This window comes from Spodoptera frugiperda, chromosome 28, assembly GCF_023101765.2.
Source record: "Spodoptera frugiperda isolate SF20-4 chromosome 28, AGI-APGP_CSIRO_Sfru_2.0, whole genome shotgun sequence".
In the NCBI taxonomy this organism is placed as follows: Eukaryota; Metazoa; Arthropoda; class Insecta; order Lepidoptera; family Noctuidae; genus Spodoptera; species Spodoptera frugiperda.
In genome coordinates this window covers 3,949,110-4,071,005 of record NC_064239.1, presented here as the reverse complement: position 1 = coordinate 4,071,005, position 121,896 = coordinate 3,949,110, and the positions used below count along the sequence as shown (strand labels likewise).

At 35.8% G+C, this 121,896-nt stretch overlaps 11 protein-coding genes across 14 annotated transcripts; 5 read left to right on the top strand and 6 right to left on the bottom strand.

Annotated features, from left to right (window-relative positions):
* Positions 1-663: 663 nt before the first annotated feature.
* Positions 664-25,700, bottom strand: LOC118265246 (facilitated trehalose transporter Tret1-like). Its single transcript, XM_035578050.2, has 9 exons — positions 25,482-25,700; positions 16,416-16,551; positions 12,778-12,992; positions 11,251-11,395; positions 10,735-10,873; positions 6,996-7,162; positions 6,275-6,470; positions 5,612-5,795; positions 664-3,719 (listed from the first exon to the last, which is right to left on the bottom strand). The coding sequence occupies exons 1-9, from the start codon at positions 25,512-25,514 to the stop codon at positions 3,540-3,542; spliced, it is 1,395 nt and encodes a 464-aa protein (XP_035433943.2). The 5' UTR covers positions 25,515-25,700; the 3' UTR covers positions 664-3,539.
* A 3,786-nt stretch (positions 25,701-29,486) lies between these two features.
* Positions 29,487-37,348, top strand: LOC118265251 (retinoid-inducible serine carboxypeptidase-like). Of its 3 annotated transcripts, none has more exons than XM_035578054.2 (9): positions 29,487-29,638; positions 30,446-30,669; positions 31,294-31,393; positions 31,799-31,929; positions 32,430-32,745; positions 32,834-33,028; positions 33,162-33,239; positions 33,347-33,501; positions 33,575-33,775. In XM_035578054.2, the coding sequence occupies exons 1-9, from the start codon at positions 29,587-29,589 to the stop codon at positions 33,635-33,637; spliced, it is 1,314 nt and encodes a 437-aa protein (XP_035433947.2). In that variant the 5' UTR covers positions 29,487-29,586; the 3' UTR covers positions 33,638-33,775. The 3 variants fall into 3 exon arrangements, with proteins under 3 accessions (XP_035433947.2, XP_050561884.1, XP_035433945.2); XM_050705927.1 differs by lacking the exons at positions 30,446-30,669; positions 31,294-31,393; positions 31,799-31,929; ... (3 more) ...; positions 33,347-33,501; positions 33,575-33,775 and adding exons at positions 35,114-35,337; positions 35,480-35,579; positions 35,656-35,786; ... (3 more) ...; positions 36,850-37,004; positions 37,084-37,348 and having other exon boundaries at positions 29,489-29,638; XM_035578052.2 differs by lacking the exons at positions 29,487-29,638; positions 30,446-30,669; positions 31,294-31,393; ... (4 more) ...; positions 33,347-33,501; positions 33,575-33,775 and adding exons at positions 34,620-34,762; positions 35,114-35,337; positions 35,480-35,579; ... (4 more) ...; positions 36,850-37,004; positions 37,084-37,348.
* Positions 37,349-38,301: 953 nt separating this feature from the next.
* LOC118265247 (retinoid-inducible serine carboxypeptidase-like) lies at positions 38,302-44,714 on the top strand. The gene is made up of 9 exons (XM_035578051.2): positions 38,302-38,556; positions 39,721-39,950; positions 40,245-40,344; positions 40,757-40,887; positions 41,305-41,608; positions 41,994-42,170; positions 43,339-43,416; positions 43,909-44,063; positions 44,471-44,714. Exons 1-9 carry the CDS (start codon positions 38,424-38,426, stop codon positions 44,528-44,530), a joined length of 1,368 nt encoding a protein of 455 aa, XP_035433944.2. The 5' UTR covers positions 38,302-38,423; the 3' UTR covers positions 44,531-44,714.
* Positions 44,715-45,808: 1,094 nt separating this feature from the next.
* Positions 45,809-49,958, top strand: LOC118265244 (DNA methyltransferase 1-associated protein 1). Its single transcript, XM_035578048.2, has 8 exons — positions 45,809-46,238; positions 46,579-46,742; positions 47,057-47,275; positions 47,452-47,583; positions 47,969-48,235; positions 48,555-48,696; positions 49,088-49,242; positions 49,571-49,958. The coding sequence occupies exons 1-8, from the start codon at positions 46,037-46,039 to the stop codon at positions 49,682-49,684; spliced, it is 1,395 nt and encodes a 464-aa protein (XP_035433941.1). The 5' UTR covers positions 45,809-46,036; the 3' UTR covers positions 49,685-49,958.
* A 722-nt stretch (positions 49,959-50,680) lies between these two features.
* On the bottom strand, positions 50,681-51,578 carry LOC118265257 (rRNA-processing protein FCF1 homolog). The gene is made up of 2 exons (XM_035578062.2): positions 51,418-51,578; positions 50,681-51,323 (listed from the first exon to the last, which is right to left on the bottom strand). Exons 1-2 carry the CDS (start codon positions 51,418-51,420, stop codon positions 50,712-50,714), a joined length of 615 nt encoding a protein of 204 aa, XP_035433955.1. The 5' UTR covers positions 51,421-51,578; the 3' UTR covers positions 50,681-50,711.
* A 419-nt stretch (positions 51,579-51,997) lies between these two features.
* On the top strand, positions 51,998-53,037 carry LOC118265258 (NADH dehydrogenase [ubiquinone] 1 subunit C2). The gene is made up of 3 exons (XM_035578063.2): positions 51,998-52,217; positions 52,344-52,487; positions 52,825-53,037. Exons 1-3 carry the CDS (start codon positions 52,058-52,060, stop codon positions 52,872-52,874), a joined length of 354 nt encoding a protein of 117 aa, XP_035433956.1. The 5' UTR covers positions 51,998-52,057; the 3' UTR covers positions 52,875-53,037.
* LOC118265253 (zinc finger protein 311) lies at positions 52,932-55,837 on the bottom strand. The gene is made up of 9 exons (XM_035578056.2): positions 55,519-55,837; positions 55,277-55,416; positions 55,148-55,181; positions 54,928-54,959; positions 54,657-54,818; positions 54,253-54,378; positions 54,025-54,091; positions 53,811-53,939; positions 52,932-53,724 (listed from the first exon to the last, which is right to left on the bottom strand). The coding sequence occupies exons 1-9, from the start codon at positions 55,627-55,629 to the stop codon at positions 53,335-53,337; spliced, it is 1,191 nt and encodes a 396-aa protein (XP_035433949.1). The 5' UTR covers positions 55,630-55,837; the 3' UTR covers positions 52,932-53,334.
* Positions 55,838-56,401: 564 nt separating this feature from the next.
* On the bottom strand, positions 56,402-63,349 carry LOC118265282 (aminoacylase-1-like). Of its 2 annotated transcripts, XM_035578091.2 has the most exons (10): positions 63,188-63,349; positions 62,174-62,344; positions 59,337-59,506; positions 58,702-58,873; positions 58,437-58,583; positions 58,283-58,353; positions 57,798-57,914; positions 57,388-57,483; positions 57,159-57,292; positions 56,402-56,923 (listed from the first exon to the last, which is right to left on the bottom strand). In XM_035578091.2, the coding sequence occupies exons 2-10, from the start codon at positions 62,259-62,261 to the stop codon at positions 56,719-56,721; spliced, it is 1,200 nt and encodes a 399-aa protein (XP_035433984.2). In that variant the 5' UTR covers positions 62,262-62,344; positions 63,188-63,349; the 3' UTR covers positions 56,402-56,718. The 2 variants fall into 2 exon arrangements, with proteins under 2 accessions (XP_035433984.2, XP_050562139.1); XM_050706182.1 differs by lacking the exon at positions 63,188-63,349 and having other exon boundaries at positions 62,174-62,350.
* A 196-nt stretch (positions 63,350-63,545) lies between these two features.
* LOC118265256 (uncharacterized) lies at positions 63,546-65,518 on the top strand. The gene is made up of 4 exons (XM_035578061.2): positions 63,546-63,801; positions 63,994-64,344; positions 64,740-64,924; positions 65,381-65,518. The coding sequence occupies exons 1-4, from the start codon at positions 63,684-63,686 to the stop codon at positions 65,426-65,428; spliced, it is 702 nt and encodes a 233-aa protein (XP_035433954.2). The 5' UTR covers positions 63,546-63,683; the 3' UTR covers positions 65,429-65,518.
* LOC118265283 (39S ribosomal protein L4, mitochondrial) lies at positions 65,507-67,111 on the bottom strand. Its single transcript, XM_035578092.2, has 2 exons — positions 66,355-67,111; positions 65,507-66,104 (listed from the first exon to the last, which is right to left on the bottom strand). The coding sequence occupies exons 1-2, from the start codon at positions 66,993-66,995 to the stop codon at positions 65,888-65,890; spliced, it is 858 nt and encodes a 285-aa protein (XP_035433985.1). The 5' UTR covers positions 66,996-67,111; the 3' UTR covers positions 65,507-65,887.
* Positions 67,112-68,526: 1,415 nt separating this feature from the next.
* On the bottom strand, positions 68,527-101,200 carry LOC118272119 (recombination repair protein 1-like). Its single transcript, XM_050705699.1, has 2 exons — positions 99,984-101,200; positions 68,527-68,557 (listed from the first exon to the last, which is right to left on the bottom strand). The coding sequence occupies exons 1-2, from the start codon at positions 101,198-101,200 to the stop codon at positions 68,527-68,529; spliced, it is 1,248 nt and encodes a 415-aa protein (XP_050561656.1).
* Between the last annotated feature and the right edge of the window lie 20,696 nt (positions 101,201-121,896).

Below are 121,896 nucleotides of genomic sequence, written 5' to 3'. Positions count from 1 at the left end.
TCGCATCGCTTCAAACCGACGACCCTTTGTCGAATGTCCGTACTGTTGTAGGTACACTTAAATAGATTGAACTGTCCTGCTATTTATCTACGCATCTGTGATCTCGGATTTGTAGGTACGTGGTGTTTCATCCTTTATTAAGGGAAGAAACATGATATCTTCACTCCGATACTTCTCTTGCACTGTACGAATATCCTGCTTTTTTTGAGAGAAGAAAATCATCCAATGACTTCTCCTGGTTTGAGACTAAAAACCACTCCGTTCCCACTCCTGCTCTATGAGCCGGATCCCCGGGAACCCGCTAGGTTAACAGCTACAAATATTCTCTAAAGTTTATTGAGTTTCTTTATGAGTCCGATGTGTCATGAACCGTATTTATTGCCATATTGAGTCGCTACTTTCGAATCTGTGACAAAAAAATGCTATATTCTTGCCTGTACCCCAACCCGGGGCACCTACGAAACTATAGATAGACGCCTTATCAGCTGTTGCGCTTAAGATTGCACTCGTTTAACTACTTCAAATAAATGGTTGTTTATAATATAACATAATATACCTTTAAATATCAAAACGGATAGGAATAATAGAGTTTCCATAGTCTCCAGAGTCACCATATTTGATTAAAGGAATCTCTAATTATGGGGTATACGAGAAAATAAACAATTCTTAAAATATCAATTATAATCTCATCATCCATATTTACATTTCATTATCATCATCTTACAAAGTAGGCACATATTGAATATACACAATAAATTATTGGTAATACATTTCTGTGGTTGCATCAATTAAAATTGTACGAATCTCTTGAATAGAGTGAAAAAAAATTCAATAGTGTATTACACTGAACACTGCCTTACATAATATATATGTGTATACAAAAATGTGTATGGAAGAAGTACGGTATGCTTTTTATAAACTAAAATATTAGCGGTATGTACCTAATACCGATTGGTTAGACAATAAAAAATCAATTAGGTACCGAAGTTGTATGTACATTCAACTTTAATAAGAGTGTATAAAAAAATATAAACAAAATCTATGGTTTCATTTTCAAAATCTAAAATAAGACAATATTAACATAATGTTTCCAGTTAAATTATTATTAGAAAATATTCAAAATACATATATGAATTATTAATTATCAGAAAATAATATGAACGCTTTAAAACCACTGGTTTTACTAAGAAATTGTGTTAACACCGACTCTTAGTACTTGGAAAAAAAAATAATTAGTACTAACATCACATTTGAAGGGTAAAATAAATAACTGTTTTACATAAACAAACCCTTCTAGTACGGTACAACAATAAATATGTAAGTTACATTTCAACAAAAAGAAAGACAACAATAAATGTATACATATTTATATTAGATGTTTTAACAAAATGTAAACAATTATGATACTTTTTCTCTATAATTAATATCACTAAGTTTTTTTAATTATTAGGATACCTCATCTATCACAGTTAAAAAGGCACTAACTACACTTAAACTACATAATTATCTACGTTTTATATTTTTACTAATTATGCGATTTTTTATCTATTATTATTAATACATATAATAGGTAGGTACTATTATCGTCATATAATGGGTAGATGAGTAACTTCTATTTTAATGTCCGTCTTGTACTCGTATATTATTTAAAACTTTAATACGTATTATATTTCATTATCTAACTGACGGACGAACTAGATTTTATATTTTCATACCCCGTCATCATTCCTAGTACCTAAGTAGTAGGTATTTATGTGCAGTCTACACAGTTATTTCATATGCAGGAAAAAAATAAAATTGATCAATATTATCACCATAATATATCTTTTGTAACCTCAGTACGGCTCAGTAGTCAAACAATAGTTACTGTCTCTATACTATAGTGTCCATAGTAAGTGGATCTTGCATACGAAATAACTGTGCAGACTGTATATAATTGCTGGAATGCACGTTAAATTGCTGGAATTTCTGAAATATTAAATACTGATTTAAAATATATTATAAAGCAGGTATTTAAACTGTTATTCATCATTAAAAATACCATAGGTATTGGAAGCGTACATGTAAGTAAATGTTGAATTAATAACGTAAATGTTCAACATTTTATCTGGCTTATTTGTATATGGCCACGATTTAAAATTTCAACTCAGTTAAATAAACTATTTTAAGTATTCTATTTTATACATTTTTCAATACAAACAAACATAATAAGTAAATAACATGTTCAAAACGATTATGCTTTGAATAATTAAAATATATATAATGAAAAATAAATCATAGATGTTGATAAAAAATACAAATATTTTTTTGTATTAACTAAAAATCTATGTTTACTTACGTAAATTAATGAAGAAAAGCTCTATTAGTTTCGATTCACAGAGGGACTCTTCACCATGGGCAGCGTGTGCAGACGCGGCGTGGTCAGTAAACCTTGATTTTTAGTTAATACAAAAAAATGTCTCACGATAGTTATTATAAAAATATATTTTTTTAAATTTATTTGATCATTAAATTCTCTAGGATATAAACAATTGTATGCTCAATAACATCGATTGTAAAATTGAATATAATAAATAGCAATACACGCAAAAGCTAATTACCACAATTATATTTATCAAAGGCGTTGGGAAAATCCTTTTTTTACTATTTCATTTATTTCTCTTTATATCAAACGGTGGATTTGTTTGTGATTTTAACTAGATTAAAAGTAGTTTGTACTTATACATATTCATCTTGAAGAAGAAACTCTTTTTTTTAGTCTGGATCCCCGAAATATAGAAAGCAATAATCATAATCAGAGTAGTTCAAATTATAAAACTCGACCACTTACAAAAGATTTTAAACCTAAAATAGTAGAACTTATTTATTCACAAGTGGCACTACCTAAAGTATTTTACATCTTAACCAAATTTATTCCATTTAGTCAAGAACTTTCGACTGTTGTAAATGTCAGAAATGTTGAGTTCTGTAGCTACTTAAATTATTTTTATACAATTATTTTAAGAAACCAATTCAAAGATATCGTTACTTAACAATAATAATTGGTGATGTGATACGTAAGGTGAGTATAGACTACAACATTTTATGGAGCATTTCTGTGTAATGTAACGTTCTTACGAATGGTACAATATGGGCAAAAACTCAGTTTCCAAAGTATTTTAGTTTGGGAAAGGATGATACACTAGAACATATCATAGAGTAGCTCGTTGTTCTGTTACAATTAAATGTAATTAAATGCAGTAGTCTATACCCATACACATTTAGTTAGACAAACACAAATACAACCAGCGCCAGCGTATGGTATCAAATTAGTTGACTGACTGTACTTGCATATTTTTTCTACCCTATATGTTAATCTTACTATAAAAAATACTGATTATCAACTTTGTACTTTTGCAATAAAGTAACAAATCAATTGATAACCAGTATGGGCTAGTTTGATGGATAGGTCTCTGAACATAACAATTTCAGAACTAAAACGAATAAATCCGCGAGGTTGTTCATTCCAAAACTAATTCTTATTATTATTTACTTAAAAACTAAAATACTGTTTGCATATTCACGTTGTCCGTTTTCCCTGGTTTGGTGCCTCGGAAATGTTGTTCGATTTCCGCGAGGGATTTTCCTTTGGTCTCTGGGACCATGAAGAGTACAAAGAAGAAGGCGACTGCGCAGAAACAAGAGTACAACCAGAATGTACCAGCTGATGTAAGTACCGCCTGTGAATAGAAAACAAAAATTTTATACTTGAATTGCTATTTAAAGAAAGTACGGTAGTGTAAGTAGTAAAATGCCCTTCCTCTCTCCTACTAATTCTAATTTTTGCTGTGCCCGACAGGGTCCGTAATAATTCGTAAGTTTTTTTGGGGTGGATAAATCATTCAATGATTTCCCCCGTATTGGGCGAAGCGAGAGGGAGTGTCTGACTCTTACTACCTAAAAACCATCCCGTTCCTTCTCCTGCTTTTGTGCCGGAGCCTCGGTTACCTGCTAGGCAGTATGCAGCTCCGGTTTTTTGAGGCCACTTAAATTGTCACATAGTTCAATATTGGAAACTTGAACATTTGCTTTCTAGTATGATGTATAAACAATGTGTAGTTTTTTAAGTCTTTATTAATAGAGCAAATAAACATTGTAAACTTAAAATCACGTATTGACAATACAACATTACCTATAACTAGAAAATTACATTTCCAATATTAATAATTATTTATTGAAGTTACGCGTTATTAAAACCAAACAACATAATATTAATATAACATATGCATATAATAGGTATGAATAACGTTCATTTTGTACAGTAATTGCACAATTATAGCCGAAAATACATTATCATCGCAAAACAGTTACTGCATTCAGTAAGTAATTATGTTTGCACAGAAATTGCATCCAATAAATATATAATGTTTTATTTCTTCCATAAACACCGTGTTTAAAGTAAATGTTTTAATTTTAATAACTTATTACTTTCACAGATTGTTTATAGATACGTCACGCCTTTTATCCCCGAAGGGGTAGGCAGAGGTGCACGTTACGGCACGTAATGCCGCTATACAATGTACACCCGCTTTTTACCATTTGTGTTATAAGTCTCTCGTAATAAAGGGTGAGCCTATTGCCGTATACTGGGTACATATCCAGACTCCGTGCTACTACTAAGAAATTTTCGAAAAAAAAATCCAATAATACTTTGCGACCCGGGAATCGACTTCCCAAAAAGGAGAAGGTTCTCAATTCGGCCAGTATGTTTTTTTAACGCAATAAACACATCGTCAAATTAAATAAAAATAGGACCTAAATGCTGTATTTGTATTTTCCATTTCCAACACCTTTTTACTAACAAAGTCTGATATAAAACTATTTGTATCAATACTTTTTTACAAATGACACTGGACAGTATTTTTTTAACTATTTTAGTTTTCCAGTGAGTAAGTCCATTATTGCAGTGCTCTAGTCAGTTGAGTGACGTTGATCCTATGGGCCGATTTATACTTTATAGTGTTGTTGGCTCTATAGCCAAACGATACTGGGCTACGTGTCGATTCACATACTGGACAAATATTTATATGGTTTACATATACTCTGGTCCCAACAGATTGTATGCAGGTTTCTGACTTAGAACACGAATTACTCGTATGTACGAAGATTTGATTGTTGGTTCGTTTGTCTTGAGTTTTTAAAAGGTAAGTAAGTAAGTAAAAGTATTTTGAGTTTTTTCGATTTAGGAATTCTAAAGCAACAGAAGTTACCACTATACTCAGAGACATTAAATTATTACTTAACCTAGTCCTTAGCATTTTTTGCCATACAACATCGTTACTAAAGAATGGTTTGAATAATCATTAAATGATTCTGAGTATGACACTTAATGTAGAAATATATCAAGTTAACGGCTTTAGCTAGTTAATGTATATTAACATAATCATCCGAGTGCAAAAATACCTTTTAGAAGATCTTCTGAATTCCGTGTTAATTAATCATATTATTGCCTATATTGTTTACTGTTAGTTCATCACGCAGTGTTATGTAAATCGTTTTCTCCGTCTACATCTTTATATTATTTACCCTATATTTGAAAATGACTAATAACAAAAATATCACAAATACTTACATCAAGTGCATGGTATGACTTGATGACTGAGAACATTGATAGCAGATTCACTGCGCTGGCCATCGCTGACAGCTGGGAGCGGTACTGGGCCGGGAACAGCTCGCCCAGCAGCAGGAACGGGAGGCCACCGAACCCGAGGGAGAAACCCAACATGAACACCACCAGGCTCACTATGGGGAGATACCTGGAAGAAACAAGTATTTGCATTAACCCGTTGTCTGTCGGTATATAAGACACAATAGAAAACACATTGTGTCTCACGTAGATCTGCGTTCCGACAGACAACGGGTTAAGAGTGTATTTATCATCATAAATGTTATTCATATTTTGTATTTTTTGCGGGTTTTATTCAATGACTTCTCCCGCCTTGGGCGAGGTGAAAGGGAGTGTCAGACTCTTACTGACTAAAAACCACCCCGTTCCTACTCCTGCTTTTCGAGCCCTGCAGTAAAAAACCCGCTAGGTAGTCCGCGGCTCCGGATCAGGAAATGTTATAGATATACGTTAAGCTTCGGTTCATGGACTTGATAGTGGAGAGTTCTTATGACTTAAACACGTTCGTGATACTATAAGAAATCTAGCAACAAAACGGAACAATATTAAAAAAAAAGTCGTACAATTAAGATCTCAGATTTTTTTATATAATTTTTAATAGTCCCTTACCCGAGCCACGCAGCCTCCTTCAATTGGAAATAGAAAGCAGCTCCCATGGATGCCATGGAAGCGCACATGACGGCTGCAGAGATCAGCAGCAATGGTCTACGGCCTGCACGGTCCACCAGCATTGTACTGACTCCGTTACTGAGGAGTTGCACCAGTCCAACAATGATCGTGGCTGTCATCGCGTCTAATGTGCTGCCTGGAATTAATGGAATAGATTATTCTTATACTCTGAGAAATCAAGTTCGTTGACCTCATTTTTTTTACTTAACGTTGGTGAAAACAAGTCGTTTTGACAATACGAATAGGTAATTGGAAGTGAGCTACCAGTAACGCCATCTCGTTTGAAACGGTGGAATTAAAAGGTTGAGGAAAGAGCTGCTTTAAATGTTCTCAGTACTTTTTCTGATTTCTATTAAGTGTATACTATTTTATTGGAAAATAGCAGATATTGACCATTTTTAAACGTTCATACTACTAAACTTCCTAATTCGTCTGTTATGACGTTTTCTCTATTATAGTCGGGTTTTCCTTCCTGACACTATAACTCCAGAACGCACGGACCAATTTCCACGGTTTTACATTCATTGGAAAGGTCTCGGGCTCCATAAGGTTTATAGCAAATAAATTCAGGAAAAATTCAAGAGAAAAGCAGAAAAACAAGGAAAATCATTGATGGCGAAACGAAGTTCGCCGCGTTTGCTAGTGACGTCCAAAAACAAACCTGCATTCCTAAAGATCTCGACAGTGAAGAATATAACGGCATCAATTCCACTGAACTGCTGGAACAAGAGTAGGGCAAACCCAATGACCATGGGCTTCATCACCACGGCTGAGAAGAACACCTTGCGGCTGAACAGGCTCGGAGGACCAGCTGGATCCTCGGTTTTTCTGTAAGAAAAACCCTGTTAATGCAATTAATATTTCAAGTTATATAAACTTGAAATATTAATTGCTGCACTTAATTATGTTAATAAAAAGTATTTTGAAGTCGACATCCATGTAAATTAAAAAGAGGTTAAAGTTAAAGATTAATATTATTTCGTTAATCTATGGTATACAATTATATTTATGTATAAAGCTGAAGAGTTTTTTTGTGTTTGAACGCGCTAATCTCGGGACTTTTTTTTTTGTTGCCCCACACTAAGATTTTCTTCTGTGTCGTGGGTGCGTTTACAAACATACAATTTCACATACACACATCACACCCTGTCCGATTCGAATAATTATTTTTGTGTTGAATAGTGCACTTATCGAGGAAGGCTATAGGCTATTAAACATCACGCTATGCCTAATAGAAGCCAAGTAGAGCGCTTGAAACAGTGCGGAAGTAGCTAGTCAAGCATATTAATATTATGTGAACTAGTGCTGGATTCATACCAAATTGATTAACACTCGACACAGTTCATTCATTGGAACCTATATGCATAGGTTAGTACCCATCTTTATGCAGGTAAACAACAAAATGAACCTAATTTCATTCGATCTAGCGAATAAGGAAACAAAATAAATAGTATCCTGCTCCTTCCATAATGAAGACACTATAAGCCTTCAATATGGACAATTGGGAAAAGTGCAAAGCCCACTATACCTACCTACAATAACATCGAGTGACCAACGTGACACCAATACTATGTTAAGAGCACCAACCATTATTTTAATAGAGAGAGAGGGAGAGCCTATCACCATCCCTATTCACGAAAAAGCTGGAAAGATGATTTGCATGTAAGTTAGTCTCGCTAAAACTCGAGAACAGCTGGACCGTTTTGGCAGATTTTGACCTTGAAGGTAGGTCCAAGGTAGGTTTAAAAAGGTGAGAAAAAAATGTTCGGAGCAATATGAAGTTAAGACTAGAATTAATGAAGTTAAGACCAGCATGCAGCTGGTAGAATCTAATACCATGTATAAAATGATGGATGATTAATAAAATGATTAATTTTGTTTTAGTCCATTTTCATTAAAACCATTTTAATTTGTATAATGTATGCACCACAACATTTGTGATACATTATTGTCCTAACAATTTAGTTATGCACAGCTGAGTCGAACCAGAGAGATACATATCATGAATAATAAAACATAATGATGTATTAATTAATTCACTATTATTTTTATAAAGTAAACAAAACATGTCATTCGGTCTTGTCCATCAGGGTAACAAACAATATTTGGCATATGTGTAACTGTTTTAGGGTGCTTTTCTACCAAAGATGTGCTATGTAGGTATTACTATACTTTGCTACAAAAATGTAATAGCTAAGCTGTAAAACTATGTGACCGTATCCACTGATACTATGCTGTGCGAGTAAGATGTGCTATGACGATGCGCCGCCGCAAAGTAGCTGTGTGAGCAAGGAAGGAATTATTACTACCGATTAAGTATTTAGAACCAATTTCATTGAGACAACTAAAGATTCTATAATTTCTTTTTCCTGTTTTGAACCATACATTAGCCTTTATTACCCACTTAAAAAAACTTGTTTGAAATCTGCCAATCATACCAATATTCTATTTGTCACGCAAATACATAAATAATTTAATTTGTTTAGGAAGTTGACGCATCATGCTTCTCAATAATAAATAGGTACAGACAGTACCTATACGTCAACGATTAAGTGGTCGTCAACGATAAAGCGATTTCCGAGCAAAGAATCTTAGGATTTTGGCCAAAAGTATTGGAGTTTTTCAAAAAATAAAAGGCTGGGTTCTGGAATAGGGTAGTAGTATGTCTACTACACGTAAGAACATTAAAAAGACTGCCTTGTTGGTCGAGTGTTCGCAAGTGCGGCTGCCGAACAAGGGGTCTCGGGTTCGATTTCCGGCTTATAAGATTAAAGTACTTCTAGATAAACCGGAGTTAAGTTTAGGAATAGGAGGTCGTTACGCCGCGTTAACCTATAAAATGTAGTTATAAATAAAATTAGATGCTACCTTATTTTGTTAGTCTGAAATAGGCTGGCCTTTATACCATGGGACTTCCTCCAAAGAGCGTGATGCTATCTATGATAGATACTACCTATCTATCTCCTATTATGTCCTATCCTATCCTATCCTATTATACCTGTCTATCGTCTATCTTCTATCTTTATACTACCGACCTCAGGATAGGTAACAACGTGACCGGTAGCAATTACTACAGATCTCTGCCCTGTTAACCATCAAGGTGAAACCAGTGCGTCTTTTATGGAGTATAGATGTCAGTAGGTCCACATCATACTCTCTCGACTTATACTAATTTGTACCTAGTTCTATGTAACATTAAAACTTAGAATTGGATATTTGCTGTCAGGGATATTCAATAACAGATGAGCTTTACCCAGAAACTCAAACTTATTTATTTATTAATTATTATATCTTTCGGCTTACACACATAACTGTTTGGTGGTAGCAACGCAACAGTTGCTGCGTCAAAATGCTACTCATGAATATGAGTCTCTAGCATAGATTAAAACCAGTCGATTCCCTCATGAAACAGTTAGGTGAGTAAACCGAAAGACATACATAATAATTAATAAATAGGATTTGAGTTTCTGGATGAAGCTCATCTGTGAATTAAAAACATAATAATTAATTTAGTGTCTGACAGACACTAAATTAGAGACACTAATTAGACGAGAGTCATAATATAAACATAACTTATTTATTTCTTTCTAAGCGTAATAAAAATCACATGGACAAAGCCGTGAGTAAATACTAGTTATAATATATTATAAGGAGTAAATAGTGTAAAGTGCGATGAACATGTTAGTGATGCTAATTCATTGTTCCACCGGCCGTTGTATCGTAGAACAAAATTAACTTAGTTATGTACCACGCCGCCTCACAAACTTTGACTGCAACTTCATCGTAAGTAACTATTCATAATAATATTATATACCTGTATGAAGACTTAAACTGACTTCGCTTGTATTTGTTTTAAAAAGAATGAAGTATATAAAGCACAGGTCAGTATGTAATATGATGATTAGGATGCCTGATTCCACCAGAGATATGCAATGTAGCTATGATACGAAGATGTAATAGCTAAGATGTAAAACAATGTGACCGTTTCCACTGATACTAAGCTGTGCGATGTATCGATGCGATGCGATGTATCAATGGAAGCCATCCATAGCACGTATCTTTCCATATAAAATCTAGCTTAGCCGCGCCCTTTTCCATCAGTACTAAGCTATGTATACCAATTAATATGATTGGTAAAAACCAAACGCATCCACAACAACGTAGAATAGCACATTTCTAGTGGAAAAGCATCCATATTATAAATATAATTTAAAGTTTGTTTTGTTGCTGAATGTCTGAGTCGGTTTCTATTTTGGGATACAAAAATATGAAGCTTTACACACATTATCTCAAAAACAATTCTTCCTCTGTGTATAGCAAAAACCGCCATTTTAAACTTAATAACCAACTCGACAACAGAAAATACCAAGAAAAGAATAAACGAATCATACACTACTTACTCTTGATTATCCTCCTTAACAGTAGCAGTTGCGCGTGCAGATAAGTGCAACCACTTTATTGAATCTGATGCATCTAAGCCCTTTGACTGTAGCCATACCGGAGACTCCGGGAGAGGCAATAGTACCACGAACAGTGCCACTGTAAGCAAAAATGTATTTTATTAAAAAAATAAACATTAATTAATGCTTAAAAACTAAAATAATATAGCAAAACAGGGTTTTAAAAATAATAAACTAAAACGGACAAATTATGCGAATGACAGGTGGCGCGCTTGTCGATTTTAAGGTAGTCGCTTATGTAGTCACCAGTCACGATTGCTATCAAATATTACTTAACAATCGTATGCTATTCCACAACAGACTAACTTAACCTCATTTCCCACTTGAGAGCGAAACATTCTCGTCTTTTTATAGTAAAAAAAATAGGACAAAGTTGAAATATATGGGAGAGTAACCTAATGATAAATCACGGACATAAAACCCGACGTATGTATAAAATATGATTGTAATATTTACCGCAAAATACAGCTGAGAGGAACGCGAGGTATCTCCAGTAAAGCCAGTTGCCAGCGACGTATGAGATCAGGATCCCCAGGGACATAGAGAGGGTAGGCAGAGATCCTAGTCGGCCACGGATCTCAGGATCGCAGCACTCACTTACCTTGAATATGAATGAGGAAACATTTTTGCTTTATTTGTTGTGGTTTTGTTTTAAATAGGTGTTTGAATAATGGATTATAGTAAATCCCCGGATTTCGTAAGTAATTAAGTGTTTGATTTTCGAAATTCTTAGAAATCACAAGTAACACAAGTTTGGCTCAATGTCAATAATAGGAGCGAAGATCGTGCGTTTTCCAAAGTACCTCTTTCATAAAGTAAAGATTTTTTTTAAAAATCTTTACTTTATGAAAGAGGTACTTTAGAGGTAAGTATAATTTCGCTTCTGTGCCTTTAATCACGACATTGCACGGTTGACGCGGTAGCTGGCTACCGACTGCCGTAACGAGGAGCGGGTTCGATTACCGCACGGAGCAACTCTTGTGTGATCCAAAAATTGTCGTTTCGGAGTCCGTAGTCATCATGTGTATGTAAACTTGTGTATTTGTTAACGCACCCACGACACAGGAGAAAATCCTAAAGTGGGGTAATGTTTTATATAAAAAAAAAATCATCTACATAAGTACCTATTCACTTATGTAGATGATTTTTTTTATATATAGGTATGCACTGTGTAGATACTTAACTCTAAGAAAATATGAGTCCACATGTTTTATTAAAACAAAGCATGTTTGTTCAATATTCTATTAATAACCTTACAACAATGATCTTAACACCAGCGGAGGTCAGCTCTGTGCGACTGCATTAAAGACTTAATTATATTTGTGCAAAATGTGATCTGTTTGCTGTTATTTGGTCCAATGGTCTTAATGTGTTGGTTATTGTTCAGAGTAAGCACGTATGAGCCTCATAGGCACGTGTCGTATAAACTAGCATGATTACCAACTGGGATAATCTTTTGCAAGTAACCCTCAGCGGATCGTTTTAACTACGGTAGGTACTCACGCTTGCAATGCTTGCAAGGTTTTGGAAACAAAATTATATTAATGCACTAATAAGTTACTTACACCAGAAATTTTTTTTAAAGTACTTAGTTGGAATGCTTTTAAGTATTTCACTCTTTTTTTTTTGAGGTGGGAAAACAATCCATTCACTTCTCGAGCCTTGGGCGGGGCAAGAAGGAGTGTCAGACTCTTACTGACTAAACTAAACCACCCCGTTCCTACTCCTGCTTTTCGAGCTGGAGCCCCGGTAACCCGCTAGGTATAAAACCGCAGCTCCAATTCCTTGCCTTTACACCCTCTATATATCATCAGCTTACCTATTTTTTCGATTCGAGGATTAAACATAACATCAAGCTACGTTTCCTTTAAGTATTAAACAAACAATATCGTCATTATTATGTCTGTTCATATGCAAATCATATTTAAAGTTTGAATAACTAAATAAACTATATTTTTTTTATTCTAAAGCAATGAAACTTACGTAAACTTGTGCAGTAGCCAGCACGAAGCCAACGCCAATTCCTGTGATAATTCTACCCACTAGTAGCAATGGGTAGTACTTGGCGAAACCCAGGATTAGCCAGGCGGCTACCCAGATTGGTGACGTCAGTTGTAATGTGCGCTTGCGACCAAAGTGCTGCATCAGAGTTCCTGATATCATGCTGCCTAGGAACGCACCCAGTGGAGGTATGGCACCTGTGGAAAAGTTGCATGTTTATTGAGGATCCAGGGAATAAAAAAATGGTTTTGTAAATATCTAAGCGTGTACCGTAGCTTATTTGCAGGGTTCAAAAAATAAAATTAAATATTGATGTTTTTTACGAACAGCCCTTGATAGTTCAAGGGCTAAGTAGGTACGAGTACCTAGGTATATTTGCACATCAAGATATTATTTTTGTAAAATCTTTTAGCTTTCTAAGTTCGACGACCAACAGTTTCGACTGTGCATCAACTGCCAGTTCTACATTGAAACAATCACCATTTTCGAAAGAGTTAAACATATTAAATTGAAATATTAATTACAAATTATTAGCATGAAGGTAAATTATAGAGATTGCTCCAAACAAAATATATTTATAAATATCAATAATACATATAAGTGTAAATAAATTTAAACAACATTCACAACATCTATACATATAATAAAATCGTAGAAAAGTGCTGTCTGTACATTGAAAATAAAAATAAAAAAAATAGCAGGGGTTATTGTTATGTCGATGTCGAACCCAAAAATGTAATTAACTTTTTTTTTGTCTGTTTGTCTGTTTGTCTGTTTGTCTGTTCGTCTGTGCGCGCTAATCTCAGAAACGGCTGATCCGAGTTGGATGCGGTTTTCACGAATATATTGTGGGATGCTTAAATTTACATTTAGTGTTTATTTCATGTCAATCGGTTCATAAATAAAAAAGTTATGTCAAATTAAAGAATCACGTCGAACATTCTATGCTTATACCATTAATCTCCGCAACTATTTGACGGATTTGGTTGAAATTTGGTACAGATATAGTTTAGAACCTTAGAAAGGACATAGATATATTTTTATTTCAAAAATCAAAAAATAAAAATAAGAAATAAATTATTTATAAATAATTCTATGTCGATCGTTACACGACTTCGGTTCATGTTATTGTTTTAATTTATCGAAAAAAAGTAAATAAATAGTAAAAAGGTATGAAAAAAATAATATCAATATAATAAAACATTTAGTACAAAGAAAATGCTCTAACGGAGTATAGATAATTCTATGTCGATCGTTACACGACTTCGGTTCATGTTATTGTTTTAATTCATCGAAAAAAAGTAAATAAATAGTAAAAAGGTATGAAAAAAATAATATCAATATAATTAAACTTTTAGTACAAAGAAAATGCCCGAACGGAGTATAAATAAATAATCCAAGTTGTCTTTATCCTCGATAGATGGCATTGGGATCGAAATAGATCGCGCTATGGTTTCGTTACATTCATTTGGTTGGGTATCGGCCGAGCGCTTCGGTACTATCGTAGAAAAAGTGTATTATCAGTCGTATGATTATTTGTCTGTAGTGGTCCTGCTGTTTCGTATATTCTAAATTGGTTTCGTTGTATTTGTCAATTAATAAGTTTATTTGTTGGGTTTTCCTGGTTTTTTGGTTAAACTATTTAACGTAGATTTGATATCGATTATTAGTAGTTACTGTAGTTAGTTTTTTTAATAAAATTGTAAGTCTAATTTTTTTTTAATTAGATTAGATTTAAGTCGTTTCTTTTAAATTATTTAGTTTAAGCTTGGTTATTATAGCATAGAGGATAGGTTGTAATATAGTTTCTTTTTTAATTGTTATAAATTCGTAATTCGTAGCTTTCTTTAGTTTTAAGTTAGTTTAAGTCCGTTTTTAAACTATTTTTTCAATGCCCTAAGTGAGTATACATCTATTAAATTCAAACGCAGAGCTCATTATGTTGATTTTTGAAGAGTTCCCTGGAATATCTTCCACATCTCATTTTTGAAGAGATCCCACGAGATCGGGAACTATGTGGTTAAAACCAAAAATTTGCCGGAAGTCACTATTCCACGCGAACGAAGTCGCGGGCAAAAGCTAGTACGTAAAATAAATATGCTAGTGAATTCCGATGAAAAACGGAAAGCATTTTTGGGAAAAAATCCTTTCACATGTATAATACGGTAAAGCAAATATGGAATCAAGAGTCAGGAGTCTCAACAATGGGTAAACAAATGTTTGCTACATAGAATTTGGACACACATGGGTGTGTATATTCATAACATCAATGAATATTCATTGCGGAACATATATTCTTGGAAAGGATATAAGCAGAGAAAGTTCGTTATGATTTCGCGTAACTGGAAAAGTTAATCTATTGATAATGCTGTTACTACGAATTTAGATTTACGTTAGATGTAGAGATAACTAGATAAAACTGTATTCTTAACCATAAGAAGAATTATGGTACAATCAAACATTTTGACCGTGATAATTTTATTATCGTTCAAATATAAAAGGTCCTACTACAATTTCAAGAGACTATTGTCCGAATACCGAATACTCAAACGCTACTCAATTTTAAGACGCTCTCAAAACTAGTTCTGCCCCTATAAATTCTTTATAAAATGACAGAGATAGCACGATATTTAAGTACAACTTAAAATTGAGTAGCATTTCAGTATTCAGTTCATTATATGTGATATGTCACATATAACTCCCGAACCAATCACTTGATGTGTTAAGTGAACAGGCTCTGTAGTGTAATATAGTGAAATGAAAAGACTAAAGAAAATATGTAGGTGTACAGACCTACATAATTTCCTTAGTCTGTAAAAAAATGCACCAGGATAGCGTTAAATATAAATAATAACCCAGCACTATGACAACAATCGCATTAAAAATACTTTCTTTTGCATTAGAATCGTGAAGTAAATAATGAAAATAGGTACATAACATAACTTTTTTATAGACATGCATTCCATTCGTCAAAACACTGCAAAGAATGTAGGTAATTACCAAACCAAATTGGACTTTAATAGGTAGTAAATTAGTACCAATAAGTAGATAAAGACAGTCATAAGTAGAATTAGCAGTACCAAAATACGACCATTCATTGCGATTGTTCCTAAACTGAGTCCACCTACGTACTGTCGTGTTCATATTTACTATTCTAGCTATGAATTACTCTGACTTCCTACACCAACTGAATCACAAACCCACTGTGCCTTATATCATTCTACGAATTTTAAACAGTAAAACAAATGACACGTCAATGACGTCACACTAAAAATTTAGATAACGTGTGTTCTTATTTCCTAAATTCAAATTATCGTCGATATTCATTTAATACAAATTATAGTGTGTCGTGTCTCGTGTTTAAAATATTAAATGCATTTTTACATATACAAACTTTTGCAACTATGTAACAAGCAAATAACATAACTCCTAAACCAATCAACGAAATTAGATAATATTTATTGTGGTGATTATAAGAATAATGCTTAGAAAGAAAAAATCATTTAATCACCATAAATTCACTGGAATCTTTTGAAAATAGTACCTGGATGAAGCAGGCCGGGCTGCTAGTTCATGATATTATATGATTAAACACCATACAAAAGATAAAAGATCCTCACCCATCCATGATTTCTGTTCACTGCTCTGTATTATTTCTGGATCGTTGGCTTCAATGGACGGTATTGCGGAGGCGGAGTAGCCCCTCACCAGGCCGATGATTAGGAACGACAACGATGCGCCAAATGTCAGCCATAACTGGAATGAAGATGGATTTTAATTTGAAACTAACAGAGGTTCAAGGAGACTTCTTGATTATTGAGGAAATCTGGATGTTAGAATAGGATTCCGTATTGTTTCTTTAGAGCTGGAAGGTATATAGGGTGACTGGTAATTAGTGACCGATTTTGAAACACGTGATTTTACTCATGATTACAAACAACTTTCCTAAAGAATATTTTTTTTAGGTACTCATTAGTTTTAGTTTTATCACAAGAACAAAGCAGCAAAAATCATCAACGGTTAGCAACGAGGCGCCCGCGTTATTAGAAGACTAGTAGGTATTTTGGAACTTTAATAAGAAGACGATTTCACAATAACTTTGTAAGTTATACCACAAATTTTATGCAACAAATGGTACCCTATTTGTGACTAAGTAATTGTTCTTCATACATCCTCTTTTCAATTACTGAGAGAGTCGAAAATCTACCAAGTATCGAACTCAAATCCCCTGGTTATAACTAAACGTTCATCTGTATTGGTCGCTGCAGTTGACGATTAATTTTATCTGACAAAAAAATGTCATGAGGATTATCCCTTTGTTAGCGCAGCTCTTTGACAAAAAATATGTCAGAAACTCTGCATGGCGACGCGGTATTATTAAATAACTCGAACGAATACGAAAATAAATCATTATTGTTAGTATTTGTTAGACTAGTCACGTATAAAAGTTTAATAGAATAACAAATCTCATACTTGTGTGGTAGAAACTAGCTCTGTGCTCACCATAAAATTAACATAACATTAACGAAATCACAGTATATGGTCAATTGGTCATGGTACAATAGAGTACACTTGTCAACCTTGCTGCTCTGGCTAGGCAACTGGCTGCCTGGCAACGTGTAACGGGTTCGATTCTCGCTCAGGTCAGCTCTTTGTGAGATCCACAATTTTTGTTTCGGGTCTGGATGTCATGCGCATGTGAACTTCTATGTTTGTACCATGGCACAGGAGACAAAGCTAGTTTTGAACAACGTTTTATGCCAAGCGTGGAGGTTATTGAAGAATTAGAGGCCCAGTAATGAGCTGCCACGGGCCGCTGACGATGATAAAATCATCTCTAATTAGTTTATTATTTTTACAATAACCAGGGTGACCTCATAATAATCAAACATTATCGTCAAAAATACAATACAATTGTAGTTTTTACAAATCAACAAATCTCAGTCTTTATACGCGGTAATCGCACAGTAATTCTATCAAAGCGACTGCATCAAAAGATTAACAAGACTTGTTTCCTAGAAAATTACATTATAAAATTAATTTATAGAGAGAACATCACCATATTAATCCTTTTCCAAGAGCAGAATCCTTACAGCAAACCTACTCGTAGACTCAAAGCGGCTACTAAGAATTTACATAATTGAAAATCCTAAGAAGAAAATGTTAAAACAAATCGAGGTATTTTGAATTAAAATATAAAAATGTAACAACACTTATGTTATGAGTCATACTGCCGTACTCAGAGACATGTAATGATTACTTAAGCTTTTAGTAACGATTTTGTATCGAAAACCGTTGCTAAGGACTGAGTTAAGTAACCATTAAATTACTCTGAGTATAGTGGTTATACTCGTAACATTAAGTCGAGTCTATTTACATACGTACGCATTTTCAGATAGTATTTTAATTGCCTACAGACATTTTTTGTTACCCTGTATGTTATTAACGAATAGTCTGAAAAGCTTGAAAATCAGCATAGAGACTTCTAGTTAAAAGTCACATTTGCGATCACTCTTATATCTTGTTGCTCTTGATTGCCATAGGATACAATAAAAACTACTGCTTTTTAACCGACTTCCCAATGAGCAGGAGATACTCAATTCGGCCGATATCGTTATGTTTCTTTTAAATCGGAACTGCCTCTACCTCGTTCTCCTGCCTCGGGGGTATGTCTAAAACTGGGTAATCAACGCAAATCAGTACAAATTATGACATACAACAAGGAACCTAACCCATTATACAAAATTACCTGTACGCCCGCGTACTCACGACGGTCTCCAGTCAAAATAACGACCTGTACATTACATAACTTGTTTAATAAATTGATCCATTTGCCATTCATGTCGCTATTTTTGTATTATATACAATTGGGTGCATCTGGCCGTGGCGTGACCGACGGAAGAGGGCCATCACGCCACGTGATTGCGTTTAAAACGATTCACGTGTACCAGCATCTGTATCACTCGCGTGACAACCTTTCACGTCGGGATTTACACTTTATTTTAAACAATGGGCCGTTTTATTATCCTAGGTTTGTGTGTTCCATAGTTTTCATAGCTTATCAGTTGATATTTTATCGGTATTTTAATTTAACATTATCTTTTCGTTTGACTTCTTTCTGGTGTTTAGATGAAGATTTCTTTCGAGACTGCTGGATACAATTGGAAAACATCTTTATTTCTAAAACTTCTTCTTTTATTTGTTTTTCCTTTAAAATATAGGTATTAGTATACCTATGTGTATAGCAGAATTTTTAAGATGTTTTCTTAGCACGCTGTCCAAGCCTTGTCATAACAATAATGACACAATGAGGTCAAATAAGTGTTAAATAACACATCTTTGACATACACATTCATATCAGTATTGATATAAGTTAATTAAACATCTCTCCTCAATAACCGATTGATTTCGTAATACTAATATTGAAAAGAAAAAAGATTTGATTGCACGGTTATCGCGGTGGCTGTATCGTACAACCGGCTGACAAGTACCGTGTAGCGAGTTCGATTCTCGCATGAAACAACTCTTTGTGTGATCATTAAATTGTTGTTTCGGGTCTGAATGTCATATTTATGTAAACTTATATGTTTGTAAACGCACCCACGACAAAGGAGAAAATGTTAGTGTGGGCCAACTTTGTTTTAAAAGAAAAAACAAAACAAAAAGATTAATGGTTCATTAGTATTAATATCCTTTGAACTTATTGAATTGATATAAGCATACGTATAAGCATAATTATGTTACTTTCCTAATATACCTACAGGATCGGAAACTCCTTGAGATAAATCTTATAAGTTCCACGCGGCGGTAGCCGCTAACGGAAAGTTAGCGAATATTTTGTGGTATAGGTAATTCCTTATTTGTTTTTTAATGGTGCTAGTGATGAACACGAGCCTGATTGTATAGCACGATGTTTGTACGTGTGCATAACTAAAAAGTTGTACCTACCTACGCAGATGAACACCTAATAAAAAATATTACGCAATTTTAAGCAACAATCTAGAGTGGCCATGACAGAGGAAAACGTTTATCTATATTTTATTATTTATTTATTTTTTTTACATTATAGAATGTCAAATAATTATAAGGAAAAATAAGATTTAAAACATTCAAAAATAAAATGTTTGATACCAAGTCAATGACGTTTTAATTTCAGATGCAGTTATTACGAGATTAGAAATTAGAGAAAAAAATACAACTGCCTGTTATGTCAGTCAGTATCAAATATTTAATCATAAAAAAACTATCATCACGCCTTTTATCTCCGAAGGGGTAAGCAGAGTTGTACATTACGGTACGTTATGCTGCTATACAAGGTACACCCACTTTTCACCATTTGTGTTATAAGTAAGTTCCATGTAATAGGGGGTGAGCGTATTATCATATACCGTACTGGGCACAATTCTAAACTCCGATCTACTAATGAAATTTTTTCGAACACTTATTTCATATTTAGAGTTCTACTAGCTTCTGCCCGCGACTTTGTCCGCGGAAAATTAAAAAAAATTGGGTTGTACTACCCCTAACATTTAGGGGATGAAAAATAGATGTTGGCCGATTCTCATAGATACCGCATAAGCACAAATTTCATCACAATCGGTCAAGCCATTTCGGAGGAGTATGGCATGGCGATAACTGTGACACGAGAATTTTATATATTAGATTTTTTAAACGATTTTATCTATGCTCTTTAATTCAACATTTCAATAAACAATATTATACGCATATAGTGAATGGCTGCTATACTACAATCCAATTTAACACGCCTATATGGTATTATTGGTAATTCAATTGCAGATAATCCTTAATCATTATAATCCATAATTAATCCGTGGCAATCAATTTAATACATTATGTCCTATCTCACATCGGTATTCTCCAAATAGGTCCTATTATTAGTCTCAATTTAACAGGTGAGAAGACAAGTTACATTAGAAACACCAGTATCCATACCATTACAACTAAGAATTTCAGTGCAATGACCAAATAATCAGCTGCTGTACAATCAGTCACAGTTTAAATTTCTACGACAAACTAAAACTGGATATCAATTGTGATGGAAATCCCAATTCACGAAGGTTGAACCACAAAGTGAACATCGGTCGTGGAAGATAACTTTTCTTAACAGTTTTCTTTCGATAACCAAAGGAACAGGAATTTGAGACAAAAACGTTTAGAAAATGCTAAATTTAATAGCATACTCAAAATCAATTTAAAATTACCATTACAACAACTAGAGTTTCTACTGTTTTTTTTCTCGCCGCTATGTGACCGCTATGTGACCTTGAACGAGAAACCAAAAAACTTATTATAATAGTTCGTCTAATTACGTTTCGTTAAAATTGTATCGATCGATTTGTTTTATGTACATGCTACATATAATAACTTTGCCAAATTATCTGCCTATTGACTTCCTAAACAATTATTGTTGTATAAAGTTCGCAAAGAAATCTGCCGACGTCACAATGCGGACATTAGGAGAATTTACCAACACGTTTTTTTTTTTAATTAAACACCTATTGATTTTGATTATTATGCTTCTATCTATTTATACAGCTTGCAATCATATGCCATTATTTTCTTAATAAACTACTCTATAACTTCAGTCCAATTTCCTTCTTTTTTAAAGGATAAAATGGCACATAGTTAACTTGTAAATGTAATTGGCTAGAAGTTGTCCTATTCTGTTATTTTTTAACGTAGTAACCCTACCCGACACCGACGAAGATTATATCTAACACATCATAATACGGAACTTTTTTAGATTGAGATCCATTTTTGACAGCATGTTTGGTCACGGCAACGGCTGCCGTGCAGTTTGTAGCAGGTTCGATTCACGCACGAAGCAACTCTTGTGTGATTCACAAATAGTTGATCCAAAGTTACGGAGATTAGTGCATTCACCCAAACTAACAAACAAACTTCACATTTTTTATATAGACAACGAAGAGTCTCGGGACAAAAAAGCACTAACAAAAAGAGTACTAAATGTAAAAAATCTTTACATAGGCAATTGAATAGTTTTTTTACAAACAACAAAGATTTCCTATCCCGGACGCAATCAGCCTAGCCACGAGGAAATTATTAAACTGTCAGCTGATTAATTTAGAGATTGAATGGCGAGGTTACATTTTTAACAATTACTAAAATAATAATACAACGTGTATCACGGTTGACATACGAAAAGCTGATGACAGAAATATTCTACACAATATCATAAAAATATCGCCCTTGATCACTCGATCAACAAAGCTTAAGTATTTACCTTATACAATAATGTTATGACAACAGTATTACGAACTGATAAGACCAGGTCCAGATGATGAAATGATGAATAGACCGATAACTTCTCGATAAAACTGCGATTGTCGATCATTTTTTGCAATCGTCATCACGACAGGATAATCGATAAAAATCTCGATTCTCAAGTTGCTCTTATAACTAATCTGACAGTTACTTATCAATTGGTTTAAAAGATAAGTGAAAAGTAACCGCATTTACATAAATAAATGCATCGATTTTTTTTTCTGCAGTGGAATATCGAAATATAAATAAAGTACGTAGAATAAACAGCAGTAGTAGAGTAATTAATCGTCTAATGTAAGTACTTAATTTAATTATTATTTAATCATCAATTAACAAAAGATGAGTCATCTTTTTTAAAACTAACATTGACCTAAGAGTTCTTAAAAAAAATAAGTGATTGATATTGCTAATATGATGACAGGCAATAGCATTAACGAAGACTCTTTATTTCAACGCCATTGAATCAAAAGCATATTTTATTGACCCACTAAACCATTACATATCAAAAAACTTTTGAATTTTAACCTTCAGTTTTTTATTTAAAACCAATATCCTTCAATAGAACTGGTTTTATATCAAAAATATAAATAAACATAAACTTGTAACAAGGTAAGGCGTTGCCCTCTGGAGGCTGAATGCAAATAAGGATGATATAAAAAGAATGCAACAAAAAAATAAGGAGAAATGCAGTCACATGCAATATTATTATTTTTGGCCAAAACGAGTTTGCGATCTTTCCTCAAGTTGGATAAAATATTATTGAGGTTAAAATTAAAGGCCGTAAAAGCCTATTACTTTAGTAAGGACGGCTCCTACAGCGTTTTGTAGGTTTGATTCCGTATCAATTCAGCCATATAACCACCAACTTGGGCCAATTCAAGGCTCGTGTTCGATTTGTCTCTTTCATGGATTTTTTGTTTTTAAACGCATTCTGTTTGACTGAAATAAATTATAATTCTTAAAAATTAAGTGTTTTAACGGGAAAAATACGATTAATGACTCAGGCTATAACAGCTTAAGTACCTACAAGTAGTTTCTTTTGCTCACGACATTGCGGTTTGCAAATGTAAACATTGATTGTGTTATGGAAGTTCAAATGTCAAATTCACAAGGTCGGCGAACGAGAGAAAGAAAACATAGTTGTTTCTATAATATATTATTTTCAACCAGGCAATGCTACAGTAAAAAGAAGTTCAGTGCATTAAGCTGAATTAATAAGTATGGGAGAGTAATAACCATGCTTAGGCACGAATGAGCGACCGGAGTACTACCACGGCCTCAAAGAAAACCATCGTGAAACAACGCTTGCGTTGTCTTTCGTTGTGTGAGTGAGGTTACTGGAGCCCTAATTACACCCTTCCCAATTTACGATTCCCCAAGAACCATTAAATTTCTAACTCCTAATAGGCCGGCAACGCATTTGTAACGCCACTTGTGTTTCGAGTGTCCACACGCGGAGCAGTTGCCTACCATCAGGTGATATGTCTGCTCGTTTACCGTGTCATACCATAAAAAAAGATTTTAGAGGATGAGCCTATTGCATTGTTGCCGTATATGGGGCAAATCTCCCCAAATAAAATACAAAATCCTTTAATAATACGGAAACACATTTTGGCAGTCACACATGACAAACAAATGCAGTTTATTGATCTAAATATATCATTTTTATCTTAAGCCATCATTTCTCCCTCTCAATCATATATCGTACAACAGTTTGACATATATTTACTTATAAGATTATAACATTTATCCGTATTTGAATAAAAACATCTTGGTAGGCCGGAGGTTTAAGCCTTTTCATACATGAGATTGCGATGTGACATTTTTCAAGTCATATGCACCTTCTAAGATCTTTTAGACACATCTGACAAACGGTGAAAGAAATCGTTATAATTTATAATTATAAGTTTGAAATTACCGCGTTGAGCAAGCGTGGTGATTAATGCTCAAACTGCTAGGGAGTGGAACTCCTTGCCGGAGTCTGCGTTTCCTGATGTGCATATCCTAGGTGTCTTCAAAGCCCGAGTGAATAAGTTACTTATGGGCAGACGTGCTCCATCGTAGGCCACATCATCACTTACCATCAGGTGAGATAGCGGCCAAACGTCGACCCATCAAGTATAAAAAAAACCTTCGCCGTAAGAGAAGTGTCGTTTGGTCAGCAGTGGCCACTTATAAGCTGTTGATGTGATGTGAGTGCATAGAACAGAGGACACAAATATTACAAAATGTCCATTTATCATTATCACTTAGTACATACTTACACACTTTGTGTAACCTATTACCTAACGTAGACTAACAGGGTCAGCAGAGATAGGTGTTTCAGGATGATTTTACAAGTCATTGTGTTGTCAATACTCACACAATGAAGAGGAAACTGAACGTAATTCTATTCCATTGCGATACTGATCATGAATACCTTTGACTACATGGTAATGCGGTTGCTAGGCAACCGACTGCCGTGTAACGTGTAGCGAGTTCGATTCTTGCATGGAGCAAGTCTTTGTATGATCCGCAAATTGTTATTGTGGGTCTGGGTGTCACATGTACATATATGAATTTGTATGTTTGTAAACGCACCCACGACATAGGAGAAAAATCCTAGTGGCTTCTTATATACTTAATTCAATTTGCTATGTAAATATTTATTTCATTATACATGACAACTTAAAGACAAGTCATTATTTATTTTATGATCAATGTTTTATTGTATAGTAAAAATAATGTTTAATCGCTATGTAAATTTTCAATACAAGACAACTTAAAGACAAGTCATTATTTAATTTATGATCAATGTTTTATTGTATAGTAAAAATAATACTTAATCGTTTATTAGAAATAAATCGATGTATCAATAAAATATGTAGGTATGTATCTATACTATTTAATTGTTAATTTATTTTAAACCCTAGTAATATCATGAGAAAGATTTATTTTGTATACTCCAATTATTTCTAGCTTTATATACTAATGTCTAGTTTCTCATGCCGGTTGTATTACTTTGAGAATCGATATAGAAATCGAAGCAAACCAAACCGCTTTTCAAATAACTTGAGTTTATTGAAATTTTAATTTTAATAGATACAATATATTAATCACCGAATGAAATAATTACAAATAATGAAAGAAATTTAACGTTTATTCTCTTTCATCATTACTAACGTTGATACTTATAAAATGTTTGAAATAATGAAATAGTATTTTCAGATAGAAAATAATTATTACAATGAAAACCAAACACTTATCAAAACAATAAAATCGAATGAATTCATTTAAACGACGACGCTACTGAACTACTTCGACCGCAAACCAATCTCCTAATCTCATCGTCCATTAGAAAACAAATAAAACGCAACGATTGTTCAAAACACAAAACTTACCTGTTTCAATAATGCTGGTGATATCTTAGTCATCACGTAAACAACCGTGGCACTTAGGTTATAAGGTTGGTTATTGCAAAAACACTGCTTTCAAAACTGCGAGTACCGACACATAAGCGCGATATACACACACATATACGTATCGGTTTGAATAACGAACGACGACCGACAATCGACGACTGACTCCTCTTGACCGTCAAGAATGACTGTACAGATAGTATCCTACCACCTGCTTTGATTACAATCTATTACACGTAAACGCCTGATCATGTGAGATGATCTCCAATCGGCATGACAGCGTCGATGCAGTAACCTCGCAGTTAGTCATTCAAAAGAGACCGGTTCAAAAATTGCAAATTAACTTTGAACCCAAAAACTAGCAAATGTTACGCCAAGAGCGTCAACATTTACAAGTTTTTTTTTTTGCACTCAAGTAACACGGTCACGTTGTCTGAGAGACAAAAATGTCATTGGTATATGTAGATGTATGCATACATTTGAATAAAAAGTTAACTGTTGTTCCCCAAAAGAGATAATACAAATTAAATTACTCACAGGATACTCCAATTTTGCCAGCTTGTTACAACACTTGATCAGTCCCTTATCAAAATGAATCTGTCCGATATCAAAAAACGAACTGGAAAGTTTTGATTTTAGAGTCGGATGGTGAAATAAAGAATCTTAGCAACACTTTTATTTTTGAGGGGAAAATCATCAAATGACTTCTCCCGTCTTGGGCGAAACGAGAGTAAAATATCAGACTGTTACTGACTAAAAACAACCCCGTTCCTACTCCTGCTTTTCGAGCCAGAGCTCCGGTAACCCGCTAGGCATACCGCAACTCCAGTAACTTAACTCCTCTAGAGAAACCGATCAATCGATTACCTAATTACAATTGAACAAAACAAAAGTTTCATTCCAAAAAGAGTTTATATATCTGAGATATTTATTATCGGCACGGCATCACCACTTCACTAGCGGGAAGTACGCATAATTTACTGAGCATTTGCGATAAGGCTTTTGTTGCTATACATTAATTATGTACAGTCAATGAGAACAATCAAGCCATTTAGTAGATGTTGTTTTGCGGAATACTCGTAATACAAAACATATGTTGAATCACCTTCGGATCTATGTAGGAAGTAGAGCAGTATATTATTAAAAAAATAAAATAAAGGACAACACCAACCAGAAGATGTACAATTGGCAATACTGGTCTTCCTCTTTGCCTTTTTTTTTTTTTGAGGGTGGAAAATCATCCAATGACTTCTCTCGCCTTGGGCGAGGCTAGAGGGAGCCACCGCACTAACTGTACAATCAAAATTCAGACAATCTATAAAAGTTCTTGTCCCATAACATCACATCGTAAAGCAGTTTATACAAAAAAGTATCCTTATTCACAATTGTCGTGCCAAGTCTTACGGAACACCTCAAATCGTCACGACTGCAAACACGATGTTACCATGTAGCAAAACATGTTTAATTGCAACCATTACGAGTACATCTTTATGTGAACAACTTTAATACCAACAGAATTAGTACTGCCTTTGTGTCTACTAGCGAATCTAATGATAATGAATACAAAGTCCTTGATTCAATTCGTGCGTCGATCAACAATTTCAGTGTGGTCTTTGAATTTGTACGCTACAGTAAGTGACAATTTTAGTAGACTTTAGGTGACAGTAGGTTGTTATTTATATAATTTTTTTTTTGGTTGTGGGGCAAACTTCCAATGACTTCTGAGTCTGACACTCCCTCCCGCCTTGTGCGGCGTGTGGCGGAAGGGAGTGTCAGATTCTTACTGACTAAATACCACCCCGTTCTTTCTCCTGCTTTGAGCCGGAGTCCCGGTATTAACCTGTTATGTTGTCCGCAGCTCCGGACAGTTATTTATTGTATTAAGACACATATTAGCAATGTAAAGAATAAAAAAAAAAACTAAAGTGACATTACTTATAAGGTGCCTTAGATACATGATTGGGAACGGATAAGATTTTAATCTGGTTATAGATACATATCGAAACTTGTCTTGTTCTGTCATGAGTAGATTAAAGAAAATGAAGTAAAGGAAAATGTAGATGTATTATCAAGAACGAGTCGGCATAACGAAAATGTACTCCGTGTTTATAAGAAAGAGGAAAGGTAAGCGTCAACAGGCCCGCATCGTACGCATTATATATGACGTCATCAGTACGCATCGCATGCGCATCGCATGTAGGCATTGCTGATGATGCGGTGCGTACGATGCGGATCAGTGGATGCAGTCGTATGAGTTTCTATACAAGACAAACTAAAATCCGTTGCGTGCGGTGCGTGTGATGCGTACGATGCGGGCCTGTGAACGCATACATTTAGGGATCATTTTTCAATCAGCATATAATTTTTATTCGTAGAATAAAATTGACGGCTGATAGTTTTTGCACGAAAGAATTGTTATAAATTCAAAATCATAGCTCACACGAGTAAGGGTTCTTGGCCTTTTGTCTTCCCATAACAATAAACTAATTACAAAAAAAAAGTCAATAAACATTATTTCAAAGGAAAATAATTAAGTTAAACGATTGTGTCTTCAATTCAGGAAAAATATTCACAACAATAGATTGTGTTCACAAGGAGGAACAAGGAAGCGATGGAAACGACTGAATAGACGCACGTCAAGTTACACCTTCTGTAAAAAAACTTTAATGCATTATCACTTTTATTGCTTCGTAACAAAGCTGATAATCTATTAAATTGACAGAAAAACGTGTAAGCTAGTTGTAGGTACACCCGGCAACACAACAAAGTATGCAAAACCAGTATAAATTGACCATCGAATGTGTGGAAGAATCATACAAAGCGAGACTATGATAAACTGGTTTCATATAGGGGGTGAGCCTGTTGCCATATACTGGGCAGAATTCCAGACTCCGTGCTAATACTGAGAATTTTTTGTAAAACCGAAAAAACTCCAGCAATACTTTGCCCGACCCGGGTATCGAACCCCAGACTCCTTGCCCGGCAGTCGCACTAGCGACCACTCGACCAACGAGGCAGTCTAATAATAATTATATTGTTATAAAAAAATACATCCATAATAGGACGTCAATATACCATAAGTAAATACCAACTCTTTTCAAAATACTTTTTATTTTACATTGAAACAAGACGTGCATAATGCATGTCACAAGAAAATAATAAACATTTATCTCAACTAATGATTATGCAGTCGTTAAATCCCTATTGTTCTATAGTTAAGAGACATTAAAACAATTGACACGTGATCCGAAAATCAGCTGAATAATTATTATTTGTGACCTTTAAAACATAAAACACAAGCATTATTTTATCTCTTATATTTTCGTAAGAAGAAGAAGTTTTAGATGCTGAATAAAAACCCGTGACAGTTCACTACTGGACCATTGCACCCCTTTCATGTAGGAGAATTCGTTGGGTTGGATTGAGAGTTTTTTTATGGAATAAGCCGATAAACGAGCAGACTAATCACCTGATGGTAAACAATCACCGGCGCCCATGGACACTTGAAACAACGTGCTTTGCTAGCCTTTATTGGGTTAGGAATTTAAGGGTTGGGGAATCGGGGATTGGGAAGATTGGGAAGTTGGGTAATTGGGCCTCCGGTAACCTCACTTACACAACTAAACACAACGCAAGCGTTGTTTCACGTCGGTTTTCTGTGAGGTCGTGTAACTTCGGTCGAGCCGGCCCATTTGTGCCGAAGCATGGCTCTTCCATACTTAAATTGGGTGATTAGCGATCACAAATTAAGTCTCTGTTTGAATATATAATTCCTTGAAGTCGACTCAGACGGCATCCGAAGCAAGAGGTTATCACCTCACTTAATTTGTACTCTCTCGCCAAAGAATACATTTGATTTCTGACGCCATAGAATACATTTTATACATTTGTTATCACAACTGTATTCTATGCATCATTACTACACAATATATTATCATTTAATTCCTATCTATCAATTACTAATCATTAAAACTCGTAAAAAAATCTCAATTAGATACAGTCCGATAAACCTTATCAGAACCGATTATATTCACGAAATGTTTAAATATTGATCCAATTTCAGTGTTGTAGATACAGTAGTGTAAAAATGTTGTTTTACTCAATTTTAATTATAACTCTATCTAGTGGATATGTTTTTGGTAAGTCCTTGTTAATAGAAATATATATAAAAGTTATTTTATATATATATACAACGTGTGACAAAAAGGGGGTATACATATCAAGTGCACGGTTTCTAGATAACATAACAAACGATAAGGGAAGGGTTTTTTAAACTCATGTTTTCATGGTACCAATTTTTCAATCGCGCTTCAAAATTAGGTACACAGGTACTAGGCGATCAGATTGACAGAAGAAATGTTATGCTCATTAGGCGATTGTACCTTATCTTTAATTTGTGTTGCATATATTTTCGATTAGACTAATATCACCTCTAAAATTACTTTAATATTATACTTAAATTCTACACAAATTGCAATAGTAATTTAATGTTTAACATTTAAATCGCTTTCTTATTACATGCTTATCTCATATCTTAATCACATACATTTTTATGGCAAAATAATTCACAATCATGTGTGGCGGGCTTAAGGTTCATATTCAAGTTTGTCTAGATTTGGAGATAAATTGACATAGCATAGCCTTTAATATTACTCAATATACACAATTATCATGTAACCTAGCCTTAAACAGATGGTAATAAGTACTTATTGTTGAAACGGTATTTCTTACATAATAAATAATACTTAGGTACCGGTATGTTAGCGCATCTCTTCTCTTGAAATAACTATCTAATTTATTGCCTCAACTAAACTATTTGACATGATATTAGCAGGGTATAAGTAAATGTTGAGTTTATTATTACATTCGCATTAACACTATTACATCTTCAGAGAAGAAATGTCAATATTATATGTTATAACATGGTGCCGTAATTGTTGTTCTAGGTCAGTTTGGGCCGTTCAAACAAGATTTCGGATATGTCAATGTTAGGGAAGGTGCTCACATGTTCTACTGGCTGTTCTACACCACTGCTGATGTCCAAAACTACGTAGAGAGACCACTCATAGTTTGGCTGCAAGGCGGACCCGGGGGGTCTTCCACAGGAATTGGAAACTTTGAAATTCTAGGACCTTTGGACTTGTCGTTACAAGAAAGGAACTACACATGGGTAAACTCTACGTTACATTAACAAATTGTAATACAAATAATAACAATAAAACAACATCACGATTGTTTCTCTAAGGAGCAGGAAATACAAACTTTTATTATTACATAAGTAAATAAAGTTTTCTAGTTCTAATACTTCATATACAACTTGAACAATAACAATAAATAAATAAACAAATGTAGACTCAGGATTCCCTTTATAACCTTACCTAATAAGGAAATAGGATCGACGTTTATTTGACTAACGACGTTTAATTAACTATGTCTAAGTTTTTTTTTATGGTATAAGTCGGTAACCGAACAGATGAATCACCTGATGGTAAGCAACCGCCGCCGTTCATCGATACCCAAAATACCAGAAGCGTTGCAAGTGCATTGCCGGCCTTTTAAGGAGTTTAAGGGTTGTTGAGGAATCGGAGTTTGGGGAGGGGATTAATTGGCCCTCCGGTAACCTCACTCACACAACGAAACACAACGCAAGCGTTGTTTCACGTCAGTTTTCTGTGAGGTCGAGGTATCACTCCGGTCGAAATGGCCCATTCATGCCGAAGCATAGCTCTCCCACACTTAAAATATGTCTAAGTAAACTAAGTAAAGTAAAATTGAGCATGTTCTTATATTTCAGGTGAAAAACTTCAACGTTTTGTTCGTCGACAACCCTGTGGGCACAGGTTTCAGTTACGTCGACGATCCAAAGTTTTTAACAGTTAACAACAAAGAAATAGGCAAGTTGTACTAAACAATTCAAATAATTAACTAGTTGTGTTTTTTTATGGAACATGCTGGTATTCGAGCAGACGTAGCACCTGATGGTAAGTAATCGCCGCCGCCCATGGACACTTGAAACACACGATGCGTGACAAGTGCGTTGCCGGCCGTTGGAGATTCGGAATTCAAGGATTGTTGGGGAATCGGGGTTTAGGAAGATTGGACAGGCGGGAATTGGGCCTCCGATAACCTTTAACACAACAAAACACAACGCAAGCGTTGTTTCAAGTCGGTTTTCGGTGAGGCCGTGGTATCACTCTGGTCGAGCTGACCCATTCGTGCCGAAGCATGGCTCTCCCACACTTATAGTATACTTAGGGTGTGTGGTATACTGTCGGTATACAATTTAGTTATTCTTGCAGCTCGTGACTTTGTCGAGCTGATGCGTGGTTTCTACAATAAAAACCCAGAGTTCCAAGGAGTGCCCTTATATATTTACGGGCAATCATATGGAGGGAAAATGGCGATCGATATGGGCATAGCTATGCACGAGGTAAGTACACCTAAATCAAGGCTGGGGCTGACATCGCGCGCGTCGTCACGAGTACAGTTCCCTAAGAAAAGGAGAATCATCCAACCAGGCGAGGTGATCGTGTCTGGCGGGCTTTCTGCTCAACTGTTATTCGTTGGGATTTTGTATACGTGTTAATTTGCATGCAAACTTCATATGTGCGATGTAAGATTTATGTAACGTCATCCGTTAATTATTTCAACGAACGTCTTTGTACTTCTGTCATCTGTCATGTGTTACCAGATCACTAGAGGCTATGAGTGGCGGTAGCGTCTCATGGCGTCGAAACATTTCAATACTTTTAATTTCAGTGCTCGCCTCCCCGTGCAAGTAACTTAGTCACTCTCTTTCGCGGCTGTCCCAAACTCGTTCGATTTCGTGAAAAGGTCTACGATTCGTACCTGGATCAAACTCATGATATTATAGTTGTTCTGTGGCACAAAGAATAATAATCAGTTTCATTAACATTCTTCTTTCTTCAGGCAGAAAAAGCCGGAACGATTGGCTCAAACTTAAAAGGGATTGCGATGGGCAATGCTTGGATATCTCCAATCGATGCTACTCTTACATGGGGCCCACTGCTACTAGCTGCAGGTCTAGTGGACGAGGCAGGCTATAATCACATTCAACGAAACGCCAAAGAAGCTGAACGACTCTTCAACGAAGGTTTCTACTATGAATCGTCAGAACAATGGAGGAGAACACAATTTGCAGTGTTTGATGCTACAAGTAACGTCGATTTCTACAATATACTCACAAAAATGCCACCTCGGCCTCCTTCGTCTACCAGTGCTTACGGTATGATGACTGTTTAGCCACTAAATGCTTATGAATTGTTTTTGCGACACAAGTACAAATCATAAAATGGTCAATTCAATATTTTCAGAATTTTCCAAAAATATGCTGATTCGGAATTATCTTTACAAACCTACAAGAGAGGGAGAATATGACCTCGATGATTTGATGAATGACCACGTCAAACCTGCTTTACAAATACCTGAACACGTAGAGTGGGGCGCGTTATCCAACTCGGTATTCGACACTTTAATGGAAGACTTCATGAAACCCGTAACAGACGGCAGTTAGTATATCTTTTATATTAGTCATCTACACTTTCATCGGTTTAATAAAGTTCCTAGTCCGACCAAAACGTTCCAAATGAGAACTCGTCGAGATATTTGTTTTTAATTAAAAAGTTTTTAATAAAATTTCAGTTGAGAAGTTGCTGAACGAAACGGATATTATTTTGACGAAATATAATGGGAATCTTGATTTGATTTGTGATACTCCAGGTAAAATATTTCATTACTACAGCTTCAAACTGAGTTCCTTTATTTTATTCAATTGTTTATTTGACTAGTTGTTGGGGTCAAGAAACAAATATCGATTTTGATTTTAGGACAAATTCTCTGGGTGGATCGCTTGAAATGGCCTGGTGCTGAGCAGTATAGAAGGGCGAAACGTATGCCTATTTGGGAAGACAACAAGTTGGAGGGCTACTACAAGAGTTATGGAAACTTCAGATTCTTCTGGATAAACTATGCTGGCCACAGCGTAAGTACTCTAGGAATTCTATCGAAAGCGGCGTCTACTTTCTCACAATAAAGTATCCTTTTGTTCTTTTCAGGTACCAAGAGACAATCCTCAAGGTAGTAGAGCATTTCTGCGTGACATGACTGGCTACGGATAATATTTCGGGACTTACCAAATTATCATTTTTAAAACTGTAAACTGTTAAGCCGTCAAAATATAGTGAGACGTAGGTATTTATTGAATCATTTTTGTACAATCTACTTTTGAATTAAATCATTAAAGGTGTGTCTAGAAACTGTCGTTTTATTTTCGAAAATATACGAAGGCTATTGATTGATCCTTTTAGTATCGATTAAAATATCCTTTAATACACACTACACAGTTTACATAAAAAGATAATTTTAGACAGACATGTGATTATGCCTCGGACTTACCACTTATTTTCACTCATAACTAGGTTTGCCAACATTTCTTTGTCGATTTTTTTTTATGTGATTTACAAAGTATAGTACATACTTTAGGAGGAAAGAATACATCAGCTACCTGCCAATCAAAATCAGTCCCGCAGTTTTAGAGATTTTTCAGAACCAACAGACAGATAGCCAACAATTTAAAAGCTTAATATATTGGTGTGCGTATCGTATGTATTAAATTAATAGAGCTTCGGTAGGTTCCTGTTTCTAATTGGGCGGGAGGAAACGCCCGGGTGTCATCACTACGAGGACCGCCCGGCGGACACGTTGGAGCATACATTGGGGGTGTGCCCTGCGTGGGCTGAGCACCGCACCGTCCTCAGGGATGTGGTCGGCTATGGCGACCTCTTGCGTCCGGCATTGGTTCCGCGCCCGCCACAAAGAGCCATCAGACCACCAAAGATGGGGCCCAGTAGGGCTGATGCCTGATCCTGAGCTGAGGACTACCTAGCAGGCTTACCGGGGCTCCAGCTCAAAAAGCAGGCGTAGAAACGGAGTGGTTTTAGTCAGTAAAACTAACACTCTCTTTCGCCTAACACAAGTCGGGATAAATCATTGGGTGATTTTCCATCCTCAACAAAAGCTATTATTTAAAGTACACTCATCATCAGAAGCTACAATAACTGAAATACGCCAAAAATATCAATAACTAAGTATGTAATACATTCATAAATAAAATGTAATCTGAAATGGATTATGCATTGATAATATGTGTCTAATAATCCTACTTCAGTGTTGTAGATACAGCAGTGTAACAATGTTGTTTTACTCAATTTTAATAATAGCCTTATCTAGTGGATATGTAGTTGGTAAGTCATTTTTTTTATCAAAATTCTTTTATAAAAAATGTAAAGTTTTGTATTAACTTATTCTGTTACTTGTTTCTCGGTGATTGAGTGACTGATAGAGAAGACACAACCGTAATTGCTAATCGTACTAGTAGGAAGCTGGAAATTGTCAGTAATTTGCCTCAGGAATACTGGAAGAGTCGACTTAAAAGTCTGTTCGCAACCCATTATGAACAATAGATCTCACTCAAAAATACGCCATTGAGTTAGATGTTCAGCTTTAACTTCACATCCAACCACTGCCACCAGCCATTATAGATACGTCTTTCTATCTAGTTGGAGAGCGTTTGTACTATATTACTATTGTTCTAGGTCAGTTTGGGCCGTTCAAACAAGATTTCGGATATGTCAATGTTAGGGAAGGTGCTCACATGTTCTACTGGCTGTTCTACACCACTGCTGATGTCCAAAACTACGTGGAGAGACCACTCATAGTTTGGCTGCAAGGCGGACCCGGGGGATCTTCCACAGGAATTGGAAACTTCGAAATTCTAGGACCTTTGGACTTGTCGTTACAAGAAAGGAACTACACATGGGTAACTCTGCGTTACATTAACAATGATGATGATGCAAATAATAATAAGAATAAAACAACATCACGCTTGTTTCCTGATCGAAAGCGAACGTAGACACACCCTCTATAACTTAATAAAAACCAATTCGGTTATTACATTTCAGGTGAAAAACTTCAACGTTTTGTTCGTCGATAACCCTGTGGGCACAGGTTTCAGTTACGTCGACGATCAAAAGTTTTTAACAGTTAGCAACAAAGAAATAGGCAAGTTGTACCAAACAATTCAATTAATTAACTTGTTGTGGTATACTGTCGTTATACAATTAAGTTATTCTTGCAGCCCGTGACTTTGTCGAGCTGATGCGTGGTTTCTACAATAAAAACCCGGAGTTCCAAGGAGTGCCCTTATATATTTACGGGCAATCATATGGAGGGAAAATGGCGGTAGATATGGGCATAGCTATGCACGAGGTAAGCTAAATTAAATCTAGTTTGGACCTAAGGTAAATGCACATGCAATGTCCTGCAGCAAACGAAATCAGGCTGATGATGATGATAACGATCCTATATACGACTAAACTATGTTTAGTTTTTATTAACATTCTGTTTTCTTCAGGCAGAAAAAGCCGGAACGATTGGCTCAAACTTAAAGGGGATTGCGATGGGCAATGCTTGGATATCTCCAATCGATGCTACTCTTACATGGGGCCCACTGCTACTCGCTGCAGGTCTAGTGGACGAGGCAGGCTATAATCACATTCAACGAAACGCCAAAGAAGCTGAACGACTCTTCAACGAAGGTTTATACTATGAATCGTCACTACAATGGGGGACCACACAATTTGCAGTGTTTGATGCAACAAGTAACGTCGATTTCTACAATATACTTACAAAAATGCCACCTCGGCGTCCTTCGTCTACCAGTGCTTACGGTATGGAAACTATTAAGATAAAAATTATGAACACATAGACTTTTAATTTTTGCGAGTACAATTTTTTTTAATTTATTCAATGTTTTCAGAATTCGCCAGGGATATGATGATACGCAATTCTGTTTACGAACCTGAACCTGGACAACAATTTAACCTCGCAGTTTTAATGAACCAACATGTTAAACCTGCTTTGAATATCCCTGAACACATAGAGTGGGCCAGTTCATCTCGTTCGGTATTCGACACCTTACGTGGCGACTTCATGAAACCCGTAACAGACGGCAGTTAGTATATCTTTTATATTGGTCATCTACACTTTCATCGGTTTAATAAAGTTCCTAGTCCGACCAAAACGTTCCAAATGAGAACTCATCGAGATATTTGTTTTTAATTAAAAAGTTTTTAATAAAATTTCAGTTGAGAAGTTGCTGAACGAAACGGATATTATTTTGACGAAATATAATGGGAATCTTGATTTGATTTGTGATACTCCAGGTAAAATATTTCATTACTACAGCTTCAAACTGAGTTCCTTTATTTTATTCAATTGTTTATTTGACTAGTTGTTGGGGTCAAGAAACAAATATCGATTTTGATTTTAGGACAAATTCTCTGGGTGGATCGCTTGAAATGGCCTGGCGCTGAGCAGTACAGAAGGGCGAAACGTATGCCTATTTGGGAAGACAACAAGTTGGAGGGCTACTACAAGAGTTATGGAAACTTCAGATTCTTCTGGATAAACTATGCTGGCCACAGCGTAAGTACCGTACCTCCAGGAATTCTATCGAAAGCGGCGTCTACTTTCTCACAATAAAGTATCCTTTTGTTCTTTTCAGGTACCAAGAGACAATCCTCAAGGTAGTAGAGCATTTCTGCGTGACATGACTGGCTACGGATAATATTTAGATGATTTAATATATAAATTAATTGAGGCATACTATTTACAATAGTATCAGTCCATTTTAAGACTAGTAAGCAGAAGCTAACCCGTTAAAAACAGTGCAAATTAGGTATATTTGAGACTAGTTATTTTCTGTACTTTTAAAAATATGTATGAATGTATTGTACTTTTAAAATTTTCAATAAAACCATTATTTTTAGCATCTGTTATTTTCTTTACCTGAAATTAATGTACTTACTATTTATAACTTAAAATATATTACATAACTTAAAATTTAGGACGAGGATATTTAATAGGAGTTTCTGCATAATATATTCTTATGAATTATCTAAGCTGAAACTCTTTGAGAGCTATAGAAGAGCCTTACAATCAACGAAGACAAGAAAAGTCAGTTCAGTGTTTCATAAGAGTACACATTATGGCATGCAATAAAGTATTGAGTATTGAGTATTGAGTATTGATAAATGATGTACATAGGTACAAAATGAATGGGCTAGTTGTTATCTGGGTGATACTCCTGATAAAGTAGCAATTTTGAGTAGAACTAAGAATTCAAATTCAAAGACAATTTGAAAAAATCCATAGTCGTTCGATCTCTGACGTTCTTTTATTAAAAATATTAAAATAACTCTTTGTATAAATGTTCTTATCGATGTTTTCTAAAAAAATCTTTCTTAATACATTATATTGCACTTTGAAAGCACATAATTATGTACCGTACCTGTACTAAGATTAAGGGTTTAAATCGAAACTATCGAGGTTGCACATTGTTATGACTTATAATGATTAATCTGAGGGATTATTGACATTGATATTTTCATGTTATCGGCTTACTCGCGTAACTGTTTGACGAGGAACTCTACTAGTTTTAGTGTATCTCACGAAAGTTATAATAAAATTATTGATATTAGTATACGTATTCGGTCTAAGTCCGATAAGATCAATTAAGTATAATTAGTAATTAGTTTTACAAGGACACAAGTAGGTAGTAGACAGTAGATAATACTGTGAAATTTAGATCAGATATGACATTTGCTAATATGAAAGATATCGATTAGGCGATATAATAAAGTGATAAACTGATAAATATAATCAATATTAAAGTTTACGCAAACTCTAATATCTACATAGGTACTGTCTTAATTGTAAGTACAATCTAAATCTTTACTGATGCAAGATTACTAATCGAAATGTAAGAAATATTTTAAGTAGTGATAAAAGTATTATTGGTAGGGTTAGAGTCGTGCGGACATGTTTTTTTAATAGCCAAGAAAAATGGTGTCGAAAAATGTTAAAGTGGGCGGTGGTGTGTTTCTAGTGGCCCTTATTTTAGCTGGAGTAGGAGTAGTGATATGGGCTTTAATAGACAATGAGGTGACTGAGGACACGCCCAGGTACACCACGGAAAGTAAGTATTTTATTTCTCTCTTTCTTCTTCTGCTCTTACTCTCCACTTCACTTCTTTAATTTCTATTATCGCTATGGTACTTCAATAGGAGAAGTTCCGTTAGTAATGCAACCGAAATTAATTAATAATTATTAATCTTAATCTAAAGTCTCTGGATCGATCTAAATTTTCGACTATTAAGACGCTAGTGGAATATGTAGGGGACAATATTATGCTTTTCCACCAGAGATGTGCTATGCAGCTACGCTATAAAGTTGTAATAGTTATGCTGTGAAACTATGAAACTATGTGACCATTTCCACTGATACAATAGCTTAATATGTAGTTGTGCAAGTAAGATGTGATATGAAGATGCGCTGCCAAACAGGAGACGAGGGAGATGATGGTGATAACAATGACACCTGCTTTAGTCAACTATCACGAAATACGAATGTTACGCTGAACGCTGTTGCCATGCCCAAAGTCCCTATCGAATTAGAAATATCTCCAAAAATACTTTGATAATCATATTTGTGACTTGCAGCTTGTTTTATCAACTTTTTTTACAATAAAAAAGATAACAAGACGTCAAATTAAGTACAATTAGGACATTCAAGTAGTTGTATGTTGATTGACAAAAATTACCGAATGATTGTCGTTAAAATAATTGGCAATGATGATTACTGCCTTCCGTATTGTGACTGTTGGATGAAGATGTCACAATTACTATCAGAATTAACTATTACGTAGATAATTTTTAAAAATTTTTGGTAGCTAACGCTTTTAACTTTATACCACTACCTTTGGTCGCTTTAAAAGTCCCATCCTTTGGTAATTGATAAATGATATTTATTTTGCAAATAGGTTACAATGTAACTCTTTTACACGTCAATAATTCCTATATCGTTCCTATAATAGAAGAATCATCTCTCAGGGTCAAAGGGCTTAGTACGAGTTTGTTTTACGTTTGACAAATTCGAAACGAGAGCGCATGCGGTGCTATGATTGGCCAGTTCAACTTAACCACTTGCGAACTTGAGTTAAACGTAAAGCAAACTTGTAATAAGGTCCCTGTTCACATCGACGTGACGCTGAGCGCACATTTCAAAAGAGCGGATCAAAATGTAAAATGTAACTTGTCTACCATTCAATCACTTATTTTTTATTAATGATTGTTTTTTTCAGAACTGGAGCCCACTGGAGTATTAAGTGGTACTCATCCCGTTTTCACCAAAATACCCGGGGTTGGAAACATGTTCTGGTGGTTTCACCACACAAAAGCACTTGGTTTCACACATGACCATCCCGTAATATTGTGGTTGGACGGTGTAACTGGCATACCCCCCAGCTTATTGGCCAATTTTGGAATGTTTGGCCGGTACGACATCAATTTAGTGGAAAGACCAAATTCCTGGGTAACGCATCTTATTACTTAATATATGTCCTATGATTATATTATATTTATAACCATTCTGAAAAATAACCTAATCAGATACATTATAATATTATTTTGCAAAACTTAAACACTATTTTTTGTATCTGTGTGAATGCCCCTCTGATTTATTGCGTTTTGTTTACAATATTTCTAAATCGTAACTGAAACGCAGCCATATTTTTTATTCATACTAGCCTCATCACGTTCCTATTTTTACACCACTCAACAAGACGAGAACTTGAATACAATCTAAGCTAAATAAATATGTTTACAGGTAAATCGATACAATTTACTTTTCATTGATGCACCTTTGGGAAGAGGATTCAGTCATCCTCTAAGTGTTGACAAAATCCCAAAAAATATTGATGAAGCTGGTAAGTTTGTACACGTTTTTTATGGAATAAGCCGGTAAACGAGCGTACGGATCACCTAATGGTAAACAATCGCCACCGCCCATGGACACTTGAAACACCAGAGGCGTTACAAGTGCGTTCCCGTTACAAGTTTTGGGGGTTAGGAAGGATTATTGGGGAATCGGGGTTTGGGAAGATTGGGAAGGGCTGTAATTGGAACTCCGGTAACCTCACTCACACAACGAAACATAACACAAGTATTGTTTCACGTCAGTTTTCTGTGAGGCTGTGGTATCACTCCGGTAAAGCCGGCCCATTCGTGCCGAAGCACAGCTCTCCCACATTTAAAACATTACAATATTAGTACAATATTGACTTTTTATTTACCCAATGTAAATTATTACTAAGCAATAATTGAAATTGAATTTCACAGCTGAACATTTAGTAATAACTTTGGAATCATTCTACGAGGTAATGGTACATTTTAAAGATACTCCTATATACGTTTTCGGTGAAGGACATGGCGCACAACTAGCTCTGGCACTTGTTAAAAAACTGCACCAAGTAAGTTATTTTGAGAATACATTTACTTACTTTAAAGTGATAAAGAAGATAATAAACAAATAGATAAAAATTTACCAAAAATAATGGTTTACTCACGTATCACGTAATGGTGAAAAGAGGATTATTAAAGAGGGACTCTTCATCACGAGCACCGTGCGCAGACACGCCGACGTCACACAGCCAGGAGTGAGTCGCCAAGTCGCTAGTCGCCAAGAGCCCCTCTGTGACTCGAAACTAGTAGAGCTTTTCTCCATTAATAATTTATAATACGTGAGTAAACCGCAATTTTTAGTTAATTTAGTATGTCTCACGATAGTTATAATAAAAATATTGAATCGAATTCTTTGTAGAATAAAACCTATTTACCTATAATATTGTTGTTTTATCAACTTCTCTCAATATTTGCTTATGTTTCAGAATGGCAATTTATTTACGGTTAAGGGTGTAATATTAGGCAATGGTTTGATAGCTCCAGTACAAACCTTAACGAAACTTGGCTTCTATCTTGAAGAACTTGCCTACGTCGATGGCAATGGACGTCGAGCGATAGAAAGTCTAACCAACATGATATCGACTGCGGAGCAAGTCGGAAGACCTGATTTTGCTGGTCAACTGTTCCAAACTTTAGGCCGTGCTGTCAATGAAGAAGCTGGTGCCGTTGCTGTTAATCTTGGTCATATTGTACAAAAATTAACTAACGAATCTCTCCATGGGACTCAAGGTACCTCCTTTTAATATTGGCTATATTTTTTTCAAGATAATGCTTCTACTTGGTGGCTTGTTAGACTATTACTTACAGGTTGGAAACCACCGTAAAGTTAACTTTCACGCTTGGGGACTAAGCTACACTTTACTTTACTTTGCAATTTATTTTCTTTTTAAACTGACATGGTCACTAGTAATATCATTATAACTTAAAACGGGATATTTACCATATATTATATTCATGAAATATAGAATTTATGAAATATCGGAAACTCATGAAGACGAATAATCATGGTAAATATCCCGTTTGTTTTAATTAAATTTATTTTCTAATTATATGAAACGTTAGGTGCGTTTTCTACGTTTGTTCGTACCTAACCGTGTTTCTTCATTACTTCCAGATTATTACGGACAATGGGAATATCTGCAAAGTATTGATAGCAAACTGAACGCAAACACTATGAACATGATCATGCGTCCACTTATGGGCGTATCTTCTACCATATTTTACGATTTTCATCGACAAAATGTTGTAAATGCTTTCAAAGACTCGTTAATGATATCAGCGGTTGATAAAGGTAAGATTGCTTACAGATACATTTAGAGACATTTAATGATTACTTAAAGTATTCCTTAGTAGCGATTTTGTATCGAAAACAATTGCTAAGGACTGAGTTAAGTGACCATTAAATAACTCTGAGTACGGCGGTTAATCTCAGCCTATTTTACTCAATACTTAGCGTAATTTAAATCCCACCCAAAACATAAATGTGAAAGGCTGCCAAGTTCGATAATATTGGAATGCTTCGCCTATAAAAGAAGTGAGATCTAAATAAGTACCAAGTTCCATACACAGACCTCAGTTAAAAATGATATAACAATTTGGCAAGTTTTCACACACTTTGTTATAAACCTACTAAACGCAATGAGTCAAGTATATAATTTTCTATTAAAACTTGCCAAGTTATATAATTTTTAACTGAGGTCTGTGTATGGAACTTGGTACTTATTTAGATCTCACTTCTTTTATAGGCGAAGCATTCCAATATTATCGAACTTGGCAGCCTTTCACATTTATGTTTTGGGTGGGATTTCATTTATTTTTGTAAGGTTTTTACTTTACTTTGACTACATACAAACCTTGGTAACGAAATTTAGGTCAGTACGACCATTGGAAGATATAGATAATTTTTTTGTTTTAGTTCCTTAGGGGTATGAATTGACACCTTCATTATTTTTAAAACCGACTCACACTTGGCCATTTTCAGATTTTTTCCTTTACCTTGACCCAAAGACCTACCTCCATGCCAAATTTCAAGTCAATACGACCATTGGAAGTGGTCTAGGTTTTTGATGAGTGAGTGAGTCAGTCAGTCAGTGAGTGTATAGTAAAAATAGCGATTTTCTGACGTCGATATCTCAAGACCTACAATAGGTACATTAATGAAATTTTGTATTTTAGATAAGTAAGTAGGTCTCGACAGATACTAGAAATTTCATATGCGTAGATAAAATAGATTTTGAGTTATAGGTGGGTCGAACTTGGCCCGAAATGGTTCGTGTAATATAACCCACGGCCGGTGTGTCGGTTTTTTTGCTCGAACTTGGCGGACACACTGCCGTGTGTCTAGATCATAATTTCTAGCCTTACAGCCTCCTCGGTGGGTTCAGTCGCTAAGTCCGTCAACCAATAATATAAGGAATTTAGAAGTATTTTTAAAACAATTATATTTTTTTATTTTTCAGTGGAATACATTCTTAACTATACAGACATTACTGTGTCTATTTATAATGGCAATTTGGACGCGGTATCCAACACACCAGGTAAACATTTTAATACTTAACTTAATCGAGTATATTGTTGGTGCCTAAGTACCTAGTTATACGAACTTTTTCGAAAATCAAACACAAGCTACGCTCAATTAGAAGTAAAAATATTGATTCAATTGATTGATCTATTGATTTCATGATTGTACGTACGTTGACCCGTACCTATTTTTTGACGTTAGCATTATAGGAAAATTGATTCCAAACCTAATGCTTAGGAAGATAAGATATATCCCCAGAGACATCGAACGATATCGGGAGGCATCGCCGCGTTATTGTTGACTGTGCGACAAGGAACAGTTTCAACAATGTCGCGGCTTTGTTGGCGACTTCGGATATCGCTCGATGTCTCCCGGAGACACATGTCGCTCGACAAATTTAACGTTCCTTGTAGGCTTAAAAGTCATGGTATTAAAGTTTAAGTACTTGCATACCTACCTACTTTATAAGCCTCGATACCCATTAATATATTTCCATGATAATTTGCAGGTCAATTAGAATGGGTAAACAATCTCAAATGGTATGGACAACCAGAGTTCTTAGAAAAACCAAGGCTTCCTATATTCGTGAATGGATTACTTGAAGGATATTATAGGAACTCGACGGGACTTCAATTCTATTGGGTGAACGTAGCTGGACTATCGGTAATTAATATGAATTTTCTATTTTTTTTTTTTATGTGAGATAAGGGTAGGGGGCAAGAATGCTTACCACACCTGATGAAATCGGTACCACCTAAACACGCAATAAGGCGGTAAACGAGCTGACGGATCACCTGATGATAAGCAATTGCCGCCGCCCATGGACACTTAAAACACCAAAGGCGTTTCAAGTGCATTACCGGCCTTTTTGGAGGAAGGGAATAGAGCATCCGATAGGTAAATCAACACAACAAACGTTATTTCACGCCGATTTATCGCCGTGGTAACACGCTGGCTGTGTTTGCCTCCTTAGTGCTGAAGCAATGGTTTTGGTTGATGGTAAATGGTTCGTGGTTCTCCAAGCTTCTCCTATACTTTTTTTATTAACCTTTCTTTCGTTATCGTTACAGGCACCGCTGGATAATCCCGTTGCTATGGATACCATTCTACGCGGTATTATAAATGATTAGCAATATTATGAGATACCTAGTTTTAATAATATTGTCAAGTGGTGTTGCAGTTATGCAGTACCATTTTAATACCTAGTCTAAAGTGTGACAGAGTTAATACCTACCTTAAGATAAAAAATATGATAACGAAGAAACTTAAATTGTTAAACAATTAAATTATAATAAAAAAAAAAACCAAAACCGATCAAGTTGTTTTAATTTACCTACATTACTGGAGGATATTTTATTAGACACGTAAAACACATACACACATAAAAAATATTTAACAATTCTTGAATGTTATTATTTCTTCCTGCTTACCTATATTATCTGTGTGTAACGTCATCGTATTTTTATTAACTTGACTATACGTTGGCCGAGTGACCGGTATTCTAGCATTGTCGGGTAAAATGTCGGTCGTTATCTTTATATATATAATTCTTCTGTAAGTGTGATGTCACTGAACTTCTCTTAAAGGACTGGACCGATTTTGATGAATTTTTTTGTGTGTGTTCAAGGGGATCTGAGAATGGTTTAGATTCACAATTTTGTTCGCTGGACAATGTTTTTTTAATTAATTTTTAATTTATTAGTAGTTGTTGATTTTGGAATGTTTTACATAGGATCCGACAGACGGCGCTATCATCGCAGTGTCAAATATTAATGACGTTAGATATTGTCACATTTGAATAATAATTTTCATCAATATGGTCCAGAATGTTTTAGCTTATTAAAAAAGTTTAAAATTTTCAAATTAAAGACGTGTAGACAGGACAACGTCTGTCGGGTCCGCTAGTATTGAATAAAATCGTGGTGACAAACGTTCATTCTTATTTTAAGACGTCTTTAAGAAATACACGAATCTACGCGTTTTTGAAATCAGTGCAGAATAAAGTCAGCGTCATCACACTAATCACTCTATCACAATAATATAAATATGAAAGAAACTACTGAACAGATTTTGGTGAACTTTGGTATACAGACAAAGTATGAGCTGACTTGGGTGATGAGATACTTTTTATTGAGCAAGACGGCTGGCAGAAACTAGTATAATTATATTTTTAAAAAATACTATTGAACAGCACTCTCCGCTTGTAGCAACTACTTGTATTAATAACGAGCAGTTTCTATCACCAGAACACCATCCAGTAGGATATAAGTTCTAAGTTTCAAATATTGGTACATGTTTGATTTTATGAAAATATAAAAATGTACCATGGAAAATTATATTTCATTCATTCATTGTTCTATTTATGTCTATGACATTTTTTAATCTGTATGTTGACGTGACGTAATAGGCTTTGCTAGGAATACTTAGCTGTCAAAGTCAAAGTGAATAAATAAAAATTGATCTCTTCAGTTCAGTGTGTTTATTGTATTTTCTTTGCATAATAAAGCTTAAACATAACTAAATAACTTCTAATAACAAGTATTGCAATTGGGCTTGTAGCCCAAACTAAATTTTGTTCCTTGTAAAAAAGTGCTAAAACTCAATTTCAGTGTAAATACCTCACATATCCCATAACAATGGCTGATATTCTAGATATATTAGAATTAGAGCAACCAGCCAATGAGATCAGTAGGGATAGTATAATACATGGAGATAAGGTGAAGAAGAAGTATGTGACTGCAAAGGCAGTGAAGCGGCCTGAGGGGATGCACAGAGAAGTATTTGCTTTGCTATACAATGACAACAAGGATTTACCTCCACTGTTGCCTACTGACACAGGTAATTGTATAATTCACTACAGTATCTACATTTATATCAATCAAGTTCAATAGATATTTTAGTCTAAAAACATGTTTTAAGTAAACATCTCTCCATCTCAGTGGTAGCACGGAGTCTGGAAATGTGCCCGGTATATGGCAATAGGCTCACCACCACACATGGGACTTACAAAATAAATTGAGAAAAGGAAAAGGGTGTACTGTACAGTGACATTATGTGCCCTAATGTGCACCTCTGCCTACCCCTTCGGGGATTAAAGACGTGACATAATAAAAAAAATAATTGCATGTAACTAAGTTTGCTTGTTCCCTTATAACATTGTCTTTTTATTTTTCATCAGGCAAAGCGTACAAACAAACGAAGGCTAAGCTTGGTATGAGAAAAGTGAGAAAATGGGTGTGGGCTCCATTCACAAACCCTGCGAGGACTGATAATGCTGTCTTTCACCATTGGAAACGAGCATCGGATGAAGCCAAGGAGTATCCCTTTGCGCAGTTCAATAAGGTAGGACTTTTATTGAATGCTACCTACACATATTTTATATTTGTTACATATTTTGTTTCTACTTTAGTAGTTCTGAAAATCTTCTCAAATATAATACTGTGAATTTTATACAAAGTTAATACTAAAACAGCATATTAACAATTTATAGTTTTATAAAAAATAGTGTACATATTATCATATCATAAATAATTAATACATCATATGCAGTTAACATAAAAATTTAAGAGCTTTCATAAGATTACATTAAAACAAATTAACATCAACAAAACTTATTAACTAGGATAACTACTCATTTACTATCTTTTTCTGTTTAGCAAGTGTCCATACCATCTTATTCGGAGTCAGAATACAATCAGTATTTGAAGTCTGAGGATTGGAGTCAGGCTGAAACCGACCACCTGATGGATTTGTGCCAAAGATTTGATCTGCGGTTCATTGTCATCCATGATCGTTGGGACAGAGCTGCGTTCAGGGATCGCACTGTAGAGGATTTGAAAGAAAGATACTACGGCATCTGTGCTACGTTGAGCAAGGTATGTTGTTTATACTGTAAACTTATTACTCTCTGTTGTACGGGTGCACTTTTCATTGTGTTTCAATTAAAACTGAATAATTGTGGACAATATGCATATGAAAAGGAAAGTCAAATAAATAAAACTATATCACACTGATTAAATTAAAACAATGAAAATAATAATTTCTCCCTCAGGTGAAAACAAATCCTTGGTCCAATACTGTTACAATGGTAAATGGAGAGAAACGGATATACCATTATGATGCAGAACATGAGAGAAAGAGAAAGGAACAGCTCAGGAGACTATTTGATAGGACACAAGACCAGGTAAATAAGATGAAATAAAACATTTATTCATTTTCTATCTTCGCTCTGCCGTTTTCGCTGTAAGTGGGTTGGTAGCCAAACGGATGTAATATTTTGTTACACCAACAAACTGCTTTGCAGATTAGCTGGTATTATTTTGATATTAAATGTATCCATATATAATTCTTAATTAAACAAATATTTTGTTGATACACAAATCAATGTTTGGACTTCTATAAAAGCCAGACCATTGATGCTTGTGGCTGAAAACTGAAAACAAAATCTCACTCCAGAGTTGAGTCACACTTATGATCAACAATTATCATCTCTTCTTGCTGATTTTAGGTCTCCGCCAATGAAAACCAACAATTGAATGTTTTAACTTATATTTTATGACTTCTTACAGATTGACGAGGAACAAATGCTTCTAACAGAACTCAAGAAGATTGAAGCCCGTAAGCGTGAGAGGGAACGTAAGACCCAAGACTTACAGAAACTGATATCCAGAGCGGACAGTGGAAACTTGCCACCGATAAATCAAGTGACCAATAACAATGAAGGGGCCAGTACTCCTTCTAATAATGCCTCGAGTATTGCTCGGCGCCATGATAGGAAGCTGCACAAGAAGAAACTGACTGCTCAACAACGACCTGTCAGGGCTGTGGAAACTGTTGTAAGTATCGACACACATTAATTTATTCTTTGGAAGGGCTCGGGAGATGTATACACAATAATTGTAAATATTCACTTTTATTATGTAGTTTTTGTTATTGAAGGACTTCTTTCATATTACTCAGTTTTTGTTATTATTATTATTACTTTAATCTATTTAGAATTTTCTCAAATTATAATATGCAGTAATGCATTGCCTGGTGCCATACTAAACGACAACACATTCCATAGGAATGGTATGTGAAGGTTACCCAACAAAGCAACCAGTTTATTCATCATATTTCAGTATCTTTGTAAAACTAATCGTTTTCTTATTATAGACCGTAGAATGGTCTGGCATCAAGTTCCCTGAGTCTCGCGCAACAGGTGTATCAATGAGGTCACAACGGATGAAGCTACCGCCTGGAGTTGGACAGCGGAAGACTAAAGCCATAGAGCAAGAGTTAAGACTGATGAATATAGGTTTGTATTTTGAAATATAACAAGACTTATATTTAAACAAATAGGCATTTTTTATGACAGACACATTAAATTATTATTAAATATGAACATAAGAAATTATTTAATGTTTCTTGTGATGAAATAGTTTTTGCTACCTGTTACTAGGATGCCCTGCAGTGGGATGATCATTACTGAAATCTAATCTAAATCTAATGTTACTAGGATCATGTAAAAGGAGACACCATATTTTTTTTTTTTTTTTATGTTATTCCCACTTATATTATTCCTACTTATATTATTCCTACTTATGCTTTCCCACTTATGCTGTCCCACTTGTTAAATGTCATTAACATAGGTATAATACTAACGATTTTTTAACTTTTCTCCTACTAATTTTAATAATAATTTACAGATGTGGCACCTACACCAACTGAAGCCATCTGCAAACATTTCAATGAGCTACGGTCTGATCTTGCTCTAGCGTTAGATTTGAAGAATGCTTTAGCTTCCTGTGAATATGAACTGCAAGCGCTGAGACACCAATATGAAGCTCTCAATCCTGGGAAGGTAAATTTATATGATACTAATATACTTTATTTTCTATATTTTGACATTTATAACTTATTTTTCAATAGACAGTTTTATTGCGCTATACCATACCAAATTATGTGCAATTACTGCAAAAAAAAAATAATACTTTATATAAAGCAGAAATCTTAACCGGTATTAATGTAATATTATACAAGTATAAATCTTCAACAAATAGACTTTTAACTAAAAAAACAGACATTTTTATTTAATCTAGTATGTCTCACTATAGTTAATAAAAAAAAAAAAATTTAAATCAATATTATTTTGCCATTACTCTTATATTTACTAATTTTTATTGTTCCAGACTCTCACCATACCACCTTCAATCTGCAACATGGCAGCTGACAATGAAACCAAACCAGTCGGTGAAATTATTGATGTTGTTGGATCTCCAAGTGCATTGAATTCAACCATCTAGTATTACGTAGTGGTCACCGAGAGAAGTAGCGAGTCTCCGGAGTGACATCAAGTGTATAATTAAAGCAATGCAATGCTTTTACTGTTATTAATAAATTAGGTTATATGGACAAACTTACTGTTTTTAAGTACTACATTTGAAATTTTGCTGCTATAGGAAACTCACAATATTGATAAACAATGATTATGTTTTATGAACAAGATTTTTGTTAACTTGCAATTGTGTAGACTCCATTTTTATTGTATTAATACAGTATGGTATTTTTGATTAGTGACTGGTGGCGTTTTTTTTTTTAATAATTATAATGCAAAGATTGAGAATTGTTCCTAAACAAACCACAATGTTCAGTATTATGTACAAATTCAGAATTTCTAATTCTTTTGGATTTAGAACTATGGACTGAGAAAGAGAGGGCATAATTTTATTATGAACACACTTTGCAGAGTGACAAGCCATAGTACTACTGTTATGATTTGTTTATAAAATTATAACAGTGCAGATTGACAAGGCATACTACACCTCTGTAACAAGACAGATGCAGAGCCGCGTCTATAATATAAATGACTTTTCGTTTTTTTCTAAAAAAACATCGACTACCTATCCATTGTTGCCGTACGTCCCATCACTAAACACGACTATGGTTTTACGTTATACGCATAACACTTTACTTTATTTTTCATTTCATTAGATTTAAATTAAATACTAGAACATTCCGGTTGGTTTTAATTTAATTGACTACGCTTCCGAATGATTTAACATAATACAAATGTGATACAGATAAAATATTAAGGCATAATTTTTAAATCGCAGCAACTTTCAAGAGTGATACGAAACGTTACGGAATCTGTCAGCCGCACCTTGTTACAGCGCATAAGGTATACTACTGTTATAATTCGTCTATAAATAATTCACATTTGTCTTGAAACAAGTATAATATAAATGAATCGATCTCTCATAGTTGTATGAAAAATAATGTACAGAAATAAAAAACAGTAGTTTCTTAAATTAGATTTATTTTATCTTAATACTAAATAGCCCCCTTAGGTGCTCCATATGCATCGGGCATCCTCTCGATGGTGTACTTGTGTTCAGCAACATACATAATAGGTACACCTGGTATTTTTCTTATTCTTCGTTTTAAATCTTTATCATTTGTAGCAACAATGTAACATTTGTGTTGGGTCACCCTTTGTACAATACAGTCGTCAGCATATGTTCCTTTATGTAAACAAGTGATTCTTTCGAACCGTGGGTCTTTAATTATTCTTAATGCTACGCGGTACTTTCGACCAAGTTTCTCCAACTCCGCCAGTACACAATCTGTTATGTATGGTATGCATTTAGCATACAAACAGTCCATCATACTCTGTACTATATCTAGTTTATTCTTAATCGAGAAGTTTATGAAATTAGTATCGATTAGAACGTGGTAAGGCGGACCCAGCTGCGTGTTATATTGAAAGAATAAAGCGGAACTTGTTTGTGGTGCTTCACGGATTTTCAACTCGTGTGGATCTATCTTTTTCTTTTTAGGTTCAATTCTTTCTGTAGGTTTGATTCTGCTATCACTAAGACTTATCAGTTTCTTCATTTTAGCAAATTTTCTTTCAACAATTTTTCTAGTTTTCTTCTGTTTGCCCTGAAAACGTGAGATAAAAGAATTACTTTAGATCACTATCAAACATGAAGTAGTAACATTTCAAACTGCGTAAGTATAATGTATAAACGCTTACCATTTTTGCGAATTACAAGTATTATTTATGTAGATTTAAGAATTATAAACACAAAATAACCTCAAATCTCAACAATAACACAATGAGGTTGTGACACTGATGAATGACAGCTTGAATGCATCGTATGAATGACACTGACAATCGACAAAACCATAGAGCCACTACCATTTATCGTGACAAGAAAATATCTGAATCTAAGTCCTTTGGATCAAATTTTATAGACGTAATCGTTCTTCTCTATGTGTAGTCTGTTCTTTTTTCAAGGTCGTTCTGCTCGGCTCCTATTGATTGTACCGTGATGTTTAATATACATAAGCTATAGCCGTCCTTAATAAATGCACTATCCGACACATAAATAATTATTTGAATCGAACCAATATCCGAAATGTTCCCCATATAATTATTCCCCTTGGAAGGAGATAATACAACTAAATTCCTATCATCTACTTACATATTACCTTATCTCAAAATCTGGGTCGTGTTTTGAGACATACAAAAAAAAAGAAAATAGCATGCGAAGTAAATTTTTGAACGCAGTATTTTATTAAGGTTAAAATCTTGTCAATTGTCATATTTGACATTGACATTTGTCTTATAGAAAGAAGTGTGTCGGTCGGACGGAGTGTTTTATTTCGCAAAAATGTCCTCACAATTATCAGCTCGGGAACTGCTTGAATTAGGGGACGAAGGGAGAACAAAGACCGTATTAACTCAATACTGGCCACAGATACTTGGTACCTTTTTCGGAGTAGGATCCGCAATATTCATTAATTTCCAAACTCGACGTCCCATTTTTAGTGGTAAGACAAAATTACATAACAAAACATAAACAGTAGAATAACACATTGTATTTTGTTAAAAAAATATGTTATAATTTTAGATAATAAATAACCCAAAACACTAATGTATTTTTTCACTAATTACAGGAATCCAAAAACATATTCTTCTAACCGCTGGTCTAGTGACTGCGTTTACATATGCGCAAAAGCATAGAGATAATTACTTTGCTGAAAAAGATGCCATACTGAGACATTACCTTGAGTTACATCCTGACGAGTTCGAAGAACCTCGTAAGTTTTGTTTTATTAAGTACCTATATAACCTAGTTGTTCTCGTAGATTTTGATGTGGTTAAAAATTATTCATCCAAATGGAGGGATACAAACAGATGCATAATTTTTCTCTCAAATTATAATTTGTTGCATTTAAGAGTAATAGTATTATGAATATAATATACATCTGATAAAATGTTAAATGATATAATGCAACATCTAATTTTGTAATAAGAAAGATTTTATATTAATTAGTATGCTAGGACTCTTAGTTATATTGCTTTTTCAAGTATAGGTGTACAATTGTGTGCAAGTTTTTTTTACAAGGAATTAAGTTGACTTCTTTTCTCTTTCAGCTCGCAAGAAGATTGCCGATATCTTTGAGCCATGGGTCCCAGTGCGTTAAAAATACCTTTACATTAGATGGATAATAACTAGATAATTATGTGAATAAAACAAAATATTTCATTTAATAAATATTTATTCCTGTTTCATACTGTTGTCTGGGCCTGAGCATCTAGGCTTTGTAAGTACTTTTTGGCCATGCAATAAATAGATTACAAATAATATTGTTCAATCTTTCATTCTGCATCCTCATTTTTCAAAACCACTAACATAGTTCTTGGTATTTTTGTTATTCGAGTGTGCCTTTTTAATGCTTCAACTTGAACATGTTATAGGTAATTGAATATTCTGTCCATTAGGCAGAATACTAAAATCAAACTTGTTGAGTCACCCATTTTCACTAAAGAACTTAAACTGGGGATGGCTTATTAGAAAACGACAATACTATTATCAACTGGTAAACAAGACATAGCAGGAAACACTCTCCTATCATCCCCACTTTAGGTATGAAATAATTTTTTTTAATGCGGCAACCCATAGACTTTAGAGTGTATATTTTCATGGTCCTTGTGTTGATGCAAATAGTGTTGGGCTAAAGCTGTCACATAATCAAAGTCTTCACCGCATATAGCACAGTTGTGAACCTCGAAAACTTTACTTGGATACTGATGAAACATTTCTTTAGTTTTCTGTTCAAAAGGCATGAGTGACTGATTCTCGGGTATAACAGGGAGATTCTGCTCCGGTTTGTCATTAATCAAATGTGGTATAAGATGTCCAACATCTTTCATTGGTGGCTCTTTACCAACGTCTATACCTATAATGTCAATGTTGCCGCTGTTGTTAAATCCTTCGTTTTGAAGCTTAGTATTCTGTTGAACTATTTGATGCTTTTTCAGTTTGTGTAGTTTCTGGAATACAATGAATAATTATTTAATAAAAACCCTAAGACTACTTTACATTATTTTGTGATAATTACTGGGTTATTTCAACTTACTAGGTCTCTAGAATGTACATAGGCAGCCCCACATAGATCACATTTAAAATTTCTAACTCCTCTATGTTTGTTCATGTGTCGTGTCAGCTCACTTGAAGTAATAAAACTCTTATTACATATTGAACATTCCTGAAATAAAATAAAAATAATTATGTAAAAAAAACGCAAGAATTGCTATGATTAGTAATCACTTGAATATTGTGTAGATACTCACATGATCTCTTTGGCCAGTGTGAATCTTTAGATGGGCATGAAGGTTTCCTTGTGCCGAGAATCTCTTGCTGAAAAAATATTTAATGATTATATGTAGTATAATTTTCATCCAGTTCCTAGCAAAATCTTCTCCATGGGAATCTGCATTTTGCAACAATATTACTAACATGCATTCTTAGTTTCATTTTTTACTTTAAGAGATTAATAGACAGAAATACATTTTATTTACCTGCAAACTTCACATTGAAAAGGTTTCTCGCCAGTATGTATTCGGAGATGTATGGTAAGATTATGTTTTTGTGTGAATCTTCTAGGACAGTACATGCACACAAAGGGTTTGTCTCCTGTATGGGTCCTGGAATGAACAAGCAAGGTTTTTAATTTATAACCACTATTTATTAAACAAGTTGTAAATGTAAAATTCAACAGTTGTGCTATTCATCCCACATTTTTTTATGAGTTTTATTTTCTAAGTATGAAGATCATTTGGACTGCACTATCAGCAATATACACTAGTCACATTCATCTCCTAAAGATTTATTTTTTTCATACCTTTAGGATTCGGGATATGAAATACTATTCTATTTACATTTGTTATGTAAGAAAAAGCAATAATATACTAAATGCACTCACCTAACATGCATCTCTAGTTGTGCCTGACATCTGAACTGCTTATCACATTGATAACATTGGTGCTCTTGTTTAGGCTTTGGTTTGGGACCTCGTTTCATTTTCTCAGACTCCGATTTCTTCTTATAATTAGTTTGTCTCTTTGGTTCTTGTTGCTTGCATTTACTGTAATGATATAAATGAGTATTTCTATTTAGTTGCTATGAAATTCTTATAGTCAACTTATTTAGTTATGACAAAAAGAAGTATAATATTATGTAAAACTGTGACTTACCATTTCTTTATTATTGTTGTATGTGTGGGCACCTGAAAATATAGTCTTGTTTTATTATTGCTTATATATTAAAGAAATGTAATTACACGGAGAATTATCAGACAGTCTTTAGCAAAATTATGCTTACAGATTTCACTTTTACCATGTTTCTAATTTTAATTTATTGAAAAAAAGTATTTAAATTTAGTTCATTTATATGTAGTTTATTTATTATACTTACAAATGGATCAGTAGCTACACAAGCATCATTGTATCTGTAAAATGAAATAGATTAAGGAATAATTCGAAATTCCCTAAAAGTTAGGTATTGTATATAATTTCTATCAAAATTATACTATGTTATACTCACTTGCTTGGAATTCTTAGTCCTAAATACTGTCTCAGTCTTATATCGGCGCTTTCACAAGTTTGTTTGAAATGGTAAGCAATACCCATCTTATAAATACAATTACTGCATACTTGTTCTGGCAAACCATCATCTTTGCTTATCTACAAATCCAAATTAACACTTGTTTATTCCTTAGCTTTACTTTAAAATAATAATCTAATTTAGAAAACTTTAATTATTTGAATTAATAAGTTGCGGTTTACCTTTATATTACAACAATACTCTATCATGTCACATAGTGATATATTATAGTTTTTAGTGAATACAGACGATAGAACACCTTCTTCTAGACATATTCGACAAATTTTATTCATTACTACCTATTAAGTAGCCGTAATTTTATTGTATTGTTATAAAATACGTTTATTTATTGGATACAAACAGGCTTGTTTGACAGATCAACTACTGTCTACAATAACAATTTTATCCTTTACTTACTTACCACACCATAAAGCATAAACCCACAGATAACAAAATAATATTATTATCATTCGGTCATTAATGTTGGAAGATAATTAATTATCAAATTATTCGTAATTCGTATTTATAAAATTATTATTTCTCTTTACGATTGCATAAGTTTAAAATGTATTTTTGTCTACAAACTCCACAACGCCTTTTTCCAAAGTGCGAGTAAAGGAAATATTATTGTAATAAAATCTAATGCTTTCGCTTTGTAAGATTCCTATGCACAATGAGAGTGTATTGGTATAGTAATCTTGGCTGTATCTACTACACAAATCACATTTTCAAAATCTTGCTGTTTGTACAGCACAGATTACCAGTAGATTATTATATAAATTGTAAAATATCGATGCTCGACAGTATTATAGGTGAATGGGGAGCGCTTTGTACTAGAAAAATAAAATTCAATACTTTTTTAGCATAAATATTTTATTACTTCAACCACAATAAAGATTACAATAAAACATAATAATGTCTGATTAACTGTAAAAACTTACGTAAACATGTTAACATAAACAATTGCGTAATTTAAAAAAAAGTATAAATAAAGAATAATCGCAAAAATAATTCCTTTATAATTGTTATTTATCATTAATCTAAGATTAGTGAAAAACATAACAATACCATTTAAAAAATATAATTATACACTTATAGGTACAATCAGTACGTTCACTAACGTTTACGTTTAGGATAATACTTATAATTACGTCGATATGGATGACACTTATTTCATTAATTTAACTTTAATAATTGCGTTTTTTTCTTCCTAAGCTATATCAATGACAAAAAATAAACGAAAATATTTCTTACAAAGGCACAGGTGGTAAGTTGCACAGGATTATGCAATTAATTTAAAAGTACTCTATTTGCCAAGTTAACATGGAAGGAAGAGTACTAAATACATGCTTATTATTAGTTTTAAAATGCGTATTATAGATTTAAACGTTAGCAACAGCTGTAAGAAGCTTAACGTAGATATCAATGCCTTTCAAAAATATGTCGGCTTTTAGAAACTCGTCGTGATCGTGGAGAAGGACCGGTGTATGGTTCATGGGAGAGAAACCCAGAGCGGGTATTCCAACGTCACGTACGTATCTACTGTCGGTACCGCCAGGGAAAATTCTGCAATCCAGCTTGAGTTTTCTGTAAAGAAAATGCGATTGATTAGGATGATTAGAATGACCACTCAACTACTTAGAGAAAAAAGCCCTTGACCACGGGACCAAAAAAGAGAGGCTTAAAAATAAAATAAAAGTATTTTCACTGGGCCACCTTGATGCAATGTATAATTTTGTAATTATGTAAACTTATTTACTTGTATAGGTATGAAATCTAGAAATTTACTTGTAAGAAATTGTGCCTAATTTAAGTTACTTACAGCTCATCAGCAGCAGCTTTGAAAGCCAGCCAGAAGGGATTGCTTGCATCCAGTTTTGTGACTTCTACGTAATGATTTTTCTGTTCGAAATCAAAGGTTACTCCATCCCCTGCTTCCTTACACCACTTATTTATCTGAAATGTAAATTATGTACCCTATTTATAGCTCGAATAAAAAAAATGTTTTAATATTTTAGGTGAAGAGTTTAACAAAGGTGTGGAGATTTTACCATGGCTTCAAATTCCTCGTGGTTGACTGTCACAGCCAATCGAATGTCAAAAACTGCAGTCAATTTCTCAGGAACTACATTAGATTGCACACCTCCCTGTAATAAATTAGAAAATAGTTAATTACTGTAGCCTTTTCGTTTAAAGCAGATAGGTATCTATTGTTTTAAAACAAGCACTCTAATTTAATATGCCCAGGTTTAAATATCGTTTGGCCCACTTACCACTTTTATCATATTTAGTGGATAGCTTGAAAATAAATAAGGCAAAATAAATAAAAATGAATATATATCAACAAGAACAAGTAACCAACTTAATAAAATAAAATCAATACACTTAATACAGAGAGGGGAATCAATTAATTTCACAATTTACATTTAAAGAAAGCTTATAGCTTTATTTAATCACTTACGTATATTTGAGTCAAATTGATCGTTGTAACGTCACCAATGGTCAGTTTTGGATTGCTCTCCAATATCTTTTTCTGTTCAGCTCTCAAATCCATGAATTTGTCAATTATAAACCTCAACTGAAACAAAAAATATTTTATAAGTATTATTATTCTTTTTATACATGATAATTAATGTGATTAAAACATGTGTAACTATTTTTATTTTCATTGATACATAATGATCATATCATAATTTCTGAAAATAGTCAATATCAAATAGATTTAGTATAGTAATAATGAGCATTTAAAACGAATACTTTATCAGCAGTCGTGTCTAAGCACCAACAAGTAGTTAGTAACCTAGTCAGTACGATATTATGTAAATTTAAATTTTATTGCATTTCTGTCCAAGAAACAACAGGTTTTTATATGAAGCAATTATTACTATAGAAGCAACAACATGCAATGACGTTCAGTGAAAGGGTTTTTGTTAATTTTAAACAAACCTTTTCGCCTGCGGTGTTAGGAAGCAATAATGATCCATGGCCAGGTTGTCCAGTGCAATGAACGTGAATCTCTGAAAGGAAAATAATTGACATTAAAAAGCAAAAAAAAACCTATCGAAATCTGAGAATATTTCTCCAATCCCTCCAGACTTACGCCAAATACTCCTTTCGCCGTTAAACAGTACAAAATCTTCATTAGGGCTTGCCATTCCTTCATCTAAAGCGAATTCCACATTCAAGTCCTTGAAATCTTTAGTGACGACGAATTTTTCCATACCATCGTGACCTCCAATTTCTTCATCTAAAACAGAACACATGTTACAGTCACTATAAAGCTTACTAGCATACCACTAGAGAGATATTTTCTTGAAAGTGGTCGATGAGACCCTGATGTAATAATAACGATGATGGTTACTTACCAGGCACAAAACAAACATGTAGAGTCCTTTTTAATTGCACACCAGCTGCCTTAAGTTTCCGTATAGCCTCAAGGTATTGGATACCAACACATTTCATGTCTTGAGAGCCACGAGCATAAATCTTTCCATCTTTGTCAATGTGCCCGCTGAACGGGGGATACGTCCAACTGTTCTGCAATTATATTTTATCACATTTATAAATTGTTCAACCAATTTGTACAATAATAGAAGTAATGATTGTGTCTGACCTATGTCTACTAAACGATTTCAGTCAATTGTAGCAATCGATACGACCGTAGTAAGGTCAGATGTAGTATTATGTTTATACCTATAGTCAATTTGGAGATTCCAGATTCATGCAATTCCATTTCGAAAAACCAGCTAAAGCGGTTTGGATGGCCGACGACGATCGACGATCATTATAGTAATTATAGATTATAGACAATGTGATGTTCAAATAGTAAACAGTAAACTTTCCAACCAACACTAAATTGTCTGACAATAAACATATCGCTACTCACAATTACTGAGATGCTCATCTTCTGACTTATCGATATTTGTCTTGACAAGATAAGCAATCTCGAATGGTAGGTAAATATTCATTTAAACTATTTTATCTACCAAAGAACACTCACTTCGAATACAGGCACGACATCCATATGAGAATTCAGCAAGATTGATCCAAGCGCTTGGTCCTTGCCTGGCCATGTTATAATAACTATGGGTTTGCGTGGAACTAATTCATATACTTTCACACCGAGGCTAAGTCCATTAGCCTGCTTTTTCAGAAATGCTACACAGTCATCTGCAATAATAAAGCTATTTTGTATGGCACGTATAAAGAATATGAAGTTCAACGTATGACCTTGACATTTCGTGAACAGGTACCGCCGTTTAGTCTTGATAAGTTTTTTTGTGGAAAATCTATATAGCTGGTGAAAAATAAAATACCTTTGTTATTAACTACGACTAAAATTAGAACTAAAGTAAAAGTAAGACTATGTGTAGCCTAAGGCGGGTAAGTATCCGGAGCTGCGGACTACAGCAGGAGTAGGAACGGGGTGGTTTTTAGTCAGTAAGAGTCCGACACTCCCTCCCGCCTCGCCCAAGACGGGAGAAGTCATTGGATGATTTTCCCACCTCAAAAAAGATAAAAAGTAAAAAATAATAAAAGAAACCTAATCTTAAAAAATACGTCGCGTTGGGGGACCGCTCCTAATTATTTCTTACTTCTAACATTAAAGTAAATTGATGTTTAAGTACTTAACTATAACGCAGAAAATATAAATATAGCGGCGCGGGCGGCGGTGTGCGGTCCGTATTCATGCGGTTCCCCAACGCGACGTATTTTTTAAGATTAGGTTTCTTTTATTATTTTTTACTTTTTAAAGGGAAATTAAGTTTTTGTGTCGGGGGTTTTTTAAATTTTTAATTTAATTTTTTATTTTATACTTTTTATAGGTAGGTAAGAATTTTTTTTTCAGCTTACATATCCGTGATGGGTGTCTATGGATAGGTCTTTAAAAAAGACATTAAGGTTCCTATAACCACTTTTCGTCAAAATCAATCGTTTGAAAGTTAGACGCTTCCAAAGTGGAAAAATGTGTATCCCTCCCCTTTAACTTTTAAAATAAGAGAGTGAGAAAACTGAAAAAAATATATGCTGTAGATTTCAATGGAAACTAACAACGAAAATTGGTTTGAACGAGATATCATTATTAGTTTTTAAGAAATAAAACATTTTCAAATTGCAGACCTTCGGTTAATCTCCCGCTTACGTTACTTTCACCGCCCATAACTTTAAAACGGCTCAACCGATTTTCATCAAACATGTCTAAGAACACTCGCACATAAGTCCCCTTTAATACGAAAAAAACTAAATTGAAATCACTGCATCCGTTCGGGAGTTATGATGCCACAGACAGACAGACAGACAGACAGACAGACAGACAGACAGACAGATAGACACGTCAAACTTATAACACCCCTCTTTTTGCGTCGGGGGTTAAAAATAATTTCCCCCTTCCCAATCTTCCCCATCCCCGATTCCCGAACATAAATTCCTAACTCCCAAAAAGCCGGCAACGCACTTGTAACGCCTTTGGTGTTTCAAGTGTCCATGGGCGGCGGCGATTGCTTACCATCAGGTAATACGTTTGCTCGATTGCCGGCTTGTTCCATAAAAAAAAAAAAAAAAAAAAAAAAAAATAAACCGCGGTTGAGTACTTCAAAGCAGGGCATCAACTTCGATCTAAATAACTAGGTATGTAGACGCCTCGACGGAAGGTTGAACTGAATGCAGTTCCCCTCCCCACAAGCAATCAAACATCATTTTGCACTTGATTAGATGGCCCCTTTGATATCATTCAATTTTACTGGCTAGGGCAGTCTCAATTGCGTGTTGTGGATACGTCAATGATACAATCTGCTGTATCCTGATCCCGAACAATCTACGTACCTACCAGGATCTTTATAGTAGGGGAAGCCACGATGCTAAATTTGAATTTACTCGAGGATCTGGATTTTAAAGATATGATAGAGTGAAAAATGCTTTAATGGTTTTTCCCTCCGCTGGTGAAGGGAGGGTGAATCCACTGGTCTTTATAATTGGAACGCGTAACTTTTGTTTTAGTGGTGGAGCGTGCCATATAGTTATTATTGATAGAGTACACGCTCCATGTGTCTCTGATAATGAAAAATATCAGATGTTTGCATGGTGGGGTTGAATTTTCGGGAGGGTATAAACAAGAGCCCATCAAAACCCTTTCTTCCATTAATCTGTCAAAACTGACTATTTTTTTTTAATCTTTTGGGTTTGATCCTATATTTGGTGGGCATTTTCAACATGAAACTAGGTAACTTCCGAACTATCGGGTAACTAACTACCTAGCTCCCGCCTTTGAAAGGATTTCGTTAGTTACTCTAATTCTACACTATTATGTCAGTAGATAAACGAGTACGTAATATGAATTATTTAAATAAGATAACAAAATAAAGCTGTGGAGACAGAATTTCATTATCAACCTGATAAAACCTAGATACACGTACTATATTTATTATTATTGTCGTCAGTCAAAATGTAGCGGCAAGATGATATTTGTTTTTACGCTAAGTCCTTGAATTTGTTAGAGGGCAAAACTGTAATCTGTCTGTTAGTTTTCTGGCAGTGCATATAAAAATAATTTAATCTGCAATATGCGTTACACAAGTTTTTTTGTTAGGTGCATAATTATATAAATAGATAATGATTAGGGCCCAATAATTTAAGTATTGAAGTTATAAGGATACTTAAGTATCCATAGTAAAATATCTATCAAATTTTAGACATTAAACGTAGGTACCTAAAGTTTGTGAACTGCAAGTAATATTTCACTCCAATCAAGATAAAACGATTTAAATATTATTAGGTAGGTATAACCTCTGTGTTGTTATGAAAATTATATGATAAATAAGAATAAATAAGTAAGCTTACCATAATTGATGTCAGGTTGAACACTAGGTATTTTCAAATATTCCACAAAGTTCGCGATGGCTGGATTATTTTCGTAGTTAGCCGCCATTGTACCTACGTTTCGCAGCAAACACTGCAGTGGTAATGATCGCTCACATCGGCCGGCAGCGTAGCCGTCGCTGTGATAACAACCTTCAAGCAAATAATACTAAGTACCTATAGGTGCACAAATAATATCATTACTGAGTTAATACAATTATTAATGGTCCTTAATGGTTGTCATTAGATTATTGAAAAGGGTTCTTTATTTTTTTTAAATTATGTCATAGAAACAGTTTATTTTAAGTCATCAAAAAAGTGCCTAGAAAATAAATACTTACAAATTCCTACAACACATTGAACACATTCTCTAGGTAATATGTACCAACTGCTTACTTATTTACGTATAAAAATATTTAGGTATTTTTAATGCAAATAGATTCAAATAATTCCCGCCAATCGTCTCACCCCATTGAAAATTGTATCGCATACGATTAAAATTAAATCATACAATACATCAGTTCACTAGTTCATTCATTCTAATTATTATTTTCATTATCCATTATCTATTGCATTCGTTCATTCACATTTACATCTCAAAGATGCATGTTTGTTGTTTATTATTATTGTGCAAGCGAAATTGCCCAGTGAATGGGTTGTTTTAGACAAGGACCGAAACTATTGCTAAGTAAATTGGGACAAAGTACTTTTGAACCTATTTTTTTTGTAATGCGATCGATACGCATTTAAAAAAGTTATTGTTCACTTATAACATAAGAAATAATATGTTTTCAATAACGTTATAATAACATAAGTCGTTAATACATAAGGTCCTTCGTTTGTGTAAATATCATAACATAAATCATAATTAATAGCATTGTTTTTCTTTGCAAAACAGACATCTTCAGTATTAGGTTAAAAAGACTGAGATTGTAAAAGTAATTTTATCACAGATAAGACAGATGCTATTAAATAGATAATGTAAAGAAATCAAACCTTTTGTGTTACATTCAACGATTTGATCACAGTCACAGTTCCTTTTTATAGTGTCTTAACTAACAACACAATAATGTTATGACTGCATGGTTGAATCAGCTGGAGCACTAACATGACAAGAAAAAAATTTTCATTCCAGGTTTCGTCACCTAAGTATGCGAACAATCTTTCGCATTTATACACCCTTTATTATTCTTAGCATTTATAATAAAATCATATGTATAACCATTTCTAAATTTATTTTTAATTATTTTATTAAGTTTTAATCTTTCACATCTCTTTTTTATTCATTGTTATTAATATAAATGACTAAATTGCTCGTTGGCAACCCTGTAATGTCCAATTTCTATTCTGTGGTAAAAAAGTTAGCGTTATAGATAGTCACTGTCAAAATAATAAAAAACATTGATGAAAGAAAATAGAAAGACGTTACTGAATTTTAAAAGTTTGCTCTTTATTGTCAATCTAGTTGGTTTAAATTTTAGTTTATTTTACAATGGATGATAATTATTACGATCTAACAGCTGAGTTAGATGCTAGGGAGATATTAAGATATCTTAACAATCTGGGTATACATAACATAAGTGGCGAGGTCTTGAAGTATTTTATTACAGGTATGTGTACAACTCGTGGTATTATTTTTTATACATATACGAGCTTACACACTTACAGTGTTTTGCTAATTACTTATACTTTGAAAGTCGTAACATTCTCTTCTAAAATATAAGGATAGTTCACTCATTTATCGCATCTTTCTGCCAAATATTATCTTTTCACTAATAACATTTTTAAATAAACATTTTCAGATTTGAAAAAGCTAATAAAATATGACCTGCAACAAAAGAATCAGTCCAGGTCCACCAACCAAGAGAGGGATGAAATGCCAGGTCCTGAAAGGTTGCACAGTGCTAGCACGTTTTGTTCCCGCCTTAGGTCTAAAGGCCAAGAAAATGTTATACCAAAATGTACCAGGGAATGTCAGAAGAGTAGGAGAGTGAATGTCAGAAATGTGCACTCTGCACCAAACTTGGGACAGCCTAAAACAGAAGATAAGCCTCTTAGAAGAGCTTGTTCCTGTGTCAGAGTTGAGAAGAAAGAAGAAAGGAAGCCAGAGCTGGAGAAGGAAAGGAGTTCCTCTTGTACTACTAGTAATAATTGTAAGTAACTATTGAACCTCTTTTTAGTTTAGTTAAGAGTGTGTCCTGCTGATAACATCTAATTCTTGAGTATATAATACATGTTACAGTGGTATATTATGAATCTTCATTTGGGCATTGTAACCTTCTGATGATATTTGGTGTTTATCTATAATATTAAAGTAAGTCTGGTTTTCCTTCCTAATGCTATAACTCCACAACACCAATTTGCACAGTGTTGTATTTGTTGAAAATTCAGGGATAAAAAACATGGTGCCAAAACAGAGTTCGCTGGGTTTGCTAGTTATAACTATGATTAAAGTATTGTGTGCATCTAATGTACCATATTTATTTTTAATGACTATACTACTTTGTGGTATAATTTGTTGCTAACAATGTACATTTTATCATTTCAGTGATCAAAGTGCCGAAACAGCAACCGAAAAAGAAATGTGATCCCGTCAATTTGTACCATTACTATACTACTTTATGGGACAAGTACAAATCCAATGTACCGGGTGAAAACAACTGGTCAGACTTACGATGGAGTATTAGACAAAAAATGGCTGGAAATATTGTAAAACACACATCTTCAAATAAGGTATGATATGAATAAACAATCTATACATTATTTGAGCCCTTATCTTGGAGAAAAATCTATCTCAAATTAATGACTGGACTTAACTATATGGATAGTTGTTATGTTGAAATCTTATTATGTTAAAACACTTTTCATAAAAGATGTGTTATATTAGAATAACCATATTTCACATACAATAATTAACAGAAATCTGGCAGTAAAGTCCACAATATTGAATTGATGACATTAACAAGAAAAGGCGGAATGTATTACATTGAGAATATGTACCTCTGCATATGGGTCTTGACCAAAAAGTATAATAATATTATTTTATGATATTCCAGTGTAGCATTGTGTATATTAATTTGTTGTCATTGACCTTGGCAAATGTACTGTCTTATTTCTTATGGCGCATAAGACATTATGTATATTATGGGTTGAGTGTATTTTTTTTAAATAAGTATTTTATTGTTACAGATTCCTGATTCCCACAGAGACAAAGAACAAGGGACCGTTAGATCTTGACATTATTTTTGTACAATTTTTTTTTTCAATCAACTTACATGTGAAGATTTAGGCTTAAGTAAATAAAATATAAGTACATATTTTTTTATAATTTTTGTATTTTTTTTAGACTACAACTAACACATATACAATAACTTATGTACTAAAATAACCTTGTGTACAGTATTTAGAGCATTTACCTCTACAGTTTGTGTGGACTTTATTAAATGCTGGCATATTAAACAGGACAAAAATACAAGATGTTGGATAAGAGATGCTGTGAACATTTTTATGTATTTAAAATATTAACTGCTGTACTCAAGAGACATTTAATGCTTACTTATGATCCTTAGTAACGATTTTGTTCCAAAAACAATTGCTAAGGATAAGGTTAAGTAACCATTAAATGACTCTGAGTATGGTGGTAATATTTTTTTCTGGTCATAGTATTTCAACAATAATGGCTTCCTTTCAAAGATCTTACACCTGGCTCAATTTAAATGGTTGTTGTTCTTTAGTTGTATTTGCATGCAGCCAGTGTAGAAGTCTTTCTTCAATCTTCTCTGCCGCCGACAGTGTTAGTACCAGGGTATCATGTTTTAACATGGAGTATACATTCAGACCATACACTGGCATAACGTTTATGTGACCCATGGTGTCTGATGCTGCTATTATATTCCTAGGTGCTAGGTCAGTGCTGAAATCAGAGAGGATACATTTTAGCAGTGAATTTTTGTGATGGAAGGAAGGATTGATGTATATCAGTTAAAATAGAGACAAAGGAGGTTGGCTTATGTTGTAAAAAGAGGTCTGACAAGAAAAAAAAAAAAGTTCACCAATTGGCAGTTTATAAGTTCAACTGAATAATACCAATAAAAAGTATTTAAAACTTCATGCATTATGTAACACTGGAATAATAAAATTAAATTTCAATAGGATATACTTACTCATCGACCAGCAACACTGAAGGTCCCCAGTTCCTCTTTTCTATGAGCTCATTTAGATACTCAGGATCATCCGTAGGCAGTTCCAAATCTTTTACAATATGCAAATCATCTTGAGCCAACTTGGCTGACAAAGTTGTAGTAAGGCCATGTACTCGGAGGTGGAAGGGCAGCATAAAGAAATGGGATTTACCAGCACGGGGTCCGTGCGCTATACCACCTCCACGGAATAATGGAGAACGAATTGATCCATGGCGAGCGCGACCCAAGCCCTTCTGTGGCCACGGCTTCCTACCTCCACCTCGCACTTCGGCCCTAGTCTTCGTGTGAGCCCACGATACGAACCTAATCTTCCTTTGCCAGACGACATTCTGGTTTATAATGTCTATACGTGGAGGAGCCGCGAATACCAAAGGATGCAGTTCAAATAACCCCAATTTTTGTTCTTCTACAGTATCCAAGTTTTCAATCCATACTTCACGGGGTTTTGTGTACTGAGGTTGGAAACCCCAGTCCTTTTTAGTGATAGACAAGTTGTTTGCGCTCGATGTTGCAGCAGCAGCAACGTTTGATGAATATACTCTAATTTGTGGCACCACAGAAATGTGGAGTTTCTTAATAGCACTTATTAATGCAGAAGTCATGTTAAATATATTGTGATTAAGTTATTAAACTGAATCACAATATAAATTAAACGAAATTGTAAGATAACCTCAAAATGAAATCAAAACATCTGAAATCAAATTTGACGTTTGCTGTCACAGTGACGGATTAGAACTGGCTGCGTTCCTTTTTTGTAGTGATTCAATAATTCTGTAGATTTTACTACGAAATCTTTATAAAGGCTATTTTTTTATTATTAACAAGGATGTTGAAGTGTCTTCATATACCAATGATATCTAATGAAAAAAAAAAAAAAATTATAACTTACTGGTTCTTCAATAAATAGTACATAAATATAATTGTGCATTTACTTTACTCGGTTTTTTTATATGTATTATGTAAGTTGCAAAACATCGCGTAAAGAAGATGATATTAATATTCTGGAATCGTTAGAAAATATTCATTATTTTTTGTGTTTTGTCTCTGTCTTTTGTTTATATTTAGTCATTAACAAAAATCGTTTTAAACATTTTAGATTAAAATTTATAAGCACCAACTGGTTGTTCATGTGTAAATTATCTGAATAGTATGTCTATTAACTTTGAAGCTCAATTCTGTCACAATAATAGCACTTAACCGACATTACGCAATGGCACAAATTGAAAGTGCAGATTTGTGGCAATTTTCTTGGCGTGGTATTAATTACGTTACAGAGCTGCCGAGAGCAAGGAGCTCGTTTGGATCACTATATAGCACCATTACACAGCCCAATCTCAATTTCAATTTCATCTCGCCGATTTGGCTCTGAATTAGGGGCGATTTATTTTCATTCGTAACATTCTCTAGCGCCGTCGTAGAAGGTAAATGTTAAGGCTTGCACAGATTTATTGCTTTTCATGTGAAAGGTGACGGCTTCATTGTTACAATAGACAGGGGTATTACTCTTTCAAACTAAAGTTCTAATCTTGCTGCGCTTAAGTTTTGAATTTTTTAACGATCCCTAAAGATGACTTGGGAAAAGCCCATATGGACTGTGTAGGTAGAGGTCTGAGGGATCCAATCTAATCTTGCTATTTTAGGAGATTGATTTGAGAAACTTGACTGCCTCGTTGGTCGAGTGGTCGTAAGTGCGACTGCCGGACAAGGGGTCTTGGGTTCGATTCCCGGGTCGGGTAAAGTATTACTGGGCTTTTTTCGGTTTTTCGAAAATTCCTCAGTAGTAGCACGGAGACTGGAATTGTACCCAGTATATGGCAATACATAGGCTCATCCTCCTTTACATGGGACTTTATAACACAAATGGTGAGAAGTGGGTATACGTTGTATAGCGGCATTACATATCGTAATGTTACCTCTGCCTACCCCTTCGGGGATAAAAGGCTTTTGTTTGCTTTTGGTTTGAGAAGAATGTTGAGTTTGAGTTGTCAAGAATTTAACAGAGTCAGAATAAGTTCACACATGTAGCTTTTAATCTAATTGAAATGCGTCATCTCGATGTACCTAACCGTTTTAACCGCCAATCATTTATATGAGTACTGGTACTCTGCTATCTGTATAAAATGGCCATCCCGCTTATAACGAGAAGTCCTCAGTGGAATGGTGCCTGAAAGACAAAAAGCAGAACGATAATAATAAGTAATAGCAGTTTTTATACCGTCTGTATATTAATAAAAAGACATGGAAGATCTTTCTTGTATAACCTAGTTATTTGCTTTAGATATTATTTATAGGATATTAGGTAACCCACATTGCTAGTAAAATTACATTACCTAGGTACTTTACTTACGTAGTCTGCAAAAGTGCTGACGTGTGGAATGAATATCATATCAAAAGTGGAATGCATAATGTATTGAGTGTAGACTCGTTCGTAATAAAGCCATATCGTTCAACGACCTTTGAGTAGTGATGGTAGTGGGTACGTTCGATATTCATTGGAATCACTCACTGCCAAATGTCTTCTAGTGAGTGATGATAGGTTATCCAGCATTGAGCTTAGTGTGAACCCAAATTACTGGCGTAACTGGAACGCTTCGATGGAGGTATCTAATGATCTTTTGGCGAGTAGATATTGATGGGCAGGTAGTACTTACCTAGTATCGATTTTTGTTAATGTTTGGTAGTTGTAGGTAGTGGAAGGTAATTAGCGCGACGGTACCTAGGTATAAGAACAAATAATGCTAGTACCTAAATGAGCTTAGTCCACGTCAAAAAATATAGTTGGATTGTGTAGGTAGGCACCTACAAACTAAGTATTATTAATTATTATGTTTTTCGGCTTGCTCACGTAACCTTTTGATTAGAGACTCGACTAGTTTCAAGCCAGGCTTCATGTGCAGATTTCCACGACACACGACGCGGCGACTGTCGACAAAATTTATGAGAACAATACTATGATATTTTGGAATTTTAAAGATACAATTCATTAAAATCAAATCAACAAAGTTTTTGAACAAGACAATGTTCAAAATTATAATTGGATACAATTACTTACCTATTTATCTATTCACAGGGAAAAGAGGAAGAATATTTGCAAATGTCTTCAATATTAATTTATAGACAAACAAATTAGTTGAACAGGTAAACAAATGGCAATCAAAATGTTTATTATTTGAATTAATTTTATTAAAATATTTCGGCGTTAGAATTTCTTTATTACAAGTAGATACTGTACTTTGAAGTTTAATTAAAAGCCTGGGGGCGTTACTGTTAATTTCGGATTTCTCCGGTGTTTCGCAGTAGCTCCTATTTTGTTTCGATCGAACGTGATTAGTTTTGCCGATGCGGAAAACAGGACTACAGACTAGTATTAAACAGAGCTAGGTATATAGGTACCTAGCACGTAGGTATGTAGGTAGGAACTCGTATTTTTGCTAATCTTATACCTACAGTATGTATGTCCATTTCTCCTCTATGTTCATTTAAAAAAGTCTAAATGAAATGCCTGCGCCATTTTGAAAAGTTTTGCGAGTAGACAGGTGATTGTGAAGTCAGAAATTAGGTCGGGCAAATTGAGTTTTCGATTTAGAAAGTCTCATTATTGGCAGGACGTCTAGTATTGGACCGAGCTAGTATTTTTAAACCTTAATGTTAGTCTGTAATTGGTATTTTTATAAGTACCCGGACCGTTGTATTTATGTTATTTTTATTTTAGAACATTTTCTCTTAGATTTAGATTAGATTTAAATTTCAGCCATGATCGTCCTACTGCAGGGCAAAGGCCTCCCTACCCTCCTTCCTCTCTGTTTAAAGCATAAGCATACATTTTCTCTTATAAGCATATTAATTTTGATAACATAAACGACCAATAGTACTTTTTGTAGTAAAGTGTGGTAAAGTAGTTACTTTACTTTTGGTCGCTTTGTTGTCGTTGACATTTAACTAAATCTTGTACCTTGAGTCCAAAGCCAAGATCGGTTATAAAATCATCAGTCAGAAGACACAGAGGGGAGAGGTTTCCTATAATCCCCAAGCGTGGTATGCGAAATGAGTACGTATTGCAATAGCAATTAGAGTGACAATTCTGGAGACGTTATTTGGTGACTGATCTTAGTTTTAGGACGTACCCAGTTTCTAAAAAGGCGCGGTAATAAGTATAAATAATGAAGTTTCGTAATTTGAATGATATAACGTGTTCCCTAAAGCGTGGGAGTGTTATAATTTATAGTAGCTCTTAATTGTTTTAGCTTCTAACGTTACAAATGCGGTAATTAATTCTTAGTCGTGAGTCGTGGTCTTCGTATATTACGAAATGTTAGTGAGGTAAATATCTACAGGGAAGAACGTTGAAAGTAATAAAAAGTGGTACAACAATTTCTCTAAGGAATGAATTAAGTAATGTATGGTGAACAAATTGCTGTTCCTTTCAAGATGTGTCACTTGACTGTGTTTGTTGTAAACGCACCCACGATATAGGTCCGGAGCTGCGGACTACCTAGCGAGTTTACCGGGCCTCCGGCTCGAAAAGCAGGACTAGGAACGGGGTGGTTTTTAGTCAGTAAGAGTCTGATACTCCCTCTCGCCTCACCCGGGCGAGAGAAGTCATTGGATGATTCCCCCTCCCCTTAAAACCCACGATGTAGGAGAAAGTCATAATATGTGCCATGTAAATCCTATGCAGATCAATAGAATTTTTATATATATTATGTAGTTCGAAAGTATTTATAGACTTTTTTCAGAGTTAATATCGCCAAACATTGATGCATCGCTGCCGCTGCGATGACATTTCGGTACGATTGCAATGCGATGCTTTGGTCCATAAAAGCTAACATTTATCAGTATATCGCTATTGCCAATCTGTAGCAAAGAGAGAAATAAAAATCAGTTTCATTCGCTTTCTGTTTTCATTTCCAATACGATTTTATCAGGTATTCAAATGGTTTTTATTTGCATTTTAATACATAGATAGTGTTGATCGTTAGATAGGCTTATTTAACAAAAAGATTCGCTTTAAACTGATGTTCCTTCCCAAAAATTGGTACAATGATTCTCCTTTTTAAATTGCTTTTGAAAAGATATGTTCTCTATTTTTTACGATCTACTATCGTTTTGGGAATAGTCTACCTGATATTATGGGTAAACAGAGCGTATCTTTAAGTCCCAGACAAAATATATCTGGCACAAATCCAGCTTAGGTATATTTATTTTCCGAAATGTTCTATATTACTAAGATACCTAAAAACATTATTACGTCCAATTTTGAATAAATCAAAATAAGTATCTCTCTTTTTGAATACACATAAAACATAATGCAATTTTCGATACAATTTCTGTTCAAATACACGAAACCATATATTCTGCTGGACCAAACACTAATCTATTTTCCTTTGAATGGGTTTAGGAATCTTTGGAGAGGAAAATGGAATGGACAGGAACAATTCACTAAAGACAGACACATTCAAGTAAGGAAATTGCAAAAACCTCGGCGGAACAAACGTGATTCAGCGGCTTCTTTCTTTTGCAGATATAACACAATAAGAAGATATATATAAGTATACATAATATGTATTGTACATATGTAGGTATACGTAGTGAAATATTAAGATTGTTATTAAGATACTTTTGCTTTCATTACATACAGTGTTATTATTTATGTCGTAGTACAGGTGTGGTTATCAGTTTCGCACCAAGTTATGTTCTTAGTCCTACAATAGTGGGTACTAGTTTCTTTATTCCGTAGTAGAAATCCTACGTTTGGTTTTCACAAGGAATGTTATTGGGTCGATATTATTGCATTGGGCTACTGGACTAGTCTAGTCATGAAATCTGTTATGGTGCAACATAACACCGTTCATAATAACATCAGGTCATCAGGTTTGTTATTCCTTGAGATTTTAGATAGAGGAATACATTACCTGTCGAATAAAGATTTAATAAATGATCACCGAAAATGATCAGGTTACTTAATAGCTTGCTCTAGCTATTTACTGAAAGCGAATATCGAATTAGCATCATGTAGCGCATTGACCTTCATGCCACAGTTGGGTGAATTTTCCCACGATTAAAAAGAGAAAAATCTGCACTTCGTTTTAAAAAAAAATGTTTAAACAGAATTCTTTTGGAACGTTCCGCCCTTTGTAGCCCTGATTTATGAAGTTTTCAGTATAAGGGTCGCTGTTAATATTGTTAGGGATCTTCTGTTAACTAATGGTTGGTTCTTGAAAACCAAAAACGGATCGTTTCACATACCAACCGTTAGTTTTGGTATGCTGAACTACCTTTGTGAACTTGGCTTGACCTTGCCAAAGATTTTGTGACATATGAGTAACATGTATTATGTCAGTCTTATTATTTTGTCGGATGTTATTGTGAGTTGTGAGTGCCGTTTCATTAGGGGGCAAGTATATCAATAAGAATTAATGTATTATACCAAAAATCATTCTTTTTTTCTGTCTGACCGTGACGTTGTACCTTCAGTAGACTTGAACCATTCGACGAAAGAAGCAAATATTTTGCCCTCCGTAAACTCTTCTAAAGTAGGTGTCAACTTGCCAACGTGTTCTACATTACTTATATTTTTCTTTTTCTTTACACTGTTTCTGCTTAGAGAGCTAAGTAGCTGATATTTTTTACTTTTTGTTACCGTCGCGTCGGAGGCTTGCGCAAAAGAAATCGTTAAGCCGATTTATTTTGTTTTTATTTAAACTGTATATCCTCGCTTCGCTCCTTGAATAATCTGTTTGAGAAATAAATTAAGGTGCATGAAAGGAATAGCGAACGATTAAGACCTTTATATTTAGTTTATCTGGACATTTTTGCTCACGTTTTCGATTTATATGCTTTTTAAGATATAGGTTCACCCCCTATTACATGGGACTTATAACATAAATGGTGAAATGTGGGTGTACATTGTATAGCATTACCTGCCGTAATGTGCACCTCTGCCTACCCCTTCGGGGATAAAAGCCGTTACGTTGCGTATGGTTAAGTATAAGAGTACCTAAACATAAATATGTCCTTTGAACACGAAACTAAGTTTTTATTACCTTTCCTGCACATTACTGTTCTGATTTATATCGTTATTGTATCGTCTAAAGAGATTTCATAAGCAAATTTTTCGACTGACTGAAACTGTCAGCAAAATAGAATACAACGAAAATATATTTTCTTGTATCGTGTACCAATATTCAGATAACCCCATAAGCTATGGGTTGTATGGCTCCATTCTCTAATAGGGTGAAGGGGTTTCGGATAAAGTTCCGTAGTTTAGACAAGGACAGTCACAAATGAGGCTTGACGTGATATGTTGCTCGATAAACTGGGCTTGGAAAAATGTTATACACTTATCTTATTCTTATTTTGGGTTGGAATCACAAACCATCCATAAATGTAAATGGATTTGCTATGGTTAGTATTTTAAATTGTGAGTAATTAACAATTGTGGAGGAAAAACATGTGGTGGTGGCTCGGAAGGTTTGAAGCCTGCCAACGGCAAGTACCAATGTGACTTTTCCGAGTTATACTTCTAAGATTGTTTAAACACCACTAATAAACGGTGAAGAAAACATCGTGAGGAAACCTGAGCTTATAATTTATAAGTCTGAAATCGCCAACCCGCAATGAGCAAGCGTGCTGATTAATGCTCAAATTTTCACCGTGCGAGAAGAGACTTTTAGTCAGCAGTAGCCACTTATAAACTGTTGATGTGATGTGATGTGATGTAGTATGAAGAAGAATAGACAACAGTGTTTTTTTGGTTGAATTTGGTATCTGGGTTTTATTCGACATTGTATACTACGGATAATAAATATTAGATAACCAATATTAGGCACTGTTCCCGATCTGTCAATCTCGAACTTAAGACCAGCTCTGCAATCCTCATGCATGACTAACAATCTAGTTGTTCTTGTACGAATGTTTCCAAACAACTACTACAATAAAATTATAAAGCCCATACACTGAATCCACAAAAAACAACATTACACCATCACATGACATGTAAAACATAACATAACTTCCAACTCAAAGCAACTACATCATGTTGCAACAAAAACACAATTTCAAAAGCAAAAAGAAAGAAAGAAAGGGCCTCGACTTCATTGAAAGGGCTCGAGTCCCCGGGCTCCGGTGGCGCCACCTACCCTATTTACGAGTCACGGCGACTCATGACTATGTTTTGTTTATGTGGAAACTTTAGCAGAACATTCTAGATGCATTGTACTATTTCCGATGGTGATAACTGTTTTGGGACGAACATGGAAGTACCGTATTGGAAATGGTTGACATGAAATTTTATGGAGTGTGTGTTTATATGTAGTGATAAACAAGTACTTAACACGTAAAACTATATTTTATGTTGAACGGTTTAAATGAATCTATTCTACCAATTATTAAGCCCTTTCTTCAATACGTTCACAATGGACATCTCCATTGTGAAAAAAATTGATTATAATATTGTACCAATGGTTCATCAAGATTAAGAGTGTGTGCCAAAAATTTGATTGATTCGTGTCGTCAGGAAGTTGGTAAACTTAATTACTTTTGACCTACACAAACACAAACAAACGTGGCAAGCTAAATAAAACGGTTTAAAATATGACCAGTATGTATGAATGAAGGTTGTGAATGAATTGCAATAAATAAGTACCTACTTTAAGAATTGATCGAATATATTGTTTAAATGCTTTTTTATACCTTTTTTGAGAGGGAAAATCATCCAATGTGAGCAATAAGGTCTCTATAGCTCTCTAGCTCTGTATTTAATAATGTCAGTCCTTTCACTTCCAACTAAAATATTAAAGATCTCCATCAAACCCCTTTAAAATGTCTCACAGAATATAAATATGAAACAGTACCTACTTAAGGTTCCCTTTCTAAATATTGAGAGCAGATATTTCAAGAGTTTCTCAGAAACTACTTTGTGTGTCCTTCATGTTTCATAAAGTACATTACATATTACTGTGTTCTAAGTGTTGTTCGCGGAAATTTCTTATAACATTATTACAAAGATGTTTCTTATGTATTGAGTATATACTTGTGTCAATCATCAACATCTGGAAGTGTATAAAAACATAAGCGATCGTAATAAAAATTGTTTCAAAATGTCCTAAATGTTATCACCAACATTTCATAATGGGAGTTACCGTCTTTTCGTCACAAGATGGCGTAAATATAGGAAGAAGATTTTTTGTCCAATCACTGCAGCTGTCAAATATTGAACGTCCAATGGTGTGATACTAGCTTATTCTCTATTGGATGAACACGAGAAGTTCACACTAGCGCTATCTGTTTAACAAAGATACGATAGTCCCAATTGTACAATTGGCAAATTGATTATGATATTTTGGATTATCCCCTTCAGAAAATATTCGATTGATCAAAAATACACGCATTGTATCTTACTAATATTATAAATGCGAATGTTTGTAAGTTTATGTCTTTGTTACTCAATCACATCAAAATGGCTTAAGGAATCGGGATGAGATTTGGAACAGGGGTAGATTATGGTCTGGAATAACTCATAGGACACTTTTTATCCCACTGGACAGCGGGCGAACCCGATGGCAGAATTGAACCTAGTATACTTATATGAATTTATATGGGCTCCGTACCCACCCAAAAATAAATATGGGACTGATTCCAACATCCTAAATCCTCAAGTATCTACTACCTTTTTAATTAAAATCCTTTTCCGACTTTTATAATACCTACATATTCACAGTCTACACTACACTCTAAAAGTTTAAAACTACAGTTGAATGAAAGTGTGGTCAGTATAACGCACCGACTCGTTTGTATAAGCTCGGAGCGTATTAAATTCCGTACTGGTACTGCAATCAATATACTGTGAAGATCATTTGTCAGTGTTCGGACGAATGTAACATCATTTTTTACAGTCCACTAACGAAACATTTAAATCGTTTCGATGCGCTAAACTAACCGAATTGATTTATGGTGATTTATAGATGCATGTAGTAGGTAATGCTGTTTGTTTTCTGAAGATTTTTACACTTTTAACCTGTATTTTAAGTATTACGCTATTAACATTGCAAGCCATGCTTCATATATACTTAAAATGTAGTCATCAGTTACATTTCTTAAGGCCTATGTAATTTCCAGATTCATAGTATACTGAGAATGTGGTCTCTGGCAAGTTCAGCGTAACACTATGTTAAAAAATTAATTATTATTTCATCAGGTGTAGTTTATTATACGGACCTTGTGGAATCTAGAGTTCTCCGTGCGTTTAGGTGTTTTTGCCGTACCTATTATATTGGAAGCAAGTATAACAGCTCACACATAGGACTCACTTAGTTTGAGAAGTTTCTAGTTTTGTGATAGTTATTCATGTCCCTGGGACGCGCTGGACTTCAGTGTTCCGGTGTTTTCATGGTTGTATCTACTGTAGATCTTGGCTTACAGGAGTTGCAGCAGTATGGGAGGTTGTGGCGGGCTTGTTCAATTTTTTAAAAAAAAAAAGTTGCCCCACATTAGAATTTTCTCCTGTGTCGTGGGTGCGTTTACAAACATACAAGTTCACATGCACATTAAAAAAAGTATACTGAGAAATTTGCCAAAACCGAACAAGCCCTACTTGGCAGACGTTTCTCTTTAAGGGGATTGAAAGATGTGACGTACTCTGCACTTTGAAACATTACGTAATTTAATGGTAAAGTACTGCTGCATATCACATTACCAGTCCCTATTCTACCAAAACTCAAGTAGAAAACGATAAAATATAAGAATTTAGAAGACGGTACCCCAAAAATATACATTTAATTTAATAACATGTCCCGTTGTAAAAGGTATAAATTGAATCAAGTTCGGGTCATTTGGCGCTGAAATATTTTATTCCTAAATTACATTTAGCTGAAGTAATTTTAATTCAATCTTTGGGAACCATTTAGGGTACGAAACGAGAGGAAATTAGAGAATACTTATAACGTTATTGATGTGAATCTCTGTGCGCGTGTGAAATCAATTATGTCTTTATTACGCCCTGTGATCATATTTCATGAAAATCTTAATTACGTACATACTATGTAATGTTGCCGTTTTCCCTGAGTTATTTTCGTTTATGCGATCTATTTTAGATATGGTAATTTTTTTAGGTACTAGGGTGGTACGTATGTGAGCTATTATTATCATTATTTATGCTATCTTTATGTGAAGGAAGGATTATAAAATTCCAGGATAAATTAACAAGTTTTTGTTTTTTTTTAATTTAGGAATAGTTTTAAATCTTTTACTAATTGGGGCTAGGTAGGTATACTTATTGGGTATAATAGATGTTATTAGGAGGTTGTATTCATATATCTATCTATTCCTAAAATAAAATAGTACATAATATGTAAACCAAAATACTTTTACATACAAATGTTCAATACGACAACCATATCAATTATAGTAGGATGACGGGGTTTGAAAATTAAAAATCTGTTTAATCCGTTATCCGTCAGTTAGGTAACAAAAACACACAACAGACACGTATTTTTTATTCTGTCATATAAGATAACAATACTTAGATAAAACGAATCAAAATTTAAGAGTGGGAGCAAATACGTCATTTCTACGTATAAAACGTATCTAGAGGTGACGTCACGTGACATTTCAAATCGATATAATAACATCGTCGAAAGTAGGTAGTTGTTTCCGTGAGAAAATAAAATATACATGTCTAATATTTTAAAATAATATATAAGACGGACATTGAAAAAAAATTTAGACATACTACATATTTTCTTCCGTATCCATAACCACCTTGGATATTCGAACAAACGGTGTCAAACGAAGACCTACACTCGATTATAATCGAATCCTCGAACAATGTCAACAATGGAATGTTCTGGAAAAGATTGCTTTAATCACTTCTCGAAATTGTGTGTATTAATTTTCAATTTGCATTTTACTTTTGCATGTAAAATTGTAAAATTTATCAGCGTTTGAGATTGAAAAGGCTTCATTATTGTCGTTATTCGGCTCGGAAATTTAATTCCATACATCCACACTGTTGTCTCAATTGTGGTTGGTTATGAAGTGTATTCAGTCAATATCGGTTTGTGAGGACATTTTGTTCTTTACTGATTTGCCTTGTCTGTTTTGTAGTTGCAAGTGCTGTGATTGGCCTGGTATTGTCATGATGTGCATCGTGTGCTTAAGTATTCAAGAGTATTGCTCAATATGATACCTTTTGCAGTTCGGATAAAGTATATATTGGGATGATAAATGATATTTATTTCTGCAAATAGGTTACAATGTAACTCTTTTACACGTCAATCTCTTAAATAACTAGATGAGGATGATTTCTTATTGGGCTAATCTGAGAAGAAACGCCGAAACAAACTCTGAGGTCATAGTCTCTTTTAAAGTCCAGACAAATAAAGATGTGAAAGAACCGTGCAAATGTAGATTCTAGTACTTATTATTCTAGTACTTATTGCTTAATAGTGACTTCTTTGAATGTTTTCATGGTTATACTTTTAATCTAGAATCGTACTATATGCCATATAAAGTTTTAAAAACAAATCTTGTATCACGAAACGGTATCGTTTTATTTAGTAGAGAATGTAAGTTGAGATGGGAAATATAGCAAACTTGAACCATTAATTATTACGTCAAGATTTATTTACGGTGTTCAGCTAAATATTGTTATGTTTTTGATAAATGTTTCGTTTTAAGCAACTGTCTAAAATAGTGAGATTAAGTTAAAGATTGTTGAAATTAAGGCGGTTAAAATGTTTGTGTGAACTTAAGCTCGGAGATTTAATTGCTAAAGAGATAGTGAGAGATGGAGACTTACACTATGTAATAGTAAAACCCACTTTTCGCCAATTGACTTAAGAGTTCCATGAGGTGATTAGACGCAGATTACGTGATTACTACAAAGTAGGCTGCACGGCGTCGCCGCGTACGCGCCACACACGTTGCTGATGATGAAGAGTCCCTCTGTGATTTGAAACTAATAGAGTTTTTCTCCATTCATTTATGTGAACAAATCGTGATTTTTAGTTAATTCAGTATGTCTCAGTTATTATAAATATCCACAATCCTCTGTACCATTAGATTTTTTTCAAACAAAGACTTTGACTACAAAACTAAAGGAAGCTTCACGAAACAAACTCAAAATAAAATAATCGAAGTATTTTATTAGAAAACTATAAACTTGTTTCGAAAGAGAAATAAAGTCGAATAGTTTAAATAGAAGATACGGAGCTGTATAAAAGATACGATACTTACTTTAAAGGAACACGTTTTGTTTAGCAAGTTTTGCAAGCTGGCGTTTTGTTTACAACCAAGTGACGTCAGATCATAGCTTCTACGATGCAGATGGTTCCGAACGTAGAATGAGATTCAAGAAATAAGATGTTACTGGGTCGAAGCTAGGTTTTTAATCCCACCATTTTATATTTAAAGGTACCTAGAGTAAAGAAGATACGGTGATGAGTGAGCCATCACTAATTTTGGAGAAAAAGAATCAAATAGTTTAGTAGAATAAAATCATTGTGTCATTACTTCATGGTGATATTCTGTGAAGGTGATACTTCCTCTGTTCAAGCTGCGTTCTGCCAGGCTATATTACATATCGTGCGTATGGCACGTCGCGTTCCGTATAAGCCTCAAACAGCCAAACCACCATGGATGGGGCCCAGTAGGGCTGATGCCCGATAGCAGCCCGGAGCTGCGGACATCGTAACAGGTTATCGGCTCAAAACAGGAGAAAGAACGGGGTGGTTTTTAGTCAGTAAGAATCTGGCAATGCCTCTTGCCTCACCCAAGCCGGGAGAAGACATTAGATGTTTTTTTCCCGTCAAAAAAGGCTGTATTACATATGAAACCAGACGCTATCATCTATGTATACGTAGGTTTGTATGTTTATATTTAGTGTAGTAAACTATAGGTATATATATACGATAGGGTGTTAAATACATAGTTTCTGGCTCATGTCGACTGCTTCAGAAAGTTTAGTAAGACTCCAGTAATCCAGCTTTACGTGTCTAAGTAACAAGCAACTTAGGCGTACTTTTGATAAATTGTTCGTGTACTGTGTTTGACCCCTGCGGCGAGGTGAGATTTCATAAATAAATATTTAGGATAGGATCAGGCTCGGTTTCTCGCGATTGAATACTTTTACTTTAACCTTTCACTTTTTGTTGATGATCTATGGCTTTTGTGCAAATCATTTGGTGGGTGTTTCAGTTTTTGGCAGAAATTTGATGTTTATTTCTTGTCTAGTCTAGTTCAAATAAGTAGTCTGTCGGGTTCAGTGAAATATTTGCATATTTTAAAAGGCTGGCAACGCACCTGTGACTCCTTTGGTGTTGCGGGTGTTCATGGGCGGCGGTGATCGCTTACCATCAGGTGTCTCGTTCGCTAGTTTGCCACATATTCCATAACAAAAAAATAATAACACCAAGGTCAATTATTATCTGAAATTATTGATATTAAAAAGTATAAAATGGTATAACATAGTTTTACCAAAGCACTACTCATTAATCTCACGAAACATATTTAACTCTGGTAACATTTAACTATAAATGTCAAGTTGTAAATGTCGCTCTGTGCTGTATTCACGTGTGGCAACACTTGACCTGGCTTGCTTCAATAGACTGCGACGCTGGTACACCCCTGTTAATCTCAGTTAGGCTTTTGTCACGGCTTAGTCTGAAGTTTGATAGGTGTGGAGATAGATTAAGTCGAATCAATTTAGTAGTAAAGTATCTACATATATACAGATCAGTCATCAAGCAACCCAAAATTGTCTAATAACGTTAATTCGTTTGATTATGAACTTTATTGTTAAATTCTAGGGTTGAAAATACAATAGAAAAACACAGATGTCGTAGCTTAATTTGACAGCTCAGTTGACTGCACGGTTGGCGTGGTGGCTAGGCAACTGGCTGCCGTACAACGTGTCGCGGGTTCGATTACCGCACGGAACAACTCTTTGTGTGATCCACACATTGTTGTTCCAAGTCTGGGTGTCATGTGAATTTGTATGTTTGTAAATGCACCCGATACAGTAGAGAATACAAGAGTGAAGTGCAATGATTAAAAAATAATTACTTAGAAAAAAAAAGAATTATTTTTATAGGCAGAGCGTGATATTATATTACGAACTATAAACAATAAATAATAATATTTTATCCGAATACACATGATGATCTTGTGACCGGTGTATAGTAACAGGCTCAATCTGTATTGCATAAGAACGATACGTTTACGTGTTTGTATTTGTAAACTCACCCATAAAATAGCAGAAAATCCTAACGAGGCAACGATTTTTTTTTAATAAACAGAATATGTTACGCCGCTTAGAAGATATGAAAGTCAGGTTGTACAGTATTTTACCTTTAGTCTGAATGAGGGGTCGGGCGGAAAACAAGTGAACATATTTAGAAGCCGACGGGAGAGGCCTTTTCTACAGTCAACGACATAGTTATGAAAGCCGGACCAACACCCAAAGAGGTCGCTTTTACAGGTAAATTCAGTTTTAGCATTGGTTTTTGTAAAGTAGGCTGGATTTGGTATTTAATGTTTTTATGTAATATTTTTTTTTTGTTGACGGGGTAAAACCTTCAAAAGGCGCCTAGCTTTTGTTACGTTTTTAAAATAAATTTCCTCAATAAATATATATGACGATCATATGTTTAACTGTAAAAGTTCTAAACAAAAAGGGTGAGTAAACACAGCTATATGTTTTTATAATAACTATCGTGAGACATACTAAATTAACAAAAATAATTATCACGGTTTGCTCACGTAAATTAATGGAGAAATGAATACCAGTAGGTTGCGCGATGAAGAGTCCCTCTGTGACTCGCGATATGCGAGTAAACCGTGATTTTTAAATGATTTCATCTAAATGTAACTCATGTAAAAACAAGTGTACGTCTATATGGCCAGGAACTGTATACCATGCATAGTTTAGTTAAAGAATAGCGCGGCAGCTCCAAAATATCTCAAACGAACACGAAATATTTTCTCCTACTTTTAATTGTTACTTATTACTTTTCGTTACACTGTAGAGATAGATGTTAGATGAAAAACTATATTCCAGAAACCTGGTTATATAATACTCAACCTCCGTAGTTGACTCAAGTTCAGACTATAGGTAGAAGCAACGATGTACTACAATGTAACCTACTTAAAAGATTTATATTACGCCTATACTAAGGAACATCCGTATTTTAAGAGTCCATTACACAAATAATCTTCAAGCAGTGACCCATAAAGTGGGATGAAGAAGCATTTAATAATACATGACGCGCTATGATGGACCGAACATTCCTGAGATGCCGTCCCGCCAATAATTTCGACGACGGCGGTCCTCAACCACAATTTATGAACATTTCTGATCAAATACCAACGCTTCGAAGGCAGACTTTTCTCAATCAATAATGCATTAAGTTCATATATAGAGTTGGCGTGTCTATATTGAATTGCCTCCAATACCTTCTTCGGAAAATAAAGCTGTTTTAATCTGGAGTAAACTGTTGGAATGCTGCGGCACGGAACTCGATGCACACGTTCATGTTTTACTTATGGATACTTCTCTGTATTGCTTATTACTCTGATTTTGAAGCAAACGATTAAGATTTTATTGATTTTTATCTTACAGTGTCAGAATTAGATTATAGTCTTCCTGCTAGCATCAGAGAATCACTAACAAAATACTCGGATCCAATGTGTTCTAAAGTCTAAACTATTTTTTTAAGAGTGGAAAATCCGTCCAATGATTTGCCCACGCCATGAGCTAGGCGGGAGGGAGTGTCAGTCTCTTACTGTCTAAAAACCACCCAGTTCCTATTCTTGCTTTCCCAGTAAACCCGCAGCTCCGATAACATATTATAATGGTGCTAAAACCATAAGGTTTTAGTTACATGTTTCAGATTCTTTGTATAAACAAAGAATTATTTTATTGTAACTTTCGTGAATGTAACATGTAACTAAAACACGACAAAGACAGTTCTAGAGAAATTAGTGTTAAAATAAACTATTAAACTTTATGTTGAGCTAAAAATTACCCATCTCGTGTTCCAGTCCGTGTTCCATGAATGCCACAACTTTTGATCCATCCTTTTTTAATTTTACCGAGCTATTCAATTTTTACCACAAAAGAGATTTCTAGGAAAGCGGCTATGAAATGAAAATGGACGCTAGGTATATTTTCGAAATTGGTTTGTGATTTATAGTTTTTTATGTATGTATTCACGTTAAATAAGCTTTTCGTTGTAAATTGTAGTTTCTTAGTATTAATTGTGAGCGCCTTTAAACTGGTGTAGTAGAATAGAAACCACAGTGTCCGCTCCTTCATCTGAGAAAACTTTACAATATACAATATTTTATGGAAATACAACTTTATTGAAATACTAGCTTTTGCCCGCGACTTCGTTCGCGTGGAATAGCTTTTGCCCGCGACTTCGTTCGCGTGGAATAGTTGACTTCCGGCAAATTTTTGGAACCACATAGTTCCCGATCTCGCGGGATCTCTTCAAAAATGAGATTTGGAAGATAGGCCCATGCAAAGGAACTCTTCTACGAAGCGGCAACTTTAAAAATACGGCTATCGTTTTTGAAGAATACATGCACTCGATACTTTTTTTTACGTTTGATGGTTCGACGTTTGACCGCTATCTCGCCTGATAGTAAGTGAACACTCGTGTATTTGAAGATACCCAGTTTATACCCATCAGGAAACACAGAATCCGGCAAAGAATTCCACGACTCGATTCTCACTCGTCAAATGACGCAGGTATACCTTAGAGTAGCATGACATGCTTGTACACATGCATGTGGTAGACTTTAGTAGTTAGAATTCCCACTAACACGTAAACATTGTTAGAGTGAAATTGTGGCACAAAGAGCTGCAATCCTGTTTTATTCGGAAACATACCATTATGGACAAATTGACAATCTGGCTGTGAATATCAGGTATTTCGTGTGATATTTGTTTATGTGGTTTATAGGCGACTTCTAGAGTTAAGTAGAAAGTTTACTGGGTCTTAGGTAGCATTTACTGATTTTCTGAGCTGGGAAAATCATCTAATGGTTTCTCCTGCCTTGGGTCAGACTCTTACTGAGTAAAAACTACCCCATTCCTTCTTCAGCTTTACAAGTCGGAGCCCCAGTAACTTGCTAGGCAGCCTGCAGCTCCGGGTCGAAATATGACTGTTGCGGACTTATAGATATTATACATTACAATCAAGTATTTTATTAAAGTCAAAGTCGAAATTATTTCTACTACCGCTTTCATACTCTTTAACAATAATCCAACAGACGACCAAATAAAAAACTGTGACTATATTAATTTTCTTCCTTGCCAACAGGGCTTCGTGTATCCAAAAGTCAGGTAATAAAACCTTTTTCCATGTAACCTCCATTAGTGTCGTCAAACTTGGACAAAGTTTGGTAAAGCCACTCGCGATGTCACTGCAACTGTCCAACAGATTTCATTTTGTCATAATTATGGTTGAAAATGTACTTATATGAGTAGCTTAGCCGTCAGTTTCTGGAACTTTTTAAGCGAGACATGTTAGTTGTCTCATAACTGTCTTCTACGTTTAGACTACAAATACGTATACTATGTATAAACTACATGTTTAATAAAGTATTATGAGTTTTTTTAGTACATTAGCATCTTATTTTGCGAGAGGTGTTAGTCTGACTTTCGGTTTATTTATTTTAGTGGTTTGTGATACGAGATTAGATTTAGATTTCAGCCATGATCGTCCCACTGCAGGGCAAATGCCTTCCACTCCTCTCTGTGTAAAGTTTTTTGCGATTAATCCTTGTCGTAGATGCCGAGTCCACCCCGCCATCTCCTTTTGCTTTGTGATATAAAATACTAAATTATCTGTAAGCATCCAAAGACTTGAATTGTTTCCAGCAACGATGTGGTTTTTAGTCAGTAAGAGCTTTAAACTCCCTCTCGCCTTGCCCAATGCAGGAGAAGTCATTGGACGGTTTCCCGCTTCAAAAAAATGGGTATGTAGATTACCCAGTATGTGTATAACAACCCGTAAAGACGCTTGGAGAAACGACCGGTATAACGTTGTGTTAATACACATTTCCTTAAATAATCAGATACAAAATTGCAATCTAAATTATCACTAACTTACATAAAAAATATCTACTTTCTATTTTGCGATTGTAAACTCCTGGTCTACAAATGTCTCCCAGACTAAGTCGTTTGTTTAGCGAAACACGTAGAGGTATTGAAAATGGGTCATTGTGATGCACGTAGCCACGTCGTCGCTATGGATTATTTATGGCTTTAACTCCGATGCACTTAGCATGTTTCTAACAGAACAGCTACACTGGAAAATATATAGCATTGAAAATGTATAGATAATATATGATGATGTATTTTTGGATAATTAATAACAAAATAAGAGTATTTTGGAAAATACATAGATAATATTTATGATGTATTTTTGAATAATTAATAAGTGTTTGTCTTGACTTTTGTAAATGAAGAAAAATGAATTTTATTTTGCCTTTATTACGTTCTAAAATCGTTTGTATAATCTTGATGACTTTCGTATTCAGTGAAGTGTTCAAGAGAAGATATTATAAGATACATACATATTGCCAGTACGGTATATAGGAGAAAACACTCATTTTGTATAAAATGGATACACATGACAAAGATTTGTTGTCATCGATCATCATTACAATCAACAAATCTGAAATCTTATTAACAGTTTTCTAATTTTGCAACAACCGAACATGTGACTTCAGTCGCAATTTATAATCTATCTAATACCAAACTTCAACATTTATGCACGCTAACAGCCCAATAGTAAAAATTGTAAACATATTCCACCTACATGGTTCAACTTTACCTTGCTGTCGGTACAATTGAGGCTACTTTTTTTGAATAGTAACTTTCAAACAAAAGGTTTTATTTTATTTTTGACAGTAGCCAGTGTATTATGAAACTGAAAACAATGAAATTTTATTTTCATGTCCATAAATATGTAATGGATTTTCCTTACGTTTCAGTCTGGCATTTTTGTAAATAAATATGTATATAGGTAGGTATGTGTAGGTATATGTATTGAACAATAAAAAACCCCCGACATAAAAACTTAGTTTCCCTTTTAAAAGTAAAAAATAATAAAAGAAACTTAATCTTAAAGTACCTAAGAATGTACTAATAATTCTAAAAAAATACGTCGCGTTGGGGGATCCGCTCCTAATTATTTGTTACTTATTTACGATTTGTTCATAAGTATCACATGCTTGGTGTTAACATTAAAGTAAATTGATGTTTAAACTTAACTATAACGCAGAAAATAGAAATATAGCGGCGTGGGCGGCGGTATGCAGTCCGTATTCATGCGGTCCCCCAACGAGACATATTTTTTCTTAGAATTATTAGTACATTCTTAGGTACTTTAAGATTAAGTTTCTTTTATTATTTTTTACTTTTAAAAGGGAAACTAAGTTTTTATGTCGGGGTTTTTTAAATTTTTAATTTAATTTTTTATTTCATACTTTTTATAGGTAGGTTAGGTTAAGTTAGGCTTAGTATATTACATATACTTACTATAATTTCGATTCTCGTTAAGGTAAAGATTACATCTAAGGTCGACTTCGTTTGCTTTTATTTTATTTATTTTTTTGACTTATTAATTACTAGTTTTTGTTTCTATAAGTAGGCTAAAGATTACATTGGTGCAAGATTTTTTGTTTATAATAAAACGTTAAATTAAAAATTTTATATTTTTGTTATTAAATTTTTAATTTAATTTTTAATTTTCTTTTTAATTTTTTATTTAATTTTTATTTTTGTTAATACGAAAACATAATACCTTTCAATATCTTGTTTTAGTGCGGTTTAATTTGAAACCCCGTCCCAGTATATTTGCAGTCCTTCGGCTAATCTCCCCACTTTCACCGCCCATAACTTTAAAACGGCTCAACCGATTTTCATCAAACATGTCTAAAAACACTCGCACATAAGTCCCCTTTCATACGAAAAAAACTAAATTGAAATCACTGCATCCGTTCGGGAGTTATGATGCCACAGACAGACAGACAGACAGACAGACAGACAGACACGTCAAACTTATAACACCCCTCTTTTTGCGTCGGGGGTTAAAAAAGCTTTTGTTCAAAGGAAGAGGAATAATGATAGAATTCGTGCTTGCATCCGCATTGTTTTCGGCTAATTCGTTTTTGCACGGAAACAATGTAGGTATGTATCAGGCAATTGTGTAAAGAAAGAAATATTTTCCTGATCTGTATAGTGTATGCCCATTTATTTTACACCCACATACATAAATAATATAAAATCACGCGTAATCGTAATATAATAGCTAGATTTATCTAAAACATATATTTATTTAAAATCCACTAAAATTACATTTTAAAATAGTACTTACTTATAAAATACAACATTTAAAAAGATAAAAATAGGAGTCGACCAGTAGCGGGAGCATGGTGCAAGTTACTGGTGGATAGGGATCCAGAGACAGAAACCTACAATACGTGCCGTTTCTTTTAGCTACAATATTATCATAATAGCTACATTAGTTTAGTAACCCAGTCCACAGCAATTGTTTTCGGAACAAAATCTACTAAGTTACTAAGGAATAGTATAAGTGAGCATTAAATGATTCTGGGTACAGCAGTTAGATTTCATTGATAATACTAAAATTACGTAACTTTTTGATCGTTTATTGATTGTTTCGCAATAGAGGCTTTGTGCTCAGTTGTTGCAATCAAACTAAGTCCCTAATAGGGAAATGGAAATGCGTTAAATTTCACGGAATAAGAGGATTTCGGTGGAAATATTCAAATTATTCTGCTATTTCTGACAATTGTCATTTTACTGTCGACGAATTAATTATGAAATGAATTTTTGTTGTGTGTAGGGGTTTAGAACTGCGAAAGGAATTTATCAATCAACAGCTAAAATTTCTTTCAAAAAAAATAAATAACCAAACTGTCGTGATGACGCGGTACTCGCTTTCAATGTAACTCATTTTAAAACAGTATGTTATAAAGTTCAATTTAAAGATACTATCTATTGTGATATAGAGCCTATTGCCATACAACGATAACAACTCTAGGTTCAGTTATGGTAAACAATTTCGAAATACTTTACCCAACTCAGAGGTCGAACCGGGAGGACATAATCAAAAACCTTGCTTGTTACTTTGTTACCACTTGACCACAAGACAGTCCAAGTACTCAATATGCTTGTAAGGACCTCGTGAAGTATCCACAAGAAATAAGGATCCACAAATTGTTTGGGGACCACAATATTTTTCATAAAATGACCTTTAATAAGAGTGCCATGGGCGTGTTTTAATAAAAATTCTTTGTTATTTACTCTTCCTCAGATTCCCATCGTAATGAAATATGAATGAATATTTTTGGAAGCTATGCTATGGAAGGTATGGTATATTTTGAATAAATTTTTATTTTTTACGTGGCCAAGATTTTTGGTTGGATCTGCAACGAATTTGGTTGTAATCTACGATTTTTTTACGTCGTTTCTTCTTAATTATTATTTATCTGGTAGAGATTAAAGAGGTTTCCCTCTTTAAGCCTGAGATCCGCTGACGATTTGAGACTGACAGATAGACTGACGGACAATTCAGTTTGACTGTAATTTATTACTATAGTCTCATCGCAGTTTCACCCAGGTTCCTATATTTTTGATTGAACCTAAGAAAGTTTCCATTATTTTGTTATAAGACCTCAATTGTATACGTGTAAGTTGGTTCAGTTTGACCCAGTAACCAATAAGTAAGACACAACAAAATACTTGTAAGTACAGAAAAACAATAATGTTACTTGACAATACATTTTTCTCAGTAAATTACTAGCTGATGCCCGCAGTTTCCCTTGCGTGTATTACGGAATTTATGAATTTACTCCTTAGTACGTCAGCTACCTACCAATAGAGTACTGTTAAAATCAGTCCAGCCATTTCAGAGATTACCCGGAACAAACAGTATGTCTGTTTGTTCCGGATAATGGCTGACAGATGAAGATTGTAATAAAAATATTTTGGTGTATGTATCGTATGTATATTCATATATTTATGTAAATAGTTAAAAGCGGTTATTTCAATAATACAAACAGACACTCCAATTTTATTTATTAGTCTAGATTTACAAGCTGTAAGTACTTACTAAGAAGTTGTGTATTCATTATTAAATTTCATATGAATTTCGCCACAAGTCGACAAGATTTGTTTGTTACTCGGATGTTTTCTATTGAAAAACTGTGACAATACTTAAGTGTAACTGTGAAGGTGAATAGTCAAGCTTATTACTCGTGTATCTTTCTTCGGAAAATTCCATTGTACCATTTATTATAAGTCTTCTTAGCTTTTTATTTTTTTATAACGTAAATGTATTTAGATACGCCTAAAAGTGAGGTCTAAGAACAACATTCTTGTATCTCCACTTAATAGCTGTTCAGAATGCCTATAAATAATGTAACCGCCCACGATAGCGTTTTAATAAAAATAATTCATGTTTCATTGGGAAATTTCGGAAAAGATCTCCCCTTCAATGTAAGTACGTTTGTTATTTTATGTAAAAATTATTTTAATTTTATTTCCGATACATTTCAGTACTTTACTCTCCGATATCGCCCCCGGCTATGAAATTTTAAACTCGAATGTTAAATGGCTATTGAATATTTACAGTCGTTTTATTAATTATTTCCAAGTATGTTTGTTCGTTATCAATTCTTTACGGCTTTAACGCGGCTAATTATATTTATTTTTTATTGGATAATGGACGAATAAAGACTTGTAGGGAAAACAATTATCATTAATTCTATATTTTTCTAATTGTATCTCTAGTCTATAAGACTGTGAGTGCGGTGGTTACCGCCGTTCTGTAGGTGTACTGTAATGATTACTTAACCCAGTCCTTAGTAATTGTTTTCGAAACAAAATAGTTACTAAGGAATAGTTTAAGTGATCATTAAATGTCTCTGAATACGCCAACATGTTGTTTAAATTGATTGTTTGTATGCATATAACGCCTGACTTCCTGCACCGAATTGGATCATTTGCTTTTGGTATGAGTTTAACAAAAAAAAAAACATGAAATTTGGTATATAGTATACGAGCAGAACCAAAGCAGGCCGCTAGTTTTAATGTAATTCTTAATCTATTTTCCGAAATGGCCAAAAAGGTTCTTTATAAAAATGTGGATAACATTAATAACTTTATTTATTGCTGAAATTACTCTTTGAATGTCCATAGGGGATATTTCTGTAAATATTAGGTTTAATATTTTCTCAAAAAACTCGACTTTCAAATTGTAGCGATCTTCAATAAGGGGTTATTTATCATTATGGAATAGGTTCTGTAGTTATAATATCTACTAGAAGTCGATTTATTTTGAAAAGGGGTGTTGATATTAAGCTATGATTTTATTTCGAGATAATCGTGATACATTTACTTTTTGACGCAGTACCGAATTTTAGAAACGCGTTAAAAATAATTATGATACCATATTTTTATAATGGATCCAGGTTTCAAACTAGAATTTCATCGCTTGATTGTCGTCAGTATTGACACGGTTAGGTAATGGATAGCGGAAAAGTCATAAAGTCTATTCTTGCATAACATTAGTGTTCCAATATTATACGTCTATTGAGGTATGATGAGAGTTATCGCATATATAAACGACACGGCTGCGCCACGACGTTTTTTGGTTTGAAAACAATACGAAAATGCTATAAGTGCGCTGTCAACGCACGGACCGCGCACTTACAGCCTTTTTGCATTGACATTATGAAATATAACCTACGATGTAAGTTTTAATGTTCAAATTTAAATGACAAGTTTATTGCAAGGTTGGAGCGGTATCGTTAAATTGTGATATATCCTTAATAAGCTTCCAAATTATCATATTTTGTTACCTATTATACGGGATTCAACATAATTACCAAATACTTTGTGTTTATATATGTATAAAGTATATATAAACGTGAGCTCAGCTATCCCTTTTATGGAATGTTATGTTTACAAATTATGTTCTAAAATTAATACTAAATACATGAACATTGAACAGCTACGTCATCATTAACAGATAGAATTTCATATTAATTATCGTTAAATCAGTAGATACCATGTTAAATTCCGATGGTTCTACCACAGTACATTAAAGCTTCGTTTTCACTAGGCAACAATTGACGCGCATCATGTAACGTGCAACATGCAACTTGCAACATGTAACGTGCAACATGCAACTTGCAACATGTAACCTGCAACATGTGATGCTCGCCATGTTCGGCAACGTTGCACAAGACAACATAACGAGCGCTTAATTATTTGTTTTTACGCAATATTCTGTACAACATCAAATAATGTCGCTGGCTCAAGTCAACACTAGTTCGTATGACGACATGTTACGAGCGAAGTAAATAGATAGCGTGATAAGCAAAATTTTCGCACTGCCTTTTAACATAATGAGCAACATTAAACATACTCATAAGCTTATCATCATACATAGGTCTTTCCTAAAGTTACTGCAACTGCAACATGTATCGTAACATGTTGCTCAACAAACATTGCTTAATACATAGAAGACTTTATTAATCAATATATCTTTCGAGTATATTATTTTATTTAATGTTTCTTGCGTTCTGTTACACAAAGCTCGCCAAAATTCCTTTTACTATTAATTTAACGTTGGAACGCTATTACATATTCTTGCCTCGATTTCCTCTCAACAAAACAAATTCCAGTGATTTTACAACGAAATATAATTAAAAGGTAATTTTCTGTTGAAATTTTTGTTTGTATAAACAAAAATTGTTGTTTTGTTTTTTAATATCAAGCTTAGTGTTTCTTGGAAGATGTAGGTAGAGAAGTAAGCTGTAAGCTTACAGCAATAAGGATTTCTTGAGAAAACATTATTAATCAAGTTCTATTGTAATAGGGGATGAATGTATTCCAAAAAGTGGTCTCAATTATACTCCGCCATCATTCTTATTATTGAGTAATGATAAAATCGTCCCCATTATCATCAAGTGAAGGACAGAAACAGTCTTCCTACTTAAAACATTCCAATAATAGAACAGAATTTCCATGGCCATACAGTTAGCTCACCCTATATTTAGTCAAAAATTACTAGTCGAATGTGGGTCTAGCAGCCTTGTGATATTTTTGGATTCATTAAGGAACGTTCAAAACAATTTTTTACTACTGGCCTTCAACAAAATAAGGGCTTTGAGAGCAATATTACTTGAATTACACACTACATTATTATAGAAGTTTTACTCTCAAACAATATCTTAGCGTCTATTTTTACCGGGAAAGTTTAATATTATAACTTGTGAACTCAATTCTGAGAGCAACTTTTTCGTAAAAGTAGTGCAATAGTACAAGAAATATAACGTAACTCTCCGAGGTGGAAAACTTTTGCAAGGAAAGAATCAGCTTGTGGTTACATATTCTCAATAGAGAATAAAAATTGGAGAGTAATAAGCACGTATCTTCTATTTACAGGAATCACCTATTTGACCTATTTGTGTGTTCGAAGTCGATGACAGAAGCTAGCTATCAATAAAATCGGGGACGATTCAAAGACTTTAAAAAGCATTACTGATACTACGTACATTGCTACGGCGTAGCACTTGCTACGTCGTAGTAGAACTGCGGCTACGTCTCATGTAGCATCATTGCACTAGCCATACAAAATGTATGTAATGTGTGTGTATGTTATTAATAGAATTTTTACTTACAACAGAAACGTCCGTCTTTCTAGATTTCCGTGTAGATAATTTAATTAAAATTTATATTACATGGTACATACTGTAAACTTTGAACGTATCAGCGACAAATTCCTTGACCCACTTGCTAGAGGGTTTGCGATCACAAAATAATGCGGAGTCACCGTCGTAAATAACTTTGCAAGCCTCCATAAACATAGGGACAGCAGCTTTAATCTGTCACTCCGTTGTTTCGGAATGAACAAACATAATTTTGATAATTATCGCGTTTTCTCTCATGCGAGCAAGGGCTAAGAAATTAAAATTTTATCGCATTAACTTCTGCTGTTTTGATAATCTCAAATGACAGACATAAAACAAGACTTTCTGTTTTGTATCTTTGGAAATATTTATGTTAAACTAGCTTTTGCCCGCGACTTCGTTCGCGTGGAATAGTGACTTCCGGCAAATTTTTGGTTTTAACCACATAGTTCCCGATCTCGCGGAATCTCTTCAAAAATGAGATGTAGAAGATATTCCAGGGAACTCTTCAAAAATCAAGATAATGAGCTCTGCGTTTGAATTTAATAGATAGAGACTCACTTAGGGCATTGAAAAAATAGTTTAAAAACGGACTTAAACTAAAGAAAGCTACGAATTACGAATTTATAACAATTAAAAAAGAAATTGTATTACAACCTATCCTCTATGCTATAATAACCAAGCTTAAACTAAATAATTTAAAAGAAACGACTTAAATCTAATCTATCTAATTAATTAATAAATTAGACTTACAATGGAGAATGCTCAAAAAAACCCAGGCCCGGCGCCGAAATGCTATATAGGTACCATCATCAAAACGATGGCTAAATGTTGGAAATTGATATTTATTTTTTAGCATGGATTAATTTTTATCATTGTTTTGATTTATGAAACTTAGTAATATCTCTATTTTATTGAGTTAATACGCTTCGTATACGCCGTGAGCATCAATCACAGATCACCCCCTCATCAATACAGCGTGATATAAGACGTTTTATATAGTAGAGGTAGTGGGAGAAATGCAATTGGCGAATATTATTGTTCATGCATACATGGGAAAAGGACGCTCGGTTGTTGTGCCCATGTGATGTCCATCATATACTACCTTGGGTGGGCAAGGCACCAAGATGGTTTTGCAAATCCCGCACTTTCACTACAAAATGTAATATTAGATGTAGAAAATGATTGAACTTTGAATAATCTAATACATGATGTTTTGATAATGTATACATTTGTTTTCATACTTTCTACTCGTAATATCCTTTAAATATCATCATCATACCAGCCGAAAGACGTCCACTGTTGATCGATTTGAATATAGTCCCTGACAAAAGCAAATAGCAATTTCCTACATTTAGCCATCGTTTTCGACGATGGTAACTATACGGGATTTTATTACTCATTTATACTGATAAACTGAGATACAAATCGTTTGCGCCGGGCCTGGGTATTTTCCCCATACTTCGTTGAGCATTCTCCTTTATTAAAAAAACTAACTACAGTAACTACTAATAATCGATATCAAACTAAACCTACGTTAAATAATTTAACCAGAATAATAGGAAAACCCAACAAATAAACTTATTATTTGACTAATACAACGAAACCAATTTATTTATTTAGAATATACGAAACAGCATTTTATTTTTAGATTTTTGAAATAAAAACTATCCTATATCCTTTCTAAGGTTTTAAACTATATCTGTACCAAATTTCAACCAAATCCGTCAAATAGTTGCGGAGATTAATGGTATAAGCATAGAATAGTGTTCGACGTGATTCTTTAATTTGACATAACTTTTTTATTTATGAACCGATTGACATGAAACAAACACTAAATGTAAATTTAAGCATCCCACAATATATTCGTGAAAACCGCAGCCAACTCGGATCAGCCGTTTCTGAGATTAGCGCGCACAGACGAACAGACAAACAGACAAACAGACAAACAGACAAACAGACAAACAGACAAACAGACAAAAAAAAAGTTAATTACATTTTTGGGTTCGACATCGACATAACAATAACCCCTGCTATTTTTTTTATTTTTATTTTCAATGTACAGACAGCACTTTTCTACGATTTTATTATATGTATAGATATAGATAATATTCATTATATTATGGAATAAAATGGAGGGAAGATTTGAAATAAAGCGGTAAGTCCTTTGTAACCTTGAATATTTTGCTCGATCCGGGAAATGGATTCACTCCTAAGCCCCTTGCACTATTTATAGTCGTACTTGAGACTTCTCGAACTATGAACGGGTCAATTGTAGAGCTACTGAACTTTAATGTCAATATATTAAAGTGATTTTCTGTATGAAAACTATCACAGCAATAGCCATCTCTTTGAGTTTTATAGATTACACTTAATTATACAATTATAAGCTAAGAGGAGGAGGATAAGCTTTGAGGAACCAGAATCCATATTAGCGAGACGATAGTGGAAAATTCGGTTATCATCGTTTATTAAATCACATATTTTTTTTTTTTTTTTTTTTTTTTTTCAGGGGGAAAATCATCCAATGACTTCTCCCGCCTTGGGTGAGGCGGGAGGGAGTGTCAGACTCTTACTGACTAAAAACCACCCCGTTCCTTCTCCTGCTTTGAGCCGGAGCCCCGGTAACCTTTTACGTTTTCCGCAGCTCCGGATCGAGCATCAACCCTACTGGGCCCCAACTGTGGTGGTCTGGCTCTTTGAGGCGCGCGCGGAACGCGACGCGCCGTACGCACGGGTCTGGTTCTGTTCGGGCGGCGAGCTACCCTTACTCGTCGTCCGCAGACCCGCACTTACGGTGGCCGGAGATCGTCACGCGATCCCCGACGCTCGGAGTGTCTTCTGCGGCGGCTGGGGCGTGAGGAGGATCGTTCCCTCACGCGCTCCGCCTCCTCCTTAGCTAGCATGACTGCTTCGCAGAAGGAGGAGACGGCGTCCCATTCCCCCTCGCTCCGCACCATGGCCTGAACCAGGGCCGGACGCGAGAGGTCACCGTCGCCGATCACATCCCTAAGGACACGGCGATGCTCAGCCCATGCAGGGCACACCGCTACTGTATGTTCCACCGTGTCCTCCGGGTGATCCTCGCAATGACGACACCCGGGCGTTTCCTCCCGCCGAATCCGAAACAGGTACCTACCGAAACTTCCGTGTCCGGTAAGCACCTGCGTCAGGCGGTAGGTGAGGACGCCATGACGCCTCTCTAGCCACTCCTCAAAGAGGGGACTTACCGCTGCAATAACAGCGAGCCCAGCCCTCGGTTGCGACAGTCGCTGCTTCCATTCCGCCATGAGATCGCGCCGGAGCTCATCCCGCCACGCACTAATCTGACGCGGCAGTGGGGTTTCGCCCCGGCGATGCGCCTCCGCACGTAGGCTGTATACGTGCGCGAGCACTTTCGCCTCCAGATCCCACGGCGGTGATCCCGCAAGGAGGTTAGCCGCCTCCCCGGAGATCGTGCGGTACCCACGGATCATCCGAATGGCCATGACCCTCTGGGATGAAACCAGCGCCCGAGCTGGTCGTCGCCTTAGATGTGGCGCCCACACCGGGGCCCCATAGAGGGCCATGGACCGCACGATCCCCGCGTATAACCTCCGGCAGGAGGCGTTTGGTCCCCCGAGGTTGGGTAGGAGCCGCTTTAGGGCAGCCCCCGTCCGTTCCAACTTGGGAGCCAAACGTCGGAAATGTTCCTCAAATTTCCACCGACTGTCGAGGACGAGTCCCAGGTACTTCATCGTCACCTCGATGCCGATGGAAACCCCTCCTGCCATGATCTGGAACTCACCCGGAGGTGGCGCATTCCCGCGGCCATAAAAACACATGGCCTCGGACTTATGAAGCGCCACCTCGAGTCCCAGCTGCCGGATCCTTTCAACGACTATCGCAACCGCTCTCATCATCAGGTCGGCCGCCGCCTGGTGTGACCTCCCGTGTGCTAGTACCAGCGTATCGTCAGCGTAGCAAACCACGCTGACGCCGTTCGGGAGGTCAGTGCGCAGCACCCAGTCGTAGCCAATGTTCCACAGGAGCGGTCCCAGGACCGATCCCTGTGGAACACCGCGCGACATCTCTCGCCGGTTCCACTCACCTCGGTGACCGGGGTAGATGACGGATCTATCCGTCAGATAAGCCTCGACTATACGACGGAGATAGGCAGGCACCCGATGATACCGTAGTGCCTCCAAAATGCAGCTCCAGGGCAGAGAGTTGAAGGCGTTGGCGATGTCCAAAGACACCGCCACGACGACCTTACCCCTGGACACTGCAGACCCCGTCGTAAGGTCTCTCACGCGCATGATGGCGTCCACCGTAGAGCGCCCTTTGCGGAAGCCGAACTGGCCGTCCGCGAGGTCCGGCCCTGTTCCCGTCAGGTGCGCGACGAGGCGGTTTGAAATTATTCTTTCAAACAGTTTTCCCACCTCGTCGAGTAGCACGATGGGCCGGTACGCGGACGGAGAGTCCGCAGGGCGCCCTGGCTTCTTCACAAGGACCAGTTTACCCGCCTTCCATGATAGCGGGAACTGGCCCCTCTCCAAACATGCGCTGAAGAGACCAATTAGTCGAGGCCTGAGAGTCTCCGAAGCCAGGACCCACGCCTTGCCAGGCAATCCGTCGGGTCCCGGGGCGGTGTTCTTGGCGCCCATCCGGCGCACCGCCACTCTCAGCTCTGCCTCGGTCACTTCTGGTGCTGTGTCGTCGTCGTCGTCGCTGTGGCCCGCATCGGGCACCGCAGGGAGCGGAGTCATACACGGAGGGATGTAGCCCCTCCGTGATTGGGGGAACAAGGTGGTGACCACCTCCTCTACAACCTCTGGCCGGAGACTCTGTGTCAGCGGGGGAGCCTGTGTGCGGAGCTTGTCGCGCACCATTAGGTAGGGGCGTCCCCACGGGTCTCTGTCCAGAGTCTCCAGCATCTCCTGGCGGGCCTGGTTTTTGGCCCGCCGGATTTCCGTTTTTAGGGCGTCTTTCGCCGCCTTGTACCCCTCATATAACTCCGCCTCTCTAGCTTCCGCGTCCGGTGGACGGATACGAAGCCTGCGGTGCCTAGTGTACTGGCGTCGCGCAGCAACACACGCATTGCGCAGAGCAGCCAGCTCTTGCGACCACCAGTACATCTGGCGCTTCCGCTGTCCTGGACGGACCCGGGGCATCGCCACGTCACAAATCCTGGACATGGCGTCCTGGAGCCACCACGCCTCCTCGTTGATGTCGGCAGGCCTGTCTGGTGGTATCACCCAGGCCTGCACGATGGCGGCTTCCAGAAATAGCTCCCGGTCCAGCTGCCTCAGCGCCCAACGCGGGCCACATGGGGCCTGTCTGACTGGTGGGTCCGCGGACTCGGCGGAAACATCGAACCGGATGTACCGGTGATCGGAATATGTCTCCACCTCCTCCATGACACACCAGTCGACGACACGCGGTGACAGAGCAGGGCTCGCGAACGAAATATCCACAACCGATTCACCCTGCATCCGCACACACGTGGGGACAGAACCCCGGTTCAGGACGACTAGGCCTGTCTCCAGAGCCCAGTCTTCCACCATCCTACCCCGCGTGTCAGTGATCCGGGAACCCCAAGCCAAATTCTTGGCATTGAAGTCCCCGAGGACGAGCACGGGGAGGGAACGGAACCCGACGACGACGGCGACCAACTCCCTCAGGGAGTTGTGGAACTCGGCGAGAGTTCGGTTCGGAGAGAAATACACGCCCACCACAGCGATCTCTCCGAACCGTGCTGCGACACAACCCCGGCCTCTCCGAGCACTCTCGAGAGTCGGGGTACCGGCGGCGGCCGACGAGATGATGGTCACCGAGCCGTCTAAGTCCGCAACCCAGTGATCCCTGGGCGGGACGAAATACGGCTCGGAGACTACGGCGACATTGATCGACCACTGCGCCATGCTCTGGAGCAGGAGATCCTGAGCAGCGGCGCAGTGGTTAATGTTCGCCTGGAGGAGGCGGGATGGATTCATTAATGGCAATCCATCACGACCTCCCCCCTGGCGGCACTACAGCTGGCGGTGACCGCGGCGGCGGTGGCAGTGGCGACTGCCACGGTGGCGGCGGTGGAAACGACGGGGGCGGCGGAGGGCCTACCCTTCCCCCTGGGTTTGGTAGGCGGGGAACAGGCCTTGCTCCCAACCCGGTGATTGGCCGGCTTGCCGGCCGCCGCACATGCGTCGCAGTGCAGCGGGGCGGTACATGTGCCGGCCTTGTGACCGGGCTGACCGCAGCGGAAGCAGCGGTCGCTGCGGTCAACCTCCGAGGTGCATTTAGCGCTCACGTGGTCGCCTACGTGGCAGCGGTAGCACCTCAGAGGCCGGAGCTCGAGCAGTTTGACCTGCGCCGAGACCCACCCGACAAGGAGCCTTTTGCCCTCCTTAATCTTTTTGGCCGCTGTGACGGGGCAACTCACGACCACCGTGCGCAGCCCCGAGTTGTCCGGACGGATGGTGCCTGCCCTGATCTGGTCAGCAGGGCACCCTCCTGTCCTGGCGACAGCGGCCACCACCTCGTCTTCCGTCACGGAGTCGTCCAGGCCCATTATTCGTAAATCCAAGCACTTGGTGGGCCTGGACACGCGAACCTCGTCCGCACCGAGACACGCCCGAAGCCTTTCGGCTAAGGCGTCAGCGGACGGGCCGCTGGTTGCGCCGGGGACCTCCAATAAACGGGCTCCTGTCGCGGTTGTTTTCATTGCGAACCCGTTAGGGGCCCCAAACTCCGCGGGAGTCACCGCCCCCTTTAATTTGGCGAGGACGTCGCCATATGTCACACCCTTCTTGACCGCATCGGGCTGTAGTGTTATCACTACAGCCGCGGTTTTTGGGGCGAGAAGCAAGGCCGCCGCGCGCTTTTCTTTTCGCTGCTGCTGCCGCCGCTGTTGCTGCGCTTTTTTGCGGCGCTTCTTCGCTTCTTTGGCGACCCTCCTCGCCTCGCCGGCCACTTGCCACTCACTACCACTTAAATCCCTTGTCGGTGGGATAAGCTCGCTTGTGGCTGGGGCAGTCTGCTGAGCCGCTGTGCCCCTCCTCTTTTTTTTATTAACTTGTTCCACTGTCCCGTTTGCCATCTGTGCAACGGGAGCCTGCACAGGTGGAGGCGCTGGGGCTCTCGCTGCGGGAGCCGCACGTGTTTTTGCCCGTGGTTGAGCGCCGTGGCCAGACTGACCCGAAGAGGTCGAGGACCCAGCCGCATATGAGCTCGAGGCCGCTAGCGGAGGACGGAGGAACCTACTCTCCAGCACGTCGAAACGCTGCTGGAAAACTGCCATCTCTCTACGCACCAGCCCCAGCAATTCGGTCTCCGTCGAAGCTTGAGGTTGCCTTCCTCGGCAAACGGCGAGGTCAGCCTTGGCGCACCGGAGTTCGGACTCCAGATGCGCATTAGAGGCCGACAAGCGCACCAACTCCCGCCGCATTTCTGCCAGCTCTTGGTGCACTTTAGCCGCCGAAGGCACGCTGCACACCTCAAATATTGCCGCCATAATGCTCGCCTCCACGGACTTTAATTGTGCAGACTGGCATTTTTTGCCAGCCACCCTGCGCAGCTCCTCTCTGATAGTTTGGCGAAGCGCCACAGAACTCTCTGCCTCGCCCTCCAAACCCGCGACCTCTATTACCTCCATTACGGAGGAGTCCGAGAGGGCGCCACTTTGCAAGGCGCCACTCTCAGCGGCCAGTTGCTCAGCTGGCTCGGACTGTGCAGTGTGTGCCAGCCTCTTTCTTTTCCCTCTGCCTCTACCCCGCGCGGTCGTGGGGATTTTAGGAGGGTCTGGAGGCCCCTGCGTGTTGGAGGACGAAGAATGTCCCTGGCCATCCTCCACCCTGGGACGTTCAAAAGTCCCCCTTGTAACACGTTTTGAGTTTCCGCTCACGGCCGATGCAGATGAGTCGGACTCCGCGCCCGACTCCCTCCGACTTGAAGCCCGTGTGTTGGGCCTGCTGGATTCGTCCAGCGCCTCCCCACGGGCACCAGAGCCACTAGGGCTCTCTAAAACTATTACCGCAGGCGAGCTGAGCTCACCTGCCCTCTCCTCCACTGGTGGTTTGGTTTTTAATGATAACTCCATAAAGTTCCCACGAGTATGGGGGAAATATTCAGTCCACCCAGGCAGTGCCCCCTGTACCTGGGTAAGTGTATATTTGTATCCCAACTAGAGGGTCCACCGGTCCCCTAGCTGGGGGTGCGCTCGAGACTGACACTACTCCTCAGCCACGCATACCCTCGCCGCGCACCAGAACTTGGTATTAGAGGAATTTTTTATAGAGGTTATCTTCCTCGCGGTCCGGGCGGCCAAGCCAAGACCCTCGTTCCGTTCAGAGTCATAAAACATGACCATGACCTCTTCACGGATTACGATATCAACGGTTGCAATCGAGGACAACTTGTGCCCCGATGCTGCTCGTTGGCAGGGTAAGTGCACAACGAGCACCGTCCTTGCCTCTCCGCCACGCTCTCTGCTAGGTTCAGAGAGACGGGCGGAAAGACGTTCTCTCGGAGGCGCAGGCCTTGTGTCAGCACAAAGCCTGCCGCCTTCGGAACCCATCTCGGGTTCTTCCGCTCCGTCCAGAAGTTCGCTACAGGCAACAGCCACTCCAACCCTATCACCCCCGTTAGGGGGACTACTACCTGTACCCAGGGTGCACCACGGGGAGGTCTTCTGGCACCGCACCCCATTAAATCACATATTAGTACACTATTACCAACCTGCGAGACACAAAGGGATTCCGTATTATCAAGTTTCAGTGGCTAACCACACGACTATAAAGCACAATGTCTGAGTATTCACTGCGCCAAACTGCAATATGTGCATATCTTAAGCTCTCGTGTCAACAGTGAGGGCGATCGTAGTATCGCAGTTCAGCCGATAGGTACTCTTCAAACTTGAGGGAGTTAATCCTTCATGTCTATTGTTAAGTAGTGAAGTTTGAGCTGTTTGATCGCGTATCCATGCGCTTGTTCCCACTCCTCGTCGTCATCTCGGTGCTATGAGCCAAATGGCGTTTAAGCGCATGTCTATGGAGGGAATAGAAAATTTCATGTATGGGATTGGCATGAAGTTATCCACTGTTACTAAAATCTGTTTTCGCTGTAGACAAGTACTTAAGTACCGTGGGCCTTATAGCACAGTAGAGAAATCTTTGCCCTTAATACATTGAACGCCATGGTGGTCACCGGTAACCGACGTTAGCAGAGGAAATGCCTTCAACAGTTTTCTATTGGTAGTCAAAGACTTAATCATCCACAGTATTATACAACACATTTCTATATTCAGGTATTCCGTCCCTCTTTTTCTGTTTTAACATAAATTTTAAAATTCACAATAAAACATTGTTGACAGAAGTTAAATTGAATTTGACAGCCAGTAGTTTGTTAAGGGTTGGTACCTAATTTGTAATCATGCTGCGAACAGAAAAACAATTGGTTCGTTAAGATCCCCGCGGACTAACCGAAATACCGAAATCAAAGCCATTCCGATTGAACGAAATATTGTTAATCCGATTTCTGTTTATAATTCAATGGGACCGTAATTTCGGTGTATTTGAGAAAATTATGATTTAATAACCGCTTTCTGAATAGTTGATGTGCAAATGGGACATTAATTATTCTCTTTAAAATTTTTATTTTTATGTTACAATGGCTCTTAATAAAATTGTGCTTTTATGAAAATTATTTTGTATTTAAATAAGATTACCACGCTTGAATGTAGCATATTGTTAATTTGACTTATTGTCTTTATCATTAAACACTTGAGCTGGTGAGTGATAAGCCGTAAAGTTTTCAGACATAAGAATCTTATCCAAATAATTAAATAATTTATTCTATTCACTTCACTTTTATCAGACTTAAAACTATAACTGGATTAGCATGTTTGTTGATGTATGTTGAAAGAATAGAACGCGAGCTATCACGCACATGGTACGTATTGTTCCATTTTAAAACGCCATTTTCAGAGCTTTCAGGCACACTGTCATGGTGACTGACGGTTGTAACCAGCGACAAGCTTAACTACTTTGTAACGTTTTAAAGAGGAATTTGTTTAACTATGTTTGAAGTACAATCGTTTAGGTACTTATTTTTTTTTAAATAATGTCTTTGTGCATTTCTGATAGGTACATTCTATAGCTCTAATATTTAATCAAATTATAGCTTTACGTATTGTTTTAATGTTTATATTCAAAAGAAGAACACGATATACCTTTATTGACATTGACGAGCTATTTGGTTTATTTTTTGTTCGTATTAAAGTTGTTAATAGTTAAAGTTTGAATTTAGAAAAAGAAAAGAAGAACGAATATTACTTTCTTGTCATTGCGGTTTTGTATGTTGCTGACGTCAGTCAATTATTTTTGTGCTATGCATTGACATTGACATGCCATTTGATCATGCTCATAAGCAAATGGCATGCCAATTATTATTAGAAACATTGCATTTGACAAAAGTATTCATTTGTTCAGTGGTAATTGTATTTTTCGTGGAACTAACCAAATCTCATTAAAACTTCAGTGACCTTAATGGGGAAATAACATAGTACATGGTTAAAGTATAACTATGGAATGAATAGAAAAGGGAAACTTCTATACAACCGAAGCGAGGTTTTCTTAAGAGAAGCTTGCCTAATTTGTGGGTAAAATAATATTGTTATTTGTTGATTTTCTAGATAAACATGATTATGAATTTCGCTGTTTCTGTATTAACATCTTTAAACTTCTGAATTTGCGGAAGGCGTAATTTGGTTTAACTGAATAGGATCAAACTTTTCATGAGTTCAGTGTAATTAATCAAACATCTTCGGGTAAGTTACCATTGTTAAACATCCGTTCACAACTCCTGTTACTTTGAACAAACAAAATAGACTTCTTGAACTTTTTGTTAACATTTCTGAAACACGTGACGGTATCTTCTACTACTAGAAGTTTTTTTTTGAGAGAGAATATCATCCATTGTCTTCCTTCGCCTAGCTAAAGGCTAGAGGGAGTGTCAGACTCTTAGGCAGTCCGCAGCTCCGGGTCACTACTAGCAGATTTGACATTCAATTTCAAATTCATTCAACATGTAGAACCTTGAATTTGGATACTTTAATAATTTAAGCAAATCCTAAATCAAAAAGACATAATATTCTCCACATCATCTCTACTTGTATCACATGTATGTATATTATGTATAGCATAATATTTTGTCTGTCCAACCTGTCTATATATCTTGCAGATAACTGCAAGTTACTGTGGATGGTAAGCTATTGCCCTGAGGTTGAGCCATGCATGTTAATATCACTTAGCCGATGGAATATTCCAGTTCTGATCTAGGCTTAGATCGAAGATACATTGCCGACAGTAGATTTGTGGTGAATATAATATTATTCTGTTCATAACTTTAGTATTTTTAAATATTCTTATTTTCTTTATAATAACTATCGTGAGACATACTAAATTAACGAAAAATTCACGCTACAGTCCAAAGTCACGTCGTGCGCTGCGCACGCTACTCATGATGAAGAGTCCCTCTGTGACTTGAAAATAGTAGAGCTTTTCTCCATTAGTATACGTGAATAAACCGTATTTTTTAATAAATCTATCTTTTGAACTTGTACTTATTATTTCACTGCCTTACTTGTCGAGTGCTTGGAAATGCAGCTGTCGAGTAGAGGGAACAAAGTGTTCGATTCTGATTCAGAATATTTTTTTGTATTTCTGCCTTAACTAAAAGGGAATTACATACATGCCACTACTTACACACACTATACCTAAAGTATTTCATATAAAATGTTCGTTATTAAATAGAGGTCTGTTACTATGAGCTCAAATAAATATCCTACAATTATAATGTCTAGTCGCTAGTCCCTTTAGCCCCAAGCTATATTACAGACATTTTTAGAAGTCTAAAAACCTAATAGTCGGCCATTAGACTAAAGAACCTGAAAAAAGAACTATTTCAAAAATAGCCACCCATAAGCTTTTATGGCAAATCGCTAAAAGGTGCCGAAACAAAAAATAAGTGCTGACCTTTCGCCAAACTTGTTATTTTCACACATAAACGTAATAAATAACATTTAGAAGTGCGTGGAATTAGGTAAGAAGCGAAATTTCGTCAGCTTTGCGCCTTTTTCTAGTATATATGCTAGTCCTAATTAGCTTCGCAGTTCGCAATACGTAATAAAAGCACTACGTTCTGTCGTGCGTAGTAAACCTGGTTACACATCGAGCAATAAAAACCAGTTAATAATGGTCTCGCTTTATACGATCTTTCCGTACATTCGAGGGTCAGCTTAGACTGGTTCTGTATAGCTTGATGTGGAGTCGTGTGTATACTGGGAAAAACAAAATGGTAGTTTTTATTTAGAGGGGCTTTGATTAACCAATGTTCTTTGTGTACCGCCCCGACAAATGTCGGCCGGACATGAAAAACCTTTGTTTCCGTACAATGAGAATTGGTGCTAATTGTATATTATTTTATGTTCATAGAGTTCTCTTTTCTAGTACGGTAATTCATTTTGTACGGCTTTTTATTTTATTTTTAGTATGTTTCGTGTGATTTAAGTTGTGGTTCGTTAAGTTGTTCTTTGTGAATTTTTAGGTAAAACAAAATAGGTGGTTTATTAGAGCACCAACGTGACTGTTTTTTTTAAATGTGTAGTGAGACACACATCACAGACGTAGCGTCGAAAGAAGCTGTTTCCACCTCTGAATTTTTATTATCTGAACTAATGGGTGTGAAACTATTTCCACAACGAACAGCATTTTAGACTCTGTGTTAGCACTACGAGTGTTCTTGAACACACAAAAAAAAACTGAAATATAATTTTCTGTCTGAATAAAAACTCAATGCTACGTTCGACGCGGAGATCAAAATCTCATCATTCCTATCTTCCGTGTACTTAGCAAATTGGGAGCCATAATACCATTACATCCTAATTAACAAAATACCAAGAAAACCTAAGCTTCTTTCACTAAGCCCCGTGTAACAATTTCACATAGCGAACATACCACAACATAAGATATCGGTTACGAACCTCTCTTCAAATTAATTTCTCAACATGTAACTGTATACTTCATACAGCAATTTAAACAGAACCAGCGTGATTTCAACTTTATACTCATAAACGTACGGTTCATATTGAGATGTATATGCATTGCTGGAAAGGGGTTAGTTTCCTGCTTCAGAGTTTGCATTTCAAGGGGTAATATAGGCAATTTTAATGTCATTAAGAGCTTAAAATCTTAGACGGTATTACAGAAATGTAAGCGCAGATTAGGTGGGTCACTGATAAGACGGTTACCTGTCGGATTCGTGTTTATTTACACTTGCATTAGGTTCATTTTGATAAACAGTAATCCGGTAATGGATGTTAAGATTAATGTTCAGTTTTGGGATCAAGGTAGGTGCGTGTTTTACCTTACTTTTTTTAAGATAACTTATGGCTTTGAAGTCTTTGCGCGTGTTTTAACACCGATTTCGTTTCATGTCAATAGTTGAGAAGCAAAATGTTTATAAGTCCTACTATTCTTTATTTAGTTAGTAGTTAGTATCAGTAGTAACAATGCTTACGGTTTAGTAGGCCAGTGAAAGGAATCAAATGTTTACAATTAATTTCATCTCAGTAAAAAATGTTCATGAAAGAGGTATGGAAGAATTATAGTAATAAGCATTCTATAGTCTTTACATACCCCCATGGGAGACAGGCGTGAGGTTATGTATGTATGTAGGCTATATAAATATGTTAGAGTTAAAAGGAAAATAATTTTATAGACTTGTCACCGCGGTATAGAAGCCTAAATCTATTAGATTTTCTTCAATAATACAGACATAGTATAGTATTGTATAGACGGTTCATTGTCCTGTTCTACATATATGGCTTCTAAGAAAAAGGCCCTGGTTTCGATTCCCAATTCCTAAAAAAATGTCTTTGAAAGAACGTAACCTTAGTAAATCAAATCCATTTTTTCCTCTTAATTTGATTTCTCTATTTGGTCTCAGATCATTAAGGAATAATGATGTATATTATTTGCGTAATAAGTTCGAAAATGGTGAAATTCAATACTAAGTTACAAATTGCTCTGTTTTCGTAGCGTTTGTTCCTTTTGTTTACCTTAAGAATTTGGATAACGCTTGTTTTAAGTACAACATAAATATTAGATTTTTGGTTGTGACGTTGTAAATAATGTTTTTGTTCCTCTTCGTTATTGTTTAGTGATATATAATACAACGTGTGGTTTTGTATTCGCTTAATTTTCAAGGAAGAAACTCGGATATCGATTCTCTTTACATGTATGTATTATGTATAATTCATCACAGTGCGGGACACACTTCACACCCATATAAGTGTGGGAGAGCCATGCTTCGGCACGAATGGGCCGGCTCGACCGGAGTGATACCATAGCCTCACAGAAAACCGACGTAAAACAACGCTTGCGTTGTGGAACAATGGTAGATTGTATCTGGAATTACACATAGACTTTTTATTCCACGGGAATACAGGCGAAACTGCTGGCAGAAGCAAGTAATTTATAAGTATAAACGTAATTACACCTACACATACAAAGAACAATAATATCAATAACTTCAAATTAAACTTATAAATAAAGTACTTACTTTGATTGAAAGATAAAAGAACAATGGTAATAATGAACACGTGTTTCTATAAACAGAATTTAATAATTTAACAATAATATTGTACTCAAGGCAAGTACTTACACTTGCCTTTCTCATTGAGTACATAATAAACGCGTGCCTACAAACTTGAGTAGTTGCAAACAATACGTAACATCGAACTTGCCTTTATTAATAGTGTATCGATTCTGGATTGCTACAATAAGTAGATGAGAACAGAAGTAGAAGTCTACTTGCCCTTACATTTTTTTATGATATAAGACGTTAAAGAGCCGATTGATTACCTGATGCTAAGGAATCTACGCCATCCATAGACACCAGAGGCGTTATAAGTATGATTCCGGTGTTTTGGAGGAGGTTTCGAATTTGAGGGTTGTTCGGGATTTGACCTCCGAGTCATTATTTGAAAACGCTCTCACATAACGAACACAACGCAAGCGTTATTTCACATCGGTTTTCCGTGACGCCGTTATATCACTTCGGACAAGTTGGCCTATTCGTTCCGAAGCATGGTTCTCCTACACAGAGAATTTATCTATTATATAAAGAATTATTGTTTCATGCAACTATTTAAATTGCGCTAAAAGTGCAGCTAAGGCATACGTATGCTTAAGTTTCATCTTAAAAGTTAATTTAGTTAACTTTAATTATCTTAAAAAACTTAAAAAATAAGATATTATTAAGGCATCCGAAGTGATTATTGTTTACAAATTTGTCCCTATTTGCTTTTTGGAAACACGAAGTATTCTAAATCCTAATAATGATCTAATACATACACACATTCTATCACCCAAAATAACCTTTTTATATGGTTAAATTTCAATATTGTCACAATATTTTTTAGGACGAACCATTTTCATTAAAATCCGTATTTTTCGCCGTGTGCAGTGACATTTACAAATGAAATATCGGGATATATGCAACGTCATCTTTTTCCAAATATAGTCGGAGACGAATCCAATCTCGTATATGGGTCACCTTTCATCTTACATCCCGTGCCTTTGTGCATATCTTTTTGATAAGGTAGGTATTGCAATAATAATAATTGTTTTGGTACTACAAGTATTGATGGACAGATTTCTTCAGCATTTTAATCAAATCTTTCTTCGTCGCTTTATAATACGGTTGCCAACAATTTTTGTCGCAATATAGAGTTTTTTTTGCAAATGTGATCTAAAAAATATAGTACGCTTCAAAAAATTATAGTACTTTAGGAGGAAAGAATAAAAATTAGAGTTTACTGGTCTGAATTAAATAATTAATTTGTAAAATGTAAAAATATCTGTATTCCATCAGTTTCATTTATCTTCAAAGTATTTTGATTAAGCAAAGGCCAAACTATTTTCAAATATAGTACAACACTAGGTATATAATATAGTACGTTTGGCAACCCTACACAATAATAAGGTAGGTAATAATAAAATAATTTGAAACAACCTTTACAATAGTTAACCTTAATTGTGTTGTGGAATTTCTAACCTTATTTACAGTGTGGCAAAAAGGAATATTGAACAGCCGGTAATCGATTCCCTGTTGACCATTTCTCAAAAATGGCTTCGATAAATGAGCGTCACTCCAGAACAGGATATTACATTGATGGTTCAATCAGCCGAACGCCCCTTTAAATGGCGGATATCTTCATACTACGGTTTAGCTATAAATTCTGTATATTTCTACGAAGCAAAGTGAAAACGGTATTTTCTTTAAGACTCTCTTTATACGACGTGTTTGTTTGTGCGTGTAACGTATACGTGAGAATATACATTCGTCTGAGATAAAAATAATATAAAACCAGCTACGTTTGTCGCTTGATGTCCTAATCAACTATTCAGACCATTCATGCTTTTCTTGGCAAAGAAATGTGTCTAAAAATATCTTATCTAGCTATTTGTATACTCTTACTAAACGAGAAAATAAGGTTATGGAAATATCTTCATCAAATTGTATGACAAGAAAGAAGTACATATGTCACATAGATTACTACTTGTACGTCCAGTTATTACTATTTATTATTCTAGCAGTTGATTATATGTATTTCGAGTGTTAGGGATCGTTCGTAACAGAATTTGATTTGTAACAGAAACGCTACAGTCTTGAAAAATAAAATATTCATTTAGTGACAGTCTATCTGGTAGATTAATGAAAATATTGAACACATGGCTCGTCCTTCCTTATTTATGGAATGAAACGATCTATACTATTAGTATATCTATTAAATAAATATTTATTGTTATGTATAAAAAAAAAAAAAAATAGTATTTCAGATCTTTATGACTATGAATATGATTATAGACTATAAATATGATCCTAAGCTGCGGGCTGCCTAGCGGGTTACCGGCTGCCTAGCAGGAGTAGGAACTGTCTGGATTTTCGGCCCGCCCAATTACATGACTTTTCAGAAAAAAAGACTACGAATATGATCGTTAATTAAAACTTAGTTTCGTCAATTTTCCTATTTCAACAAAACAATAACTTTTCATTCCTCGTACCTCATGCTACTGCTACTACAACGAAAAGTTATAAAAACGTCGCACTCCACAAAACACAATGTAATCAGTAATCACAGTAGAACAAAAGTATCAGACAAACCACGAAATAAGGACAAAGGCTCACAAAACACTTCAGCCAGCACTTATTCCATTCAATCAAACTTGGCTAATTGCTGGCGAGCGAGCGGTCATTTTACTCCACTAGCCATCAGGGAGGCACGCGATCGCATGATTAGGAACCTTTGAACAATATATTACTTAAGTAAAAAAACCCAAGCTAATGGACCTAATAGATTTAGAACAAAATGCTGGAGATACGGATCTACCACCATATAGTACCAATTACGCACTGCCTAAAAGTACTTCGTGAATTGTTTTGTCGTGTTATGATTTTATGAGGTTGGAGAAAACATTTTTCTTCTCTCTCATTCGTTCCTTTTGTTATTTTATATGTAGGGTATGGAATTCGGGACGGGTTGTAAAATAATACTGGTGGATATCAAACTTGTATCGTGGAAAGAGATCGTGTTTATTTACTTGTCTTGTCGGATACAGGTGAACGTTAACATTTAACGCGTTATTTTTGCTAGTAGTTACTATTTTATGAATTAGGATCACTGTGTCGTGGGTGCGTTTACAAACATACAAGTTCACATGAACCCAGACCCGTAACAACAATTTGGGGATCACACAAAGAGTTGTTCCGTAAGGGAATCCAACCCGCTATCGGTTGCACGGCAGCTAGTTGCACAGCTACCGCATCAACCGTGCAGTCGAAATTTATCTATAAAACATATTTAATGTTAGTATTTTTTTAAAACGTTGCCCATCGCTAATATTTTCGCCTGTGTCGTGGATTTGTTTATAAACATACAATTTCACATTATGCATATAACACCAAGACCCGAAACAACAATTTATGGATCACACAAAGAGTTGCTCCATGCGGGAATCGAACCCGCTACACGTTGCCCAGCCACCGCACCAACCTTAATTATTATTAAAATTAATTAAAATAAAAATTAAATTAAATGATTAATCTTAAAATTAATTTTAAGCGTATGTAGCGACCGGAGTGATACCACGAACTCACAGAAAACCGACGTAAAACAACGCTTGCGTTGTGTTTCGTTGCGTAAGTGAGGTTATCGGAGGCCCAATTATCCCTATTCCCAATCCTCGATTCCCTAACCAGTCTTAAATTCCTAACCCCCAAAAGGAGGACCGTCGTTTACCGGCTTATGCCATAAAAAATGATTAACCAATGGTAATCGAGTCATTAACGGTTTCATAATAGTCAATTTCATATTCTATGCATGCACATAATTATTGTCGGAGTACATTACACTTTTCGTCATTTGTCTTATTATATGTATAGTTCCATTTATTATTCAATTCGAATGTCCGTGGAATTAGAGCAGTCGCCTTGACCGACATCGGTCGGAACATCATCATTAGTTTTCATGTTTTATATCGTGTTTATTATTTACTGTAGGAAGCTTAAAAAGTGTGTAAAGATAACAATAGATGGTGTTACTGTAGTATCTATCATATGGACATGAAATATATACCATCTGTCTTGGTGGTCCGGTGGTTTAAGACGCGCTTCTCATGCACGAGTGTGCTTTCGTAACCTAACAATGGCAAATACCAATGTGACATTTTCTGTTATATGTACTTTCTAAGATTTTTTAGACACCATTGATGAGCGGTAAAAGAAAACATCGTGAGGAAACCTAGGCTTATAATTTCTAATTATAAGTTTGAAATCGTCAACCCGTATTGAGCAAGCGTGGTAATTAATGCTCAAACATTCTCCATCCGAAAAGAGGCCGCTTAGGCTGTTGATGTGATATGCACATGAAAGTAAGGCATAATATTATGTACCTATGTATCGTCAAAGTAAGAATATATTGGTAGTTGTTCTAAAATACATATTACATACAAACTGTAACGGTTTAATAAATGTATATTGTTCTCTAGAGCCGAAATGGTATCATTATAATGTTATGCTAAATGAAATTAACGGCTCCGGTACCTTTATACTGAAGTACTAATATACCATAATAGTAATACTTTATTGTGAAACCTAGGTAAGCTTAGTAGTAGGTATATATTATAATTCTTGACATACTTGACTTTTCTCGCCTTGTGTGTGGCAAAAGTCAGTGAGTGTCAGACTCTAACTGGCTAAAAACCACCCCGTTCCTACTCCTAGTTTTCGAGCCGGAGCCCCAGTAAACCCGCTAGGCAGTCCGCAGCTCCATATATTTAAATGCTATAGTAAAATTTTGAATAAGGCGCATTAGCCTATGTGCAATACTAAATGCGACTTGTTTTGATAAATGCTAGAGTTCAAAATAGAACAACACGTAATAAAAATGTCTATGTAACAAAATAAAATATGTAACACTGTGATTGGAAACTATGGGATGTAAAATACCATTAGGTAAGAATACATATTTCTTTCTTGTAATAAAAAAATATATTAGTCCTTTTCCTGCGTAGGCTTCGGTACAATTTAGCGTCCCTCTGAGGTCATAAAGCGTCGAGTATTCCCTAAAGACTACTTTATTGGTCAAATAGCAGAAAGGCCAACCAGGAACTTGACTGAGTTGAATTTAAAAATAGAATTTATCTCTCATTTATAACCACAAACAAGGCACCGTTTTGTTCAAAGAAATTGGTATGTATATTTGGCCAGTATTAATTAAAATTTGAGATTAATTTTGTATTTTTTTTTATTTAATTTGTTTATACGGATTTTGTGTACTGGACATAAATAAATGAAATATTTTTTCTAGTGTAATAAACCTTGGTTTTTTAAATAATCGAATTACTATTGTTTTTCAACAAATAAAAAATACGTTGGTACTAAATGCTCTGAATAGCCATTTTATTGGTGTATTGACGAATTTGTGAAGCAAAACAAAAGCTCGAACAAAACATTTTTTTGCGAAAAGAGAAATTCAGCAGTAGAAAAACGTAATAATAATTTGTGTATACATTTGTACATTAACGTTGTATACGTACATATTTCTAGGAATAGGAATTACATAACAATAGGGTGGGATTAAGCATAGCTTTAGGCATTATGTAGTCAGCCTAGCTCAATATCGGACCTACACACTGTTTAGTTTTGTATGTTAGTGTTGTATACATCAGATGCATGTAAACAGTTAGAGCGGTATGTATGTATGGGTGTAAAGATAAATATGTCTGTGTAATGCTATCTTGCTCATATTATAAGAATAATGAATAATTTAGTTTGTATCGGTCTGTCTTGATTAATGTAAGTGAAAATTCATAGTTTGACTGCTTATTCAGTGCGTTAGTTATCAATTGCGACTACCGACAGACGGGGCTAAAGCAAAGTATTCTATAACAAGGTTTTTAAAACTACTTACCACATGTATTTGGTACCATCATTGGTATTTGAGCATAGTGCATACCAATTGATCAATTTATTCTTTGTACATGGAATTTGATATCGTAATTCTTAATACTACTCACCACATGTATTTGGTATCACCACTGGTATTTGAGCATAGCGGAATACATGGTAATATATGGAATTAAATACCATAATTGTTAAAAAAGTTACATTCAATATGTGTCCCCTCGTCCAAATACGAAAGCCATATTAAGGTCAGCTATACATTAGTTCAAGCAGTCCATGTATGGCAGACGTAAATACAAACAGAGGTCAGATATTAAGTACCTATATAACAACTGAGTCACCCTGCTATTGTTCACATACAGCGGGTCATTAACAATCTCAATTTCATGGGCATAATCAACGTTGTACTATAAATTAGGCTAGGGTTGTAACAGGTCCAACATTATACCTGTTTTCTATTACTGTTATGTAAAAATAACAATTCTTTATACCTGTTATTAAATAATGAAGGTATTTTCACAGCCCTGTTAATGCAAATAATAGACTATTATTTGAGTTGTGATTGAACTGTGACTATGTTTGTAAATTGAGCTAAGATTAAATTTGTCAATGAAAATAACATGTTATCTTTTAATACCTGTTCCTTGTACCTAAAATAGCAACTGTTATTTATACCTGTTATGATAAAATATGCCTCACGCCTACCATAAATATAAATTAACATCAGCTAATGTAAATTATAGTGCACGCAAAATATGACTAGGAAATTGTACACGCGAGTAATGGTAACTTTGTGTTGAGTGCATGTTATTATTTAATCATAATGTTCTGTGATAAGTTAGTGGGTTGTTACTCTAATATAAGTGCATAATTAACTTGGCTAAGTAAATTAAAGAGTGGGTGCAATTTTTATTGTATGGTTGGCGCAGTGACTGGGCAAACAGGAGCTACTCGTTATTTTTATCGATATAAGTACTTAATGGTAGTTTGTGAGTATCTATATTCTCTGGCTACGTGTATGTATATATTGGCATTTTTGAGACAGATGAAAAAGCTTGTCTTGGATAAATGGTATTGAAATATATAGAGTGGTTTTATCATAACTCTGATGTATTGCTATACAACTCTAGATTATGTGTGATAGGTACTTAAATGAGAATTTTAAAAATCCCAATATATTTTGTTCAACTAGTAACCCCTTAACAACTTGCGAGTTTTTTTTTAAACATTGAAATTCCGAAAAAGGAAATATTACAGGATCATTTCATTGTTGACGTACATTTCCTTGTACGTCTGTCAAGACCCTTTTCTCGGGAACACGTAGAGGAAATAGAAATCAAGTCGAAATTAATATATGAAACATTCATACCTGGTTCCTTGGAATTTTGGGAAAATGTTTTTGAAAATTGTAAGTTGGAGGTAATAAAAGGTTAATGTAATGTAGATAAGGTTATATGTCGATGTAAAAAGAGAGGAGAAGTAGGTGTTCGCCCACAGGTACAAGGACTTATTAGGGAGCAAGTAATATGAAGCAAATACAAAGAGGAGATGTCATAACTGAATTTCCCTTTAACATAATGTGTGATACTTTACGGGGAGCGTGGTACGCTACAAAGCACCAACTCTTCTCCAACGTACAGTCCCATACTACACATACGTTGCCAATAGTCCACATTTGGATGTATCACTTTTTACTTATAATATATGACGAAGGAGAAATCTACGTGGTGTTTTGAAAAAGTGTGACGTCATCATTGCTGACGTCACAGTTGTTGTTCTCACGATGGTCACCCATTTTGGGGCTTAGAAAAACTTCACGAGTACTGTAAACTTAGTTTATTCAACTCCCAGAGAGGTCCGTACTGTACGGCGATCGGAGTGCAACTGCCACGATTGCCTACAGTGCGGGCGTATTTGGGTGGTTTTCCGAAAAACTTTAACTTTTATTTAACAAATCATTAATCTCCTGCGTTATTAAGCATCGCGGTAGCTTATTATCATCCTTATTTTTATTGTATTGGTTGAGAGCAGTGTCACAGCTTATTTTATTGAAACCAAATTTTGTGTTTCAATCGGCAGAATTGTTAACTTTTGGTTGAGGATAATGACGCCGTTAACATTTTGTGATTTTTTTCGGAAAACAACCCATTTATAGGACTCGGCGCACGAGCACGTGCTTACAAGTTTTAGGTTAAGTATTGAAATTACAATGATAACGTTAATTTTACATCGTGTTAAACTTAAAATAATCAACTGATGATTAATAAACTGATTTTTAGGACAATCAAGTGAATTAACCAAACTTATTCTACTTTCTCTGGATAATTGATGTGGTTGCGCCGACACGGCCATACTGACAGGCGGTGCGCGCTCTGCACCAGCCTCGTTGATTTTTTTGTTGATTCTCGTAGGTTCTCGGTGATTCTCGTAGGTTCTCGGTGATTCTCGTAGGTTCTCGGTGATTCTTGTAGGTTCTCGGTGATTCTCGTAGGTTCTCGGTGATTCTCGTTGGTTTTGTTATGTTGTGATGTGATTACCTGTAGGCAAAGAAAGTATTTTCTCTGAGAAGGATTTCTGTTCATTATAAATTAGTTGTTAGTCTCGGAGGGTCTCGTAGAGTTCTCGGAGGGTCTCGTAGATTTCTCGGAGGGTCTCGTAGATTTCTCGGAGGGTCTCGTAGATTTCTCGGAGGGTCTCGTAGATTTCTCGGAGGGTCTCGTAGATTTCTCGGAGGGTCTCGTAGATTTCTCGGAGTTTAATTTGGAATTTTTGAAATTTGAAAAGAGTAATTAACTATGCAATACTTATCTGTTTATTCTGGTGGGTTGTTTTCACTCTCCATGTCGTGGTTTTGATGTACTTGCGGCTGTTGATTCGTTCCAGTTGATCAGGTGGAAGAGCTGATGATGAAGCGGCTGGGGTAAGGGCTTCTTGCAATCCCACTTCTGATGACGAAGGAGAAATCTACGTGGTGTTTTGAAAAAGTGTGACGTCATCATTGCTGACGTCACAGTTGTTGTTCTCACGATGGTCACCCATTTTGGGGCTTAGAAAAACTTCACGAGTACTGTAAACTTAGTTTATTCAACTCCCAGAGAGGTCCGTACTGTACGGCGATCGGAGTGCAACTGCCACGATTGCCTACAGTGCGGGCGTATTTGGGTGGTTTTCCGAAAAACTTTAACTTTTATTTAACAAATCATTAATCTCCTGCGTTATTAAGCATCGTGGCAGCTTATTATCATCCTTATTTTTATTGTATTGGTTGAGAGCAGTGTCACAGCTTATTTTATTGAAACCAAATTTTGTGTTTCAATCGGCAGAATTGTTAACTTTTGGTTGAGGATAATGACGCCGTTAACATTTTGTGATTTTTTTCGGAAAACAACCCATTTATAGGACTCGGCGCACGAGCACGTGCTTACAAGTTTTAGGTTAAGTATTGAAATTACAATGATAACGTTAATTTTACATCGTGTTAAACTTAAAATAATCAACTGATGATTAATAAACTGATTTTTAGGACAATCAAGTGAATTAACCAAACTTATTCTACTTTCTCTGGATAATTGACGTGGTTGCGCCGACATATAATTGTGCAGAGTCACATTATGGCATCTCCTCTTTGCACTTGCTTCATGGCAAGTAAGTGCCATCATCAACGTGGTTAATAGCCCTTGTTAACACTTTACTGCTAGACTATAAGCGCTATATTTGTCTTAATTTCCATGTTTGGTAGAAAGGTAGAAGATGGCAGTTTAAAAAGTTTCAGTTTATTCGAGAACACTGCTGCCCAGAGTCTATCAAAAGTGTAGTCCATTAGTCGGCTCTTGGGACACATAGATGGTGATAAATGTATTCTATACTGTCGTTACTACACGACTGATTGGTTACAAACTATTGTTTCAATTGGATTAATAATAATACATAGTAGGTACTGACTGAAAATTGTCTCGCCTCTGTGGAATAATACTAGAACTACCTTTGTAATATTGTAACTGGCTTAACCAATTTCGGACCAAACAAGCCTCTACCTTTGAAGTGTACAATTATTATCTCTTATGCTCCTATTTCCCTAAGGATGAGTCATTAGGGCTATTAGTGGGCCTTGTATTTAGGCACACGTCAGGCCGACCCGTCAAAGTTAGGATATTAATGAGCCAGTCACAACTAGTTGGGAGTTTGTGAACAATACGCCGCCGGATCACATTAACTATCGATGTAGGCCGCATCTGTGACTACTATCAATCTGTAATTATAAAGGGAATCTTATTATATGGTGATTTTATGGGAATCTTTAACGATCCTTGTTTACTTTGAAGATGTGTTATATTAGGCTAGAGTATTCCCTCAAACACCAAGCTTTATCTTGTAGTCAATAAATACTGTCATTTATTATGTTATGGCATTTACGTGATACTCGTAGTATATAGTACTAATAACTTAAGATTTTGGTTGATTATCACCTTAAAATATGAACATTTATTCGTACATACACAATTTGAAGTGGAATCCAGAAGGTATAATCACTATACTAAAATAACATTAAAATGAAGTCCTCATAACTGCAATTAGAACAGCACTCTACCGCGTTATAAAAATAGAGTCTGTCAGAACGTCGAGTAATTCTCGTCCAGTTCCCCTGCACAAGCTCACTGAATACCAAACGTGGTACAATTAGTGCACTGTCACTAATTAGTGACACTGTGTTCCTGATTCATTTGCAAGGTGCGCATCATACACGGACCTTAACAATGTACCAACGTTGCCATGTTCGAACAGATTTCAACGCAAAAGATTGATTAAATTTCGAATTGATTACTGCGATTCGAAATTTGATTGAGCGAACTATTGAAATGTTGAGTTGGAAAGAGATTTATTTATTTTTATTTCGTAAATATAATTTTGATAGGCGAAGTAACGATTTATGTGTAGCAGCTTAAGTGGTATACAAACAACTAAGAATTGATGCAACAGATCACCTGATGGTAAGCAGTTACCGCCGCCCATGGACACCTGCAACACTAGAGGCGTTACAAGTGCGTTGCCGGTCTTTTGGGGGTTAGTAATTTAATGGTTGTTAGGGATTCGGGGATAAGAATAATTCGGAAGGGGGAGGGGGGGGAATTGGGCCTCCGGTAACCTCACTCACACAACGCAAGCAATTCGTATAAGCTTAGAAAGAAATGAAGAAAATGAAACGATATTGTCAAATATTTTATTTCACGATCATTAGTCAAAAAATAACGAATACCTGTCATTTGATAAGTAATAATTATAACAGATATTATGTTATAATAATATAATTTATTATTTTTGATAGCCACCCATAAATCAATTGCTTTTAAAATATTAATAAAGAAGAGTAATCATTTTTTTGTTTTCGTTTTCGAATATGAATATTAATTTTGAATTGAGAATTGTGTTTATCGACGGCTAGATGAAATTAATATTGTTAGCTGGTAAACATTAAGTAATATTTAAAATGAAAACTTATTACTATGAAAATGGTCTTAAATAAAATACATATTAAACTTTTACTAAGAACTGGCACGAAAAGGAAAAAACTATAAAAAGTAATGAAAAGAATTCGTTACTAAGAGGTTCAATAATCACTATCATGATTCTATTGTTATCCTCAGTTACTTAGGGTGCTTTTTCACCAGAGATGTGCTATGTAACTATGCTACGAAGATGTAATAGCTAAGGTGTGAAACTATATGACCGTTAGCTAGCTAGCTGTGCGAGGAAGATGCGCAGCTCGAGTTTACGATGTACCGATAGTAGGCAACCCATCCATAGCACGCATCCATTACACGCATCTTTCTATATAAAAAATAGCTTAGTTTAGTTCGCTTCCATCAGTGCTATGTATACTAATGAATATGATTGGTGGAGACACATCTCTACTGTAAAAACCCCCTTAGGACCAGCACAAAATGTTTTCTTCATCCATTCTCCACTATAAAATTTTAAACTATTTAGAAACTTATTGCTCGATATTAAAGCACATTTTACACTAAAATGTCACATAGTCACTAGTACGCTTTTAACCATGAAGGTCCCATTGTCAGCATACTTATCGATGCGATGCACTCAATGCAATCTTTTGACCATTCAGTCGGAAAATATTAAGATGTCGCCAGAGAAGTGTTGACCTACATCGCATCGTGAATGTGCTTACAATTTTTTTCAAACATTGGATAGATATATATTTTTTATGGTATAAGCCGGTCAGATGGATAGTCTGATGGTAAGCAACGTCACTGTCCATGGACATCCACAATACCAGAGGCGTTATAAGTGCGTTGCAGGCCTTTTACATCATAACTTTTTTCTTTTTTTTTATACAAAATGTTGTTTCACACTAAATTTTTCCTGTATCGTGGGTGTATTTATAAATATACAAGTTCATACACACAAGACACCCAGACCCGAAACAACAATTTGTGAATCACACAAAGAGTTGCTCCATGCGGAAATCGAATCTGCTACATGTTGCGGAGCGGTTGGTTGCCTTTATACTGCGATAACCGTGCAGTCATTAAATATTAAACTTATTAAACATGGATACATATGGGTTAACAAAACCGATCACCATTTTACTTTTACGTTCACGTAACTGTAAATTATTGTAACTCGTTTATTATTTAATCTATTTTAATCCGTTTCATAAAATACAATTTAGAAATACTTTTGCTGAATAAATTGAACTAAAGGTACAGTCTTTTCCTAGAAAACTCAGCTGTTTTACTAACGAGGGCAGGATCAAAGTGACATGACGGAGGCCATTGCAAAATTCATAAGACAAGACTCATAATTATTAAAGCGTTACGTTTTCCCTAGACCAATATTGGACGAATAAATATTGCTATTGCTTAATGTTGGATCCAATATTTGTTTTGGGATTAGTTTGTTGGTACATGTAGATTTTTGAAGCTTTTGATTTGCTACACATGACTACTATCATAGATGTTGGTGAATTTGTTATAGGTATACTAAGAAGTGCCATTTAATATGTAATGCAACGTCACGTCTTTTATCCCTGAAGGGGTAGGCAAAGGTGCACATTACGGCACGTAATGCCGCTATACAATGTACACCCACTTTTCAGCATTTGTGTTATAAGTCCCACGTAATAGGGGGTGAGCTTATTGCCATATACTTGGCACAATTCTAGACTTCGTGCTACTACTGAGAAAGTTAAGAAACTATTACTTTGTCCGAGCCGGGAGTCAAACCCGAGACCCCTTGTACGCCTGTCGCGCTTGCGACCACTCAACTAACGTATCAACGTACCATTTAATATTGATTCTAATAATAAGAATGCTGACTACTGTAATTCAAGAAGTCTATGTTTCAGTAGTATATGTATTGTATGTATTGTTTTGCGCTGGTATTGTATTTCTAGTTTTCATATAATTGTAGATAATCTGCTATTTTATATTTAAAAAAATCTTATACTCTTTTGAGCTGCAGACATAAACGAATAAGCCTGGGGTAGTTTCTTGGAATTGTAAATATTATATATATTTTATAGGCCAGTGCAGATAGGTTTTGAAACAAAAGAAATTTATAGTAGAATGAAACCTATTGGAAATGGAAGAGAATATGCTAAAAATGAAAAAAAATAAAAATTCCACTCCATCCGAGTTCGGGAAGTGGGGGGGAGGGAGGTTTTAAGAGGAAAAATCGGTTTATCGCAATTTTCGGCGAAACTACAAGTCCTATAAAAAAAAGTTCAACGGCAAAGTTGTAGGTAATAAAAAGATCTACAACTTTTGTATTTACACTTTTTTTGTATTACCTCAAAATTTTGTGAAAAATTCAAAAAACTACGATTTCGGTTTTTTATTGTTATCTTTGACAAAAATATTTATTTTTTAACGAAATTTTGTGAAAACGTGCCTTTATATGTACCAAATATATTGTATTTTTTTGGAATTGAAAAATTAATTTTTTTACCAATTATTGATTAAATACCGAAAAATTATCCTAATTTTCAATCGAAAATTCACGCGTCAAAATATCAGATTTTTTATAAAGTTCTGTGGGCTTTTTGTTCGTTGAAATCTCTACTTTTCCATAGTGTAAAAAAAAATAAACGTTACTATGGAAAATGTTCTGAAAAAACAGATGATAGTGAACGGTGGCTGGAGATCGTCGCGTGATTCACGACGCCCGGAGTGTCTCTGGAGGAGCGAGCGAGACTGGGATGACGTCTCCTCCTTCTGCGAAGCAGTCATGCTAGCAAAGAAGGAGGCGGGG

What these genes read in the sequence shown, in the direction of transcription:
- LOC118265246 (XM_035578050.2), bottom strand. Translation starts at nt 25,514, where the DNA reads ATGACTAAGATATCACCAGCATTATTGAAACAG. An exon ending in GTTAAGGAGGATAATCAAGA is followed by an intron (nt 7,163 to 10,734) that starts GTAAGTAGTGTA and finishes TTTTTCTTACAG; the next exon opens with AAAAACCGAGGATCCAGCTG. An exon ending in CGAGATCTTTAGGAATGCAG is followed by an intron (nt 6,471 to 6,995) that starts GTTTGTTTTTGG and finishes CATTAATTCCAG; the next exon opens with GCAGCACATTAGACGCGATG.
- LOC118265251 (XM_035578052.2), top strand. Translation starts at nt 34,663, where the DNA reads ATGTGTCTAATAATCCTACTTCAGTGTTGTAGATACAGCAGTGTAACA. An exon ending in TGGGCATAGCTATGCACGAG is followed by an intron (nt 35,787 to 35,931) that starts GTAAGCTAAATT and finishes TGTTTTCTTCAG; the next exon opens with GCAGAAAAAGCCGGAACGAT. An exon ending in TAAACTATGCTGGCCACAGC is followed by an intron (nt 37,005 to 37,083) that starts GTAAGTACCGTA and finishes TGTTCTTTTCAG; the next exon opens with GTACCAAGAGACAATCCTCA.
- LOC118265247 (XM_035578051.2), top strand. Translation starts at nt 38,424, where the DNA reads ATGGTGTCGAAAAATGTTAAAGTGGGCGGTGGTGTGTTTCTAGTGGCC. An exon ending in AAAAAATATTGATGAAGCTG is followed by an intron (nt 40,345 to 40,756) that starts GTAAGTTTGTAC and finishes TGAATTTCACAG; the next exon opens with CTGAACATTTAGTAATAACT. An exon ending in TTGTTAAAAAACTGCACCAA is followed by an intron (nt 40,888 to 41,304) that starts GTAAGTTATTTT and finishes CTTATGTTTCAG; the next exon opens with AATGGCAATTTATTTACGGT.
- LOC118265244 (XM_035578048.2), top strand. Translation starts at nt 46,037, where the DNA reads ATGGCTGATATTCTAGATATATTAGAATTAGAGCAACCAGCCAATGAG. An exon ending in TCTGTGCTACGTTGAGCAAG is followed by an intron (nt 47,276 to 47,451) that starts GTATGTTGTTTA and finishes TTTCTCCCTCAG; the next exon opens with GTGAAAACAAATCCTTGGTC. An exon ending in AAGCTCTCAATCCTGGGAAG is followed by an intron (nt 49,243 to 49,570) that starts GTAAATTTATAT and finishes TTATTGTTCCAG; the next exon opens with ACTCTCACCATACCACCTTC.
- LOC118265258 (XM_035578063.2), top strand. Translation starts at nt 52,058, where the DNA reads ATGTCCTCACAATTATCAGCTCGGGAACTGCTTGAATTAGGGGACGAA. An exon ending in TCGACGTCCCATTTTTAGTG is followed by an intron (nt 52,218 to 52,343) that starts GTAAGACAAAAT and finishes CACTAATTACAG; the next exon opens with GAATCCAAAAACATATTCTT. An exon ending in TGACGAGTTCGAAGAACCTC is followed by an intron (nt 52,488 to 52,824) that starts GTAAGTTTTGTT and finishes TTTCTCTTTCAG; the next exon opens with CTCGCAAGAAGATTGCCGAT.
- LOC118265253 (XM_035578056.2), bottom strand. Translation starts at nt 55,629, where the DNA reads ATGAATAAAATTTGTCGAATATGTCTAGAAGAAGGTGTTCTATCGTCT. An exon ending in GGACTAAGAATTCCAAGCAA is followed by an intron (nt 55,182 to 55,276) that starts GTGAGTATAACA and finishes TTCATTTTACAG; the next exon opens with ATACAATGATGCTTGTGTAG. An exon ending in ATGTACATTCTAGAGACCTA is followed by an intron (nt 53,725 to 53,810) that starts GTAAGTTGAAAT and finishes ATTGTATTCCAG; the next exon opens with AAACTACACAAACTGAAAAA.
- LOC118265282 (XM_035578091.2), bottom strand. Translation starts at nt 62,261, where the DNA reads ATGGCGGCTAACTACGAAAATAATCCAGCCATCGCGAACTTTGTGGAA. An exon ending in TCAACCTGACATCAATTATG is followed by an intron (nt 59,507 to 62,173) that starts GTAAGCTTACTT and finishes TTATTATTGCAG; the next exon opens with ATGACTGTGTAGCATTTCTG. An exon ending in CGGCGAAAGGAGTATTTGGC is followed by an intron (nt 58,354 to 58,436) that starts GTAAGTCTGGAG and finishes TTTTCCTTTCAG; the next exon opens with AGATTCACGTTCATTGCACT.
- LOC118265256 (XM_035578061.2), top strand. Translation starts at nt 63,684, where the DNA reads ATGGATGATAATTATTACGATCTAACAGCTGAGTTAGATGCTAGGGAG. An exon ending in CTTGAAGTATTTTATTACAG is followed by an intron (nt 63,802 to 63,993) that starts GTATGTGTACAA and finishes AAACATTTTCAG; the next exon opens with ATTTGAAAAAGCTAATAAAA. An exon ending in TTGTACTACTAGTAATAATT is followed by an intron (nt 64,345 to 64,739) that starts GTAAGTAACTAT and finishes TTATCATTTCAG; the next exon opens with TGATCAAAGTGCCGAAACAG.
- LOC118265283 (XM_035578092.2), bottom strand. Translation starts at nt 66,995, where the DNA reads ATGACTTCTGCATTAATAAGTGCTATTAAGAAACTCCACATTTCTGTG. An exon ending in TCAGTGTTGCTGGTCGATGA is followed by an intron (nt 66,105 to 66,354) that starts GTAAGTATATCC and finishes CTCTGATTTCAG; the next exon opens with CACTGACCTAGCACCTAGGA.
- LOC118272119 (XM_050705699.1), bottom strand. Translation starts at nt 101,200, where the DNA reads ATGGAGTTATCATTAAAAACCAAACCACCAGTGGAGGAGAGGGCAGGT. An exon ending in CAGCAGCAGCGAAAAGAAAA is followed by an intron (nt 68,558 to 99,983) that starts GCGCGCGGCGGC and finishes TTTGTCTTTCAG; the next exon opens with GCACCATTCCACTGAGGACT.